The sequence below is a fragment of the Mobula hypostoma genome, chromosome 3 (genome assembly GCF_963921235.1).
Source record: "Mobula hypostoma chromosome 3, sMobHyp1.1, whole genome shotgun sequence".
In the NCBI taxonomy this organism is placed as follows: domain Eukaryota; kingdom Metazoa; phylum Chordata; class Chondrichthyes; order Myliobatiformes; family Myliobatidae; genus Mobula; species Mobula hypostoma.
This window is the reverse complement of record NC_086099.1, coordinates 143,194,717-143,331,724: the sequence shown is the minus strand read 5'-3', so window position 1 is coordinate 143,331,724 and position 137,008 is coordinate 143,194,717. Positions and strand designations below refer to the sequence as shown.

General features: G+C 40.4%; 1 protein-coding gene across 1 annotated transcript; it reads left to right on the top strand.

The window, feature by feature from the left end:
• The first annotated feature begins 19,676 nt into the window (after nucleotides 1–19,676).
• nxph1 (neurexophilin 1) lies at nucleotides 19,677–116,197 on the top strand. The gene is made up of 2 exons (XM_063042314.1): nucleotides 19,677–20,029; nucleotides 114,242–116,197. The coding sequence occupies exons 1-2, from the start codon at nucleotides 19,976–19,978 to the stop codon at nucleotides 115,001–115,003; spliced, it is 816 nt and encodes a 271-aa protein (XP_062898384.1). The 5' UTR covers nucleotides 19,677–19,975; the 3' UTR covers nucleotides 115,004–116,197.
• Nucleotides 116,198–137,008: the final 20,811 nt, after the last annotated feature.

The following is a 137,008-nucleotide window of genomic DNA, read 5'->3' as shown; positions in this document are numbered from 1 at the left end:
GCCTGCATCTCCAGTACCTAGGATGGTGGAAGTTGGGCCAGTGTATGTGATTCGCTGGTTGATGGATTCATGTCGTTGTGGAAGGGGTGTGCAGTACCCGATCATCTGGAATGGGTATGGCCGAGGAGAGAAGTCCTGGGTGTCATCCAGTTTCATCTTGGATCCATCTCTCATCAAGGAGTTCCATCGGACCCAGCCAGATCACCCTGAGCCATTAGGTGCCAGTCGTAGTAGGAGGGTCCTGTTCGGCCTGCACAGGCAGACATCTCACAATCTCCTCTCAGCTAACAGGAGTCACCTGCAACTCATTTTGAACTCATCACCTGCAGCCTATTTAAACCCAGCTCTCATCCACAGCCCTTGTTCACTCAGTGAACCAGCCAGCTTCAACCAGTTGATCCTAGCCTTCAGTTACCTTGTTGCCTCTGATATTTACTACCCGTTCTTTCTGGTTTCATGGTCCCTTGTGGCTTATTATTTTTCAGTTTATTATTAAAGTTATCGCTCACCACTGAATCGTCTCTGCTACTCTGCTTTTGGGTCAAGCGTCCTCTGCATTTCCTGTCACTCTTATATGTGTAAATTCTCATTTCCTTATAAAGGGGTCATAATTGTTCCCTTAATTACCGTGGAAAATTGAAGTGCACGTTGCATAACATACCTTATTCCTCATGCTTGGATACAGTGCAAACATAATGTCCACCAACTAGTCTAAGGAAGTTAATTTTTGCATCCACTCTTATTTAATGTTTACAGATGTTTATATAGAGGTTGGAACTAAAACGTAGGATCGTTCACTTTCACTTTCAGCTATTCAGCATCAGTTTGCACATTAAGCAGGACTAATCTTGCGAACTGTTGCCTTTTTTAATTTGGTTGAGATGTGCTAAGTAATTATTGTTGCAGGTAAATTATGATTGGATGCTTTCACAATTTAAAAAAAAATCCAATTTACTTAAAGTGCCCACAGTTAAATAATTTCCACCCACCATTTTGATTTGATTGTCAGTTGTTAAATTGCACAAAAAGAAAGCCTAATTTCTCATGAGTTTATATGTTCTTGTTTGTTTGGTTCCAATAGATTGTTCCAGAGATCACTGAAATGTTTAGTTTCCTGGGACCCTGAGAGCCAATTCAAATCCCTTCATCTGTGGTCAATATAATTCAATTTCGGAACATTTTCTGCATGTTCACAGGGAAAGCTGTCACCTTGGGTTTCACTACACTATAGTACGGTAAAGGTCCCTCTGCCTGCGATGTTGTTCTGACCCTTTAACCTATTCCAAGATCAATATAACCCATCCCTCTCAAAGCCCTCCAGTTTTCTTTCATCTATGTGGCTATTTAAAAGCCTCTTAAATGTCTCTAGCGTATCTGCCTCTACCACCACCCTGGCAGTGTGTTACAAGTACACACGACTTTCTGTGAGAAAAACCTACCTCTGACATCCCCCTCTATACTTTCCTCCAAATACCTCAAAGTCTTGCCCCCTGAATTAGCTGTTTCCATCCTGGGAAAAAGACTCCCTCTCTCCACTCTATCTATGTCTCTTGTCACCTTATACATCTCTATCAAGTTCCCTCTCATTCTTCCTCTGTCCAAAGAGAAAAGCCACAGCTCCCTGAACCTATCCCCATGAGACAAGCTCTCTAATCTAGGCAGTAGCCTGGTATATCTCTTTTTACCCTATCTAAAGCTTTCACAGCCTTCCAATAGCAAGGCAACCAGAACTGAACACAATACACTCAGTGTGGTCCAGCTGGAATTTTATCGAGCTTACTTTGCAGGTCTTGAACTCGATTTCCCAACTAATGAAGGTCAGCAAATCATGTGCCTTTCTCGGGTAAGATGGTGGCATGGTCATTCGCAGTGGCTTTTACGGGGTCAACCAAAGGTGTTATTGTCTTTTTAAACGTTTTTTACAATCTCAACACCCTGCTGGACATTAAGAATTCAAAGTACTGCAGGTCTACCCCAATCAGTGAGTTGCTGACTGGCAGAGAAACTAGAGAGGCCGGGCTCGGTGTGAATTGTGCTGCTGCTGGAATCAGAGGAGTGGCATCAGTGTGTGAAGGAGGTGTGCAGTCTAACAGCAAGCCATCGGTTTAGTCACTTCTGTTTTTGCAAGACTGTTGGACGTTGTTAATGTGGAATGCTGCAAGTCTGATTCAATGATTTCTTGGTAGACGGTGGGGAAGATGCGTGGCCTTGGTCACAGTGGGGACTAGGCCCCAAGCTGCAGTGTCACCTGTTTACAGCCACAAAGGAGAGAGGCATCAGAGTCGGTGTGCTCCAACAGGGGCAGTGTTGCGCAGCGTCCAAGCTGGAGTCGGTGTTGCCCCTTAGTGTTCGCTTTGCAGAAGACAAGCCGTATTGTGTTCAGCTGCAGATTTTTGCAACATTCATGGATTATATACTTTTTATATTTTACTGATATCTTATATGTGCCTTCTACCTTCTATGTGCTATATGTGTTTTGTGCTCTGTGTGACTGTACTGTGTGTTGTACCTTGGCCAGAGTAAAGCTGTTTCGTTTGGCTGTACTTAGGTATTGTTGAATGACAATTAAAGTTGAACTATGAACCACCCTATCACCTTGCACTGCAATTCTGAGGGATTTATGGATGTGTACTCCAAAATCCCTCTGTTCCTCCACACTGTTAAGTATGCTGCTACTAACCCTCTATTCTACTTCGTCTTCAACCTTCCAAAGTAAATCACTTCATACTTTTCCAGACTGAACTCCATCTGCCACTTCTCAGCCCAGTTCTGCATCCTATCAATATCCCTTTGTGACCTATGACAACCTTCTAGTAGAATACACTCCATCTACTATTATGATTATAACTATATAACAATTACAGCATGGAAACAGGGACTTTATTGTCGCCAAACAATTGATACCAGAGCGTAAAATCATCACAGTGATACTTGATTCTGTGCTTCGCGCTCCCTGGAGTACAAATTGATAGTAAACATAATAAAAATTTAAATTATAAAGCATAAATAGAAAATAGAAAAGGGAAAGTAAGGTAGTGCAAAAAAAACCCGAGAGGCAGGTCCGGATATTTGGAGGGTATGGCCCAGATCCGGGTCAGGATTCGTTCAATAGTCTTATCACAGTTGGAAAGAAGCTGTTCCCAAATCTGGTCATACGAGTCTTCAAGTTCCTGAGCCTTCTCCTGGAGGGAAGAGGGACAAAAAGTGTTGGCTGGGTGGGTCGTGTCCTTGATTATCCTGGCAGCACCGCTCCGACAGCGTGCGGTGTAAAGTGAGTCTAAGGACAGAAGATTGGTTTGTGTGATGTGCTGGGCTGTGTTCACAATCTTCAGCAGCTTCTTTTGGTCTTGGACAGGACAACTTCCATACCAGGTTATGATGCACCCAAGAAGAATGCTTTCTACGGTGCATCTATAAAAATTAGTGAGGGTTTTAGGGGACAGGCCAAATTTCTTTAGCTTTCTCAGGAAGTAAAGGCACTGGTGGGACTTCTTGGCAATGGAATCTGCTCGGTTGGACCAAGTTAGGTCATTTGTGATATTGACCCTGAGGAACTTAAAACTTCTGACCTGTTCCACCTGCGCACCACTGATGTAGATGGGGTTGTGCAGTCCGCTACTCCTTCTGAAGTCAACAACTAATTTCTTCGTCTTGCTGACGTTGAGGGATAGGTTATTGTCTTTGCACCATGCCACCAAGTTCTTAATTTCCTCTCTGTACTTAAACTCATCATTACCCGAGATATGGTCTACAATTGTGGTGTCATCAGCAAATTTATATATTGAGTTCAATGGAAACTTGGCTACACAATCATGGGTGTACAGTGAGTACAGCAGGGGGCTGAGTACACAGCCTTGAGGGGCACTGAGCTCAGAGTGATTGTAGAGGAGAGCTTGTCCCCTATTTTTACAGCCTGGGTTCTGTCTGTGAGGAAGCTGAAGATCCAGCTGCAGATCTGAGTGCTAAGACCCAGGTTCCGGAGCTTAGGAATCAGTTTATTTGGAATGATGGTATTAAGGGCAGAGCTGTAGTCAATAAAAAGGAGCCTTACATATGCGTCTTTATTCTCCAGGTGTTCTAAGGAGGAATGTAGGGCCAGAGAGATGGCATCTGCCATTGAGCTGTTACTCCTGTAGGCGAATTGCAAAGTGTCGAGGTTGACCGGTAGGCCATGGCTGATGTGTGCCATAACCAATCTCTCGAAGCACTTCATAGCATTGTCAGAGCCACAGGTCAATAGTCATTCAGGCATGCTTTGCCTTCATCAATATGTTTTGTCACTTCCTCAAAGAATTCAGTCACGATCTACTCCTCACAAAACAGTGTTGACTATTCTTACTCAGACTATGCTTCTCCAAATGCCTGAAAATCCTGTCTCTCTAATGGTTTGCCCAGCACTAATGTAAGACTCACTGGTCTATAATTCCCAAGGTTATCCCCATTACATTTCTTGAACAAAGGGTTGAGATCTCTGAACGTTTTGAGCAATTGTCTAACATCTCTCCCAAGACTCATGAAGAAAGTAAGAATTGTCATTAGAATATGTTAACCATTGTTGGTTTGCTGGTTTTTGAAGTCCTCCTGGCCATATACACGGTACAAATTACAGCAAATTCACAATTTTGTCAACAAGAATTTAATAGTGAGTAAAACTATTTTTTGTTTGAATGAAAGCTTTGATCTTAAAAGCACAATCAAGAATGCCCTTTTCCCTTTGATGTAAGTCTTTACAAGATCTCTGACAATGGCCACACAAATCACAAGTGAGTTGAATATTGTCTCACCAATAAATAGTAAAGGTGAGCGGGCGATGTTGTCCTCTAAAGCAAGAAGGACAGAAATAAATATTCTGTTAATTTATTCTAGGTGCAAATATAAAGCTGTGTAGGAATTTCTTGGTCTAAATTGAAAAATATGCTTGCATTAAATTGTATATTGGATAAAATTCTCATCTGATATGATAGATATTTATTAAGTATTTCCATTTCTTGAATCTGACAGTCCTTTTGCTACAAATTTAATAGAAATAAGTGACTAAATCAATTTTAGTTGGAAATTATTTCGATTTGATGACATCATTTCTCCATATAAAATTTCCATGCAGTCTCTTTTCTTTACTTAATACATTAAATTTTGTGCATTAATAGCTTTCAAAAGGTTGAAGAGAAAATACAAGCAGATACACAGAGACGCTGCTGATTGAACAAAATATAATGGTTCCATAGGAAAGGAGAGGGGCCAGTTTATTAACAGGATTCAAATTTCATAATCATTAGTAAGAAGTTCCTATTCAAAGTTCAAAGTAAAATTTATTATCAGAGAACATACATGTCACCACATACAACCCTGAGATTCTTTTTCTTGCAGGCATACTCAACAAATCTGTAGAACAGTCACTGCAAACAGGATCAATGAACAACAAATTGTGCAGATGCAAATATAAATAGCAATAAATAACAAGTATGAAAAAGAAGATAAAGAGTCCTTAAAATGAAACCATTGTTGTGGGAGCACCAGAAATAGAATGAATGTAGTTATCTCCTTTTGTTCAAGAGCCCGATGGTTGAGAGGTAGTAATTGATCTTGAACCTGGTGGTATGAGCCCTGAGGCACTTGTACCTTCTACCTGATGGCAGCAGTAAGAAAAGAGCACAGCCTAGGTGGTGAGGATCTTTGATGATGGATGTTGCTTTTCAACAGCAATGGTTCATGTAGATGTGCTCAGTGGTTGGGAGGGCTTTACCCTTGATGTACTGGGCTGAATCCATTCTGCTGAAAGGCATTGATGTTCTCATACCAGGCCATAATGCAGCCAGTCAGCACACATCTATAGAAGTTTGCCAAGGTTTTTGATTACATGCCTTTACAGTTTTTGCAGTCACTTTTACTATTCAAAGCCCATCAATGTTAAATTGTGAATATACATGGAAATCAGCTTCCAGACTGCATTGAAGTCAAGTGCTGTACTACCTTCTCTGGGAGACAATCGTAAGACAGCTGAGGTTTATACTATTGCAATATAACTCCAGTCTGATATGAAAACTGCCTTCAAAATTGCTCAGGACATCTGCTAATTCCTCTGTAAACATTAGGTAAAAGACAATATTATATACGTCCTCTCCTAATAAAATGAATTAGCCACCCATAGAGCAGACTTCTGAACATCCATTCAAGTCACGTGCAAGGCTTCTTTGTTATAAATTGCTAGCCTAGCTCCTGCCTGTTGTGCGCACAGTTTCTTAGATACTGCTGCAAGGCTGATAACCACAAAACAAATGAACCTTAAAAAATGTCATAAGAACAAAATATTAAGCATTTTAGTTTCAAATTTGTGGGTCTCCTTTGTACACTAAAAACAATTGTCTTTAAGAAAAAGACAATCTGAAATTGCACTTTATCAAAGCAATTGGTCCTAACAAGCAAAGTACTTGCTCTAGACTGAAGCCACTGGTGTACACTTATGTATGTGTTTTATAATTAACCACTCATTACTCAAGTGTGTTACCTCAATTCCGCAGTTTGACCTCTCAAAGGAGAGATGATATTTTAAAGCCTTTCGGTACTAGGTTTGACCTTACTGTAACAATGGGCTCTCTGTGAAAGACACTCCTGTTTGGCAATTGATAGTCACAAGAAGTCTAGTGCAGGAGACAGATATACTATAGGTACTGGTGAAAATTAAGTAATATCGTCATTAAAATACAAATTAAAACATCCTAGTTAGTAGCGCTGCAATTTACACTCAGGGTCAACTTTATCGGGAATAGACAGGAGTAGACCCCAGTGTAGTTTTCTGCTGCTGTAGTCCCCACTTCAAGGTTTGACATGTCGTGCATTCAGAGATGGTCTTCTGTACCTCACTGTTGTAATGCGTAGTTATTTGAGCTACTGTCCCCTTCCTGTCGGATTGAACCGGTTTGGCCATTCTCCTCTGACCTCTCTCATTAATGAGGCATTTTTGCCCACAGAGATGCCCCTCACTGCATTTTTTATTTTTGCTTTTCACACCATTCTCTGTAAACTCTAGAGATTGTTGTGCATGAAAATCCCAGGAGATAGCAGTTTCTGGGATTCTCGAACCACCCCATCTCGTACCAACGTGGTTAAAGTCACTTAGATCACATTTCTTTCCCATTCTGATGTTTGGTTTTAACAATAACTAAACCTCTTTAACCATACCTGAATGCTTTTATGCATGGAGTTCCTATCACATGATTGGTTGACTGGATATCTGCATTAATGAAAAGGTGAACAGGTATATTGTGGAGGCAAGGCAGAGCTGAGGCCAGTCCAGCAAAATCGATGGTAAGGAACGACTCGTGGTTTGATCAATCTAAGCGCCAGGCTGATTTGGAAAGGTCAGGTACAGACTGAAATGTTGGGTGGGGTCCAGGCCCAGAGCATAGTGAAGCAACAGAGTGGGGAATGAGCTGATGTTTGGACAATTTAAACGCTGGGCCAGATTGAAAAGGCAGGGTGTCCGGACCAGAGGCAAGGCTTGGGCTGGTTCTGTTCGCTGTTCCATGCAGTCTACTTGGCTCTGCACTAGAAATGAAGCTGTGGCCCACTCTGGGTGCTTCAGGCTTCATGGCTGTGGACTCACTTTTATTCTGAATGCTATTTGCTTACATTTATTGTTTGCACGATTTGATTTTTTTTTCTCTCTGCACATTGGGTGTTTAATGGTCTTTTTTAATGGGCTCCTTTGGGTTTTTTTGTTTTGTGGGCTGCCTATAAGGAGGCAAATCTCTGGGTTGTATAATGTATACATACTTTGATAATAAATACGCTTTGAAATATCTGAAAAAGTGGCCTGTGGGTGCATATGGTGAGTGGGGAAAAAAAGAGGCTTGGAGGATTTTGATTAGCCATGGAATTTCTGAAAATAGGCGGGTTTTAGAACCCTTTTAAAATTGCTTATGCATGGGTCTGAGTAACTGATAGATTAAGTTGCCAGCTTTTATAGAGGTTTGGAATTAAAAGTGAAAAATGAAATAACAACAATGAGCAAACCAGAGAAAATCTGAAGATCCTCGAAACCCAAGCAACACACATGCACAGAGTGCTGAAGGAACTCAGCAGGCCAGGCAGCACCTATGGAAAAGAGGAAAGAGTCGACGTTTTGGGCCGAGACCCTTTGGCAGGACTGGAGAGGTCAGTGTAAGGAGGTGGGGGAGGGGAGGAGGAAATACATTGTAGTAGGTGATGAGGTAAAGAGCTGGAAAGTCGATTGGTGAAAGAGATAAAGGGCTGGAGAAGGAGGAATCTGTTAGGAGTGGACAGAAAGCCATTAAAAAAAGGGGGAGGAGAACCAGAGGAAGGTGATGGGCAGGTAAGGTGATAAGGTGAGAGAGAGAAATGGGAATGGGAAATGGTGAAGTGGGGGGGTATTATTAGAAGTTCTAGGAATCAACGTTCATCCCATCAGGTTGGAGGTTACCCAGATGGAATATAACCCAACCTGAGTGTGGTCTCATCACAGCAGTAGAGGAAGACATGGACGGACATGACAGAATGGCAATGGAAGTGGAATTAAAATGGGCGGCCAGTGGGAGATATTGATTTTTCTGGTGGACAGAGCGTAGGGGCTCAGTGATGTGGTCTCCCAGTCTACATTAGGTCTCACCAGTATACAGGAGGCTACATCAGGAGCACTGGATATAGTAGATGACCACAACAGACTCACAGGTGAAGTGTCGCCTCACCTGGAAGGAGTGGTAGTGAGGAGGAGGTGTAGGAGTATGTGTAGCACTTCCAAGGATAAGTACCAGGAGGCAGATCAGTGGGGAGGGATGAATGGACTAGGGGTTTGCATGGGAAGTGATCCCTGCGGAAAGCAGAAAGTGGGGGGGGGGTGCAGGGAACAATGAGCAGCAGGTCTAATTTTCATAATATCTGTTTTATTCCCCCACCCCCAGGGGATTTGTTGGCAGTTCTGTGTCAAACTACCAGCACTCCTCAATGCAAGTTCCAATATATTTTTTGACTCCTGTTTGAACACAGAGTTCCCAAATGTATCAGGCAAACCCCAGTGATGATATCCAACCCTCTGCTCCACTGCTGAATTCCCATGCAATTCAGTGGCACAGCAGGAGTTTGCTCAGGCCCATCACCAGCTGTGCTGGGCATCTGCTGTAAAACCTTGCATGCATCAATGGTAGTGGCATCTATTTAATCTGAGGTCCCATCTATTTAATAGGGATTATGGAACTGCAGAGAAGCATCAAGATATGTGGAGGAGGCTTGACCCAAAAGCAGAGCAGTGGAAGCGATTTTGTAGTAAGTTAATAAACTGCAAAATAACAAGCCATGAGGGAGCCACAAAAAAGAGAGAACAGATACTTCACATAATGAGGGAACAAGGTATCCAAAGATTGAGGTTGGCTGGTTCAGTGGGTGAACAAAGGGCTGTTAATGAGAGCTGGGTTTAAATAGGCTGCAGGTAATGAGTTGGAAATGAGTGGCAGGTGATTCCTGTTAGCTGGGTGGAGACTGTGAGGTGGCTGCATGTGCAAGCCTGACAGAACACCCCCCACCCTATCCTATGGCTGGCACCCAAAGGCCCAGGACCACCTGGATGGGTCTGGATGAGTGATGGAATTGAGATAAAACTGGACAGCATCCAAGACCACTCATCTGAGCCATATCCTTCCCAGCTGACCCAGTACCGAACATCCTGCCCACAACAAAACAAATCAATCAACTGGCAATGATGTACACTGGACCACCTTCCACCACCCTGGGTTCCAGAGGTGCAGGCTCAGGTGGGTTGAGTAGTCCATGGACAACAGGCTTGAAACAGTACACGTAGAAGGTAGGTGTGATCCTGAGGGACAGTGGCAACTGGAGATAGTGAGTGACTGGACTGATGTGATGAGTAATCTTAAAGGGTTTAATAAACTAAGGTGCGAGCTTGTGGGAGTTGCTGTGCAGGGGTAGATCTTGGGTGGGTGGCAAGACCAGGCTGCCCATGTGGAGTAGTCAAGCTGGGTACTAATGACAGTTTGCCTTCTGAAAGTAGGCACAGTTGGCAACTGGGATGGCCCACCATGTCTTCTTCCCAGCACTCCAGGGGTTCGGCGAACCATGGCCCTGGTGGATGGGACCTCCACCACCGGCTCCTGCACAGGGAACAATGGGGTAACCATGAAGCACTTAAAAGGATGACATACCTGCGGCAAAGGAGCTGTGTAGATTGTGGGTCTGATTGGTCCGGAGCAGATGCTCCTTCCATGTGGAAGGGTTAGAGGTGCTGAAGCATCACAGGAACTTCTCCACTTGCTGATTGGCTCTTTCTGATCGATGGTTAGTCTGCAGCTGACAGCTAAAGGACAAACTCACTGAGGCGAGGAGGAGTGAGCAAAAAGCTCACCGGAAGAGGTACGAATTGAGGGCCCTGGTCCTGAGGGAAAACATAGAGCCAAACTACATGTTGGAGAGCTAGGTCCACCATCTTAGCGTTTCCCATCAGCCAGTGTTTCCACTCCTCCAAGGCCTATTTCATGGTGAGTAGCTTCCTGTCTCCTCCATAATGGCACCGTGTTGAGTTGAATTTACATAAGAAGGCACAAGGGCGTGTCTTCTCATCCAGTTCATGTAATTATTTATTTATTGAGATTCAGAGCAGACTAGACCCCTCTGGCCCTTCAAGCCACGCCACCAAGCAATCCCCTGATTTAATCCGAGCCCAATCATGGAACAACTTACAATAGCTGCTTAATCTACCAACCTTTGGACAGTGGGAGGACACCAGGGCACCCTGACGAAACAGTGGCAGTCACAGGGAGAATGTACAAACTCCTGCAGGCAGGTGGGAATTGAGCCTGGGTTGCTGGTACTGTAAAGTTTTGTGCTAACCACTACTCTACCATATTACCCCAGTTCTCGTAAGGCGAGGATGGCCCCGGCACCCATGTCAGATGCATCCACCTCTATCACAGAAGTTGTGGAAAGGTTCAGATGGCAAAGAATAGGAGTGGTGGTGAATTGAGCTCCTTAAAAGCATGGTATGTGATATCTGTGAGGTAGGTGAGTGGAGCAGCGATTTGGCTGTGGTTTCGAATGAAATGGTGGTAGAAGTTGGAGAAGCCGAAGAAATGCTTTAGCTGTTTGAGGGAGTGTTGTTGGGGCCATTCAACGGTGGTGCACACTTTTTCTGGGTCCGTAGTTATGCCTTGGGGTGAAAGGGCATAACTCAGGAAGGAAATGACTATGGTGTGGAACCGGCATTTTTCTAACTTGCAGTACAGTTGGTTGTGGAGAAGGTGCTGAAGGACTGAATGGATGTGACAGACGTGGTCTTGGGGGCCCTTGGAGAAGATGAGGATGTCATTGAGGTAGATGAACTTGTGTAGAATGTCTCAGACGATCTCACTGATTAAGGCTTGGAAAATGGCTGGACTGTTGGAAAGTCCAAAAAGGATTACCAAGTATTTGTAGTGGCCAGTGAGTGTTATAAACATCTTCCCTGACAGATGTGGGTCAGGTTGTACGCATTCCATAGATCAATTTTGGTGAAGAACTGGGTACCACAGAGTATTTCAAATGTATTATCCATCAAAGGGAGAGGGTAGCAGTTCATAATAGTGATTTAGTTGAGTCCATGGTAGTCTATGAAGGTTCTTTTCGACAAAGAAGAATCCTGCATTGGCTGGTGACTGTGATGGTCAAATGAAGCGCTGCTGTAGTGCTTCAGCGATGTAGTCATTCATGGCTTGGGTTTCAGGAGCGGAATGAGGAATCAGCTGGGCTCACAATGCTGTCATATCCTCATGTGCACACTCTGACCAGTTCCAGGCCCCAAGGGCCGTCTGTCAATGGCTGCGGTATAGAAGGGGCGAGAGATAAGCTCGGTAGGGATTCCAAGCTGCACACACAGAGTGGCAGGTGAGCCCTGTTAGCTGGGTGGAGTCTGGATGTGCCTGCCAGTGCAGGCCTGACAACAAGGCAGCAAAAATAAGGCAAATTAATTACCTACATCATTTGTCAATGCTCTTAATTATTTTAAAATGTTATGTTTTTGAGTTGATTTATTTTTGTCTTATGAAACTTAATAACTTTTCACCATTTTGAATGCAAAAACAATACAGGAATATGGAAAGCTTCAACAATAAATAGAAATGGCATGTAATAAAGGCAATGTTACGATAGTCATGGGGGATGTCAATATGCAGTTAGAGTGAGAAAATCAGGTTGGTGCTGGATCCCAAAAGATGAGATTTGTAGAATGCCTACAAGATGGCTTTGTATAGCAGCTTGTGGTTGAGCTCACTAGGGCAAAGGAAATTCTGGATTGGGTGTTGTGTAATGAACCAGATTTGATTAGCAAACTTAAGGTAAAGGGACTTTTGGGAGGCAGTGATCATAATATGATTGAATTCACCCTGTCATTTCAAAAAGAGAAGATAAAGTTATATGTATCAGCATTCCAGAGGAGTAAAGGGATGAGAGTGGAGCTGCCCAAAGTTGAGTGCAAGGGATGGCAGCAGAACAGTAATGGCTGGAGTTTCTGGGGGCAATTTGGGAGGTGCAGGATATATACATTCCAAAGATGAAGAAGAATTCTAAAGAGAGGATGAGGCAACCGTGGCTGACAGGGGAAGTCAAAGACAGCATGAAAGCAAAATAGAGGGCATATAATATGGCAAGAATTAGTAGGGTTGGGAAGATTTTAAAAACCAACAGAAGGCAATTAAAAGTAACCATAAGGAGAGAAAAGATGAAATATGAAAGTAAGCTAGCCAAAAATATCAAGGAGGACACCAGAAGACTTTTTCAGATATAAAGAGTAAAAGAGAGGTGAGAGTAGGTATTGGACAATGATGAGCAGAGCAGTTGCCATATCAAAATGCTTTCTATGCTACATAGATAAAAATTGGTACGAGTCGATGGGGCCATGGTAAATTTCTTTAGCCTCCTGAGGAAGTAGAAATATTGGTGAGCTTTTTTGACCAAAGCATCTACATAGTTCGACCGCGACAGGCTACTGGTGATGGTTACTCCTAGGCTCTCAACCCTCTCAATCTCACAAACACAAGAAAATCTGCTGATGCTGGAAATTCAAAGCAACACACACAAGATGCTGGAGAAATTCAGTAGGCCAGGCAGCATCTATGGAAAATGTGCTCTCAACCCTCTCAAACTCAACCCATTGATTCAGACAGGAGCATATGCCCCCTTTCTTGAAGTCAATAACCAGCTCTTTTGACTTTGATGCAAGTTTTGATACAAGTTAACAGTATTGTAGCAGTCAGGGTCCAGACTTATGGGACGTGACAGGTGACACCAGGGCCGGACTTTAGGCAGAGCTAGGCTGGGCTGCAGCCCAGGGGCCAGAGCTGCAGGGGGGCCCAAAATAGGTAGCTGTCATCATGGCAGACAAAAAAAAATATGAATGGAGCACAGAAAAGAAAAAAGAAACAAGAAAAAGAGGACCGCCAGAAAGAAGCATTAAAAAGGACATTGAAATTGACAGAATTTTTTAAAGTCTGTTCTCGATGATGCAGCAGTTTCATCACTCTTGTCACAGTCTGAGACCGGTGGACAAATGGAGACTTGTTTAACAGCTAGTGCTAGCACTAGTGTTAGCACAGGACCACCGTCCTTGCCACAGTCAGCAGCTGACGTTGAAGAGGAGAGAGCATGACTTTGATTCCCAACCACAGAGGCTTCTGAACAACTAAGATGGGCCACCATTAATGCTAACATTACCACTACTGAGGATCCTTACAGTGCTGATCCTGCTCGCTGGGGAAAGGAAACGTTAGATGATTCAGTCCGAACGTACTGGGCTAAGAAAGGGCCGGAGTCCTGCCAGAATAAGGATGTGGATATCAAAGCTTCGGAATGAGTATACAAACAGTAGAGATGTTTTTTCCCTCCAAATTTCACTTCAAACACAAGCTCGTAAATGGTGAGTACACATCAAGGCAATGGCTCTTATATTCCCCTTCCACCGGCTGTGTGTTTTGTTTTGCATGCCGCATCTTCAGTGATGGTAACTGTCAGTCCATCTTCGAAACTGGCTTTAGCAACTGGAAACACGCCACAGAGTGCATAGGAGAGCATGGAAATAGCGAACACCATGGGAAAACGATACTGACCTACATTACACTAGCACTTGACAGCAGAAGAATAGATACAGAACTGTAAAAACAGTTTGAGTCAGAGTGTGTCTACTGGACCAACGTATTAAGAAGAGTGGTGGCTGTTGTGAAGTTTTTGGTTGAGAGGGGACTGGCTAGCGGAGGCTCCAGTGACATATTTGGCAGGCCTGCTAACGGCAACTACATAGGCTCAGATCCACAATGGGACAGGACAGGCTGAATCATCTTACTCTGATGTCACTTGAAAGTGATCTTGTTCAGAAACTGGATTTTAGTGATCTGATCAAGGACTTTGTTGCGAAGAAATCCAGAAGAACTAGGCTTTAATTTTGAAAAACAAGCATCTGACTTTGTAAATATCTAGGCTTGTGTGTCAGTGCTGTTCCTGTTTTTGTGGCAATAGGCTAATAGTTGACTGTTTACAAGCTTAGTAAGTAATAAGTGGTCTTTACTCTGTAAGTCACACAGTACAGCAATAGGTTAGTATGTGCTAGATCTCATTTTTCAAAAAGATTATTGGAGTATTGTCAAGTTTCCTAGTTTGCCATAGTGCCATCTCTCTTGGGCCTTTTTGTCTCTCATTTCCATTTCACTTTCTCAGAACACACGGTAGAGAAAAAATACCCGGATAAAAATGCTTCGGCATTGTTTGAGGTAAGGCCTATGGTATGTGCAGCAATAACTAAATAAAGATGTAAGATTCTGTACATCGTACTTCGTCTCCCTCATAACTTTACTAAGCCAAGTAAGCCTAGGTCAATTTTTGAGTGCTTTAGATGCTGTCTTTCAAACTAAGAATCTGCATTACTTTCCGTCCTCCCTCTTAAGGCCTGTAAGTTTATAGCCTACGTGTTGTACTAAACCAGTGTCTTGGTCCACAGCTTTGATATTTAGACCAATACGACCTTTGCTCTTGTTCTTGCCTTTTTTTTTGCTTGGTACAGCAGCACTTTACGTTGTCGGCAGGGGCCCATCAGGGCCTCCAGCCCAGGAGCCCTGGCCCCACTAAATCCGGCCCTGGGTGACACTCTGCATCAGTGGGCCCTAGTCAATAATAAGAACTGCCAGCTTGTGGATGTCAGGGTCTTTGTGTCATTACCCAGCTCCCCACAATGACTCCTTCAAAGGCATGCACCACCACATGTAAGTTTGCTTGACTGCTGGCTCATCAAGATTTGGAGGTTTCTGCTATCATGCCCATGCCATCATGACATGACCATGAGCAGGTCAACACACCTCTGGTGGAGCCAGAGGCCTCTGCTGTGCCTCCATCCTTTGAACATAGGACTTGAGTATTGGACAGGCTCTCAATGCCGGTTTTAGTTAATTCTGGGGGGCGGGGGTGGGTGCTGTGTAGGGTAATGTAATTGGTGGAAATGTGCATAATTCACAACCACCAACATAGTTGGGTTTCACTTTAAGAGTCAGGTTTGATGTGAAGACATAATTACGTAAAGTACTTTTACCGCGCTTTGTGTTCAATGTTTGGAGTACAATAAATGAGTTGCTATGGATTTTCTGAAACATAAAACCCATCTGCTGTTTTTATTTGGGAATGGCATGTAAAAGGGAATTAGTAACAGAGAATGGGACTGATGGATTGCTCTCAGAGCCAGTTTAGATTCATTGGGCCGACTGGTCTCCTTCGGTGTTACAATAACCTCTGGAAGGAATGAAATAAGATTAAAAAAAACGAACACAATTGGGGGAAAAAAAAACAAAAATTCAACCAGCTTCAAGTATTTCGTTGTTGACAGTCTGCAGCCACACCGAGGCGCTGTCAGACCACTAATGGGGATGTTGAGCGGCTCGGCGGGAGACGACGGAGTGAAGTAATTAATCTGTCCTTTTTACACAGGCGCGGCAATACATTGCTCAGTCATTCTTTAAACGTGGGTTCTGGTATCTGAGAAACGCTCATTTCCTATAAAATCACACGCACTCTGAATGGATCAGACACACAAAAGGACGGCAGAGCTTTGCCGGCTGCAGCTAGAGCAGATGGGGATTAGGGCACATTTGGCAGTCCTACCGTAAAACAGGAGGGATAGCTGAATCAGCAAAAAAAAATGTGGGGGTTTAAGTCACATCTAGGTTAGCATTACCCAAATAAAAACAGGTATAATGAGCACCCATATATGGAAAGCGAAAGGAAGCCATCACTTGGTACTGCGAGCAACTTCTCTATTAATTTAGATGATCGACGTGTCGATAGGGGGCGGGAAAATTGAAGTTTCCAAGGTCGGAGCGCGCACAGGTAAACCAAGTGCATTCACCTCTGACAGTTTGTCTCATGTGCAATACGGTGACTCCGCGCACTGATTAGCAACCCATGTTCATTACACTGGCGGTGGGAAGAAACTTGCACATGACTGACTGTAATCTGGCTATAATTCATGATAAAGTAACTGCATTCAGATTTATTTTCGCTGACATATGCTTTGCAGAAAGGCCAAAAAGACCGTGTGCCTGACAACAACGCGTTCTACAGTATTCTCTGTCACTGTAAATCTCTAGGGGTTAGCAAGCGCACCCCGTGTTTGTATTATACATTTGACATCACACAATTCTTTGCACTTCCCACACTACCAGCGATATTAATGATGACAGAAGGTGTCAGGTTTTCGCCGTTCGGTGTTCCCAGGAAGCGTCTGGTGCCAAATTGAAATCGGCACATCTCCGTCGCCGCTTCCAAACCAACTCATGGCGTCCCGTTCGGATTTTCCTGCACGTTTGTGCCTGTTCATGTTATTTAAAGAGGAGTAGATCTCGAGAAGTGATGTTTCTGTCTTCTGATTCGGGGTCCCCATCAAGGTTTCTGGAGCCCACGCTCCAAGGGGATGGCGATTACAGTTGGAGACGCAAGAGACTGCAGATGTCGGAACCCCGAGCAAAATTTGATTGATTACATTTGAATCGTGTGCTGTCACATTAACACACCCAAAAATCACAGAAAATCTTTATGAAAAAAGGCCTTTTTGGCCCATCTGTCAATGCCTGGCACAGTCCCGCCTTTCGGCATTCAAGCCTTGCAGGTTGGCTTTTAAAGTGCGCATCAAATTCCGTTTAAATGTGTTGAGTTTTTCTATCCCTACCACCCATTCTGGCAGAGTTATTGACCTTTACAACGTTCTGAGTGTTCTTTTTAAATCCCTCTTCTAATTCTTTCATTAATTACTTCACATTTGTGCCTGTCTGTTTTTGACCCTCTGTTAAAGGAAACAGTCAAAAACACACTTTATTCACTACGCCTTCTACGTCCTGCTCTGGTCTCTCGCCCTTCCTTCCCTTAACCTTCTCTGACAACAAGCCCGTACTATTCCAATTGCTGCGAGAATTCTACATTCCTGGTAACATCCTAACAAATCTCATCTGCACCTTCGTCAGTGCAATCGTGTCTTTGAGGTCATATAAATTTCGGAACTGTACGAAATACTCAAGCTGTGGTCTTGATGGTGTAGACAAACCTGTCAATAATCATCATGCAGTTATATTCTGACAAAGGAACTCAGTCCTTATGCCCTTTAACTATCCTATCTACCTCTTCTATTACCTTTCAAGGTCTGTGGACACACACGGCCTCTGTTCCCGCACCCAGCTTTCTCAATATACTCAGAAGAACATTATCACACTTCGTACGATGATCAGACAACCTCTACACTCCCGAAATAGAAAGCATTCCTCCCCTCTATTCCGCACAGAGCCAGGTTAATAGATTTAAATACTGTAGCTTCGGAAATGGATCCCTACTCGTACCTCCCTGCTTATGGCCAGTGCTGTCAGATCCCCTCCGTGATAGAGACTGGGATGGTATCAGTATCATAGTTTTAACACGTTATGTGTCTTCCTAGGCAGAACCTTAAGTGACCTGCTTACTTCGGTTTCCATACTTCCAACCACAAATCCTCACATTCTGATATTTAGCTGTCTATAGCGAAACTTGAAGATGAAGATTTTCTCCTCTTGAGGGAGTCGTTTCTCTGTACTGTACTTGGTATTAAAGAAAGAGGATCTGCATGGGGAACTTCCACGGCCCGTCACCCACCCGTAAACTCATATGCAAATGTACCAGTGAAGAGTGAATTCGTGCATAATGATCATCATATATTACATGATCTCTATTTACTCCAAGTGCATTTTTAAAAGATTAAGAACAAGAAGCGAATGCAGATCTCATCAGCTAATGGGATGCAGCGGGAGGCACGGATTACGTTATTGTTGATTTCACTCATTCCCGCCTTTCTGTTCTGAGCTCTGACTTTTGCAGCTACCGTATAATATTCTGTTCTGCAGCGCCCAGCCACTCAGTCAGAGTTCCGCTGTGAAATCGGGACCCCAGTGCCCCAGCGTACACGGGAATGAGCCCTACTCCCTCCGATCTGCGTGCGAGTTTAGGTGCGATGTGGATTAGGGTTAAGAGGCACTGTCCAATATATTGTTAAGCTTTCCAGTTCTTGTATCTTCGCAGCACGAACGAGGGAGCGATGAAGCTCACACCGCATGAGCAGGTTGGAGAGTTTCCTAAACCATAATTATGTAAGCAGATTGAATGCCCATTCGAGAAAAAAACCCTCTCCGCATCTTTTGTTGACATGAAATCAGAGTCACGTAAAAATGGACTCCAATGTACTGAAAGAGATGGATTATACCTTAATATCATTACCTCAGTTCAAATGAATCAAAAAGGTATTATTATCCGTCTGACAACACTCCAGTAATTATATATTATTAATAATGGTGACAGCAATTCAGAAAGGATGTTGATTGTGTAAACAATGAGAAAGGTATTTTAGAGTTAGAAGAGTGCAACTAATGAATAGGCTCAGATCCGAGTGTGGCGGGGATGTTCAGTCCATGACACCCAAACAAAACAATAATCTGTGCAGAACAATGCAAAATGTACTCGAGGTGCTTCAAAATAAAGTCACGGACTGCTTCAACTCTCTGTGGGAAATGCATAAACATTAGCATGATAACAATTCAATTTGAAGTCCTAATGAGAGGAAATAATCTAATCCGTCTGCAGAAAATAATAACAATGTGATTAACATCTTAAAAAAAGTCAACATTATAATTCATCTGATGAAATCCTAGCAATCTAATAATTATAATCAGTGGCTACAGAACTGGTAAGTAAATTATAGAAACGTTCGTCGGGAAGTACTGAACGTTGTTGTTGCTAATCAGATGCGATAATGCAAAAAGCATGCACGAAGCAAATAAGCTAAATTCTGGTGCGTAGATCATTTACTTTCTTCTGCCAGTCTGCACTCTAGAAGCACCTGTACCAATGAAGAAAAGATTTAGAAAAATCTCTTCTAATAAACGAGCCATGCGTGTGAACGCTGTGGTTGCCGTGGTGGGTTTGCGGTTTCTCGCTCTCTTTTTCTGCCACCCCCTCCCCCTTTGCAGGGCCGTTGCTCTCCCCTCCCCTCCCTTGCTGCTGGGCTAGGGGTCGGGGTGTTCGAGGGGCGGAGGGTGGCAGCTGCCGGCCTCTGATTGGCAGCCGGCTGCCCGATGTCATGGGCAGTGACGTGCTCGAGTGCAGCCAGCGCGGGCTCGATTGGCGTTTGCAAGCGAGTTGAGGCGGTGGCAAAGAGGGGCTGATCACCAATGATCAGATTTAATCGTCCCTGAATTGAAACTTGGCAGGCACTGAATTATGAGATTGCTTCACTGTTTTGCTGGATTAATTCGCATTTAATCGTATTTTTTTATCTGAAGTAACCTTGTCTAGTGGTCATGGGGTCTATAATTTCATTTTTGTTTAGATGTACAGGCTCGTGAAAGATCCCTCTTTACTCTGGCGGATACAAGGTGGATCTATGTTAAGAAGCAAAGGGAAAGCAGAGGAAGTTTAAGAGGGGAGAATGCAGGCTGTTTATTGGTACACTGTCCTTCTCCTTCAGAGCACTCTTTACCTGGTAAGTTTCTGAATGCTTGATACCTTCAACATTATAAGAAATGTGGGAATGATAGACTATGTTGCTCCTTACATTTATACACTTGAAAATGAAATACGGAATGTCGTCTGATGCTAGTCACTTAGAGATTTGATGTCGTAGGAGAAATAACAGCGTTTATAGCTCGGTGGTTCCTTAACAGAGTGGCAAAGTTCGTATTTATACCAAACATGCAGTTTTCTACTGAGAGCAGTATAAAAGGACGTGTAAGTGACAGTCGTTTCGAAGTCCTTATTTCATTCAGTTCCTAGGTCTGAAAACAAATGCTCTCAAATTTGCTGATCATTGACAGCAACGTGAGAAGGATGATACCTACAGCGGGGATACTGACCGGAGTATAACTAAAGGGGGTGGGTGGAATTTAAGGAACTCCACGCAGAGTTGGTCGCACTTTAGGTCGGTTTAACACAACGAGTAGTTTCAATGTGCGGGCTCAATTTTCACTCTGAATCATCACAACCTATACAGATTTTGTAATTTCAAATGTATCACTAAACCACAAGACAATAACTTTTGCTACTATATACTTATTGCAAAATAACCATCCGATTTATCGTACCTTAACCTCATTAATAATTTTATAAATAATTTCATTTTATTTGCGTTTTATGTGGCACAATGTCTTTGCAATCAGGGCTTTTTTTTGTAATAACTGCAATAACGGCAAATAAACCGTGTGGAAGAACGAGTGGAGTTCTGGCTACTTACACTGGTGGTCTCTGTGGAGTTGTTTCTTGAAATGGAGAGGGGCCGTGGTTGCAGTTACAAAATTACGCCGACAGAGAGTGCGGTAGATAGCAGAATGTTATTCATAGACATACTCCATTGGACGCGGAAGGGTTCGGAAAGCGTACATGTTGTTGCTAGGACCCCAGCGCCTTTTTAGTACAATGGATATAAACGCGTTATTTCAGTTTACCATCTGTGGAATTCTAAGTTTGAAATTCGACCTTAAGCCTGTAACTGATTTGCCCTCAAATGATCGGGTTGTTTAAATTGCGCAAGTAAAAGGCTTCGCTGGTAGGATTCCGCGATCCATTTAATTAACCTGTTCCTCAACTTGTCTGAAAGACTGGATAAATATTGTAACAATTCGGATAAGCAGCACCAAAGTAAAACCAAGGAAAAAGGGGCAAAAGTATAGTTACGGAAAGGAAAGCAAACGACTGAGAATATGAGAAAATAAGTTCGAAAATTCCATTGTAAAACAAAGGGAAACGACTGCAACCTCATGTATAATACTGCGCCCACTCTACTCCGTTTAAAAATGGCACTCGTGCCGGATTTATCTAATGTTTAACTTCTGAGCTGTACCAACTTGGCTTTTCTAACATTATTGCTGCTAGAGAAATTAAACAGTTTAACCGACCAGTGACACCAAAATCACAATTACTCATAATTCTAAAAATCTTTTATAAAATGTTCCCCAAGAAAAACTCGATTGGATAACTTTGAAGTTCAACCACATCAAGGGTCGCAGTCCTTATTCTGGAATTGCCGCATTGGTGCACGGTTTGTTTTCACGTCCTCTTTTCAGGTTAGGCGCATTCATTTTCCTCCAATTGTGAGCTGGAAGCTTTTCAAAATAATTCCTTTCGCAAATTATGCTGATATAATTAACGCTTAGTTACAGACTTCATTAGGTGTAATGCTTTCTGGCTGTAAACTCGTTAATAAAATATCGCTGTGATGATTGTAAATTCTAGTATCAATTGATTGGTGCCAATAAGTATAAAGTATATGTATCATACAGAAAGATTTGTCTAATTCTCACACCCTACTAGTGAAATCAAGTTTCCAATGATTCGTTGCATCAGAATTGTATACATTTAACAGAATTGATATTGCAAGTCAAAAAATCATCTGTTCAATTATGGCAGAAAGGTATCAAAGACGGTAATAAAATAATTAAAAGAGATTAAATTGCTTAGGGAATTCGTGCAGGTCTCGACCTATTGAACAAACGGGATTTGAATGAACTATGATTCTAGATTCTGTCTTAAACGCATCGGCAACAAGAAGCTGGCTTGTGATGGTCGGATTTCTCGTGGATGCTGCAAAGGCACATCAGTTATTGGTTTGACTTTGAGGATTAGATAAAGGGTTAATTAACACACGCTAGCGCAATATAGGTGAGGCTCCTTTATTCACCCTATCGAAAAAATATTATGTTTTAACACGGGGACGTTCATTGTTATCAAACATAATTTTATATCACTCAGGATATTATAAACTACAATATCTAATACTGACGCTATTCGACAAGGTCAAAATATTATCCTCGCATTCTTGATGAAAATATGTTACCAAGAAGTAGACATTTTTAATAAAACTTTGCTGAATTCTGAAAGATTTGGACTGGGGTCATATTCTGCTGTGTTTAAGCTTAACGACAAAAAAAGTGGAGACGTAACGAGTGTGTTATGTGAGAAACTAGCACTTTTATAATAGAATGGCATGGGAGTTGTCATACTCTGTCTAAAGAATAGATAGTTTTCTTTCACAGCTAACAGTCATGTTCTAGTCATCACCGTCTCACCTCCCACTGTCACCCCACCCCAACTGTTTGGGTTCGCAAGGAGGCATACACACACGGCCAGAAATATCTCTTACGAGGTATCCGCAGGTTTAAAGGACGCAGTCCTGGACACTAGCCAACTATCGGATAGACCTCAAGCCTTGGGCAAGAAAAGCAAATGACGAAGCAATGGACAGCTGTTTTATTTAAAAACAGGATGAAGACAATCATCTGGGAGGCGCCTGAAGCATATGGCGCACGCCTCGCTGTCTGAATGGGCAGGAGCCCAAAGTCATTCCTTCCAGCAAAACTCAGATTGGGACAAAGATGCGCAAGGATTCCCGTCACATGAAAGCTCAGGGTGGACACGCTATATACTGGCCACAAAGATAGAGGATATGCGCTTGAAAGCAAATGTATCGATATATAGTATTGTGCTCTTCTCAACTTTATTTTTGCTGGCAATACCACAGCTTTGCTCCGATCCGGGTAGCAATTATTTTGGTGCCTAAAAGGATAATTGAATGGTTTTCCTTTGTACCGTCGACTCCACAATTAATGCAACATGTACCTGAAAAGGTCGTGTCTACTTTCGGTAATCATTAGAGAATATCATTTAATTACAGTTTGGGACATTAAATCAGAAAAAAATTCCAAATTATCAATTGCTTCACTGAAGTTTATTGCCACATTGAGAACATCACTCTGCATTCTTCCGGGTGCATTTATGGCAAATTAAAGCAGTATTTAATTGTACATCTATTGTCCGCCAAACGGCATAACTCACATCTTCTGCAAACAATTGACAAATGTTTTCCTTCGGCAGTGTATTGGCTGTCGGCGGTAATGATCGTTTACCCTCACCGATATCGCCTCCGACATTTATAAACAAATTTACAAACTGGGAATTTTTGATTGCTATTGTTTAGTTGTAGATAGTGATGGAATGGTAATATACAAAGGTTATATGAATTATCCTTTTTTAAAAATCTTGAGATATAACGCTTTATTTTCTACGTACACACTTGAGCTCAATTTTAAAACCTTTTTTTTCTACAAGTATGAACGCAGTTGGTTCATCTCGGATTTTAGAAGTGGTTCATTATTTTTACTTGTTGGCATGGTCACCATCCCCGAGATATCTCGTCATCATTAGATCAATGGTTGGCGCTGTTCTGTGTTCTCTACTGTTCCATACTACCGGAATTGTTGACTGCATCACCAGGTGCCAAATCCAACTCGAAGGCGGCTGCAGTACTATTACTAGTACTGTAAATATAACAGCACCACGGCTTTAATGTGATTATATTTGGTTGCCTATGGAGGCCTGGATGCACGTGTAAAAGCCAGTGTGTCCAATATGTTAGCTAAATGCATACGTGATAATTTCCCTCCAACGCTCCTCATGCGATGTGTTGTCATTTTGTCTTAGCTCATTTTATGGAGATTTTGAAGTTGATAATAGTGGCGCGCATTTGGTTCTTTTGGAATCCTGGTGAACTCAGCCGTAAAAACGTGTTTTATATTGAAATGAAGTGGATAAATGGCTATCGATCGAATAGATTTCGCCAAGACAGGAAATACGTTGAAATGTTGGCCATAAGTCTACGTAGGATTGGTACGCCAGTGACCCAAGTCCAGATGATTAAGATAAACCATGGGTGGCATTAAGAGGACACTTACTTACCTCTCTTTCCTGGGCAGCATTTGGATTTCCGGGTAGAAATCGACAGAACAAGACGAACATAAACTTGATGAAGATGCAGCCAAGAAATCGAAGTCTCTGGCGCTTATTGCGACCGATTAATTTCGGCATATTTTGGGCTAACAGCGCACTTTATGGCACAGGAAATAAAATTAATGGGAGCGGGAATATTGGAAGCTTGCTGTTTCTACACATTGCGACCGACCCTTTACAATCTTGACATCCCCAATTATTGCTGATCTGTCCATTGGCATGCAGGAAACAAAGCATTCCTGTGCACAATACAAGATTATCCTGGTGTCCTACGCCGCGACTCTTGTAATTCAAACAGAGACCTACACATCGCTCTGTAAACACAGGTTAAGAAATTTTATATTCAGGACTGACATGTTTATAGATTGCATTTTATCAACATAAAGTTTAAAACAACCCTTTATTGTTTTGCCATATATAAGGCGCTCTGCTGTCAGTCAATCAATTCAGCTCGAAAGTCGAATGAATTATCTTTAATGAAAACGTTCCCCGGATGAATATTATCAGCGATTTCTTCTGTTTGCTCTGCTTCCCACAAGTCTAAAGATTTGTGATGCAATTAGATAAAAGATAGGAAACCTGATTCAAAAGATATTCTTTTGATTTCTAAACGTTCTTCAAAGCTGATTGGTGATCTGCTTGTGCATAAAAATGACAGGATGAAAGACTGATGCATACACAGTAAGAATCCCGGTAATTAATAATGGGAAATGGAATGGCTATTATTTGGAGAGTTGTCAACCAATCATCCATTAGCCGGTGATATAATAAAGGCATTCTTTGTGCGATTGTACTGTTCCTTTAAAAGTGACATCCGACTCTTCTGTTCGGTTCTGAACCTCATTGTAGGCCAGTGGGATCATTACCGGTGGCGGTAATTGTTGCGAATGCCCGTTGTTAATTCAAAAATTTCTTATCCAATTCCACGAAAGTGCAACATTCCGTCAGTACCCTAAAGCCATAATAATCTAAACTGGGAACAAATGAGTATGATATTTGATAGATACTGCACCGGGAGTCTTTCCAAAACTGTGTCCTTAGCTATGTTACATTCCTACTTGTTCTAAAACACTCCCGTCAAATATGCTGGACTCTGAAGGTGTTTTTTTTAAGCAGAAGGAGAGCGAAGATTTCGGTGACTAGGCCAAAAAAAGTGTCAGCCATGTAAAAGCTTCGCCTCTTTAACGCCCATTTAAATGCAACACTGAAATGGATATTCAATGCACCATTCACATTACATGCTTATTTAATGGATATTAATTACAGTGTCTTGAAATGGAAAAGACAAAATGATGGATTGGCTTCTGGATTTACGATTGAGAGAAGTGCTCGTTTAGTAATTCCGCTGATTTATTAAATGTCCCAGCGATGCGATCATCTTTACATACAAAACAATATTTTTCACTGTCATTATATGATAGCCAATGTACTTAGGAGGCAGGGACCAGTATTCCAGTAGACTGGCGACCTTGTGTTTTTCTTAACCGTATGGCAAAACACGAACTTTATTTAAAAAATGGGTGTGGTCTTCCATTTAAATTAAGAAATAAGAGTTTTGAGACACATTGAAGTGCCTTTCTTTGAGAACCTCTGTTTCAACGTAAGTGCTTTGTCACCCTTTTAAATCGACCACTTGCTGTAATTAAAAACGGACGCCAGTTTACAGAATTGTATGTATTGAGAATTGAACAGAATTTGATCATGTTGGTTTAACGTTGACTCTGGTTGGTAACGTACAGGCTTCTGAAGTTTTCTTCGCGTGCTATTAAAATTTCCACAGTTGTCATTTGCCGAATAGTGGATTTCAAATTTTCTTCTTCCTAAAAGAATTCTTTCTTCTTTTGATTAGAGAAATGAACAGAGATAATAGTTAAATTCTGGGAGTCTTGAAAGCTACGTATGACCAGAAGAATGCTGTCCACGTGCATCAGGTTCAGCACATTTAACTAAGGAAAGTGTACTCCCGGGAATAAACGACTAAGTTTACCATTCGCCTTCCTACCCCACTCACGAATAACATAACTGAACTGGTTTTGATACATTTAAAATCTTAAAAGTATTTTAATTTCAAGAACCGGGATTCAGAGGCAGCACAAATCTTGAGACTCGGGTCGATGACATTCTTAATGAAAGTTTGTCGACTGGAAACGTTAACTCTGTTTCCCTCTCCACGGATGCTACCTGATTCGATGGGCTTTCCAGTTTGAATATTTGAGAACGAGATACGAAGCGCTTGTTTGCTAAACGCGAGGCAACCGAGTGCTGCATAGAATGGCAAAGCCGATGTGACAAGACAAACGCACATCGACGTTAGTTAATATACTCTTGGCGGGGTATTGTGGTTTATGAAGAGTGCACCTTCAGCCGCGACCCCAAACGCCATAACAAAGGGAATAACACACAGTTCGGGACCCAGACTCGCAAGACGAGCAGACAATAACAAAGGAGGAATCTCATTCCAAAAGTAAAACTATTGAAAGTACGCGCGTTAAGGCAAATGCCAACCTGTGCGAAGTTCCCTTGAAATTAAAATAAAATTCAAAGGACAATCCAGATTGCATTGAGTAACATAAATGACCCTTTCTTTTAAAATTTGTGTAAGCTTGTATTTAACTATTTGCTGTAAAAAAACAATTATTCATCGAATTGCCAAAACTGAATACGACGGATGCTGGAAATCTGAAATACAAATATAAAACTCCAGAACTATTCAACAGCTCCGTGCCGAGAGAAACAGAATTTAATTCAGTGATCTTTCATGGCAAAATTTTTATGAAATATTACAGCTGTTTCTTCTTCACAGGTTCAGTCTGAGTTGCTGAGTATTTCATTTAATTAACAATGGCGTGTATTGTGATTGGATTGTGCATTTGCTCCATTTATGCACTTGAAGTCTCAAAGGACCGCAAGCATCACTTTACGCGGATCTAATCGGTGACCATATAAGTTCCCTCTAAAGTAAACTCCTGTGATTTTTAACTACAGAGGACTGGTCCCATTTTTATTTTGCAAATTCTATCGTTGTGCGCACGGCCGTGTTCACTGCAATGTTAATCTTTCTGACTTTCTCCCAATGCACTTAATTGTGGTGGAACACGGGACTTGCGACATACCGAGACAAACTATTGTATATACATACATTGGTAGGTTTACACTGAATGAGAAAGGAGTAACAGAAGTGGAAACGGAGAAGGGAGATGTTAGTCGTTCACAATCCCCAAACTATTATTTCCTAAGTTGGCAAAAACACATTATTAATAGATATAGCAAGCAATATCTTAGAGCGATCATTGTAACAAATATAATAATCATTGCTACTGTGAAATGAACATATTCAGTCTTATTCCTTAATAGTAAGTTACATCGCAGTCATTGCCTTTTACACTTGTACTCAATACAGTGTACAACAACTTGCAATTACGTAACTAAAATGATGTTATCATTGCACAACAAAAAAGCGCGCACAGCGATTGCCTCTCGAAGCGACTCCACTAATTGTAAACCACTTTGAGAAATTCTAACGACGTGACCATGAAAGTACTTAGAAACACGTTTTAAATTAGTGGAAAGCATCATGACAAATAAACAAAACTTCATTATTTATGTGTCTTCTTGAGGGCCATAATTTTAAATGCCAAGCACATTAGACGCAGTTCTTCCAATATGCGTGAAAGACAACCTCATGACATACTAATGATTTGCTCACTTTAACTACTGTCTGCAAACAATTTCGCGCAATTTTCGAGCTGTAAACAGAGTTGATTAAACCCTCCCACACAAAACGTTGCCTTTGGAGAGGAAAAGGCGAAGGAAAGTAATACTGATTAACCAGATGGTAAAGACAAACAATACTCTGAGGCAAGGTGCGTAACAGTCCAATGAAGATACAAGGCACTCATCACAACATTGCAATTCCTACTTGCTCACGGATTCTGGAGCTCGAATTGGTTAATACCAGGCGCCAGATGACTCTAGAAGAACGCGAGGTGAGTTAATGAGCAATGCGGGTCGAAGATGACAGAGAAAAATTGCAGGGATGTCGTAGAGAGCTGGCCCACGAAGTGCTACTGATTCAGCGAACGTGACGGAGCGGTGTGGTTTACCTGCCCCGAAATGGGCGCAAGTCTCGAAAAGTGCGAAAAGTGACCGACAAAGCCACACGCTATTTATTAAAAATATGAAAGACTCGAGGTACTTCGCTGGTCGACAGGCAAACGTTTTCGAATCTACCAGTCAGCAGGACAGGACACCCGCCGCTCCGCTGTGAAAAGGGAACTAGGCCGTCCTATCTGTAACTCTGAGCAGTAGCCTCGAGCTTCAAAAGACAAAAGCCCGCTCGACGGGTAATCCCTTTTCTACCACTCGTGGCTCCTGGGTCAAAGACGCCAGCTACACGACATCTATTTACTTGGAGCAACTACAAAAAACGCAGGTCAGGCAGCATCTATAGAGGGAAATACAAACTACTGATAAATGAGAAGGCACGATCCGAGACGCCGACTGTCCATTTCTCTCCAGAGATGCTCTCTAATCCACCGAGTTCTTCCAGCTTCTTGGATGTTGCTGCAGATCCCAACATCTGTCTTCACCTATCTGCTTTGGTTTCGAACTTTGGAACTCGGGTTACCTCGCCTACCATCATTCTGAGGAAAGCGTTTCATTACCATTTCGAAATGTTGATAATGTAGGAAAAATGGCATGATATTTATACTGAATGAAATGGATATTGAAAGGGCTTCTAATTTACGCGAAGTCCGTCGACATTTGACGCTATTGAAAATTTATTGGTTGAAGTGCACTTCTGTATTTTCAAACAACTTTTGTGATCTCTTAACAGACAAGGCTTCCCAAAGTATTCAGTTCTTAATCCAGAAGACGGCAGACACGCAGTTAGGAATCCAGCATTGATCAATAACAACTTCACATTTTCAGCACAGTAAAACTGGAACACAATTAAAAGGCGCGTCGGCTACCTGGTCGCTCAAGCCTGCCCCGCTCTTTAATATGATCTACCCTAGGCCTTCACCCAAGTTTATTATCAATCTTCAAACATTCCAAATTGCCACCTATCTCCAGTTTAATGATCTGGTCTCAAAGCGATCCTGGGTTTTGAATTTCAGAGCTTCATAGCCATCTGCGAGAAAAAAAAGTACTATGTTCCTTGGTTTTAGATGGCTGGCTCCTTATCCTGAAGTAATATCCCCTCCTTTGAGACTCCCGCACTAGTGACGACATCTCAACATCTACCCTATCGTGCCCTCTTAGGATCTTATCTGTTTCAAGATGTTCATATACCATTTTTTTCAAAGCTCCAAAGGATACAGATCCAACCTGTTTAGACTTTCCTGACAGGATAACCTTCTCAGTCCATAAATTAGCTCCAGAATCTCCTCATCTCCTCTAGACTGCTTCCAGTACCGCCACATCCTTTCTTAGATAAGGAGGCCAAAACTGTGCGCAGTTTTGTATCCCTGTTTTAAACGCTGACCCTTTTGCAACAAAGGACATTGTTTAAAATAAATTTGACTCTAATTAACGGAAGGAAACCTTAGGCTCCGATAAACAGAAGCTTGTTGGAAGAGATGGCTGTTTAATCGACCTGTTGGGGGAGAGAAATCTGGCAAGATCGAGAGAGGGAATTCAAGTTTGACTTTGAAATAATTGGAAAACTCCGATACCAATAAAATAAACTGGAAATAAAGGAATGCAGGGGAATGGAAGGGGATACAGTTACAAGGAAGTAGCGCAACATGGAAGGGATTGATAACTTTAAAATAAACCATAATTTCATTAGGGTTGGAAGTCTTTGTTGCAAGAGTTGCTACAAATCTCTTCTGCAGTGCTTTGTAGAGGTATATTCCCAACTATAAAAATAACTTAATTACCGTTAAATACGTGGATGAGCCACTACTGAATAATATGTGAAATCAGTTTGGAAAGTCAATGTAGATATATAGATACTGAAATTGCCTACTATTTCTGTATATCTTCATTTGTATATTAAAGGAAATGCAATTTCTCTTGAAAGACTTCCCAATAAAATTATCTCTGCAATGAATTGTGCACAAATGTACTTGAAATGAAAAGAATAAATTACATGGTTTAATTGCAGAACAACAGCTCCTGGTCCTGCTCAAATGGTACAAACCAAAGTACAATGTCCTATCCTGAACAATAGGGTCTGATAACAATTTTGATGAAATGCATTTTTATAATGTTAAAATGCTATTATGACTGATTGTGATTGGCACCAAAGCAGTCATCGATGGTGCTATGTGAGGAACTGAAATGAGGATCAGGTTTATATTTGGACTTTATACCATGTTATCTCTCAGATTTTATTTCCCATCCTTTTTTTATCCAGGCATTTCAATATTTGATAGGATGCAATGATATCCACCCTCATTCTTTTAAACTCCAGTGAGTACAGTCCCAGAGCTATCAAGCACTCATTATATTTTAACACTTTCATTCCTGTGATCATTCTTGTGAACCTCCTTTGGACCCTCTCTGATGACAGCACATTTTTGCTTAGATAAGGGCTCCAAAATTGCTCAGAATACTCAACACTACCTGCTCCTCCACCTATCTTCATCTTGTCTGGAAATTTGGATGGAAATCTACCATTCCTTCATCCAAATTATTGATATACAATGGCAAAGAAGCAGTCTCAACACCAACATCTGCAGCATACCACTAGTCACTGGACGCCGACCAGAAAAGGCCCGGTTTATTCCCACTCTATGCCTCCTGCCAGTCAGCCAATCTTCCATCCATGCTAATATCTTTCCCATAGTACCTTGGGCTCTTACCTTGTTAAGCATCCTCATGTGTAGCACCTTGTCAAGGGCTTCAGTAAATCCAAATAAACAACACCATTGGCTCTTCTTTGTCTGTCTTTTCCCCTTTAGAAAACCATGCTGACTTTGGCCTGTTTTATCGTGTGCTTCCAAGTATCCCCAAATCTCATCCTTAATAATAGACTCCACCATCTTCCCAACTACTGAAGTCAGGCTACTGGCCTAATATTTCCTTTTTTTTTCTGCCTCCTTCCCTTCTTGAACAGTGGATTGCAATGATCAATGTTCCAGTCTTCAGGAACCATTCCAGAATTTAGTGGTTCTTGAAAGATCATTACTAATGCCTCTCCAGTCTCTTCAGCTAACTCTTTCAGAACCCTGGGGTGTAGTTCATCGGGTCCAGGTAACTCATCTTCCTTCAGGCTTTTCAGCTTCCCAAGCACCTTCTCCTTAGTAATAGCAAAACACTCACTTCTGCCCCCTAGCACTCTTGCATTTCTGGCATTAGCTGGTGTCTTTCATAGTGAGCACTGAGCTAAAGGACTTACTAAGCTTCTCTGCCATTTCTTTCCCCCATTATTACCTCTCCAGCATCATTTTCCAGTGGTCTGATAACCACTCAGCTCTTTTACTCTTTATCTATTATATCTGAAAAAAACACCTTGCTTTATTCATTATTACTGGGCACCGAACACTCAAAAAGTATTATTTTGGCTCCACCGGCCAGATATGATCTGGTGCCTGCTTGAGTCACTGTCTTGCCACTCCTCATCTCTCCCAGCTTTGGTGTATTCTTCCTTACCATTGAAATCCTCTCAATTTACATCTAACCCAGTCGTGCTCTCCACCCTCAAAATTTTTAATCAACTTCGCTGCCACTATAAGTTCATATCAGCTTCAGTTTTGGGCCCCATTCATAAAAACCATTTATTGTTCCCTCCACATTCGATTCAGCTTTCAGACAATGGGGTTTGAACGGTCTTATGCGCATTAAGGATTTGTATACTGATAACATATTTGATAGTTTTGATAACCTGTGCGGTAAGTATGGCCTTCTGCATAATCATTTTTTTAAATACCTGCAGATTCGCCACTTTGTCAAGGAAAAATTTCCCTCTTTTCCTGTTCTACCACCTGCTATGTTATGGGAAAAACTCACTCTTAGCTTTAACAATAAAGGGCTGATCTCTGAACTATACTCTCAGCTGATGTCTTTGGGAGTTCAAGATCTAAACAAAACTAAGAGTAGGTGGGAGGATGACCTTGGTAAGGATCTGGCGGAGGAATATTGGGCAAAAGTATTGAATAGGGTTCATTTCTCATCATCATGTGCTAGACTGGGGCTCATACAATTTACAGTTTCACACAGGGTACATTTAAGTAAAGCCAGACTGGCAGACATATACCCTGGGACAGACGCTGGCTGTGACAGGTGTTCCTTCTCTCTGGCTGGGTTAGTACATGCATTTTGGTCATGCCCTCGGCTTGATGACTATTGGGCACTGGTTTTTAAAATTATCACTGAGGATTTGGGGGTGACACTGAGACCTTGCCTGCTTATAGCTGTATTTGGTGTGGCAGATGATGATTTGGGTTTAAATGCAAGCCAGTCGGATATCATTGCATTTACATCGCTATTGACCCGTAAGAGAATTTTGCTGGTTTGGAAATCTGCCACTCCCCCAACTGCTGCTGCTTGGTTAGAAGATGTAATGTTTTTTCTGAAATTAGAAAAGATTAAATTCACTTTGAGGGGATCTGTGAAAAAGTTCTATTCGAAATGCGGATCTTTCTTATCATATTTTGGGAGTCTTAAGGAATTACCTGCTAGTTGACGGCATTTGATTGTACTTGGGAAGTTGCCTCCCATTTAACATGCTTATAATTTACCTCACAGGGTGGTTGATGAATTGTAAAGATGAGTGTATTTTGGATCATCTGACATGTTGCAGATGTGTGTGAGCCGTCATCTTGAAGTACTGTGGGGGTATGGTTGTGAAATATCTGTACTTGTATTTGTGAATTGTTGTGTTGTAAATATATTAGCTGCCATGATATGTTCGGGGAGGGCGGGTGGGGGGGGGAGGTTTGATTTGGGGGTACGATACTAAAGCAAAATGGAGGAAAATGATGTAATCCATTATATATTCTGTATTGTGTCATAAAAAAAATTTAAAAAAAAAGAAAAAAAACACCTTGTATCTCCTTTTATAGTACTGGCTAGCTAACATTCTGTCACACTTTAACTCATGTCACTGACTGAAATTTTACCCTATCATCTGCCCGTCTTTCCTCATAGCCTCACTACACACTGCATTGACTTCTACAGCAACTGCCTCATCCTCAACCCTATCACTCAGGTTTCCATCGCCCTGCTAAATTGTTTAAACCCTCCCCAATGGTTCGAGCAAACCTTCTCCCAATGATAAGAGTGCCCTTGGGTTCAGGTGTAACCCATCTTTTGTTTTTACAGGTCCTACCTTCCCCAGAAGAGATCCCAATGATCCAGGTCTGAAGAAAAACCCTGACCCCCTTCACCAGTTCCTCAGCCTCGCATTCATCTGCCAGATCATCCTATTCTTACCCTCACTGGCATATAGCATAGGCAGCAATCCAGAGATTACTATCCTGGAAATCCTGCTTTTTAGCTTTCTGCCTTAATCCCTATTCCATCTTCAGGACCTCTTCCCTTTTCCTGCCTACATGTAGCATGACTTCCAGCTGTTCACCTCCCCCCGCCCTTTAGAATGTCATGGTCCCATCTGAGACATCCGTAACAGTGGCACTTGTGAGGCAACATACCATCCGAACATCTCTTTCACGTGCCTAGAATGTGTTTTCTGCCTCTCTAGTTATGGAATCCCCTGTCACTAACTGCACACCTACCCAACCCCCTGCCCTTTCTGTTCTGAGCCGCAGATCCAGACTCAGTGTCAGAGACCTGATCACTTCATGGTCATTGCAAGCTTAAAACTTTGTTTATTGACCAATCCTTCGGTCGTCCATCTCACTTGCTGTTTGAAACCCATTCTGTGAGATGATTTTGCCACATTCTAAAGGTCACCAAGGGAGTGGTAGTGACACAGTATTACCTTGTCCATGAACATCACTGGTTTCCCATTTCCATCACTCTCATTGCACAGAGCGAACATGAAGTTCTCAAAAATTATGGTTGCAAGTAGTTGTGGGGCAGCACTACTAATAAATTGAGCTTCTTTTGTGAAAATTATGAATTCAACTCCAGCCTAAATCTATCCATAAACAAATTCTGAATTCCTTTCCAGTCCTAATGAAGGGTCTCGGCCCAAATGTCGACTGTTTATTTCTTTCCATAGGTGCTGCCTGACCTGCTGAGTTCCTCCAGCAATTTGTGTGTGTTGCTCTAAATCTTATTATTTTGATGCATGTGTTTACCTCCTTCCCTAAACCTGCTGAAAACTAGTGTAGAATTTGCCAAAAAACTTTGTTATTTCAGTAAGGGAGTTTATTTTTATTTAGTTATTCATTTCAAGCTGCAATGAGCTCTGATTTAACCCTAGCCTAATCACGTACTAACCGGTACATCTTTGGACTGTGGTAGGAGACCGGAGCAGCCGTGGGGAGGACATACACCCTCCTTACAGAGCATGCCAGGACTGAACTCAGATGCCTTGATCCTGGATGGAAGCTTCTGCAAAGTGTCGACATGTTTCTGTAACTGAATGAAAAATAAAACTAAATTGTCTCAAAAATCTGCTGTTCTTCTTATTTTTAACTGGAAGAGAGCAAATCTGCACATCCAAACTGTGTTTCTCTAATGTATTGGATTAAAGTGCTTTACTGGGCTTTTCTTATGTAAATTCCAGTAAAGTGGTTCCGTATCATACCATACAAGTCACTTGACCTACTGGCCCCATTAAAACTTAAAGCAATTAATGTAGTATCCAATTACAAACCATCAAATGTTATTAAATTGAATGAACTACTCGGGTTTATTTTGTGGTGTTTGAACATTCATGTTCCATCCTTACCCCTATTTTCCCTATAAAGGCCTTGACTTGTTGCAAATAAATGGCACCAAATCTTCTTCTATAATATACTTGAATTATGGAGGAAGTGTGTCCATCAATACAGTGTTAAGATGTGATCATTGCAATATGAATATGAACCGTTTTTGCATATAGTATTACTTTATTTACTTCCATAATTGTATCTTTCTTTCCCAACTTTTTATTGGCTTACTTTTTATTCGCCATTCTGTTACCTACATGACACCAAGTATAATAAGTAGTCGCCTATTCTAATTGTTATCAGTAGGCAAATTCCCATTCTGGATTTCTACTTCAGATGCACAATAATGCAACCGCGAGTCCCAGAACAGTTGGCTAATGACGACTTCATTGCTGTAATGAGCTTTTTTACTGAAACATTAACAATTTAATCTCATGATTTCACGTAACTTTCATTGCATTCATGGGATTTGGACTTGCATCTCGATAATGCTTGAAACCTATGTGGATTCGTAAACTCCACGTCTTTCTTTTCCTATCAGCTGTTAATTAGCTCTTGCAATTTATAGCTCCATAAATCTACAATTCAGTAATTAAGTCTATGCCATAGACAATAAAATGTCTGAGTGTTTCAGTTATAATTTATAACTTTGCAGTGGACCTAGAACAGGTTAAATGATACTGTGAAAGGACATCTCATATTGGAAACATTACAGACACAGTAAGATGTATGACATTTATTTTTAAGATGGCATTGTTTTATTTTTGCTGGTAGAAACATATAACAAAACAAACCTATTTATCTCACTGTAATCCGTAAAACACTGTCTCCTCCTCTAGCCCAACTGCTCTTCCATGAAGTCATCTTAAACAGACACTTATTAGTCAATTTCTAAGACTCGGCCAGAGACAAGCCCCTGATACATAACCTGCCAAATGCAATACTTTCAAAAGGATCAGCAATCAACCACACTGATTGTACACAGTGCAAGACGTTACTTGTCTCTTGTTGTAGCGCTTCCTGTTAGAAAATAAAAAGGGATCCAAGGTAATTTAACACAATCCTGTGAACACTAATCTTCTATTGATGCAATGTGTCTTCAGAGAGCAGCTGTTGAAGAGTAGCTGTCATTGAATACATGGTTATTGACAGACTGGACTGTGATTCATGGTGCATTGATCAATGAAATAAAATTGTAATTGAGGATAGTGTGAAAATATTATAAGCTAATTGTTATTTAACTCCATTCAGTATCCTGATGCAAAGGAAGGAAAATATTCTACTTTAAAGCAACAACCTTAATTTACAACACTTTTCACACTTTTCTATTTGGATTTAATATCATGAAACCTCCATAAATTATGCATGTCTTGAAAACCGTCAGATTATTGCTGTCTCCAAGGTATGGATTAACATTTTTATATGTTGTAACGATAAATAACTTTTGTAACCAGAGTGACTACCTTTTTCAGAGCAGCATTATGCAATCTTTATTGACATATTTAATTTAATATGCATCTTAGCTCTAAGCTTCTACTCTGCCTCAGTCATGTAGGTTTTTTGGAGGGATTCTTGCTACATTAGTGTGGGACAGTGTTTCACAGGATTTGAGTATAGCATCAGGTTTTATCCACTTCTTATCCTCCAAGTGATCACCTCTCCTCTCATTGCTTGCACTTGTGATAATCAGTCCTGGCTTCTGCAGAACAAATTTTTCTCTGACACTAATGCCAGGCAATGCTCACGCATTGTTTTCCAGCCTTCCACCCCACCTGGAAGGCTGAGGTGGGGACAATGGTGAAATATCTTTTGATTTAATTTGGCTTAAAATGGGTTGCGTTATTGATGTTGTCAGATGTCATATTCTATACAAGTAGTTTTGACTGTCTGCCTGACAGTCTGCTCTGTCTTCTCCACGAGGATTAGTAATTCACTTTTAAAAGGCTAAGGAGTCCATCTTAGAAATGGTACCTAATTGTAGTGCCCTCTGCTGGATTTTTTTCAGCGATCTGCTCCTGCTTCATGTATGGATGGTTTATGTTCATGCAGCGCCAAGCTTGTCCTGGAATAACACAGCCTCATGCCCAATAAAGAAAGGAGAACAAAAAAAAACAGCCAAGGCTTGGCAGGACATTTGTAGGGAATGACACAATTGTAATGGGTCATCATTAACAGAAAAGGTTTAAGATAGAGCAGGTCTTAAGCAAATGCAGAGACAAGGAAAGGGCTGAGGGGTAGGGAAATGGAAGAGAAAAGGCATAAGGGAAGGGTTTTGATAGAGGAAAACAAAAGACATTGTAGGGATTTTGGTAAAGGGCACAGGCGACTGGTGATGGTGTAATTAAAAATATTTGGTTTGCAGGTGGTACCAATGGCAATGGTAGAATCAACAGTTGCTGTCCCGTAAAGTGAGCAGAGGTTAGAATGGGAATAGGTGCAGAATTAAAACTAATCGGGTGACTGGTATTTTCTTTGAACACTTGTCCCAGTCTGAACAATTTGAACCTTGTCTTGCTTTCATCAAGTCCACAGTCAGTTCTCCTTTCTTTCCACAATTGCTGCATCAATCTTTCAGGGAACTGCCTAGTCACCAATAACTGACACCTAAAACTAATCATCACTCCTCCCCTCAATTTGCTTCCTCACTCTTCCTGTTTCTATTTCCATTGTCTGAAAACCTTATACTGTGATTCTATTTGTATTTCAATACCTCCCATTTCCTACAAATTCTCATTTTTTTTGCTCTTTATTTCTCCCTCTGCAATTGTTTAAAATCCTTTATATTTCTAAACTTTGCCACTTCTGGGACTGTGTGCTAACCCTATGTACCTCTACATGGGTGCAGCTTGCTTGAGGATTTCCAGCTTTCTCTGCTTCTATTTCAACTGTACAGCCTTTTCTTTCGAATTTTTTTCTTGTAAGTGTCATTTTATTGCATTCCTAAATTTGTAATATACAGTAGGTGATGCTGGTAACCTTGATTTTGGAATGAATTATTTCTGAATAGCATCTGAGTGATTGTCTTCTACTTATTTGGTCAATTATATTGCTTTTGCCACTCTAAGATGCCAATAGTGAAAACTCGGCTAGGACCCATGTGCAATGAAGGTGCCATGAGGAGAAGTGCATTTGTCTACTTGGTAAACATATGATGATGCATCGTTTGAGGGTAGATTTTTCTGGGTCTGGAGTCACATTTAGATGATGACTGCAGATTTCTTTCCTTAGGAATTTTAGGGAATCAGATTGGCTTCAAAAGGGAAAAAAAAAACAATCCAGTGGCCTTATGGTCACGCCTTTCACAGGGATCTTTGAATTTCTATTCCAGCGGTATACTCACCATGCAACCAGCTTGTGGAGTTGTGCTTAGCACAACGCTTTACAGTACCAGCAAACCAGGGTTCAATTCCCATTGCTGTTTGTAAGGAGTTTGTACATCCTCCCTGAACTCCTCCGGGTGCTCTGGTTTCCTCACACAGTCCAAAGATGTACCAGTTGGTCGGTTAATTGTGTAGGATTAAATGAGGCTAGGATTAAATCCAGGGATTGCTGGGCAGCTTGGCTTGAAGGGCAGGAGGGGCTATTACATGCTGTATCTCAACAAACAAATAAATAAATAACTTCTATGGCATGAGAAAAGCATCTGCTGGGGTTGAATAGGAGGCCTCAGGTAAATGAGGTTCAGACTGAAATGTTCAATTTGATTTTCCTCCCTCTTTCACGTGAAAAGATATCCAAAACCAACTGAAAGTGATGTGGAAGCGATATAATGACTGCATTACTAAACCCTAAAGTCAGGCCAAAGCCTATGATTCATCATTCATTTAATTCAAGGTGACAGATCTCACCACATTCTGGAACATAGAAACATTCCATTAATAAGTACGATATGTATGGCATGACAATCATAAATTCCAATTAATATTGTAAATAAACCACTTACTTCTATATAGCCATAATTATTAATGATACATGCTATGATCACAATAAAATTAAAGTGCTAGTAAAGTCAATAAGAATCACTTGGATTTAAGATTACAAGGCTCTTGTGGTCAGATAACAGTCTGTTCTGATGATGCAGTATTGATTTGAAATGTTAACTGTTTCTGTCTCCACAGATTCTGCCTAACTTTCCCAATATTTCAGACATACTATTTCTATTTCAGATTTCCAGTAGCCACCACTTTATACTTCTCAGAAGTCTAATATTAACTTTGGTACACAGATTATGAACAGGGTTGTTTTACATTTACAAAGCAGAAACATAAGTATCTTTGCAAGAAGATAAATTTTATGAGCAATACTCTTTGGAAAATAAACAACTGAATGACTGTAGCATAACACCTAGGTGTGGCAGGTGTTGACTACAAAATACATGATGATAGTTTCTAAAAAAATTTGAACATTGTTCTATTATCAAATGGTTAATGTTCACCATAACAGTAAAGATTGATTGCACAGATGTAATTTTATTATAATACGTTGCTTTGCAAGTGCTGTTTACATTTTAACTGAGTACCATAGAATCATTTGATGAGATTCTGTAAGAATTTTCAAAGCTCCAAAAGACTAATTTGAATTTAAAACATGGGGAGTAAAAGAATAGCCGTGAATAGTTTTGAGGGAGTGATGAGAACCATCCAGGTTTATGGGCTGAAATTAAAACATAAACATTGCTTTGAATTACTGATGTTTCATTAAAGACATATGTTCCTTACAAAGGCAAAATACTGGAGGTGCCAGACATTTGAATAAAAGGCTGCAAACATGGCAGGTCAGCTACCTTATTACAAGGGTGCCATTTACTTTTCATTTGCAGTGAAACCTCCTTCAACAGTGATTGTATTGCGAATTGTTTAATCATACTGACTCACTCAGTATTTGCCAAGTGTTCAGCCAATGAATTTAGAGCTAGTTTTATTAATGTAATTACTCTAAATGTCACTGTGAATTGCATCACTGCATTAAAATATAAATATTTCTGACAATCGCACAATATAAAATCATAGATATTTATCTGGTGATTGCATCCAAAAATTATCAATCCCTTTCTAATCAATAGTGTTGGTTTTATAAACTGCACTGAATCTAATTGGGAGACTTGATTTTTCTTACCTTGAGTTCTTCCAGAGTTACCCATACTCCTCTCACTCCCATCTCTACCTCCACCGTATTTTAGACCAAAATGAAACATTTAATATAGAGATGTTTGTTCAAAGTCATAGCTGGAATTCTTAACTGTAATTTTGACTATAATAGAGTCTTATACCTCAAGGCTTTCTGGTTGTATATTAAATTAGGTTAAATTATGGGAAACAGATCACAGATGCTAACACACCATACTTTACTCTGTCAAACGTATTTGGACTGCTTTGTGTGAAATTAATAAATAGTAGTTTAGTATGAGGCTTCCTCTCCCCTCATCCTGTGACCACCAAACAACCCCATTTCATCACCTCTGCCAGGATTTTATTGCTGCCCAGTTCTATCAACTTGTCTAAAGCACGTTTGATAACAATAATGAATAATTCCCTCACAGAATTAAAACTCTTTTTAGAGAAGAAAATAAATACATCCTTTTCAGCCTTCAAGAAACAGATTAAGTTATGGACATGTAGTGAGTAAATTAAATTGGTATGTGTGCATTTAAATGCTGCCATTTACACATAGATTATAATGTAGGGTATAACTAGAAGGCTGCCAGATGGAAGTATATTGCAGGAGTAAAGAGGAATAAATATACTTCTATTCAATATACACTATGTGCATATGTTATAGATGAAATAAATTGATAATAGGTTAACTTACTGTAGGAGAAGGGTGGCTTAGCTTTTGACTTTGTGGTCCATTTGTTTGAAAATCATAGGATCGCATGGATCACATAAAAAATCACCGATTTAGCTAATACATCAATGTTATCTAGCTATATATGTGTATGTATATATTAGTGTCTATATAGTTCTTCCCAAAGTAATGATGTACAACATTAAAACAGGTCTTGTTCAGCAAGAATTAGAATTTAGTAGTCTGGGCTTCTCTGAATTGATTGCATCTGCTGGTAGGGTGCACATTACCCAAGGGCAGAGGCATTCTGCTCTATATCTTCATTCTTAAATGGTGAACACCAAGAAAATCTCAAGTTGATATCTTCAGCTCATAATTCACATCCAGTTCTTCATTTTCTTAACATGCTAAGACATCCCATGTACCTGATAAGATGGTAGCTAGTACATTTCTAAGATGCATCATAAAGCTGTGATCATTGCACAACAATATTGTCAAATGATTCAGATGAGATTATTTTTGCAAGGAGATGTTGTCTCCTTTATCTTTCATTGCTGTTATTTATCTGACCTCTCTCTTCTGAATTTGTTACTTCCTTGTGAAAAATATTGTGCCACTTGCACATTGCTTATCCCATGCACCCCACCAAACTTGTAAGTCCGAACGTTGATGGTTACGCACACCTTATCTCTGTCTGGAGCATCGTGCTCTTCTCATTCTGTAACACACTGAGGCTACCTCCTGAAGATGGCTCAGATGGGAATTAACATTAGGATCATGCTGGTTGTAGTTGTCATGGTCATAGGAACATCCTGGTTGGGGAAAGCTGCTTTCAGTTTCAATGCAAATTGTAACGATTAAGAATCTAGTTTAAATGAAAATAGTATCATTGATCCTTAAAGAAGGTTTGGAATATAGATACTGAAATGTAACAGAAGGATGCTGGTGGATATTTGAAATATGCACAACAGAATGAGCGGAGACAATATAGAGGTTGATAAAATCAAAAGGGATGTGAATAAAGTGGATGGTCAGAGCCTTTTCCCCAGGGTTGGGAGCCCAAAATTATAGGGCACAGAGACAAGATAAGAGGGGAGAGATTTAAAAGAGACATGAGATGCAACTTCCTTACACAGAGGCCACTGAGTGCCTGGAATGAGCTGCCAGAGGAGGAGGTCAAGATCAGTAACGTTACAGCATTTAAGAGCATTTGGATGGGTACATAGAGGGGAAGGTCTTGGAGGGTTCTTGAGTGAATGCAGGCAACTGGGACTAGCAGGAAAGATGCTGTGGTCGGCATGGATGAGATGGGCTGAAGGACTTGTTTCTATGCTGTTTTACTCTGAGGCTTTATGACTCTAATAAGTAGTGAAAGGAGAGCAGCAAAGATACACACAGCCCTATTAAAGCCTTGTGCTTCAATCATTTCCAATGAGCTGAAACCTTCGACAATATGGTTATTAATAATAGCTATTTCATGATTAAAGAGTTATACTGCTGGCTGACTAGATTCTTGTATTTATTGCTGGTATATCCTGACATTGACATCAAAATCAAAGTCAAAGCAGTAAATTTATTATCAAAGTATGTTTATGTCATCATATACTAGCTTGAGATTCATTTTCTTGCAGGCATTTACAGGAAAATAAAGAAATACCAATCGAATTTATGAAAAACGGTACATAAATAAAGATTGGCAAGCAACCAACTTGCAAAAGAATGCAAACCATGCAAAAATTATACACTGAGAATATGTGCTGTAGAGTCCTTGAAAGTGAGTCTGTAGGTTGTGGAATCAGTTCAGAGTTGAGGTGAGTGAAGATGTCCACGCTGGTTCAGAAGTCTGATGGTTGCAGGGTAATAACTGTTCCTAAATCTGAAGCTACATGACCTAAGGCTGCTGTAGCTCCTGGTAGCAGCGAGAAGAGAGCATGGCCTGGATGGTGTGAGTCCTTGATGACAGGGGTCTTTGATGACTTCAAAGTAAAATCAGTTCTTAGTCTTGGTAGAATTGATTTATAATTTGCTGCACACATTTAAGAGAAACAGAAATACAATTGAAGCTCAGGATGAAAAGCAAAAAAAAAACAAAAACTGCAGTTTTTTTCATCATTCTTTTGATGAAGGACTATCAACTGAAAACATTAACTCTCTTTCACATTCTACAAATGTGGAGTGTCCTCAGCACTTTCTATTTTTAGTTCTCATAGGACTCATTTTCATTAGCAAAAATAGTTAATATTTTATCATTGAAATTATTTTGTTTCTTACAGTTCTGTATCACAACACAGTGGTTGCTATTATTTAATAGGTTGCGCATTTATTACTTTTCTCTGCAGGGGCACTGGAGCACAAATTTAAGGATACTAAAAGTACCTGTGGTACTTGCACATCAATTCCTTACAAACCTGATAAGACAAATGTACTCCTTTCATGAAACATAAGCAATCAATGATTCATATTTTTGTTTTCTTTTTGCCTTTCATGATATTTTTTTCTCTGAAATAGATGTTGGAAATCTCCTCCACCATTATCACTAATAACTGGTTGCTGCAAGTTGGATGGTACCAGCCTGAGATGTCTAGATATCCATGTTTAATAACTTGCTGTTGGAGGCATCTTAAAAAAAAAACTGTAATTACTTTGCTATTGTAAACCCACTGTACATAAAGAACCATATGAATCAAAACACTCTCAGTGGCCGCTTTATTAGGTACCTCCTGTATCTAACGAAGTGGTCACTGAGTGTATGTTTGTGGCCTTCTGCCACTGTAGCCATCCACTTCATAGTTCAACATGTTGTGTATTCAGAGATGCTCTTCCACATTCCACTGTTGCAATGCGTAGTTATCTGAGTTATTGTCACCTTCCTGCCAGCTTGGATCCTTAAGGCTGTTTAGCGGGTGGGGGGGGTGTGTGGGCAGGGGTGATAGTAGGGATAAACTCCCACTACCTATTAAATGCTCCCAATGACGTATGTCTCAAATAGCCTCTGACAACCAGTCCAGCTGATGACCTTCACATGTAGCTTAGCCACTGAGCCTGGCAGAACCGTTTCTATGGACAGGAGAGAGGACCAAGGCGGGTTAGTGGTATGTTAAAATCAGTTGCTTTGGACAGCAGGGGCTCATCAGCAATGGTTGGAAGCTCATCTAGGAGAAGAAAAGCTCTAACCTCAAACCTCTGCTGCCTTGTGGCTACAGTATACCCATCCATGGGGAAGACTTTGTGAGTAATCCCCGAGGAAAATCCAGAGCTGGTGCTCCTAAGGCAGTTCTATGTTTCGATCCATGCTGACCTGCAAGTCTTGCAATGCCACTGGTGCCAAACTCTGTCATCACTGCTTTTTCTTTGGATTGATCAGCTGTGTGGAGAGGGGGAGCCTGCTACATGGGCAACAGCCTGCTCCCTGTATCGCACTGCCCTGGATTGCATATCACATAGACAGAAGGTTTGCCACATCCATCCTGTCAGCTTTAACCAGGCTGGCCACGCTCTTATTAACAAGGCACTTCCGCACACAGAAATGTCACTGTCTGGATGTTTTTGTTTCTCACACTATGCTCTGTAAACTCTAAAGCAGGACTTCCCAACCCTTTTATAATGTCATGGACCAATACCATTAAGCAAAGCATCTGCGGAACCCAGGTTGGGAACCCCCTGCTCTAGAGGCTGGAGTGCATGAAACTCTGCAGAGAGCAGCAGTTTCTGAGATACTCGAACCACCCCATCTGGCACCAACAACTGTTCCGCCAACAAAGTCACTTAGATCACAGTTCTTCCCAATTTTATGTTTGGTCTGCCAACAGCAGGACCTATGACCATGTCTGCATGCTTTTACGCATTGAACTGCAGCCACATGATTGGCTGATTGGATATTTGCATTAATGAGCTGGTGTACAGGTGTACCTAATAAAGTGGCCACTGAGTGCATTGAACCATGTATGTTTGGCTACAGGAGTTTTTTTGCACTTGGGCCAAAATATACTGAATACAAGTCTCTGTCAGTTACCTGCTTATATAATCTAACATGACATACCAGCACAGTATTGCAGGATGGCTGATTTGTCTGTGTGTAACTTTTTAATATTAAACTAGTTGCCAGTAGATTTAAAAAATCCCTTAGCACTATTTAGTGTGTCCAGACTACCATTCTTCAACTCAGTTTATGAAGCTTAATGGAGGCGTTGTTTGTTAATAGATGTGCTTTAATCATGTGTGCTGTATTTCTAATAGTCTTTCAAAACAATTATAATTTAAAGTGGAATTAGTGAAGTAAAGTTGGAAGTAAACAACCTATTATCATAAAATTTAAATTACAGCTCTGGGGTGCTTCACATGGCCCCACTTCTGCAAATGGCTCTGATGACCTCTAAGCAGAATTCTAAATCCACATCAGTGGAATAACTACTGCAACTTAAACAGTATTTGAAATAGAGTCTAACTGCCTGGCACAAATCTGACAGGACCTGCTTAGATTAGGTTTGGGTTAGTTGAGACTGGGCCGGCTCTTTATGAATGAAACCACTAATTTCCAGAAATACACAGGCTTATTATAATACTTTCCCAGTTATGCTAGTAAACATCTTCAACTCAGCTAAAAGAAGAAGCAAAGATGTGAGTGCCCCAATGAGGTGACGTATGCTGCCACCACAGTAGAGCTGGCCAGTATTGTACAGAATATCCAGCCAAGCCTGAAACCCCACCATATAGAATCAATTTGTTTGGCCATGAAAATATTAAGTCCTTGGGTTCATCTTGGGTTTTAACTTAACACTTCTATTATGGTATGTTGGTTGTAGAGCATTTGTGTTTGGCTCTCTCCAGCTGAATTGAAAATCTCAGCTGCAAAAACATAGGAAAAAATCGTATGCTGCTTCAATACATTGTCATTGGCAAAGAAAAGTGGCCTTTACAAAGGGTCTTTAAATTCTTACATTTGACTTACAGCAAGCCATTTTCAGAGGTACAGGGCTGCAGGGCCAATGCAAGGCATCGAGACTGCAATAAGAAATTTGATGTCATTACAAAATTGAAAAAAATATAGTTAACATTTTCTTTGCCTAAAATAACCAGCAATGACCATAGGACATATATAATATTAGAATATATTTTACTTCTTTCTGCGTTGCATAATTTGCTAGAGATTTATTAGATAATTTAGGACAAAATATTTATGCCATCTCACTCTCAAAATCACTCGACTCCATTCCTCCTCTGCCATTGTTGCATTAAGCAGAGAGATTCACACCTGGAGCACCATTTGAGCTACTGAGTCTTCCTGAGAAATAAAATCAGAAGGGAATTTGTGATGGATTGGCTACACAAGTGCAACAAAATATTTTGGTTGCACTGAGAACAGTGTCAATAGAGATTAAAAAATTGTTCTCCAACCCTATCATCTCATTTTCACATTTTCAGGAAACATTAGGCTATGGATGTATCAATTGTCGAGTGTAAACTAGTTTTTTATGTCTAGGTCAGGGGTTCCCAACCTGGAGTTCACAGACCCCTTGTTTACTGGTATTGGTCCACAGCATAAAAAAATTTGGGAACCTAACCCTGATCTGGGTAGAGAGCCCTATTGATAAGTAACTGTGGGTTTCAGTAGATGCATCTAAGAAATAGCACAAACTTGGGGAATTACTGTGCATATGCATTACTCAGCATTAGACCACTGTGAATCATTTATATGCAAATTTCTCTTGGATAAAGAATGATGCAACACCATGTGAACTGCAGCTCCACTGAAAAGCAAGAAGAACCTGAACCATTATTCAATGTTAAAAACATAGTTGTATAAAAATGTGCCCCCTAAACGTCATAAATGCTACATCTGTTACTTTCTGGTAGTTACATGATCATACAGCGTGGAAACAGGCCATTTGCACCTCCACATTTACGCTGACCCATGGGCATCCATCTAATCCCATATTTCAGCACGTAACCTGTAGCCTCTGTGCCTAGATGAATTAAGTGTTGTCTAGACATTTCATCAATGCTGTCAGCCACTCTGCCTCCTTCACTCTATCCTTCAAATACTCATCAATCTCTGGGTGAATAGAAGTTGCTCTCAGATCCCCACTAAATCTCTTCCCTCTTACCCTAAGTTTATCTCCTCAAATTTTTTTTTCATTTCTGACCAGGCAAAAGTTTCTGACAGTCTATCCTGTCTTTATCCCTCAAAACTTAATATGCCTCAATGGTGTTCCCTCATAGTTTCCTTGATTCCAGGAGAAATAGACCTAGCTTTTCCTCATAACGGAAATGTTCAGTCCCAGATAACGTTCTGGTGAATCTCTTCTGCACACTCTCCAGTTCTATCACATCTTTCCTCTGATGTGGTGACCAGAAATGCTCACAATACCCTAGCAGAGGTCTGACCAATGTTTTACAGTACAAAGATGGAGCATTACTTCCCTGTCTTGCCCTTTTATTCAATGCCCTGACTAATGAAGACCTGTATCTCATTTGCATTCTTAACAGCTTAACCACATTATTAAATTTCAAAATTCTTTGGATTTTCACACAAAAGTCCCTCTGTTCCTCAATTTTCCCCAGGAACTTAACTTTGATTATGTATATGTTAGCCCTTTAGTACTCCCAAAATATATAACCTCATTTGGAGTTCAGGATTGACCTCCATCAGCAATTTCTCAGCACATTTCACCAACACACTGTGTTACGTACCTCGTAACTGGGTTGCCAAACCAGCAGAAATGGACCACTTAGTTGGAGTCTGGATTACTGGAATTAAGAAAGTTTCATTAAAGAAATAAGTAACCCAGTACTCTAATCATAAGGATATAAATGCAACAGGTTAGCAATGATAAAACACACATGTACACAGAACTAGGGTAATAGGAATCAAACAAGCTCTATCGCAGTCTAGGGGTAAAATGATCAGTCTCAAGTGACGCAGAGTTCAGTTCAGCTTAGTACAGTTCGCAGTAATCACTGTTGTGCTGTTGGAGAGAGAGAGAGAGAGATAATACGCAAATCTGTTTCAGACAGACCTTTGTTCTTCGCAGTTAGCTTTCAGGCGAAACCTTTTAATCTCTTCTGTGGTCACCGATTGTGACCCCTCCGTTCCGGATACGACCGTTCTTCCACGGTGAACCCGGCACCCAGGCAAGGGTGGACACACACATCAGGTTCCCACCGATCGTACCCTTTTCACCCTGTGCGTCTATGGTCGGTTCCCGCGACCAGACCTCCAACTCCGCTTTTCCAGGGTCTCGTTATCTCGTGGTGTCTGTCGTGCCTTAGCGAACCTGTTCCTTTTATCCCCCTACTGGGGTATCACCTGTTCATCAAACTTCAAACAGTTCAGGTTCAAAGCAACCGGTCTGTCAATACTCGGAACTGTGTCTCTTTTCATTAATCTCTCTCCTCTCTCATTAACATTTTGAACGCTTCTCCATTGTCTCCCTTATCTCTCTCATCAGTATCAATCTTCTGATAACTTGGTTCGTCGTCACAACTGATATCACTCTGTTTATTAAGACTAACCTCTATACTGTCAAAAAACTCTATCAATATCCGTGTCTCCTGCAAACTTATTGATCACCCTTCTTACATTCAGATTCAAATCATTGAATTGTATATTCTAAATGGCAGGATTCCCAGCACTAATTCCTGTGGAACACCACTAATCCAGACATCCAATCATAAAAGCAGCCCTCTACCATCGCCTTCTTTCTCCTACTGTCAGGCTACTTTTGGATCGAATTTGCTAATTTGCCCTGGTTCGTAGGGAACTTGATGACGGCATTATGTGAATCTATGTAATCCTCATCTACTGCATTTCCTTCAACAATGCACTCAATTAGCACCTCAAAAAGTCAATAAGACTGTTCAGACAGAATCTTCCCTTGAGAAACCCATGCTGGCCACTTCTGATCAATTCTTGCCTTTCATTCATCTTTAATCCTGCCCCTCAGAATTTTCTCTTAACTACTGAACAACTAATACTATACCATACTTAGAACTAAAACTTCCTACAAATGCTATCGTAGTTACAATTTTCTGAATGATCATTCATACAATTTGGGATTTCTAAATATGATTATATTTGAATCTTTGGAGTCTGCTTGCAAGCTTTATCATGAGTTTCCAGCTCCCATAATAGGCTTTTGATACACAAAACTTGTTATTTTGTGCAAAATGTGTTTCACCATTTTGGAAAGAATTTACTTCAATTCATTTTAAATGTTGAAATTATGATTTTCAATCCTTTCTGGATGAGTAATTCAAACACAATTCTACAAATCCTTTATAATCTTAAATGCTTTTGTTAAATCAACATTTATTTTTCGTTTATTGAAGGGAAGCATTAGAGGCAGCCAAACTCTTCTGATAATTCAAAAATCAATGAGCAGAAGTAATGCAACAATCCTCCTACGACATCCTCTCCAGCAATAATATCTTTCAAAAAAGAAATTATGATGAAAATTAGACATACTACAGCAGTTGCATTCTCTCTGAAGCTAGATAACTTGTCAGAATTGACATTATTTGAATATAAAATTATATTAGATACTGCTTTTTGTGTATCAAAACCAACCAATGTCTTTTGAAAGATGATGGAAAATTTTACATGATGACCAATGACATTTAGATGAGTACATAGATAGGAATGGTTTAGTGAGGTATGGGCCAAAAGCAGGTAAGTGGGACTAACTTAGGTGGGTATCTTGGTTGCCATGGATGAGTTGGGCTGATGGGCCTGTTTCTGTATAACTCCATGCCTGTATCTCTGAAGTTTGATGCACACACTTATTGGTGGTTCACATGAATATCGTGTCTAATGACCGGCATTATATAATGGCAATGTTTCTCTTATGTACAAAAAGTATTAACAAGTGCAAAGATTTTTGGTCACTGAATACATTAAATTCTATTTTTATTGCACACTATTATTGGAAGTTTTACAGTATGATTGGTTTAACATTCTGTTATTTCACCTGTTTTCCATGATAATTGTTGTTACTGTGAAAATATGCCAGAAGCACTTGGAGCACCTGAATGATGCTCATGGCTATGTGGAGTAGTGTAGACTTAACAAACACAGTAGTTAAAATATCATAGATTTTAAACTGGGGTTTGGGAATCTGTAGTAGATAGAAGGTGTGGAGAATTGACACCAGTGAAGATACTAGCCAATAGAGCTTTGAGTTGTATCAATTGTGTTTATGTATCATTTGCTGCTTGTTACTTTTTTCACATTTCTTATAGCCTAACCATTGTTGAGTTTCTCTGAAGTACCCAATAGCAATATTTTTGATTTTTGTATTAATTATTTTTCTATAGACCTAGTGGTAGATTAAAGACAGAAGTTAGAAAACAGAATTCCCTATTGTAATTGGAAAACTGTTACAAAATTCTGTTTGAAAGTACATGTGCTTTTGAACCGAATGCTATGATTGAAGAAGGATCTAGTGCTTTCCTGGCATATATGATAAATAAACTCTTTTCAGGCTTCCAGTCAGATACAGGTATGAATTTTAACCAATGTTTTGATGACAAACTCTGCCATCTTCATCAGGGATGATGCCTGAGCATGTCTACTCTGGTGGTATTTATACCCCCATCGTCTGTCTCTCCTGATCAATTAGTCCTCATCCATTCAGGTTTCCGCTATCCCACCTTGTTTCCAATCACATTCCCGTTCTTCCTCAGATCTAGACCTTAGTCTTTGTTAAAATTCTTTTATTTCAGTGGCTTCCTTCACCAGGTTGTTCCAAAAGCCACTGGCACAGCAAGGTAGTTTTATGCCTTTGAAGTCAATCCTATGGCCATTGCAAATGTAATGTTCTGCTGTCATTGATTTCTCTGGGTAACCCAAATGGATATGCCTCCTGTGCTCCTTAATGTGAGTTTCCACCATGTATCCCGTCTGGCCAATATAACAAAGACATAGATCTCGCTCTAAGTAAACATTGGAAATTGATTGTAAACAAGTTGGGACAGTGGAAATCTGATTGGATGAGGACTAACCAATCCAGAGGGATGAATGATGGGAGTATAAATACCACTGGACTATGTATGCCCAGGCATTCTCTGTGATGAAGATAGTAGAGTCTGTCATTGACACGTCAGTTAAAATCAATACCTGGACCTGGCTGGAAGCCCAAGGAGAGTTTATTTTTTATGACTGAAGATTTCTCCTAATTCCATTACATAATCAGAATATAAATTTTCCAAATGTCTTATCAAATAACAATAATGTATTGATGTAATCTTAACTTGTTCTTGTTTTAAAAAGTGTTTCTGTGAGATATTTAAGAGTGGTAACCTGTTAAGATGAAAGTTAATTTATCACAAAGTAACACAGGGCGTCATGTCCTCCAACTATGAATGACTTGAATTTAAATCATAGAAGTTTAATTTATAAAGCTTTTATGAACCATTTCCAGGTGATAGATATGTGCACTAATCAATTCCTTTCTTAATATAAAAATAATGTTAAAACACTTAAAAGACAACTAATAATTTAGAAAAAAATCAAAATAAATGATTGTGGAATTTCTATTTAGGCTGAATGTGACTTGAAATGAAAACTTGATTTTATCAGAAAGCTAAGATATACTTTAAGCTTTTTAGCAACATAAGTACCAATGCAGGCTCCAAAATATATTATAATATGATCATCACAATTCTGGCTTGATCTGTAAAGAACTTAAGTTTTAGCAGTATTGATATATTATCAGACCTGATACAAAGTTCTTTTTCTCCTCCTATGCTGTTGGCAGATACCTACTGAGGTGAAATTCAGAGCAACACCTCTAACTTTTTGTACATTCTCAGGACTTTCTTTCTTCTCAGGATCATTTGCATCTGGATCACAGTGGGGCTGCATAATTCATCTCGCAATTTCTCCATCTGCAACACTAGTTCCCCGCCTCAAATTTAGCCAATGGTGCCATCATTTACAACTGTGTCCCAACTCGTCCAGAACTTCTCAGCTGGGCTCCCAACTCCTAATCCGCTAAAGCTCAAGTTCACCAAAAAAAATTGTGATCCTCAATTACTTCACCCCATCACCTTGTCACCTGTAAACTGCAAACCTTCCAACATGTGAATTAACATTGTTTTATCCAGAATGTCACTTAGAAACCCCAATGCGATTTAATATACATTGAAATATATTTTGATTTTGCTTCTATCCTTGAGGAATAAGTATTATCTTTTAACTTCACAGAAACTTATGTAGACTGAATTCCACAGTCAAAGTTACATCCTTGACCTCCTAGGCTGCTGTATTAAATCCATCATGGCAATGTATGTATGCATACGTACTGTAAGCCACACTAGTTTTGATCTCCCTTACCCTGGTGAAAAGACTGTTATCACCCACCTTATTTATACTTCTCATAATTTTAAAAACTTTTGTAAGGCCTATATTCCACATAATACAAATCTATCCTGGCCAACTCCTCCCTATAACTCAAGGCCTCTAAGACTGCCAACATTCTTGTAAGTCTTTTCTTCACTCTTCCTAATTTAACTCCATCTTTCATGTAGCGGGGGAAACAAAACTGTACAAGTACTCCAAGAGTGGCCTCATCAATAACTTAGCTCTTGGCACAGCTTTCAGTCAACTGTGCACATTTAGGCTTGTCTGTTCCATGACATTCCCCACTGCTCTCCTGTTCATAGTATAGGTATAGTGTATATAGATATAGTATATATAGGTCCTTTGGCAGTTTGACTGTCCAAAATACCACACTTCACACTTATCTGTATTGAAATCCATTTGTCACTCCTCATTTACTTCACTAATCAAGATGCTCCCTGTAATCTATAATTACCTTCTTCACTATGAAGAACTGCTTTAAATTTTTCCCCTCTCATCTTAAACCTAAGCCTGCTAGTTATAGACTTTCCTACCCGACAGATTGTCCACATTTGTTTTGTCCCTCGTGGTTTGATGGTTCCTTAAGGTTGTTATAGCTGGGGGAAGGTGGGGTGGTGGGTAATGGGGATGACTCCCATTACCTATTAAATGGCAAGTGTCTCAAATAGCCTCTGCCAACCAAGTCCATCTCCTGGCCTTCACGTGCAGCTTAGCTACTGAGCCCAGCAGAACTGTTTCTACTGACAGGAGAAGGGGCAAAGGTGGGTTACTGGTGCCTCAAAAGCAGTTGCTTTGTGCAGACAGGGTTTATCAGCTGTGGTTGGTAACTCATCTAGGAGAAGGAGAACTCTGATCTCAAACCTCTATTGTCTTGTGGTTATACCTACTCATGGAGAAGGCTTTGGGAGTAATCCCTGAGGAAAAATCCACAGCTGAAGTCTGGAAGGCAGTCATAAGTTGTATTCAATGATGACTGGCAACTCTTGCACCAAACTGTTTTGGTCTCTGCCGTTCCTTTGGATTTATCAGCTGTGTGGGGAGCCTGCTACATGGGCAATAGCGTGCTCCCATATCGTGCTGCCCTGACTTGTATACCTCTTAGACAGCTGGGACACCACATCCATAGTCGACCCTGACCAGAGGAGGACCTCATGGTTTTATAAACCACATTAAGTTCGCCCCTCAGCTTCCTTAGCTCCAGGGACAACAGTCCAAACCTATCCAGTCACTTACACAAGTCAGGCTTTCCAGTCCCGGCAACATCCTTGTAAATCTTTTCCATACCCTCTCCAGTTTAATCACATCGTTCCTGAGGTATAGTGACCAGAACATAAGATTCCAGGTGCTGCCTCATCAATGTCTCTTATTGCTGCAACATGACATCCTAATTCTCATACTCGGTGCCCTATCCAATGAAAGCAAAGGTGCCAACAGCCTTCCTCGCCTTGCTTACCTGTGCTGCCACATTCAGGGAGGTATGTATCTGCATCTCTGAATCTCTCTGCTCTACAGCAGCTCCCCACCTCACCTCCTCGCGGGCTCCGCCATTTACTGTTGTAAGTATGGCCCTGGTTTAGTGTCTCAAAATGAGTCAGTTTGCACTTGTCTGAGTTAAATTCCATCTACCATTTCTTTGCCCACTTTCCCAGTTGATCTAGATTCTGTTGTGGCCTTAAACAGCCTTTTTCACTGTTCACTGAAATCTTAAAAAAAAATCACAGACATTGTCGGAAGCACTCAGTAGGTGAGGTTGCATTTGTGGAAGAAAAACTGCTTGGTTAGAAACCTTGGATTGTTTTTAAAGTTACAGGTGCAGCCTGTCCAGCTGAGAACTTCCTGCCTTTTCTGTACTTTCAGTCGGCATTGTGGTCAAGCAATTGGTCAATCCTAGTTTATTATTTTCCTGCCTTGTCATGGTGGTCATAATACAACCAAGTTACTTGCTAAGCTGCTTTTCAGGGCAGTTAAGTGTGAACCACATTGCAGACATTCCACCCTGCAAAAACTCATTTCAGGGAGGTAGCACCATCAATTTGCGGGAGACTCCCAGAACTTCTGGGAGAGGTGGGATGTCTGCAATAGAGTAGCTCCTTAGCAGCTAGCCAGCTAGTTTAAATAACGTTAGCTATGCTAATGAATGAATGACACCTGTTAAACTCACCTCAACATGTCTTTTACAGTCTTAACCCACCATGGGCAATAGAAAAGTCACTGTTGCAAACAGTGCAGCGAGCAACACTGTCATTATTTTTGACCCCCTATTAGGCAGGGGTACACTTTAGCGTAGTCTGGGGTGATGTACATTTTATATTTTCTCTTTTTTTGGAACACTCTGCCATGGTGCGCGTTTTCTCTCTCGCGTGCTCCTTCTCTCTCTCTCGTGGTCACTCTCTCTCGCTCTCATGGTCTCTCTCGCGCTCGCACGCTCGCTCTCTCTCGTGGTCGCTTGCGCTCTCTCTCTCTCTCATGCTCTCTCTCGCTCACTCTCAAAAAATTGATTTCCAAGACATCTTACATAATTTGCGGGCATCAGGGAGACTCCCGGAACTTCCGGGAGAGGTGGGATGTCTGACATTATTACAGGCCTGAGTCTCAAAGGCCAATCAAGGTGAGGAAAATAGCTTTCCTTCCCTGAAGGGCAATAGTGACCCAGATGGATTTCAATGACAATCCAACAGGTTCATGATCATTACTAAAAAGATGATTTTAAATGGAGGGTCATTAGCTGAATGAATGGTTTTTGTGAGTTGTGCAAGATGAGCACAGCAATGGCAGATGGGATTTAATTCTGAAAAACGGAGTAGATGTATGCTGGGGGAATTAGCTGGTTCAGATATGCACAATTATAGGGCCTAGAAAGTACTAAGGAACAGAGACACCTTGACGGACATGTCTATGGATCTCTGAATCCAGCAGCATACACAGACAAGATGAATAAAAAAGGCACAAAGGAAACTTCATTAGGCAGGGCATAGAATGGAAGAACAATGATATTATAGTATAACTATACAAAACATTAATTGTAGAGGTACAGAGCCAATTGAGTCTGGCTGGCCAACAGCAGATGAGCCGGGTAGTTAAATGTAATTGGAGAAATTATCATTTTCAATACAATAATAATAATTAGTTCAAATTTATATTTGCCAAATGTTTTGATCAGTGACTGCACACAGAACAGACTTTAGAAGCATTGTCATACTTAATTTATGCAAACTTAATTCAAGCGATTTCTGAAAGCCTTCAGTATAATGCTTGTGAACTCTTGAAATAACCAATTAATAATCAGAAAACTGGTCTTTGTTTAATTTCTGAAGCTGGACATTGCAAATGCATGAAAAAACTGGAGTGCCTGTGTTAATTCTGCAGGATTTTCCTATTGCCTGTCAATCACATTTTCCATTCTAATCTATTTTTCTGTGGTCTCCCCGCTGTTAGAATCAGGCTCAATGCAAGCTTGAGGAACAATATCTAATCTTCTGTCTGGGAATGTTGCAAACTTCTGGACTTATTATTGAATTCTCAAAGTTTAGATAACTTACTTCCTGTGTTTGTATTTGTTGGAGAAATTTCTGCTTCAGGTCTCCCATTTCTGATATTGACACAGTTTTGATCTCTCTATTAGAGCAACCTTAACAACTGGGCACATTCTAATACAATATATAATACAGATAATGATGTGTAGTCACCCTCTAACTGCTCTCATTGACTCACTTGACCTGGCCTCGCCCTATCACAGTCATTCCCTTTGCCCTGTCCATCACTCCTGCCACGTCAGCTGGATATAAAACTCTCCTTTATTCTCTCTTTCCTAGTTCTGATGAAGAGTCTCCAACCTGAGATATTAATCCATTTTCACTTCCCACAGATGCTGCCTGACCTGCTGAATGTTTCCGGCATGTTCTGTTTTTATTTCATATCCTTCAACATATATTAAAGCAGTTCTTTATTTTGCCACAAAAAGGCAAACTTTAGCTGAGGCCACGTGTTTTCCAGAAAGACCATTCGCACATAAATAACATCAAGCATGTGTTGGATACTGATTGATATCACTTCTGCATGACCAGTGGTCTCTGTGTATAAGTTTATCATATATACAGAAATGCCAGATTCATTTTGCTCAAATCTCACAAATGGATTTATATAAAAACATGTATCATGCATTTGAATTTCCTCGTACTCACATTTTTTTTCTCATTTCTGTGGCATCTCAGTTTAACTGTTGCTCTTGTTATGCTGGGAAGGTTAACAAGAAATGCCCCAAATGTTTGGCACACTGGAGGATGTATCTGAGTTGTCATGGGGTAGTGGAAAGGGACTGAATTTCTCCCTCCGTCAAGGAACAAACACAGAGACCCAAGTGGAAGTGTCTGGGGCTGGGAATTCTTCTGTGCGACTTTTCAGAATGATGCAAGGTTTTTCGAAGATAAAACTTCAATCTGTTTGAATGGGTTAGCTGATTAATTAGAAGCTACTTGCTTAGAGGTTCAGATCTGATCAGTCATGCTAAACATACTTTTATAGTTGCATCACTACATTGTACTCTGCCTCTGAAACTTGAGGCATTAGCTTCAATGGAATGAATTTGGAGGCATGGGAAAGGCTACACTCAGTAGCTACTTTATTAGGTACACCCGTACAACTACTTTTAATTCAAATATCTAATCAGCTAAACACATGGCATCAACTTAATGCACAAAAGCATTCAAACATGGTCAAGAAGTTCAGTTGTTGTTCAGCCCAAACACCAGAATGGGAAGAAACATAGAAACATAGTAACATAGAAATTATACAGCACAATACAGGCACTTCGGCCTACAAAGCTGTGCCAAACATGTCCCTACCTTAGAACTACCTAGGCTTTACCCATAGCCCTCTATTTTTCTAAGCTCCATATACCCATCCAGGAGGCTCTTAAAAGACTCTATCATTTCGGCTTCCACCACCGCTGCCGGCAGCCCATTCCACACACTCGTCACTCTCTGCGTAAAAAACTTACCCCTGACATCTCCTCTGTACCTACTTCCAAGCACCTTAAAACTATGCCCTCTCATGCTAGCCATTTAAGCCCTGCAGTAAAGCCTCTGACTATCCACATGATCAATGCCCCTCATTATCTTGTACATCTCTATTAAGTCACCTCTCATCCTCCGTTGCTCCAAGGAGAAAAGGCCGGGTTCACTCAACCTATTCTCATAAGGCATCCTCCCCAATCCAGGCAACGTCCTTGTAAATCTCCTCTGCAATCTTTCTATGGTTTCCACATCCTTCCTATAGTGAGGTAATCAGAATTGAACACAATTCTCCAAGTGGGGTCTGACCAGGGTCCTATATAGCTGCAACATTACTGCTCGGCTCTTAAACTCAATCCCAAGACTGATGAAGGCCAATGCACCGTATGCCTTCTTAACCACAGAGTCAAACTGCGTAGCAGCTTTGAGTGTCCCTCTGATCCTCCACATTGCCAACAGTCTTACCATTAATGCCATATTCTGCCATCATATTTGACCTACCAAAATGAACTACCTCACACTTATCTGGGTTGAACACCATCTGCCACTTCACAGCCCATCCTATTAATGTCCCGTTGTAACCTCTGACAGCCCTCCACACTATCCACAACACCCCCAACCTTTGTGTCATCAGCAAATTTACTAACCCATTCCTCCACTTCCTCATCCAGGTCATTTATAAAAATCACAAGGAGTAAGGGTCCCAGAACAGATCCCTGAGGCGCTCCACTGGTCACTGGCCTCCATGCAGAATATGACCCGTTTACAACCACTCTTTGCATTCTGTGGGCAAGCTAGTTCTGGATCCACAAAGCGATGTTCCCTTGGATCCCATGCCTCCTTACTTTCTCAATAAGCCTTGCATAGGGTATCTTATCAAATGTAAACTAATTGATTTTGACCGAGGAATGATTGTTGGTGCCAGATGGGGTAGCTAGAGTATCTCAGAAACTGCTGATCTCCTGGGATTCTCACGCATGACCGTCTCTAGAGTTTACAGAGAATGGAGCAGAAAATAAAACAAATGAAAGAAACATCCAGCGAGTGAAAGTTTTGTGGGTGAAAATGCTTTGTTACTGAGAAAGGTCAGTGGAGAATGGTTAGATTGGTTCAAGCTGACAGGAAGTGGACGTAATTCAAATAACTGCGAGTTACAACAGTGGTGCGCAGAAGTGCATCTGAACATACAACACATTAAAACTTGAAGTGCATGAACTACATCAGTAGAAGACCATGAACATATACATAGTGGCAGTCCTCCAGGAAGCACACAATAAAGTGGCCACTGAGTATATATAATGGATTTGGAGATATTAATGCATAGATAGTGTTCTTTGACAGTAATGTAGAAGCTGAACTATTATAATTCAAAGTAAGTAGGTTGTAGAAACAATTTTGGCTTAATTGAATAGATATTAACATGGAACCAATATGGTGATTAATAATTTTAAAACAATGGGAAGTGAGTGGAAAATGTTCACGATTTGCAGAGCAGTGAGCTACATTTTATGTTTGGAGATGAATAATCAGCAGTGGGGGGGGAGGGGCAGGTGGGGAGAGGACAGGATGGGAAGATCCAGCTTTGTATCACTAGGGAAATAAAAGAAGGCGTCAAACTAAAAAGCACAAAGTTGCCAAGAGTAGTGGGAAACCAGAAGATTGGGGCAAAAAACTTTAAAAGCAATAAAGAACTACTAAGCAAGCAATAAGGAAAGGAAAGATTTATTATGAAACCAGCACAAAATACAAAAACAGAGAGTAAAAGTTTTGATAATTATATAAAGCGGAAAGGGTGACTAAAGTGAGTGTAGGTCCTTTAGAAGATGAGAAGGTTAATATGGTAAGGGCCAAAACCTTGACTGACTATTTTGTGTCAGTCTTCATTATGAAGGACACATCTAACATGCCAAAGAAAGATGTCATAGATCTGATGGGAGGTGAGGATTTGGATACAATCATTGTCATGAAAGAGGTAATGATGAGCAAACTAGTGGTACTAACGTTTGACAAGTCCACTGGTCCTGATGGGATGCATCCCAGGGTACTGAAAGAAATGGTGGATATTATAGTAGATACTTTTGTTATCATTCTCTGGATTCTGGGCAAGTGCTGGCAGACTGAAAGACAGTGAATGTCACACTACTGTTTAAAAAAGAATGTAGGCTTAATGTCTGTAGTCAGAAAAATGGATAAAGGAGGAAATAGCAAAAGAATTGGATAGAAGTAGTTTCATCAGGCAGACACAGCATAGATTCATGAAGGGCAGATTCCATTTGGCAAACTTTCTGCAATTCTTTGAGAATATGATGAATACAGCGGATAGGAGGAAACAGGTGGATGTTGTAAACTTGGATTTCTAGAAGGCATTTGATAAGGTGCCACATAAAGGACTTATGCATAAGATAAGGATGCATAGAGTTGAGTGTAATGTAGTAGCCTGGATAGAGGGGTGGCTAACCAACCGAAAGCAGAGAGTGGGATACACAGGTGTTTCTCTAGTTAGCAGTCAGTGATAAGCAGAGGGCTGCAGGGGTCGGTGATGGGTCCACCACTGTTGATGATATACATTAATTATTTTGAAGAGGGGACCAAGCATCTAAGTTTGCTTAGTAAATTGAGTGGAAAAACAGATCATGCCGAGGATATGGAGAGTCTGCAGAGAGATGTGAGTAGGCCAATCGACTGGGCATGGGTGTAGCAGAAGGACTACAACATTGGTAAATGTGAGGTCATCACTGGAAAGCAAACTAGAAGATCAGATTTTTATTTAAATAGTGAAGGATTGCAGGATGTTCAGAGGGACTTGGGAGTGCTTGTGCATGAATCGCAGTAGGTAAATTTGTAGTTGTAACAAGAAGGCAAATAGAGCGGTATGCTGCAACTGCGCAGGTTACTGGTGGGACTGTAATACACTTGAACAATTTCCTGGGTAGTATACACCAAGTCTACAGGTGGAAAGTGCACATAGCAATATATATATTTTTTAGGCATCTGTTAGTCTCATGAGACCATGGATTTGCGTTTTGGAAGGTTTCCAGGGCGTAGGCCTGGGCAAGGTTGTATGGAAGACCAGCAGTTGCCCATGCTGCAAGTCTCCCCTCTCCACACCACTGATGTTGTCCAAGGGAAGGGCATTAGGACCCATACAGCTGGGCACCGGTGTCGTTGCAGAGCAATCTGTGGTTAAGTGCCTTGCTCAAGGACACAACACGCTGCCTCAGCCAAGGCTCGAATTAGTGACCTTCAAATCACTATACGAATGCCTTAACCACTTGGCAACGCGCCAACACATATAGCAGTATATTATTATTCCTGTAACACACTGGAATTGTCTGTTTAGTTTATTCCTAAACAAGTGTGAGCATTAATATCTTTACATTTATTTTTATTGCAAAATCTAGAATAGTGTTTTTATTGATGTATGGTTGTACATTTTAGGTCACAAATTGAGTAATTATTGGATTTTGATCTAAATTTTGTTTTGGCAAAATATAGTTTTTCACGATCAGACAGTGCCTTAGAAGTAAGCACTGGTTTTCAGAATTCTCTAAATATGCTGAAGTACAACCAAGTTTTCTTCATATCTGGAAAATAATTGGATGTAACAACTTGCTATTTCATTAATATTTGGAGTCTAACATCAATTATTGCAAATTGTAAATTTCGACTTTAGTAGGTGCTAGATACTGAGTAAAGCTGCATTTATTCCTGCCCTGACCATACAATGTCTGTATAAGGTTCATATCCCAGAATATTGAGCTGGTGCATATAAACAGTTCTCATCAATACAACTTTGAGAGATGAAATATCTCATTTTTGGCTTGTAACTTTATTTTATTGCTCTAATCTAATATTTTATCAGTTCTTTTTTAGCTTGCCAGATAGTTGCTATTATTAATGGGATCTATTAAAGCACTCTCTCTATTGCTTTGAACCTCACTTGTATCAATTCAGTTGCAAATTTATAGCACTTATTAGAGCTGGATATTATTTGTAACAGCCAAAATTGGTTATATCATTATTTCTACAGTTTCAGTTCTGGTGCAGCTGAATTAACTAATAGTCTTTCATTTGACAGAAACACAGGGAAGAAAGAACTTCAAGATAAGTAGGAAAGGACATCATTTGTAAAGAGAGCATAATGTGACCACAGTAGTTATAGAAAGATTAAGTGTGTGGGCACAGATCTGGCAAATGAAGTTTAATGTGAGAAAATATGAAACTGTCCATTTTGAAAGGAAAAATAATAAAAAAGATGAATATTACTTAAATATTGAGTGATGCAGAACTCAGATGCAGAGTGATTCGGGTTTGATAATATATGACTTACGAAAGGCCTGTCTTCAGGTACAGCAAGTAACCTACAAAGTGAACAGAATGTTCTTGTTCATTGCTCAGGCATTTAAAACATAATGAAGGAGGTTATGCTGCCATTCTCTGGGTTAATCATGAAAGCACATCTGGAGTGCAGCTGGGTCATTGTAACGGGTATGATATTGATGGAGGGGTATCCCTTTGACTGGTGGCATGTGACCAGTGGTGTTCCACAAAGATCAGTTCTGGGACCTTGGTTGGTTACGATATTAATATGTATATGGTCTGATTAGTTAACTTTACAGATGATACAAAAATTGGTGGAGTTGTGGATAAAGTAGAAGATGTCAAAGGGTACGGAAAATTTGGGTGGAGAAATGATGGAGTTTGATCTGGATGTGTGTGAGATGTTGTAATTAGGGAGGTCAAATGCGAAAGGAAATTATACAGTAAATGACAGGACCCTTAGGAGCATGGGTGCACAGAGGAAACTTGGGGTGCAAGTCATAGCTTCCATAAAGTGACAGCACAAGTGGAGAGGGCGATGAGGAAGATTCATGACATGCATGCATTCGTTGGTTGAGGCATTGAGTGCAAAAGTCAGGAAGTCATGTTGCAACTGTATAGAAGTTTAGGCCACATTTGGAATATTTGTGTGCAGTTCGGTTTTCTGCACACAGGAAGGAGAAAGAGCAGGAAGAAAGGTTCACCAAGATGGTTCCTGGAATGGACAGCATTAGTTATGAAGAGAGGTTGGACAAACTTGGATTGTTTTCTCTAGAGTGTTAGAACTTTATATAATCATGGAAAGGTAGATGGTCATAGTTTCTAGCCCAGGTGGAAATGTTAAATACTAAATTGCATAGTTTTAAGTGAGAAGGGTAGAGCTTAACAGAGGTTTGTAAGGGTGCTTTTCTTTTAACACGGCAAAGTGGCAGCTCCCTGATCATGCTGCCAGCAGAATAGTAGAAGCAGGAATGATTAACAACAGTTAAGAGGCATCTTGACAGACACATGGGATAGAATGATACAGGTCAGATGTAGGCATAGTTATATTGTCATAATGATGGGCTGAAGGTCCCTTTCCAGTGCTGTGCAGTTTCCTGTTATATATTCGATGGAATATGTATAATTTTGGTCTAGACGAGATGGAACTTAATCCCAACTAATGTGAGGTGATCTTCTTGGCAAGTCAAATAGAGGTAGGACATGTACAGCAAATGGGAAGGAGCTAAGGAATTTTGATGGAAAGAAGGTCCCTGGGGTCCCAGTTTATAGTTGCTTGAAAGAGCCAAGATAGCGTGAAAAAAAAGGCATATTGCATGCTTACCTTTCTATGTTGAGTATAGAAAATAAAAGTTGGGACATGGTGCTGCAACTTAACAAAACACTGGTTGGATTGTACTTGGATTACCATGTTAATTTCTGACACCACACTATAGGATGTATTTGCACAGGGGAGGGTGCAGAGGAGATTAACTGGTATTTTGTCTTGGTAGAAGGACTTGGAGCTGAGCGGTGGTCTGATACAAGTAAATATAATTATAAGATGCATCGATAAGGTTGGTCCGAATATAGGGGAGGTATTGTAATTAAGCAGTTAGCATAATGCCAATACATTACCAGCAACCCAGGTTCAGTTCCACCACTATCTAATGAGTTTGTACTTTCTTTCTGTGACCGCGCGGGTTTCCTCTGGGTGCTCTGGTTTCCTCCCGTATTCCAGAGATGTGTAAGTTAGTAGTTAATTGGTCACATGGATGTAATTGGGCAAGGATGGGCCTGTTGGGTCAGAAGGGCCTGTTACCATGCTGTATCTCTAAATAAAATAAAAATGAATAAAATCTTTTTCCCGTGCATGAGAACAAGGAAGCACAGGTTTAGTGTGAGAGGAAAGAGATCTAACAGGATTTAAGGGGGATTGCTTTTTAACATAGGGAGGGGTTGATATCAGGAAATCATGGTGTTTCGGAGAAATTTAGACATGCACTTAAATAGGCAAACCATAGAAAGATGCAGGCCTAATGCAGCTGCATGGGATTGGTGTTAATAAGCAAAAAAGGCCGGTATGAAGATCGTAGCCTGAAGGGCTCTACTCTGCACACTAGAACATAGAAGTGGTGGGTGAGGGTGGGATGGATATAGGGGAATGTGTGGTTCCTTTAGTGATTGTTTAAAAATAAGAGACCAATCACTGAAGACAGAGAGGAAGGGAGTATTTTTTCTCTCTCAGAAGGTCATGTTAGTTTAAAAATTTCCTCCTCAAAGGGCTGTAGAAATAAGAGTATGAATATTTTTAAGCAGAAGCAGATGGATTCTTGATAAGCAGGAGGAGATAGGTTACTGGAATAGCCAGGAACGCAGAGTCCAGATTACGGCTGTGGTCTTAATGAAGGGCAAAGCAAGCTTGAGAAACCAAGTAGGTTGCTCCAACTCCCAAATAATATGCTCATATGATGTAATGTTATTGGTTACCTCTCATTTTTAATTTATTTCTGAAAAAATTCTCTTTGATGTTAAATAAATTTGAGTTTGGACAGTTTATTTTGAAGCTGGAGCTTGTTATGTTTAAATGAGATTAAAGGCAACAGGAGAGATTTCTTTTACTCAATGTTATGTGGTATAATTGCATTGCTTTGTTCGTTTATTTTATATATTGCTGATGTGAGTCTATAACTGTCACAACAAATTAACATTACCTATGAAGTTGTAAATACTAAGACTGTAAATAGTTAGAAATACACCAATGCATTTTGATCTCTGTGAACTATTAATAACTGTTGAGAGTAAAGTGTCTCATCCCTGTTATAGATTATTTTGTATAGGAAATTGAGTTACGTGGTGTAGTGGTTATTGCCAATTCTGGATTACTGTGTACAGTATTGGCTTCTTATATAAAGAGAATGTAAAAGCAATTCAGAGAAAATTGACTACACTGATGGGGACACAGGAGACTAGATGCTAGAAGCTGCAGCAATAAGCAATTCTGCTGAAGAACTCAGAGGGCTGAACTTGATGCAGGGTTTCAACCCAGAACATCAACAATTCCTATCCTCTCACAAATGCTGTTTGACCCACTGAAATCTTCCGGCAGGTTTTCATTACATGGAAGCCAGGAATAAGTGGGCTTCATGTGGAAATGTTGGACTGACTCGGCTGGGGTTTAGAAGAGTGCGACAGGTATTGACAGATACGTACGTTCCGGAAAGGTCTTGACGTGACTAATGTAGAGAGAATACTTCTGCATGTGGGAGAATATGGAAATGAGGGTAATTATTGTAAAATATGGCAGAAATAATAATATTTGCAAACTGGGGGAGGGGGGAGGGTCGTGAGTTTCGAACTTTCTTCCTCAAGTCTTTCAATATTTTGAAGTCAGAGGTAGAAAGAATCTTGATAAGCGAGGGGATGAATGGTCACCAGGAACAACCTGGAAACTGAACTGAGGTTACAGGTCAACCATGATCTCATTAAATGGAAGAGAAATCTTGTGGCTGCTTCTAATTCCCAATGTACAGTGTCATAACGTGGGGTTTGGGACTGGGACACAAGTGACATCCATCTTTGAAAGTTATTTTTCCATCTAGCCAGGGCACCCTTATTTTTGACTATTTTTGCATAAGGTATAAACTGGCCTTCCAGAAGTGATCCGTTCACAATCAGATTTCAACAATACAAACAAGTTGAATAATTTTAATAGCATAGATTTTCTGAAAAATCAGTTTGTGTTTTTTTGAATTCTGTGTCCTCAAGGCATAAAATAGATGGGTTAAAGTTGATGGAAAATCAGAGTATTAAAAATCTAAAAACAAACCTCCTTCATATCCACTCATATCCAATTTTAATGGAAGTAAAATTTTGGCTTTTCAGCGGTTCACTCATGTCTCACAAGGATACTGCATTTTATGGTGTTCCACGTCAGGAAGATTTCAAGAAACTGGTAAATGAGAACAAGTGAAAAGTTCTCACAACGTATCACATTGTTTAAGTACATTTTGTGAGGAAAGAGGAACATGAACATTTCTTACAGGTATACCTGTTGGCAGACCTACCACTCATCTCCCCTTCCTCCCTCCTCCCTCCGGACAGAGCAAAGGGGTGAATGTTCCCCAGCTAAGGATAGTGGTCACAGACTCAAGATCAGCAGAATGCTGTTTTAGACAGAAATAAGGAGAAATGAGGCCTAGTTCATTAGATATAGGAGCAAAATTAGGCCATTCAGCCCAGTGAGTCTGCTCTGTCATTCAATCATGGCTGATTTATTTTCTCTCTCAACCCCATTCTACTTCCTTCTACCTCTAACATTTACTACCCTTAATAACCAAGAACTCTGCTTTAAATATCCCAATTACTTGGCCTCCATTGACATCTCTGGCAATAAGTTCTATAGATTTCCACCCTCTGGCTAAAGAAATTCTTCTTCATCTCTGTTCTAAAGGGACATCCTTCTATTCTGAGGCTGTGCCCTCTGGTCCTAGACTCTCCCATTATGGGAATTACCCTCTCCATGTTCACTCTATCTAGGCCTTCATATATCTGGAAAGTTTATAAGTTTATATTAGATACCCACTTCATTCTTCTAAACTCCATTGAGTACAGGCCTAGAGCTACCAATTGTTCCTCATATATTAATCCTTTTATTCCCAGTATATTTTCTCAGGAACCTCCTCTAGACCTTCTCCAATGCCAGTGCATCATTTCTTAGATGATGTATATGGAATAAGGGAGATGAACTTGTCTTGTAGCACAGTTAGAGAGAGACTGGTATGTATGATGTTGTGGGCATCACTTGGCTATAGCTTGATTATAGCTGGGAGCTTGACATCCAAAGGTACACGTTGTATTGAAAGGACAGGCAGGTAGGTAGAAGAAATAAAATTAAATCCTTAGAAACAGGTGCCATAGCGTCGGAAGGTGTAGAATCGTTGTGGGCAGAGCTAAGAACCTGCAAGAGTAAAAAGACCGTAATGAGAGTTACATACAGGCCTCCAAATAGTAGTAAAAATGTAGGCTCCATATTATAACAGGAGATAGAAAACGCATGTCAAAAGGGCAATGTTACGATCATCATGGGGGATTTCAATATGCAGGTCTGTCTGTCTAGGTACCATATCCGATGCGGACTTTGGTGACCGTGGTTTTCTATATAAATCTATCCTTCGTTTTTTGGATGACTTCCATTTCCTTGATGTGTAGCCAGCTGGCTATGCTTTTGATGTACATAAACGAGGTCTTCCTCTAGGTTTACTCCCATCAATCTTTCCAGAGAGTATGAGTTTTTCTAGTTCATCTTTCCGCATGATGTGTCCCATCTTGTCTTTCTCTTATTGGTATGAGTGATTGAGTCGCTTGGGCTCTTCTGAGAACTTCTTCATTTGATGTGTGTGTGGTCCATAATATTTTAACATTCTCCTGTAGAACCATAATTCAGCTGCTTCTAGTCTCTTTTCCATTGCTGGGGAAATGGTCCAGCATTCACTTCCGCAAGTCAGGATAGAATAAATGTAGCACTGCAGTACATGTATTCTGTTTTTAGTGTGCATGCTCATCTTTCTGTCTGTTAATATGGTCTTCATCTTTTGGAAAGCTTCTTTCGCCATTGCTATTCTGTATTTGATATCTGTGTCGCACCTGCCATCACTTGTTATTAGGCTGCCAAGATATTTGAATTTGTTGACTTGTTTGATGTTTGTATGCAGGTAGATTGGTAAAATCACGTTGGTGCTGGATACCAAGAGGAGGAATTTGTACAATGCCTACAAGATGGCTTTTTAGAGCAGCTCATGGTTGAGCCCATGGGAGAGGGGAATCAGCTATTCTGGATTGAGTGTTGTGCAATGAACCAGAAATGATTAGAGAGCTTAAGGTAAATGAATCCTTAGGGAAGAGTTATGATAATATGATAGAACTCACCTTGCAATTTGAGAGGGTGAAGTTAAAGTCAGATGTATCAGTATCATTGTAGATTAAAGGGAATTACAGAGGCTTGAGAGAGAAGCTGGCCAAGGTTGATTGGAAGGGGATGCTTGCAGGGATGATGGCAGAGCAGCAATGGCTGAAATTTTTGGAAGCAATTTGGAAGGTGCAGCATAGATACATCCCAAAGAAGAAGAATAAATATTCTAAAGGCAGGATGACACAACCGTGACTGACAAGGGAAGTCAAAGCCAACATAAAAGCCAAAGAGAGGGCATATATCGGTAATACAGCAGAAATTAATGGGAAGTCAGAGGATTGGGAAGCCTTTAAAAACCAACAGAAGGCATATAAAATATCATAATGAGGGAAAAGATGGACTATGAAGGTAAGCTAGCCAATAATATTAAAGATGACACCGAAGGTTTCTACAGGTATATAAAGAGTAAAAGAGATGCAAGAGTAGATATAGGATCACTGAAAAACAATGAGTTGGAGAGATAGTAATGGGGGACAAGGAAATGATGAGCAAACTGAGTAAGTCTTCACTATGGAAGACACTAGCAATATGCTGGAAGTTCGAGAATGTCAGGGGGCAGAAGAGAGTGAAGTTGCCATTACTAGAGAGAAGGTACTTTGGAAACTGAATGTTCTACAGGTAGATAAATCACCTGGAGCAGATGGTCTACACCCCAGGATTCTGAAGGAGGTGGCTGGGAAGAGACTGCAGAGGCATTAGCAATGATCTTTCAAGAAACAATTGACTCTGACATGGTTCCAGAAGACTGGAGAATTGCAAATGTCACTTCATTTTTCATGAAGGAAGAGAGGTAGAAGAAAGGAAAATTATAGGCTAGTGGTTGGGAAGATGTTGTGGTCTATCATTAAGGGTGTGGTTTCAGAGTATTTGGAGGCACATGATAAAATAGGATATTTATGTAACGTGTAGTTATTTGCGATACTGTCACCCTCCTGTCAGCTTGAAACATTCTGGCCATTCTCCCCTGACCTCTCTCATTAATGAGACATTTTGAACTGGATTTTTTAAAATTTGTATTTTTGCACCATTCTCTGGTGAGACTGTTGTGCAGGAAAATCCCAGGAGATCAGCAGTTTCTGAGATATTCAAACCACCCTGGCTGGCACCAACAATCATTCCACAGTCAAAGTCACTTAGATAGATCACATTTCTTCCCCATTCTGATGTTTGTTCTGAACAACAACTAAACCTTTTGACCATGTCTGCAAGCTTTTATGCATTGAGTTGCTGCCAAATGATTGGCTGATTAGATACTAGCACTAATGAACAGGTGTACCGTATGTATCTAATAAAGTGACCTCTGAGTGTATTTCTCACAGTTCACTCTATCTGACTGAGTTTGTGCCCACCCTCACCAATAGAAACTCAACCATTCAGCATTAAAGTTTAATAAGACTATTGTGTGAAGAAAGGAACTGGATAACACTTATCTATTGCACAGCCCTAGTACATCGGAAAAGAACATGGTGAGCTACTTTCTTAAGTCATTGTAAAATATGGCACGGTTTGGGAGGGAAGTCCAGAATTACAACCACTAGTGATGAAATGGTGGTACATCTGCAATTCAAGATGTTGTGTGCTTAGTGCAAAACACGGAAAGTTGGTGTTCCCATGTGCTTTGGTGTTCTTAAATGTGTAGGTGGTAAAGGTTTGATCCTTGGTGAGTTGCTGCAATGCATTCTAGGGGGCCATGTAGAATGCACTTACAGTTTATTAGTATTTCAATCGGAGAATTGGGAGCTAATGATGCCCTCTGCTTCATCCAGGATGATAATGTGGTGAATAAAAAGGTTCAAAGGTTCATTTTGATTGTCAAAGTATGCATGTACAATAAAACTCTGATATTTGTCTTCTCCGGACAGCCACGAAATATAGAGATACCACGGAGTTGATGAAAGAAAAGATATCAACTCCATCCCTCAGCACAAAACAGAAAAGAAACAAAACTCACAGACACCAAATTCCTCACCCCCTCCCCAGCAGAAAAAAACAGCAACAATAAAAATCCCAACCCCTTCACTTGCAGAAAAAGACAGTGATAATAACAATCCCTGAGCCCCTCAGCCGCAGAAAAAAACAGAAAAGAAAAGAATAATTATAACGGTAATTGCAAATTCTGGAAATCTGAAAAGAGAAAATGTTGGAAATACTTTATGGGTCGGACAGCATCTGCGGGAAGAGAAAACAAATTAACACTTTGGGTTGAAGACCTTTCATCAGAACTGGGAAAAAGAGAAAACAAGTTAGTTTTAAGTTGGAGAGAGGGTGGTGCAGGATTGGAAAAGACAAAGGGAATATCTCTTGTGGAATAATTTTAGGATTGCCTAACTGATTCCAATGTTTACAATATTTTCTGATTAATAAATTATTAGGAAGTTAAAGAGGAGATAGAACAAAAGGACGTGTTAAAACTGGAATGCAGGTCAGAACTGTTGTTGAATCTGAAGCTAAAAGGATCGTGTTGGAAATGCTCTGCACATCAGGCAATGTCTATGGAGAGAGAAAATTTAAGCTAATAGTTAAAAAATAAACTAAGCTAAAGATTTGGTTATGAATGATCAGTAAGGTTACAGGGGATCTAACATTTAGAGAAGTGGGTCTTGGTGTGCCAAGTGGATTAAAATGCAGATTAGTGTGAGTTGATGCATTTTTGGAAATCAAACCAGTGTAGAGCTTATACTATGAATGACAGTACACCAGGGAGTGTTATGAAACAGAGGGACCTAGGAGCATGCATTCCTTCATTGGTCAGGACATTGAGTATATGAGTTGGGACATTATGTTGCAGTTGTTTAAATCATTGTTGAGGCTGCACTTGTAGTTTTGGTTACTTTGTTATAGGGAAGATGTAATTAAACTGGAAAGAGTCAAGAAAATATGAGGATGTTGCTTGGACAAGAGGGCTTGAGTTATAAGGAGAGGTTGGTCAGACAAGGTCCTTATTTTTCAGAGCATAGGCAAATGAGGGGTGACCTTATAGAAGTTTATAAAATCATGCGGGTTATAGCTAAGGAGGATGCTAACAGTGTTTTCCCCAGAGTAGGCGGGTCTAAAAATAGGAAGCGTAGATTTAGGGTGAAAAGAGAAAAATTTAGAAAGGACCCAAGCAGCAAGTTTTTCACGCAAGGGGGTAGTAAGTATATGTAAAGAGCTGTCAGAACAAGTGGTTGAAGCAGGTACAATAGAAGAAACACTTGCATGGGTACATGGAGGAGTAGGAATATGGGCTGAACACAGGAAATCGGGACTAACTGGTTGGGCACGATTGTTGGCATAGGCTCATTGGACCAAAGGGCCTTACCCATGCCATATTTCTCTATAACTCTATGCATCTAATATTGTAGATAGACAACCTACAGTGGTATTAATCATCTCTGATACAAACAAAAATTTAAGTTTCTTGAAATTGTTGAATATGATAGTGAGTCCTGAAGGCTTTACTGTGCCCATATGGAAGATGAGGTGTTGTTCCTGAGGAAACCACACATAGATATGTCAAAGCTAGAGTGGTAAGCAGAAGTTTCAGGAAACTATGTAGATCATGTTGAGCACAGAGAGCCGTTGGAAGTGTGGTTAATTCGTTCAAGTACAGAGTAATCTACTGCACATTTGACTAATGTGTTATGGAGAATGGAAATATTTTGTGAAGCACATGCAACAAATGCTGGAGGAATTCAACAGGTCGGACAGCAACTATGGAGGGAAATGACCAGGCAATGTTTTGATCTCAGAGCCTTCATCAAGATTGGAAAAAAAGAGGGCACCTCTGATTCCCCACCTCCTACCCTTTATTCCATAGTCCACTGTCCTTTCTTATCAGATTCTTTTTCAGTCCGTTGCCTTCCTACCTATCACCTTCTAGCTTCTCACATAATTCCCAATTGCCTTCCCCGTCCTGCTGTTCATCTGCTCCCTCTCCCTCTTTCCAAGCCTGTTGAGGGGCCTTGGTCTGAAGCATCAACTTTTCTTTTCTCTCCATGGATTCTGGCTGACCTGCTGAGTTCCTCCAGCATTTTGTGCGTGTTGTTCCAGATTTCCAGCATCTACAGTCTTCCTTGTGTCTCATCAAGATTTTGAGAAGCTAGGTGTAAGAGAATTACTAGCAACGAATAGTCAGCAAGTTGAGAATAAATATGGGAAATGGAAAGTTTGTGTCAGCTATACTGCAAAATGCTGCATTCCCAACAGTCATAGTCTAATGAATCCTTTCAGAAGTTTGGTGCTCAAATCTGAACTTCTGCTTCCTCAAGAGATATGGGAAGGATGCAAATAAATATGCAAAGGATTTAATCACAGGATTCAAAGTACATTTATTCTCAAAGTTTGTCTGCTTACAGGCAGCAACAAAGCATTTAACCTGAAATATCCCAATTAAAAAAAGAAAGACCAACAGCCAATGTGTAGAGAAAGAGAAAAAAAACACAGATCATGCAAACAATAGAAGCAAGCAACAGCATTCCAAACTAAATTGAATCTGTAGGTCCAAATCCCCAGAACAGCTGGAGTAGGCCCAAAGCCTCGGTCTCAGTTCATCACACAGCTGGGCAAATTACTGCAAAGCTGGCAGATCTGAACCGCATAGCAGCCGGAGCAATCTCACAGCCTCAGCGCTGCAGTGAGAGGAGTGAACGTTGTGGGAGAGTGAGCAAAATTGGCTTAACCCTCACTCTGGGCCTAGAACTTGCCACCCTGTCCAGAGCCATCCTTGACCTCTCCAAATCAGCTTGGCTCTTAGAGTGATCTAACCCCACACCTGATTTAGGTGGCTGGGAATTGAAACTCCTCCGACTTAACTCGTCTCTGAATCATTGGCTCCAACTCCATCTCTGACAGCGACACCATATCTGTCTGTGACACTGTCTTGAATACATTACACTCCGACTGTGCAACTCACCAGCACGGCTTATCCCTTGAGTCAGCTTCTCCTTCGCTCGCCCTTCATTGTTGTGTTGATAGTCTATCACAATTTACCTCAGAAAAAGTATTATGAATGAAGTTTTTAGTTGTACTTCTTGCCTTTTGAACTACCAGTAAGCTGCTGCCCAACTTCTGTAGTGCCATCTTAAACTGGAAGTTTAAATATGATGAGAAACATATGCATGAATGGACTGGTTAGGCCAACTAGACATTTGGATGCAGCAGCTGCTTCTTTGTTGACATGTCCTTTAGAAACTAGGAATTTTTCAAAGTAATTTGTTTCTGTGAAGAACTACAACTCATCGTCCAATACTGTCATCCAGTAAGGGTGGCACGGTAGCGTAGTGGTGAGCACAACGCTTTGCAGTACCAGTGACCCAGGTTCAATTCCTGCCACTGTCTGTAAAAGTTTGTATATTCTCCTTGTGACTGCATGGGTTTCTTCCAGGTGCTCTGATTTCCTCCCACAGTCCAAAGATGTAAAGGTTAGTAGGTTAATTGGTCATCGTAAATTCTCCTGTGATTAGGCCATGGTTAAATTGGGGGTTGCTCCGCTCGTGGCTCAAATGGCTGGAAGGGCCTATTCCATACTGTATCTCAATAACAAAATAAATATATAAATAATTTCAGTGTGTGCAAGACTCTATCTTCCTTAAGAGAGCCGGCTGATCTTCTAGTTTGCTTGTTACACTTCTAGTGCCATTTTAGACAATTAGTTTAATCCTAACACACTGACACATTGTGAAGCTAATGATATTATTTCAAGAACAATTCTACTGAATTACTTAAAGCGTAAACAATAGAGGAAAGTGATTCCGTTTATCAGAATGTTTAGTGCAGCTCATTCCAATAAAATAAACTTTGATTCCTTTAAGTCCCATATTTCCCTTTAATTGCTTCTTAGTTATTGCTTCAACGTCTTGTAGCAGTGCGCACTTTAATCAATTGCTGGATAAATTTCTCCTGCTTTCAAATGAGAGTATGAGTAACTAACATATTTATGACCCTGATGAAGTCCCGATGAAGTCATGATGAAGCGTCTTGGCTTAAAATGTCAGCTGTTTATTTCCCTCTGTAGATGCTGCCTGACTTGCTGAGTTTCTCCAGCATTTTGTGTGCGTTACTCAAGACTTCCAGCATCAGTCTGGTGGAAACGTTTTCTCTATATTCACCCTGTCAACCCCTTCCAGAGCTAATATGAAATTCTATCAGGTCACCATGTAGACTTTTATTTCACTTCAAAACACTTTGACATCAATTTTTCCTGATTGTTGGAGTCTTTCATTTCTGGGGTGTATTGTCCTTGCAATATTCTTCTGCCATATGGTCGGGGCTCTATGATCTCTGAATTCCTGCAATTTGAATGTGAACTAGATCAGGAGTGGTGCCACTCAAGGTCGTGTACCTGTTGTTTGTTTCTTCTCTGTGAGCAGAGCCTCTTGCAATGAGATGAGCTCCTTAACAACCTTCTACCAGGCTGTCTGCAGCCCTTGTTCTGAGTCTCCAAAAAACCTCAGAGCAGCCTGTTTTCAAAATAACTGCTTGCCATGCACTACTGCTAAGGTATTGTGTAGAGTCTTAATGCTGGTAGCCTATCATATCCCAACAGAAGATGCCATCTCAGCCAATACTAATAATCCTTCTCAGCTTGCTATATCCATTTGCTTGGTGCATTCTGAAAACCAGATGTCCCATCAGAAACTGTGAAATAGAGGGAGTAAGGCCGGTTAATTTCTGCTCCTTTCTCAAGAGCAATTTCCTAAAACCTGTCATCAATATGTAATCTTCTCATGATTCTTCTCAATATCACAGGTAGAGAGGCGAGTAACAGTGTGGAGATTAAGAGGAAGCATCCTTTATTGATTGCTAATGAAGCTTAACTCAGAGCAGTGATAGTATGTATCAAACATCTATATCACATGGTACATCATTTTCTTTAAGGTATATAGAACCATAGAGTAATATGGCATGGAAACACTGTAGGCTCTTCTGGTCCATCCTGATCAGACCATCCTTTCCGCCAGTGCCAGTTGCCTGCATTTTGCCTATAATCCTTCAAGCTCCTCCCCAACATGCACCTATTCATACCTCTTAAATGTTATAATTGCACCTGCCTTGACCAGTTCCTCTAGCAGCTCATTGTAGGTACTCACTATCCTCTGAAGTTAACTCTCAGATCTCATTTAAATTTCTCCCCTCTTATCTTGTAACTCTGCCCTCTAGTTTTAGATTCTCCAACCCTATCTATACTGCTTATCCATACTCCTCATAATTTGTTAACTTCTATGACGTAACCTCCCTTTCTCCTACACTCCGGGGAATAGAGATCAGATGTGTCCGACCTCGCCCTGCAGTCCAGGCAACATCCTTGTAAATCTCTTCTGCACCCTCTTCAGCTTGATGATGTCTTTTCTATAACAGGATGACCAAAACCATACACAATATTACAATGCAGCCTCATCAACGACTTATGCAACTGTCATATCATGTTCTTCCTTCTAAACTTGATGCCCTGGCTGATAAAGACCAGCATGCTAAGTGCCTTCTTCACTACCCTGTGTACTTACTTGGCTGTTTTCAGTGAACTGTGCACTTGTACTGGCAAGAGCTCATTGATGACCCAAGGGCAGGGGGAGAGATGCAGACATGAATGAACAGTTCACTCAGTTTTAATAAGAACTATACAGAACAAGGGAAAATAATAAACACTAGGCCAACAGGGCAGCTAACTGAAAACTCTCAAATTAAACACCATCACTGTGTCTTGAAAGCAGTAACCTAGAGCTAAACTAAAACTTCTCATTTAACAGCGGCTGTCTAAAATCACTAATCTTCATTCCCGGAATGTGGTCTAAGCTAAGCAGAGAGCCTTGTCACTGTGGTGCTTCAGTCAAGACTTGACAAGACTAACGCACAAGGAATAGAGTTGAATACAATTACAAGAAACTGTAATTGGCTGGAAGGAGTGCATTCTCATGTGGGTGATTGTTGTCTTCTTTCAGCCGTCCACCTGTGAAAGTGCCCAGACTCTGTGACAATATCTGTGGCTGGGACAAGTTTCTCCATCCCACAATACTCATCAGTGCCCTGCTATTCACTGTACAAGGCCCAGCCTGATTTGACTGTTCAAAATGTATCACCTTAAACTTATCTAAGTTGAAATCTATTTTCCATTCCTTAGCCCTTTTCTCCAGCTGATCAAGATCTCTTTGCAATTTATTGTAATCTGGTTGACTATCAGTAAAACCCCCAATTTAGTATCATCAGCAAAGTTGCTAATTGTTTACAATTGTTACTTAAGTCTATATAGATAATGCACCCTGAGTTACTTTTATCTATCTCAGGGGTTCCCAACCTTTTTTATGTCATGTACCCCTGTCTTTAACTGAGTGGTCTATTGACCCCAGATTGGGACTCTCTTCAAAAAAAAATTCAAAAAAAGTTTATCAGACATGACTTCCTACACACAAAACTAAGCTGACTATTCCTCAGCAGGCCTTGACTGTTCAAGTGATTGTAGATTTTATCCCTCAGAATTCCCTCCTGTAACTTCTGAAGTCAAGTTTACTGGCCTGTCCTTGCTATCCTTCTGAATGATAGACCAACATTTGTCAACCATCAGTCTTCTGGAACTTTGTCAGTAGCTAATGATGAAGCAAATATCTCTACAAGCACCTTTGTGATTTCTTCCCTGGCCTTCCGTGAGGTCCAAGGATACACTTGGTCAGATCCTGGGGATTTGTTTATCTTAATATGCTTCAAGTCTGCAAAAACACCCTTTCTCATAATATGCATTTGATCCAAGACCTCACTGACAATTACCCTAATATCTTTGGGATTCATAATGTTCTCCTTAGTAAACATCAAGGAGGTGGACATTAAACAACTCAGCCCTCTCCTGCGACTACACACATAAGTGGTTCGGGTGGACATCAAAAAGACCTAGTCTGTCTCTAGTTACCCTTTTACTGTTACTATAACTGAAGAACCTTTGGGATTATCTTTAACACTTGCCTGCAAAATCCATCTAATATCCTCTTTTTGCTGTACTGATTTTCCTCTTAAACCTAGTCTTAAACTTTAAAAATTCATTGAAGGATTCATTGGTACCCATCTACCTAAACCAGTCTATGCTTCCTTCTCTTTCCTCACCAGAACCTTGACATCTCTTGTCAGCCAGGGTCCTCTGAGCTTGGTATGTCAACTCTTTGCCCTATGAAGAATACACTTCCCGTGGACTCTTGATATGACCCTTTTAAAATCCTCCCAATTTTCAATTGTTCTTTGCCTTTAAGTAGAGTCATCCAGAACTTGTCTATTGCCCTCAGTGTTGTCCCTACTCCAGTTCACGATCTTAACCTGTGAATCTGTTCAATCTTTTTTGATAGTTATTTTAAAGCTAATAGAATTGTGGACACTGGAACCAAAGTACTCCCCAGTTGCCACTTCACTAACTTGGCTTGCCTCTTCTTTATGAGGATTTCCTGTATTGCAGTATACATAGCGAATAAAAAAATACACCAGCGAATGAAGATGTTTTTATATGGTATCTATAACCAAAGTGCTTTAAAGAAGCATGCTTGTATTGTACCTGAGTTGACACACTTAATCAAATCAACAGTATGGTTAAAATATAGAGGATATTACATGGGTGTGTTTTTCCAAAGAGTTCCGTTATACAGTTTCTTTCTTTTCGTATTGCTTTATACTGGTTGTTTACCTTAGCATCATGAAACATCTTCCTCACTTCCTTTCGTTAGGTATAGTAATGGAAACTGCATCATACTTATTTGCTTCTAGGTTGGTTCTGCTTGTTATAATGCTTGTGTGATCAATCAGGAGCATAAATACTGCAACTGACAATATTGTAGGTGATTTAAAATTGGCCATTTTCTGCTTCAAATGATCATTAACTTCACTTTCATGTGTCACAGGGCTATTTAAAATGGGTGATGGTTTTATCTTATCTTTTTGGGATACGGAAGAGAGTTCCATGTTTACACTTCAGTTCACTGAGAAAAGAGTCAATAAGGATAATCTGTAGTGACTGAGATGGTATTTATTAGTCTAATATCTAAAAGGCACATATAATCTACCAAGGCTTATCTTTTTCTTTTGAATGCATGGTTTACAGCTGCTTTTTAATCTACACACTGGTCATATCTTCTACACTATGTGTGCTGTCTTTCATTGCACTTAACCCGGAAGGTTTTGGCACCACTGCCCATTTCAGATTCTTTCCAATATTTTCTTTGTTTGACCTTGACAAGGAGTCAGAGAAATTTTTTTTTCAGGAGCTGCTGGCTGACAAAGTTTGAAATTAGCTTTAGGTTCAGATGGTAGCGTAGATCTGGTATTCTTTAACATAAATGCAGTCTGAAGGTACTAGAAAGCTATTCAAAAATGGGGGTTATTTAGAGATAAAATATAAAATGAATACATTAATATATTTGAAGAGAAACATCTTCAATACTGTCTCAACAAATTGCTAATAATAACTGTGTTTTCTTGTTTTTCTTCAGGGTTTCAAACTTTAATTTAATTCAGCAGTTAAAATTATTGTTTGTGTGCTGCTGAGGCCGAGCTGTTAAGTCTCATTGGCCTGTGATGAATTAGCTGGGCAGCAATAGAGACATTGTAAATGAATTCAGCTCGGCAGATAGGAGAAAAAATATCAGACAGGATGCTATGCTTGCGAGTACTGATTACAACTACCACATCTATTACCTTCAAATAAAGAAATTATATGTAATGTTACCCACATCCATGACATTCTTCAACCTTACCACAATTCCATTCTCCAATGGAATAACTTCATGATTATGACTATCTTGATTCACATGCAAAGAGTTCCTAGTGTACATGAACATCAAGTTCTATAGGTTTTTATCTACAAGGGAAAGCAAAGAGTAAAAATCAATGATGTGGGAATATCAGGAAGAATGAATCTATACAAATACTATAAATTGCTTTTGAATAAATTAATGGCAAAGCCTTTGCAGCTTCCTGCACTGATGTTATTTAAGCATGCTTATGCTGCCCGACTTTTCTTGTTTTATTATCACTGGCATTCAGGCCAGTGTATAATTTATTACATTCTCAGATAGACAGATAAAATCATAATATCTTACAAAGTTTCACTTGACAAGGCTCTCACTCCAAGCAATCTTAATATATAGATTTAAGAATAAGAAGTGAAGATGTAGAAAATGGTCTTTCAAAGATATTGGCTTGTGGTCCTACATAAAATTTAAGACGTGGATTGATAGATCTTTGTAAGTAAGTGTATCAAGAGATATGGATCAAAGGTGGATAATTAGAGTTGAAGCACACCTCACCCATCATCTAATTGAATGTCAGCAAACGCCCCAGGGTCAGAATAGCCCACACTTGTTCTCATGTGCATAATTGGAGTGCGAAAGATTATTACTTCTCGGCGCAGTTCAGAAGCAGACAGAGATCAGTGCCTAGTCATTTTGAATTAATGAAATCAATGTACTGCTGATATGCACATTGCAATTAGGGAAATAGAAACTGAATGCTTAGCTATGCTTTGAAAGCAGCATTTGCAATGGTCAATTGCACTGCATTTGCAAATATTTCATGATTTCTTTTATACCTTGAGTGGATTCCTGGTGAAAAATTCCTTGCTGAAATACCTGGATCTTCAAAGTGAGTGTCTCTGCAGCACATAATCTTCCGAATGCTATCTATCATGTAGTGTGCCCAAACTTAGTCCAATCACAAAAGGTCTTTCAAAGATTTTCATAGTTAGAAATGCTATGTCTCTGTCATAGCCAGCTGTCAAAACTGTCAAAGACTATGGATGTTACTGGCATTTTTCTGACATTCATACTCATTAAAAGACTATTAAAAACTAATCGAACTATTAATTTTGATTGAGAAACAGACATTTTAAAGTGTTTGAAACCAAAAGACTTTTAAGTAAAAGTGATTAATCATATGAAAAATCACCTTGTCGGCATTTCTATTGAAATGAATGGAGTTGCTCTCAGCAGACAGATTCCTCAGTATAATGGCTGAAGAACTGCAGGGTGTGTATGCAATGACTGCCCACAGATGGAGTATAGTCTGAAAGTTTCAACAGCACTTCCTGAAATTGACACGTTGACATATTCTTCCATGCCCTTCTCTACTGCCATGATGAGGCCAAATTCAGGTTGGAGGAACATATTGCGCCTGGGAAGTCTCTAACCCGATAGCATGAACATTAATTTCTCTAACTTTTGGTAATTTCTTCCCTCTCTCCTTCTCTTTATTTCCATTCCCCTTTCTGGTTGCCCTCTCACTCCTTCTCTTCTCCCGCCAGCTCCCTCTGGTTTCCTTCTTCCTTATCCTTCCTCCATGGTCCATTGTCCTCACCTATTACATTCCTTCTTCTTCAGCACTTTACCTCTTCCATCTATCTCCTCTTAGTCCTTACTTCATCCCCTTTCCCCCACTCACGGATCTTCCCCCCCTCAGCTGGTCTTACCTATCACCTGTTAGCTTGAATTCTTTCTCCTTCCCCCACTCTCCACCACCACCTTATTCTGATTGTGCCCTCTTCCTGTCCAGTCTTGATGAAGATCTCGGCCTGAAACGTTGACTGTTTATTACCCTCCATAGAATCTGCTTAACTTGCTGCTTGACTCCCATCACTTTGTGTGTGTTGCTCAAGATTTCCAGTGTTTGCAGAGTCTCTTGTGTTGTATATATCAAACTGCTGTCTTGTAAAATTACACGAATATTCCAGAATTCTAACTCCAATATTTTTATATAACCAGTACGAGACTATGACATGCTTTACCAGTACTTAGGCTCACTGAATGTAACTCTTTCATCCCTCCTGCTACCAGGAGAAGAATTGAATTGTGAGTGAGCATGCAAAAAGGAGACTTGTTCTCTATAGTAGGGATCCCATCCTCTACATTAGGAGTGGGAGCATGTATTTGATCCCTTTCCAGACTTGCTGATATCAGGTATGTCTGTATCTTTGAATACTGCATTTTATGTCCTTGAAGATGCCATCCATACTTTTGCTGACTGCATTCATAGTCAGAACATTTAAATGACCATGCCAAGCGGCTGAGCTCTTTGCTACCAATGGCAGTGACAAAAGCGATTATTTGAACAACCAAAAATAGATATTAGAAAAATCAAGATTCTGGAGAACAAAATGAAGCCATCTGATCCATTGCACCACATTACTGGAAGCTAAATATTTAGCCCTATTTTGATGTTATATCCTTGAATTACTGTACCATTGATGGTTATTTCTGTCTGTCTTGGTGATAGCACTCATCACCATTTCGCAAATGAGAAACTTTGGAATAATTTTACAGTCACTGAAATATCACATAATACTTTGCAGATACTCAGTTTATTGCATTTGAGTGGATTGTAGATGGAAAACTCAAAATTCACCTGGTAGATTAATATTGTTGGACTGTTTGAGAAAACTTCCCACCTGATAATCCCTAATGCAACTGTCTGGATGAGCAGCATTAATAAAATTAGGCTATCTTAGCAAGAGACACCATTGGGTAAAGAGGCTGTGATTTTACTAAGCTGGCAGTTCAAGCTCACATCTTCCTTCAAGATTACTAAACTGAATCTGTAAAGTCAATCTTGCTTGTGCAGAAGGTCCTAGGATTGAGAAACAAGGGCATAAGTAGCAGTAGTGGCTCAAATAGCATGATGGAGTGACATTAGTGGGTTGAAACAAATCCTTTCCTTTTAGCTTCTTTGGAAGTCTTTGACCCCTGACTCTAGCGTCACCAGTTGATAAAGCTGTCAATGTTATAAATGTGACAAAAAAACAGAAAATGCTCAGGACACTCAGTAGGTCAGGCAGCATCTGTGGGAAAAGAAAGGAAACAAACATTTAAGGTCTGACACCATTTGTCACCTTATAAGTTCTTCTGAATACCCCAAAACATTCAAAATCTACTTAACATGTAAAAAAAAAGAAATATAAATTTCTGATCAAAATCTAAGCAACTCGAAGAGTCCCTCTGGATTCTTGAGGATAGACCATAAATGAAGGTTTTGATGCAGTTTGCTCTCAGACCCTGGAAACCTGCACTGCACTTGAACCCTCACATTGGGTTTCCAGCTGTAAGGTGAGGTTAGACCTGGTGCAAGTAGCTTAGTCCTAGTGAAATCACTGGGAACATAATAACAGTGGCAAATAGACTTTTTACTTTCAGTCAAAATATTTAAATCCCTTTAATTAGTTTAACTGTGTATGAGCACTTAATTTTCAAGTACTTTTTAATCTAATAATTTTAACTTTTTAAATATTTTAATCAATAATTCTTGAGTCTTTTAGAAAGTTTGTGAATGCTAGAGATATTTACTTCCTGTTTAAGTAACACCTTTGGTAGCCACTCAGCCTCAGAGCAGAATGTCATGGTTGGCAAAGCTATTCTGGGGTTGTAGCCAGCCATTTCCGTGGTGGGAGCCCAGTGCTGCTCTACGGTACTCTGGGTCACACCGATCTGTTGGGTGCCGGATGTCCAGAAAGTCAGCTTGGTCTGTCTCAGACTGGTCTTTAGAATACTTCAACTGATTTATCTAGTAATTGTTTGCGAGTATATTAGATTCAAGTGATCTTGGCATGGACTGTGCTTAATTAACAATGTAAAAATTCATGGAATCATGCTATTCTGCTCAATCCCCATTTATTAGGACTTCTGCAGCTGATTGGTTCTGTGAGCAATTCTTCTACTTCTCTCTGTGGTCAGAGAATCATTACCTGACCTCGAGCAATTGCATTTAGTCCTCCTGAGCTCCCTGTGCATTTATTCAGAACAGGAAGCTTAGTGCCACATTGGCAGCTGGTGGACCTGATCTCACAGCCTGGGCCGCTTCTCTGCTTTCCTTCTTTTGGCTCAAAACATGTAATCACACTGGCGTCTTGGGGGTTTCCAACAGAATCTATTGTTTATCTTGGCAATTGATCAAGATGATAAAAGGCGAGGGCTGCTTTCCTGAGTCTGTACTCTGTGGAGGATGCTCTCCCACCAGGCCCTCAAAGAGGATTGTAAACCACACACCAACACTTTATTTTCAGAGCATTGTCTTTCAGAAGGTGAGCCTGCCAATTGGGAAAACTAATATGAATGTAGGGGATGTGCTAGAGGTCAGAGGTGGTCATATCTATCCTTTTCCACCACCCAAATAACCTGTCCTGTGTGGCAGGACACCCTTTCTATCTGGCCTCTCAGACATGCACCAGCATTAAAAAAAACACTTCATCTCTTTCTTAAATGGGCAACTACTCATTTTGATACAATAAACTCTAGTTCTGGATTCTCCCATGGGAGGAAGCATCCTCTCCACAATTGCCTTGTCAAATTACTTCACTATGTCCTTTTCAGTGAAGCAGCCTTTGATTCTTCTAAACTCTGGATGATACAAGCCTAACTTGTATGGCCTTTCTTCCTAATACAGCCTGTCCATTCCAAATATAAGTTTATTAAACCTTCTCTGAACTGCTTCCAATGTTTTGCTATGAATAAGGAGACCAGATCTATACATGAAAAAGTAAAACAAATTGTGCAAACAATAAAGGTAAGCAAGTAGCATTCAGAACAAAAATGCATCGCAGACTCGAAGCTTGGAGATTGCCATAACCTCAGTTCAGCATAGAGCCAAGCAAGCATGGTTGAACAGTGAGCAGAACTGGCCCACCCTTGCCATTGGTGTCAACACCCTGCTTTTTCAATCTGTCCTGGTGTTTAAATTGTCCAGACATCGGATTGTTCTTTGTTCTAGGACCCGGGCCCTGTCGCTTTGGTATGCTCTGGGCCTGGATCCCACCGCCACTTTTAGGCCCGTACCTGACCCTTCAGCCTGGAATTTAGATCGATCAAGTCTCTGGTCTTCCCTTGCTCTTGGTTTTGGTGGACGAGTTTCGCCCCAATTCTGCCTTACCCCTGCTCGCCTCAACTCTGCCTCACCTCTGCTCACCTTGACCCTCGACTCTGTCTCACCTCGACCCTCAACTCTGCCTTGCCTCAGCTTGCCTCGATTGTTGACTTTACCTCGCCTCTCCATTGTTTGCAGTGATCATTTACCAGAAAAAGTGTTAGTAATAAGGTACAAAGTTGTATTCTTTGTTTTGTTTGCCACCGATTAGTAGTCACTGGACTTCACCAGTACCATCTTAAACCAGAAGTCCACACATCTTTGGTGCCTTCAGAAGATCAGAATCAGGTTTATGAAATATATTGTGAAAGTTGCTGTATTTGTGGCAGGTTCTTTTGATCCTGGGCATTAGAGCCTCAATACCAGGTGGTGATGAATGCAGTCAGAATGCAAGTTGTGGATTTAGCTTGTAAATAATAACACCCCTAGCACTGATCCACATTCTACAACACTTGTTAGATCTTGGCAACTTGAAAAATACTTATTTATGCTTACTCTCTGCTATTTGCCAGCCAATTGATCTTCCGTCCATTCCAACATGTTGCCTCCTAAACCATTAACTTATGTTTTCCTTAAAAGCTATTGATAAGGCAACAGATTAAATGTCCTCTGGAACTCTATGTATACTCCTTTCTATCAACATTGCAAGTTACAGTATTTCTCCAATAAATTGGTCAAAAATCATTTCGCTTTCATAAACCCAGCTTGCATTTTCTAATTAACCTTGCTAAATGCTTTTATGTTTATTCTTTTGCCTTCATTAAGAACATCTTTAGAAATTCTGTGGGTTGGCTTTTCCTACCTGCTCTTTGTTTTTCAAGCTTCCTCATTAATTTCATCCAACACTTTATTCTAGGTTTCTGTAGTACTGATGTTTTACATCTTCCCCTTTTTGCCTTATTCCAACCTTTATACTCTTGATACCGATTTTGGATCATGGTTGTAAGTTCACTTAGTTCCCTTTGCCTTCACAAGCTTTACAAATACCAGTTAAAGCAATATCTTTCAACCCTGAAACAAATATCATGGCATATTATTTAGTATAATGCTTGTCAGAAAGTATATACACCAGTATTTATCAGGACTGCAGCCTCCAACTGCACCCAGACCAAACATTGCCATGATTTGCTTCCTTCCATACTACCAAAGAGAAATTAACTTCCAGCCGGCAATCCTTCTGAAAGATATCATTTGTTTCTGGACTACGTAGATTGCTGTTCACATCTCAATTACATTTTACTTTAAATGTAGACTATCATTTCATATTGAAAATTCAAAACTATGCCAAAAACATGTTCTTACCCTTGGAACCATCAGTTTAACACCAAACACATAGTCAATATTTCATTCTCAGTGCTCCTGTAAAGGTACAAAGCTCTCAGCAGTTTGAGAAACTGTCTGTACAGACATTTCATTATCTATGGGTTGCCATGGAGTTAGTATTCTTCCACACCCTGCCTTCTTCATCTGATTCACCCATTTCAGGCTCACTTTCTGTTTTCGCATTTCATACTTGGCTATCAGCCTTTTCTCCTGTATTCTGCTCAGTTGTTAGCACTTTATAATCCAAACATTTTGCCTTGCTTATCCTTTCTTTCATATATTCACATTTGGAATGAAAATATTTATTGATATATTTGAGTGGTAATGTATGTACTTCTATTAATACATCTTAAAAGTAGTTATTACAAAAATTTAAGTATTTTTGTTAAATGCATGCAGTCCATCATGTGAAACAGTAGATTTAAAAGAAAATCAAAGAATGAGATTATAATAAATTTAGTAGTTAGTGTAGTTTGCTCTTCACAGCAATGTGAATTTAAAAAAAGAAACTTAAAATGAGTCATTGTACTGAAAAAAAACTTAAATTGAATAGCTTGCAATTTGAGGTGAATGGATTCATTCATGTCTAAAGGTTTTATTCTCAGTTTTTTATTTGAATTCTAAGAAGTGTTACCAGTGTAAAGAAACAGAGACATTGATGCAATCAGAAACTGTATCAGAGAATAGCAAGTATGCACATGGTTGCCAATTTACCAAATTTTGGATATTTTAGTTTTGTTCTTAATGAGTTGATCATGTGAGCTCACACCTAGGTTCAGTGTTAATTCCAGTGGTGGAAAGGGGAGATTAGGAACCTAGTTTCCTGAATGAAATGTAGTAAGAATATCTTATGCAGCTTGGTTTTAGTATCGTACAGGCTTCAGACTAAAATTATAGTGTTATGGGATTGTTGGTACGAAGCTTAAGTGGTTTGCACTGATGCTGCTGATGATGGCAGTCTTATATTCCAGATATTTACTTTTAGCAGCTATAGTACTGCAGATGTTATCCCTGTGCTTCTATTTCTACTGACATCATTACCAGCATTGGACAGTGATCCTTTTACAAACATGGAGAGGAAGGTTAGGTATGAATATACTTAGGCAGAGCAACCAATATCCCCCAGATGTTAGAATGCAGGTCTGTCCTACCCAAGCCCTAAATGTGGATCCAGTGCCTGATAATTGACGAAAGGCTTTGGCAAAGCATGTGGTTGTCAGTTGAGAATGGCGTCAGTGAACTTAAGGTAATTGAAAAGCAGAATGACACAAGTGAAAATCAGAATAAAAATTGCAAAAGTAGGAAATCTGAAATAATAACAAAAAAGTGCTGGAAATACTCAATGGGTCTGACAAAGGGTTTCTTTATTTGAAATGTTAGCTCTGTTTCTCTTCCCACAGATGTGGCCTAACCTGCTGAGTATTTCCTGCAATTTGTGCTTTTATTTCAGAATTGAAGCAACAACTGGAAGAATTTAGCAGGGAACTTTTTGAACAATGTTAAAAAAGTCGAGAGGGAAAATTAAACATAGCAATAGAAGTTTGATAGATTGGAAGTATAGGGTGCATTTTATTGGTTCATCTTATTATATTGTTTTCACTTCCATGTGTCTTTGTTTTGCTATGATTTATTGATGATATTATGGAATATGATGATCAAAGGTGAATTCTGTATAATGTATTCCTATGGGCATTGTGAATATGATGTCTCAACAAGAACCTGTTCCCGCATCATTATAACTTAGTCTGTGTAATTTCCTGCATAAGGGAATAACGGCAATCTGATCCAGAATGCATTCCAGCAGAAGCCAACTTATGCATGATGATATTTGTAATATTGTTTGATGATTTTCAGTAACTTTGATATTTGCTTTCTGTTTGTAATTATTGGCTGAACTTAATTCCCAGAGCATTACATATAATTATATGAGATCAAAGTCAAAGTAAGTTTTATTATCAAAGTACATATATGTCACCATATACAACCCTGAGTTTATTTTCCTGTGGGCATACTCAACAAATCTATAGAGTAGTAGCTATAACAGGATCAATGAGGATCAACCAGAGTGCAAAAGACAAACTGTACAATTGCAAGCATAAATAAATAGCAATAAGTAAATAGCAAGAAAATGAGATAAGGAGTCCTTAAAGTGAGATCATTGGTTGTAGGAACATTTCAATTATGGAGCAAGTGAGTGTAATTATCCCCTTCTATTCAAGAGCCTGATGTTGAGGGGTAGTAACTGGTTTTGAACGTGGTGGTGTGAGTCCTGAGGCTCTGGCACCTTCTACCTGATGGCAGCAGTGAGAAGAGAGCATGGCCTGGGTGGTGAGGATCTTTGATGATGGATGCTGCTTTCCTACGACAGTGTTTCATGTAGATGTAGATCAATGACAGAATGTTAAAATGGAAGGAGGACAAAAAGGCAGCCATAGGAAAGGTTTGTACATTTTGAAATGAGAATATGTCTCTGGTAGTCCTGTGGCTCAAACTGCACGCTATGGTCAGCCAAGGAGAGGAAGTAAATCACAGAGCTCATGAAAAGTGAGCATGAATCATAAAGCTACAGAGGTCAACATCTGTGACCTTTGAATCTGCATGTTGATTCATGAATGTAATGCTCAACTTAGCTGTGGATTTGTTCCAGTATGTCTGATACAATACATAGGGCACATTGAATTCCAGTGTCAAGACTGAGGCTGAGTTTTAATCGATTATTTCTGTATTGTCAGTCAGCACTTTTATAAAAATATAATTTACTTGTAAAACTTACTTAAAAGATTGCCCACTTTGCGTTCTGTTTCATGAAATGGGGGCACTTAGATGCATGCTTGAAGGGATTTAAGTTCACAGTGATAGAGTGGTTAGATTAAGCACAGATATCCAACCTATGACTCCCTGTCTCAAGATAGTCTGCTACCTCTGGTAATGAATTGAATTGAATTGACTTTATTATTTACATCCTTGATATACATGAGGAGTAAAAATCTTCATGTTACGTCTCCGTCTAAATGTGCAATGTGCAATTTATAGTAATTTATAATAAATAGCATGTACAACAGGTTAGTCAATATAACATTGAAATACAGCTGTGTCAGCATGAGTTAAGCAGTCTGGTGGCCTGGTGGAAGAAGCTGTCCCGGAGCCTGTTGGTACTGGCTTTTATGCTGCAGTACTGTTTCCTGGATGGTAGCAGCTGGAACAGTTTGTGGTTGGGGTGACTCGGATCCCTAATGATCCTTCGGGCCCTTTTCACACACCTGTCTTTGTAAAGGCCCTGAATAGTGGGAAGTTCAGATCTACAGATGTGCTGGGCTGTCCACACCACGCTCTGCAGAATCCTGTGATTGAGGGAGGTACAGTTCCCACACCAGGGAGTAATGATTATAGTATATTAGATGCAGGCAGATGTGGTACTATAGCTGCCAAAGGAAAATACTCAACCTGGACAGCAGTATCAGTGCAATGCATTTCAGTTTTCTAGCAACACTGCCACAAAGATATAAATGTATATTGAAGGCTGTATGATACCAGAACCAAGCTGCAGATGATACTTTGCTGCATTTAGAAAACAATTTATGTTTGGGCATGTGATTTTATTTTTTAAAAAAGATATAAATAAAAACCAATTTACTGATAGCAAATGCCGGTGTGTTCTTCCTTCTATTAAATTTTCAGAGCTTCATTCAATGATTTTCTTCCTATCATAAGGTCAGAATTAGGGATATTCCTTGATGAACACACAATAGCCAATTCTGCTCATGTCTCCTAGGTCACATATCAGTCATGTCTTCCTACATGAATATTTATACAAGATTGAGATGATGAGGAAAATTTATGCTGCAAAGTGCAAAGTAGTGATCATTTCCATCAAGAGAGAGTCCAACCACGTTCTCCTAATATTCATTGACATTATCATCACTGTGACCTCCTCCATCAATATGGAGTCACCTAGCTCAGACCCCGCCGCTTCAATCCAATTCGAAGTTTTAATCTGTTCAAAGTCCGCTCCTACAATGGCTGTGGCCGTACCAGCTTTCTTGAGAGTCCTGTTCACTGAATTCTTCAGGATACCATAGAAAAACATACTGAAGGTTCATAGGCACAGCTCCATAAGGGAATTATAGGCTGTGGTTGCAGTGATAATAGTCCATAAAAATTATATTTAGTAGAATAGTTTGTAGTCTTGTTTGCTACCCACAAAACATTGGCGTATATTGGCAACAGCATCTGGAGCACGTGGATATGCAGACATATAGGCACGTTTGGTAGAATAATAACCACTTGCCTGATTTATTGTATCTCCACCTACACTCAAAGAGAATATTATCAAAGGACAAAGCAGCTCCCTTGACTGATACCCCTCTACCATTCTAAACATTTACTGCCATCACCACTAACATACCGGGGCAGCAGAGTGTGTCAAATACAAAATGTAGTTCTGTCACATGCCAAAATTTCTTCCCAAATCCTGGACTTCCAATGTGAAGAAGGAGAAGATAAGCTGGTGAATGGAGGATCACTAACTAACTGCAAGTTTGCTCTAAAGTCGCTTTAAGTATTGCACTGTTCCTTCTGTGTTGCTGAAACTAAATCCTGAAACATCATATTCAGCAACACAGTGGGAGTATTATCATCAAACGAGTGGCAGTGGTTCATGATGGCAGTTCAACAACATCTTCTGGAATGGGCAATAAATGAATTGAATTGAATTGACTTTATTACTTACATCCTTCATGACGAGTAAAAATCTTTACATTATATCTCTGTCTAAATATGCAATGTGCAATTTATAGTAATTTATAATAAATAATATGTACAACAGGACAATCAATGTAACAGAGATATACAATTGTATCAACATGAATTAATCAGTCTGATGGCTGGGTGGAAGAAGCTGCCCTGGAGTCTATTGGTCCCGGCTTTTATGCTGCGGTACCGTTTCCCGGATGATAGAAGTTTGAACACTCTGTGGTTGGGGTGACTCGGGTCCCCAATGATCCTTCTGGCCCTTGTTACACACCTGTCTTTATAAATGTCCTGAATAGTGTGAAGTTCACATCTACAGTTCATTTTGGTAGGTCAAATCTGATGGCAGAATATAGCATTTATGGTAAGACTCTTGACAGTGTGGAGGATCAGAGGGATCCATAGGACACTCAAAGCTGCTACGCAGGTTGACCCTGTGGTTAAGAAAGCATACGGTGCATTGGCCTTCATCAATCATAGGATTGAGTTTAAGAGCCAAGAAGTAATGTTGCAGCTATATAGACCTTGGTCAGACCCCACTTGGAGTACTGCGCTTAATTCTGGTCGCCTCACTACAGGAAGGACATGGAAACCATAGAAGAGGTGCAGAGGAGATTTACAAGGATTTTGCCTGGATTGGGGAGCATGCCTCATGAGAATAGGTTGAGTGAACTCAGCCTTTTCTCCTTGGAGCAATGGAGGATGAGAAGTGACCTGATAGAGGTGTACAAGATAATGAGGGGCATTGATCGTGTGGATAGTCAGAGGCTTTTTCCCAGGGCTGAAAAGGCTAGAATGAGGGGGCATAGGTTTAAGGTGCTTGGAAGGAGGTACAGAGGAGATGGCAGGGGTAAGTTTTTCATGCAGAGAGTGGTGAGTGCGTGCAATAGGCTGCCAGCGGTGGCAGTGGAGGCGGAAACGATAGGGTCTTTTAAGAGACTCCTGGCTAGGTACATGGAGCTTAGAAAGGTAGAGGGCAATAGGTAAGCCTAGGTAGTTCTCAGGTAAGGACATGTTCGGCACAGCTTCGTGGGCCGAAGGGCCAGTATTGTGTGTAGGTTTTCTATGTTTCTATGTACAGATGCGCTGGGCTGTCCGCATCACTCTCTGCAGGAGTCCTGCAATTGAGTGAAGTAAATTTCCTATACCAGGAAGTGATGCAGCCAGTCAGAATGCTCTCAATTGTGCCCCTGTAGAAAGTTCTTAGGATTTGGGAGCCCATACCAAACTTCTTCAACTGCCTGAGGTGAAAGAGGCACGGTTGTGCCTTTTTCAGCACAGAGCTGGTATGTACAGACCACGTGAGATTCTCGGTGATGTGGATGCCGAGGAACTTAAATCTGTTCACCCTCTTAACCCCTGATCCATTGATGTCAATAGGAGTTAGCCTGTCTCCATTTCTCCTGTAGTCCACAAACAGCTCCTTTGTTTTTGCGACATTGAGGGAGACACTACGCTGTGTCAGGGTGATGACTTCTTCTCTGTAGGCTGCCTCATTATTATTGGAGATTAGGCCAATCAATGTAGTATCAGTTTAATGATGACACCATTAGTAAAATTTATAAATTTTATAAATATATAAAATTTTTATGAGTAAAATTTATGAATAAAAGGATTGTACTTGTACATTCTCCAATGAAGCAACAGGAAAAAAGTAAAGGTAACTGAGATTGATATAAGGAGGTTATTTTCTGTCATTCTTGCACCCAAGTATGATTTAGCAGAAATTTAATATGGATCTGTTCATTTCGTGGAAGGGTTTTGTAGGCAGTAATGAATAATGACGGATTAGAGAGAGACATTCCTGATTATTATGGGGAGAGGGTAAACTGGAGAGGAGCATAATTTAATGATCAGAGAGGCCTGATTAATGGGGTTTGTCGTTAAACAAACCAAAATAAATCATGCCAAGAGTATTACACAATCAGAGTCTAAATTAAGAAATATGGATCCTTAGTGATGCTGAGTTTACCACTTCTTTGGAATCCGTACTGGTTGGGTAAACCTTTGGTACTGGGCCACTCATTTCTTCTATTAGTAGGCACATTTACTGATAATTTGACTTAATCAAATAGCCAGCACTAGAACTTGGAGAAACACTTTCCATGTTATATGTAACAAAATTATTTCTCTCCTGTTAATTAAAACATTTTAACGTTTCTTTATGAGAAGTGGAAGAAGGAGTTCCACCTCCTGTGGTGTTAATATAAGGTTGGTGAAAGGATGTAGGTATAACTCGCGTGAATCTCAATTGGATTTGTAAAATATTCACTAACTCTTAGATAACGCATTTGATCATGTAATGCTTGTTTGCGTAAAAGATTCTCTGGTTCTGAGATAAGGAATGTCTGAGAATTACATTAAAAGGGAACATAATAACAAAAAAAATGTGCTTCCTAAAAATATAAATGAATTTGTTTAAAATCTAATCATCACAATAAAATGCAATTATTTTGTTCAAACATGTATTAGGCAATCTATGTTTCCATATCACATCTGCACACATTTGAACATCACAGCTGATCTACTCAAATATTTGCATCATAAGCATCATTTAAATAATCCACTGTTCATTACTGATTGGCATTTACAGCTGCATTTTTTGGAAAAGTTTAACTCCTTTCTTGTTGACAGAAAATCAAATAATTAAGGTTTCAGAGCTGTACACATCCATTTCCTGTATCATTTAATGCATACTTCTGTCTGACGTTATGAATGGTATATCTGTTCATAACTTATAATTTGCAATGCTTTATGGCAGCAAAAAGAATACTTATTAGTATGGTGTGAACCAACATTGCAGCGTGCCTTTTGCTGACCTGTACAATTCTTTTTCTTGCCTGCTTTGGTTAGGGACAGCTTGAGCTGATGATGAATTGCAGTGATAGGAGTCATTATATAATTTTTTTTTGGAAATGGTGAGGCCCTGGGAAATGTTGAATGAATTGTTATACTGTATTGTGACAAAGAAAATAAAAGTATTATATTAGTGATTTGTTATGTAATACAATGGTGCTGATTTCACTTGTAATACCATATTTTGACAGCAGATGAGGCTAAGGCAAGTTCATCTAAAATGCAAATACAAACATATTGTTGAGAAATAAGTAATAAAATTTCTTGTGCTCATTGTGGAGATGGTACATATTTATCATATTGGACTACTTTTTTATGATAATGAGTATAGATGGCCAGCTGTATTGTGGTGGATCAGGTAAGCATGGGATCCAGAGGGCAATGGAGGCATGAGTTTTGTCATGTAGAACTATGCAATGGGGTGTTTATACTTGAACTGGCTACCTGATCATGATGAAGGAGCAGTGCCTAAGGCAGATCATGTTCACCGGGGAATCTTGTCTGACATGGCTTACAAAGACTTACAGGGTTAGTTCAGTACCTGCAATTCATTCTTAGTGGTAGCGAAGGTTACTGAGGCCTACAGCTTTTAACTCACATGTTTCCAGTCATGCAGAAGCAGTTAAATGCTTTACCGAGCACTACTCCCCTAAGGGTAAGATAATAGCATATTCCTTTAAAACCCCAATATTCCCTTGAGATCTGTGTTAGAAATTATACAACTACATTTGTGTTAATGCACATGCAAAATGACTCTGCATAGATGTCAGTTTAATTGGATCCTCTAATTGGTAACTGAAGGCCTTGTGCTGCAGTCACAGTGAACTCAGCATTTTGTAAGGTAATTCCCACTGTTACATTTTCGGTGTTAGCATGGCTCCTTGCATCTGCTTTTTTGCAGGTGAGTGTGGTGACAGTTGAAGCTCAGACATACAAAGCCTCTGAAATGTACTTGTTACCTCATCATATTATTCTCAATCTTGAAGCGAGCACACCGCACTCAAAGAACACTGAAACACAGTTACTTATTTACCTATTTAAGTATGACATTGGACACATGTACAGTACAATAATCCATGTCATAGCATTCATGCATGTGTAAACATTTAGTACCTGTTTCACAGTCATAGTTATCTAGTTAATATAGTGCTGATGAGGGATGTGTTATGCAATGTTATCTGCTACAGATTTGACTATAATATTGGCGGAGGGGGAAATAAACAGCATATTGTCAAAGAAATTAAACACTGAGTATCTTTGTTTTATGTAATGGTCTAAAAATATATCATGCTAGAATTAGTTGGGAAAGCCAGAGGGTGTCAAATGGGGTTGCACTGAACTAAATGTGTTCAAAGAAAGGAAAATGAAATTGTAATAGTTGCTTAAAAGTGAATACTTCTGTACACTGTCTGTAATCTTGCAACATATAGTAAAAATTTCATTGCTCCTGACCAGCCTGAAGACAAGACATTTGAAGAGTCGATCAACGTACTCAAAAAGCATTTGAACATAAAACCATTTGGTCACAGGGAGAATTTTTAAATTTAACAAGAGGGTGACAAAAGCTTTCTCATGTTAAACTGGAACTGAAGAAATTCCAAACATAATTCAGTTGAAGGAATAAGAAGTGGATTTCTCTGTGGTTTGAAAAGAACGTCACTGGCAGCCTGGAAACCTTCTTCCACAGGTGTTCGTTACATACTGCTTGAGATGGAAACTATTTCCAAGCATCTGAGGCAGTTTGAGGTGCAGTGACCATTAGCTTCAGAGTTAACCACGTTGCTCAACCTTCTTGGAGGCAAAAATAATAGCATTAGTGGTGATATGGACCTTTACCCAATCCAGGAGATTCATATGAATCACACCTACCCGTTTTAACCAACCATTCTCCAACATTAATATTTTAAAGTGTCTTTGTTCAATAGATAGCAAAAGTAGTTCCAAGGATTGGGATTAGTAATGAATTGACTTTGCTGATTCCGAATAGGAAGCATAGCAGTACTCTGCTGACAGCCTGTCTCTCCCTCCTTCTTTGTACCATAGGACCATTTTTTATTGATTGAGATTGTTGTGAGGTCCTTATTGTGTGTGAATTTTAATCATTTAAAAATTTAAACACTAAAGCTGTTGCCAACATCCTATACAATTTCCCCCACAATTACACCTGTGTACCTCTGGTGCCAATTTGGAGTTCAGGGGTTTCTGTTGGTGCCAAGGTGAATTGCTTGCTAACTTTGGCATTGTTTCCCAGAATCATAATATCATTTAAATGCAGCTGGAAGTCTACATTGATAGGGAAGAGGAGATAGAAGAAATGGCCCCCTGAGAAATCTACAGAAGAAAGGATTAACATCCATTGGCAATCGCAATGAGGAATGTTAGAAAGAGATCATACAACAGTTTGAAATGTTTGAGGATGGGACAATCACTTTCCTAAATGATGTATTACAGGGCAGAGACAACATAATTTATGGTCTCCTTCTGGAGTGCATGTATTGAACATGGACCTGAATTAGTAACCTCCTGAATCCAATTGTACATAATTTGGCTTAACCACGTTTTGTTCCCTAGTCTAGCTACAATTTAGACAGATCCTTAAATAACCTCAATGAATCAATGAAGAATTTTGCATGGAAGTGGAACTTAAAGACATTTAAGGGGGCATGTCACAGGGGTGCACAAAAATTGGGAAAATATTTGGAGCTCCTTGAATGGACTCAGAAAGATCAAAGTATTGGAGATTTAAAAGAAAAGTATGAAGCACATATAAGTAGAGAGTGCAGTTTATTTCTAACTCCTTGGCAGTTCCTGATATTGCAAAGGCGTATGAAGTTTGCATTGATATCAGTTGCTTTTGGGCAATTTACTGTCCTAAAGAGTAGTTATATGAGGTGGAGGGAAGCTACAAGTTGCACCTGATCTTTGTTGTTTCAGAATATTGATGACAGTGTCTTTATAACAACTTGGCTTATGCTCTTCTATGGACTCAGACTGTGAATTTGTTAGGTCCCTTTCTGTTTCCACCTTTCGTTCATTCTTATCAGTTAGACGTGCTTTTGATTCTACTTATTAAAAGGCTGTGGATGTTTGGTTACCATATCAAGTGATTCTTGTGTATTTTTGAAATTATGAGAAAATCAATTTATGGACATCTGTAAACAACGAATAATCTGTTTCTTACCTAAGGGATGAGATGGGTTTTAGGTTTGTTGCAACAATATATTGCGCATGACCAATTCTGATATGTAATGCACTTGGGCTCACCCTGTCAGAGATATTCCCTTTGTTCTATTCTTCCCTCTCTCACTTCCTTTATACTTAAAAACCTTACTTGTACTTCATTGTTCCCATTTTCGAGGCATCGTCCTGGACCCGAACATTAACACTGTTTCTCTTTCCACAGATGCTGCCTGACCTGTTGAGTAGAGCCAGCACTTTCTGTTTCAAATCAAAACAGGAACACATGTAGATAAACATTTCCCAACACTTCTGGAAGAACAGTTCCACGGTGAAAGTGGGTGTTGGATCATGTTGAACACCTCAGTGGGTGCAGATATCATGTCAAAGGGGAAATAGTCAGAAGAAATGTCAGAAGAAATTGATTGTCCATCAGTGATGGTGGCCGACTAGCATTTTAAGCATAACAACTTCTCCTGTCTGCCAGTCCTTTTGGCTATTACTCTTTGCAAGTCTTCTGTCCATTTGTTCTTCTACTCAATACCACCCTGTCTTGTGCATTTTCCTACCAGGGATACTTACACCATATGGAAAATATTGATTGAGTTTCAGCCAATCAAACTCTACTAAAATCTGCTTAGCACAATTCATTCTTTAAAGTGCGTAGGTCACTTGTTTTCAACACTTCAGTGATGAAAACTTTGATGTTGGGGAGACTACCGATTGCATTCAATATTAAAAATATTGTCTGCTGGTATTATTTAGATTATGACTGCCATTTATATTATACTGGACTGAGTTTCTGAAACTACCTATGAAAAAAGAACTCCTCACAAGTCTTGGGCTTTCTGAAATTGTGGCTTGAATATAAGAAATGTACTGATTTCATTTTAGTTGTAAGATGGAATATACTTAATGGCACAAAATCCAAGATAGAACAAATATCTATTATTTAGCATTTGGCTTCTGGCTGTGGAAATGAATGCAGTCGAGAGATAGTGTAGTATCTAAACTGAGTTTGGCAGCAAATAGGTGATGATGGCTTGCAAGAGATCCTGTTGATGAGTAGATATGTAGGCTCATGCATTCTGACACAGTGGACTGCTCATTAAGATCACAATAGAGTGTGAAGCATAGACGGGAGGTAGTAACAAAGCACATTTCATCCTTTGTTTCCCCAAATAGAATTTCCTTTAATTTTGCAATTCCTGAGCTGAACTATGAAAACAGACAAGTTGGACAGAAGATGCTAATATAATTTTCTAATATAGGAATCTCTGACATGCAAAATTGCAGCATCACACAGCTTCAGGACAATCTATTATTATAGTCTGTGTAGCTATTTCAGCTTGCAGAAAGATGGTTTCAGGGCATCTTTATTACTGGCAAGTTCCCTCGGACCAATATTCATTGATTTACAGTGAGAAAATTACTGGAGTTCTGCAAATTATCTCTGAAAAAGAAAATGGTTTAATTCTCAAAGCAGCGTTTGGCACAAATCTTGTTCCAGGATTTATTTCATCTATTTACAGTGCAGACTTTTCTTTCTTTCAATCCAAAGCCCTCAGATTTGTGGAAGAAGGTATGATAATAAGATCTTGAACTTCCATGAAAAGATTTGTTATTCTAAAACTAAAATCTAATAATTGTACATTCATCCTTGTAAATTAGGTGTCTCTTATGCATCCTTAAAATGCAATAAAGTGACAATATCATTTATCTGCCTGAAATAAAAGCAATCAATAATTGGAATTATCCCACAGTGCTGCATTTCTGAAGCTGCTCTTTCATGGTATAATCTCTATGTCATAAAACTGACCATCAAACAGTTCTTCATAAGTCTCTTTTTTTATTCTCCTAACGTTTTCATCAACTTTTTCTAGATTCTACCACTCCTACATAACGAGGTCAATTTTCAGTGTTCAATTAACCTACTAACCAGGATGTATTTGAGAAGTGGGAGCAAACGAGAGTCCCTGGATGAAACTCATGTGGCCTGAGTAAAGTTATGGTAACTACACACAGTCAAGATAAATCTAGTTCTCTGGAGAATTTCACTGGGAAAGTGGATGGAGGAACATATTGAAATTCCCAGTGGGTGTAGATATCTCTTCAAAGAGGAAATAGTGCCTAATGAATTGTGGAGTTGAAGAAAAGTAAATATGATAATGTCAGAACAAACTGATTGTCAAACGGTGTTTGTGATCAACTGGCATTTTAAGCATAATAACTCCCTAACCTACTAACCAGCATACGTTTGAAATGTGGGAGGAAACTAGAATGCCTCGATGAAACTCATGCATTCCTAGGGAAAATATGCAAACTCTACACAGTCAGGATTTAATCTGGTTCTCTGGAGCTTTGAAGCAGCAGCTCAGCCATCTGCCCCACTGTGCTGATGCTGAGATCCCTGGCTCAAATCCAGCATTGCTTTTGGCCAATAATCTTTGCTTGATAGAATCCTACTGAGAGGATACTTGGCCACTGTAAATTGAGTTTACTGTGCTGTGCACATTTGAAGTGTGTAATGTTAAAACAAATGTGAGGAGAATAAAAAATGGGATTAGGTTAAAATGGCCAATGGTTGATGCAGGTTTAATAGACTGAAGACCCTATTTCTGTGTCTTACTCTACGTCTCTATAATAATCCTTCTCACAAACCAAAACTTCATTCTAACACTGTTGGAGTACTGCTCAGCATAGATCAGTGGTCTGCTATAAATTCATGGCTAAGATGTCTGTCAGCTTCTTTGTGGCAGCAGATGTGAGTGTATCCAAGTTTACATGGGCGTGGGCAAGGCGTGCATTGGTTCATTTGTTTATTGTCTTTGATATCTTCTGCCCCCCTTCATATTTACTCTTTATGTTGATATCCTTGTGCATCTGCACCTGCACCCAACTAGCTTTCCAGAGTAATTGAAAATCAAATAACTGCAGATGCCGGAAATCTGACGAAAGATCTTCAATCTGAAATGCTGACTCTGTCTCCTTCTAGAGATGCTGCTAAAGTTGCTGAGTATTTTTAGCATTTTCCATTCTTATTTCCAGAGTTGCCTTTGTCTTCTCTGCCTTCCTTAGTGTTCTCTTTTGAATTGTAAGCCAGAAGTTGACAACTAAAAGAACTATGCAATAGACCACAATATTTCTGGTACATGGCATGTATGAGTCTTGTATATAGATATTGGATTCTCTGAGGAATCACTTTATTAAATCCAGGTAAAGAAAATATGAATTGATGCTAGCAAATGACGAATGATACTCTGTACAGTAACTTGGCATTATGAAGACGATTATAGTACATATTCTGCTAAATTTATATCACGTGACATGCTGATATTTATTCTGGTTACCAGGTGGTTGCATGGTCAAATAATCCCATTTATAAGTCACAGATGTCAACGTCGTGGTGCCTCTACCTCCTCTGTAAATGGCGAAGCAAATACTAAGCAATGATTACGATGGCACATGCTGGTTACAGTGCATATTCTGAAGGTATTTATGAGGAAGTGCGATCCAAAGGGGCAGATGTAGCAATGAAGTAGCAAAGTAGGAGGCTAGTGTTGAAATTGCAGGGGCCCTGGCAGATATACTTAAAATGTCGGTGTCTACGGGTGAGGTGCCGGAGGATTGGAGAATGGCTCATGTTGTTCTGTTGTTTTAAAAAGGATCGAAAAGTAATCCAGGAAATTATAGGCCGGTGAGTTTAACGTCGGTAGTGGGTAAGTTATTGGAGGGAGTATTAAGAAACAGAATCTACAAGCATTTGGATAGACAGGGACTTATTAGGGAGAGTCAACATGGCTTTGTGCGTGGTAGGTCATGTTTGACCAATCTATTGGAGTTTTTCGAGGAGGTTACCAGGAAAGTGGATGAAGGGAAGGCAGTGGATGTTGTCTACATGGACTTCAGTAAGGCCTTTGACAAGGTCCCGCATGGGAGGTTAGTTAGGAAAATTCAGTCGCTAGGTATACATGGAGAGGTGGTAAATTGGATTACATATTGGCTGAATGGAACAAGCCAAAGAGTGGTAGTAGAGGATTGCTTCTCAGAGTGGAGGCCTGTGACTAGTGGTGTGCCACAGGGATCAGTGCTGAGTCCATTGTTATTTGTCATCTATATCAATGATCTGGATGATAATGTGGTAAATTGGATCAGCAAATTTGCTGATGATACAAAGATTGGAGGTGTAGTGGATAGTGAGGAAGGTTTTCAAAGCCTGCAGAGGGACTTGGACCAGCTGGAAAAATGGGCTGAAAAATGGCAGATGGAGTTTAATGCAGACAAGTGTGAGGTATTGCACGTTGAAAGGACAAACCAAGGTAGAACATATAGGGTTAATGGTAAGGCACTGAGGAGTGCAGTAGAACAGGGATCTGGGAATACAGATACAAAATTCCCTAAAGGTGTCATCACAGGTAGATAGGGTCGTAAAAAGAGCTTTTGGTACATTGACCTTTATTAATAGTATAAGAGCTGGAATGTTATGATGAGGTTGTATAAGGCATTGGTGAGGCCGAATCTGGAGTATTGTGTTCAGTTTTGGTGACCAAATCACAGGAAGGATATAAATAAGGTTGAAAGAGTGCAGAGAAGGTTTACAAGGAAGTTGCCGGGACTTCAGAAACTCAGTTACAGAGAAAGGTTGAATAGGTTAGGACTTTATTCCCTGGAGCGTAGAAGAATGAGGAGAGATTTGATAGAGGTATATAAAATTATGATGGGTATAGGTAGAGTGAATGCAAGCAGGCTTTTTCCACTGAGGCAAGGGGAGAAAAAAACCAGAGGACATGGGTTAAGGCTGAAGGGGGAAAAGTTTAAAGTGAACATTAGGGGGGGCTTCTTCACACAGAGAGTGGTGGGAGTGTGGAATGAGCTGCCAGACGAGGTGGTAAATGCGGGTTCTTTTTTAACATTTAAGAATAAATTGGACAGATACATGGATGGGAGATGTGTGGAGGGATATGGTCCGTGTGCAGGTCAGTGGGACTAGGCAGAAAATGGTTCAGCACAGCCAAGAAGGGCCAAAAGGCCTGTTTCTGTGCTGTAGTTTTTCTATGGTTTCTATGGTTTCTATGGATATTATGTGGGGATGTGAAAAAATGCAATGAAGGAAATGACTATACAGAATAGGTTAGAGAGGATACCTTTGTGATGCATTAGGCTACATATATGCTTAGTTCGCTTGGGTGTTTCCTACCGTGAATCTATAAGCTCTTTCTAATGTCCTGCTTTTCCTTTCTTATCGCTTGGAAGGAGTAACTCCCTATGATTCACCATCGCTGCCCCACGATGCAGCTTCTCCTTTGTTCTGTACAAATTTCTAACTCTTCCAGGTTCCATTTTGGATTGGTCCCTTAAACTGAGATTGTAATGTGCCGATACACATACATAACTTAATAACAAACTAAAAAGTATTACGACAGTAAAATGGCTCTCTGAAAATACGTCAGACATTTTTAAACAGTCATAAGGTTTCTCACCAGATATTCCAAAGATCTGGTTCTAATTGTGCCCTTGTGTAATTACCTGGACCACACTCATTATATAATAAGATCATACTTATTAAATTTAATTTTAATAGGTCACATTTCTGTGTAGTACTATCACAGCTTTAAGTGACGTTACATCATTTTTTTCTGCTCAACTCAAAGTAGATGTACAACAGATAAGGATTTAGTTAGCATACATAGTTCATATATTGCAAAATAATCCTTAATCCATAAAATATGACCCATGATTTAACAAGAAAGCTTCCAATACAGTGATGCAGTGGAAGTATTGATCACAATCTTGCATTACAGCTGGAGGGTTAATTTCTGTTCTTCTTCTCTTTCTTCAAGGTGACAAGCAGCAGAACTCTTCAGAGTTGCTAGTTGCTATTGAGCTACAGCAATAGATTATGAGAGCAAATACTTCCTCATCTTTCCTTTGTAGTCTTAACTTGTCAGCTGTATTTTGTGGCTCATCAATATACTGCAAAAATGTTCCATGCTCATTTATAAAGCAAAATCTTAAATAGGCATACTGATTATTAGTTAATCCAAGAAAGTAATCAATGGCTTGTACATAAATTATCAAGCCAATGAGTTTGACATGAAATAAATCCGATTGACAGCAGGACTGACATCATTTTTTTTCCTGGACGGATACAATCAGCCCCCATGTTTCATATATTCTTTTGCAACAGCAGGTGAGAGTGAGAAGACATTTATGTTACCTCCAGATTTTAATTTCCCAAACCCCTTCACAGAACGTGCTCCGTTTCAACAGTGATGGGATTTGAGTGTTCTCATTGCAGTGTTTGCACAGTTGTGATGTGTGGCAGGTCAGACTCTGCACATGTCCCTTAGTGAGTGATATCCCAACACTTGTGACCAGCCAAAACAAACTGTAAGCCCATGGAATTGTCAACGGCTACTAATCAGTAGAAATTGAAAGGAGGTTGCCATGGAACTAAATCATTTAAAAATTATTACTTTTGAAAAGAAAACTGCTCCAGGAATAAGACTGTCTTTTAGAGAGGATCTTGTTACAGCTGAAAGCAGACTGTAAAAGCAGCTTCTTAAATCTTTTCTGTTACTTACGCAGTGTGGACATCAAGGGTTCTATTTAATGCTGCTGAGATTTCTGCTCCTCCAAAAGCATTGTATTTACAAGATCTGACTTCTTTAACTGCTGGTAACTTCTCCTCCCCTGTCATCCCTCCGCCTTTGTTTTCCCTTATTCCTCTGGCCCCTTCACCATTTCTAATTCCCCTGCACCACCCCCATGACCTGCCCATTATCCACACTTCCCTCCCTTTGGTTCCCCACTTTCTTCACTTCAGATCTTACTGTCCTCTCCTATCAGAATCCTTCTGCTTCAGCCTTTTGCTTCTTCCAATGATCCACTCTCAGCTTCTCACATCATTCCTACTCCCAGCTCCACTTCCCTCATCTCATCTACCTACCTTGCCCCTCTCAAGTGGATGTACCTATCACCTGGTAGCCCATGCTCTTCCCCCTCTTCCCATCATTTTATTCCAGCTTCTGTTTTCTTTCTTTCCAGTCCCAATGAAGGGTTTCAGCCCATATATTAATTGTTCCTTTCCTTCCATTTTGGCTACCTGAGCTGCTGAATTTTTCCAGCATTATGTATGTGTGTTACTCTAGGTTTCCAGCATCTGCAGATTCTCGTACAATCTCACTGTAGGTGTCCTTGTACAATAGATACCCACTAAACTCATCAACAAAGGACAGGACAAATAGCATTTTGATGGTGAAGGAAGTCTCATTTGGTATTCTAGTCAGAAGTGTGGAATTTTATTTATATATACAGGTACAATAACAATATTCAAAAGATATTTGAATGGATCGGAGGGGTTCAGAAGGACATGGGTGGAAAGTGGGTGAATGGGACAAGGTTGATGGGCATTATGATCATCATGGATGAATTGGGCCAAAGGGCTTGTTTTCAAGCTGTATTACTCTATAACTCTATTGTTGGAGATTTGTATAAAAAGTTACAAATGACCAAATTCACGATCTTTCTATCAGCTTTTAAATTAACGTGGTTTATCAGATGTTCTGGTTTCTGGTGGCTCTTTTTTTATTGTTAATTTGGGCAATTTTGAATCAGGGTGGCCTGTAGATAATGGATACTGAGCAGAACTGAAATATACCTTTTGATCTTGTGTTTTCACTCATTTTGTTTGTTGCAGTTTGTGCAATTTTTGTTTGCGCTTAAGAAAGTGGAGGGTGATGCTTTTTTCTTCAAATGGGTTCCCTAGTTCTTTGTTTCATGGCTGTCTGTGGGGAAGATAAATTTCAGGGTTGTATACTGCAAATATATTTTGATAATAAATGTACTTTGAATCTTCATCCAGTGCACTGTGCTTAAACCCCTCTTGGAATGTCAGTGGTTTAACTTCAATAATTTTTAATTATTTTAAAATTTTCTGTAGTCAAATGGATATTTGGTGAAGTCACTCATCTAACATACTGCAGTTCTAGGACACTGCAGGAAATCCAAAGAAGGTAAATGTCTCACTGTGGTGCACTAAATTAGGTAATGAACTGCAATTTCCTGAGAGATGAAAAGGTTTTGTGGTAGAGTGTTGATGCATTTAGATCTTGCATTGTGTAAAATCCATTCTCCAAATTGCTTTCATTACTCTTTTATTGCAGAACACCAGTATGATATTACAATTCAAACCGCCTACTGTTGGTTTTAATCTGCAATAATTGTAAATGGGTAGCATTCATCTTAAGACAAAAAGTTTCATGTTAATTACACAAACAAAAGAGGCATTCTGTTCTGATTTTTAATCATAGTATGTGGCTGATAGAATTACTGAGCAAAATTGTTTGAAGTGAGGTTGTGAGATTCTAAAGTAAACTCTGATTCCTATCCCCACTGGAAACATTAGCCTGTTTCATATTTTGGCAAAATAGTGGAGAACATTAGAAGTTAATATGATGAATGTTATTTTATTGGTATATTGTGAAATCCATCACTAAGCTCCCAAATCACCCAGGACATGCCTTCTTTTCATTGCTACTATCGGCAACGAGGTACAGAAGCCTGGTTATTGCAGCAAAGTCCGGTTTTTTAATTCAGTAGAACAAATTTTAACATTTCAGAGGCTTCAAAACTGGATGCATTTTTTTAAATTCAAGTTGGCTGCAGTGTCAAGGATAGCATTGTGCTTCTTAAGAGATATTGGAGCTGCAGTCATCCAGGCAACTGAAGGTTATTCTGTCATACACCTGACTTGTTGCTTGAAGAATACTTGGGTTTTCATCAGGCGAATTACTCACCTCAGGATCCCCAGCTTTGTCACCTGTTCTTGCAGTATTTATGTCCATGACCCTCCATCGCTGGTCAACATTGACTCCCTTCAGCTGAGGTCAACATTCAATGCTTATTTTGAAGTGCCCCTGAGAAGGTGGGGGTGAACTGTCTGCTTAAACGTCTGCAGTCCTGGTTTAGATACTTCCTCAGTATTATTAGGGAGGAAGTTCCAGTCGTTAGATCCAGCAAAATGAGGAAACAGTGATATACTAAGTCAGGATGATGTGTGACATGGAGGATAACCTGCAGGTAGTGGTGTTCCCTTGTGCCTGGTGTGATTCTCCTTCCTTGTGGTGGTGATCGTGGGTTTGGGACATGCAGTGCCATGCATTTTGTAGACACCACACACTGTAGCCACTGCGCCCTCAGTGATGGAAGGAATTATTGCTTACATTGGTGAATGGTGCACCAATTGAGTGGTCTGAAGTGTCATGCATGGTGTCAAGCTTCTTAAGGGTTGTTGGACCTACAGTTATCCAGGTAAGTGGAGAGAATTCCATTACGACTTGTGCATTGCGGGTGGTGGATAAGATCTGGGTTGTCAGGAGGTGAATTGCTCACTTCAGATTTCAGACACCCCAATCTCTTCATGTTCTTGCAGTCACAACATTTATATGCCCGATCCCCGATCTCTACTCAGCATTGACCTCCAGGAATAATGATCTTCTTTCAATCATTTATGACAGTCTTTCTTTTTCACTGCAATATGTACGGTCTTGGTGGCATTGAATCTTATTTGACTCTCTCGGAGATAATCTTTGCCTGACAGTTTAGTGGCATGAATGTTAATTACTATGCACATATGACGTAATTTTGTGTATTTGGTGAGGTATTGTGACTAGGCTAGAACATAATGCAATCACCAGGGAACATCGTGACAAATTATTGAAGGAAAGGCGTTCATCTGGTAACTGAAGGTAAGCAGGTCTAGAATACAACCCTGTGACGATGTCTCAGGGGATGATTGATATCCATTGACAATAACCATCACTCTTTGTGAGATAAAACTCTAACCATTGGAATTTAATTCCCTTGATGCCCATTGACCATTTATTAGGGTTGCTTGAAGCCACTTTCTTTCAAGTTATGTCTTGATGTCAAGGGGCAGTCACTCTCACCTCATCTCACCTCTGGAATTCAGCTCTTGGTTCCACATTTGGTCTAAGGCTCTGATGAGACTCCAAGTCAAATGGTTTTGATGAAGCTTTGACTGAGCAGTGAGCAGGGTATCGGTGTCTAAATGCCTCTTGATAGCAGTCAACGACACTGTCCATTGTTTTGCTAATGATTGTGAGTAGATTGATTGGACAGCAATTGTCCAGCACAGATTTGTACATAAGTCATAGCAAGGTAACTTTACACATTGCTGGGTAGATGCCAGAATTGTAACAACACTGTAAACAGCACTACCAGAGGAACAGCACAGATCCTTAGTACCACAGCTGAGGTAGTTTTCCGATTTGATAGCCTCTGTTTTATCTAGTACTCTCAACAGTTTCTTGGTATCACTTGAAATTGGCTGAAGAATGGCATCTGCAATGGTGCTGACCTCACAAGCTGGCATAAATAATTCAGCTGATAGGCACTTCTGGTTGGACACAATTATGAATGTTTCAGCCTAGTTTTTGTTACGTGGTAGGCCCTGCCATCATTGATGATGAGGATATTATTGGAGCATCCTCCTCCTATTAGATTCTTAGTTCTCCACCACCATTTTTGTCTAAATGTGGTAGGACTGCAGAGCTTTGATCTAATCCATTGGTTGTGAGATTTCTGTCTATTTCTTGAAAATCCAAAAACAGCACAGAAGATGATGAAAGTCTGAAGTAACCCATTCTGATGAAAGGTCTCACTCTTGAAATTTTAATTCAGTTTCTCTTTCTTTAGAGGCAGGAAAATTTGCCAAGTATTTCCAGCATTTTCTGCTTTAGTCTGTTGCATTCTGTTTTTGCTGAATTGCACTCACCTTCTCCATCTTGGAGCTTCACAAGATTGACACCTTTTTTTTTAGATATGACTGCTAGTGTTCCTGGTTTGCCTTCTGCTCTGCTCATTGAACTGGGTTCAATGTATGGCATAATACTAGTAGTACCATAAGGATGTGGCTGATCATAGAATTACATACCTTGTTAGTGAACATTTCTGCTGTTGCTGATGGTCCAAAATGCTTCATGAATGCCTGGTTTTGTGATGTCAGATTTGGTCTGAGTCTATCCCATCTAGTATAACTTAGAGCTATTTAACCCAATAGAGGGTGTCCCCAATCTGAAGATGGAATTTGTCTCTACAAGATTTATGTAGTGGTCACTTCTACAAATGCCATCATCAAGAGATGCACCTGCCAAGGGAAGATAGGGAAGAGCAGTCTAAGTAGGTTATTCAGACTTACGGCTCAAGTTCAGTTAATGGAGAAGCTACCAAGCTAGTGTAGATGTTGCTCACTGAAGTCTCTCACCCACAATGTATCCTGAGGACCCTTGCTACTTTTACTGCTTCTTGATATATTATTGGTATTGGTTTGTTATTGTCACAAGTATGGGAATGTAGTGAAAACTTTGTTTAGGAGCTCAGCAAGACAGGCAGCATCTGGGGAATTAATAGACGACGTTTTGGGCTGAGACCCTTCATCAGGACTATATGCAGAATATAGTGATACTGTTACGGAACAAGTGCAGTTGAACAGTGAGGAGCACTGAGGCATTGACTGAGGGAAGACTATATGGTAACCAGAAGGAGGCGACCAGTACCATTCTAAATACTCTTCCTCCACTCCACAGTGATCATGAGCAGGAGATTAACAGAAGTCGGTGGGGATATTGAAGAATAAGAAAATCATTCTCAGGATTAAAAAAAATACGTTTGTATTTACCAAGGGAGTAGCTCCTCCCTTGACAATGGTACTCTTGTTCTTCAATATCGTCCAGCTGTCTATTGACGTTCTGCAAACCTTTCAGAAAGCTTTGTTTTAATTACTCAGGTAAATCCTTCCTTCTGCTGCATTATCTGCTTCCTCTCTCTTTGCTACTACATCCGCATTATTGTAAGGTATAATGCGGCTGCTAATTCCCTCTCCGTTGTTTTCGAGGCTGTCTCTAACTCCATTCTAATCTTTTGTAACTCCTTATAGCTTCAAGAGCATGTTTCTTTGCACTCTTAAGAGTTTTGTCAATGCTGTTGGAATTGTGATATTTTCAAACATCAACCAATTGTTCATTTATATTTTCATGTTCCATTCACAAGAGACTGATATTGAACTTAGCAAATCAAAATGACTGATTATTAGTGTAGTAGATCTATTATTAAAATAGTTGCAGTACATTGGTTTAGTATTTTTATATACATTATTTGTAAATGTTCTTTTGCCATCTAGTGTCAGACATTCATAGTGCACCAATTTTTATGTGGCTGATGTTTCTATTAAGTTACTAACAAAATCAATCATCTAATGAAAGTTGAGAAGTCAACTGTCCTTTTAACAGAGTGACCAATGAACAGTTTAATCTCATATTTTCCATTATGTTTCACTTGAATGTAATAAAACAAAAAGTGTTGATACTTCTTTATTTTCTTTTGCTCTTCGTGAGTTGTGTGAGGCTTTTGAATCTGGCATGGGATATATATATTACATTTACTAATGTGTGTAACCCAACATGGATTCTGAAAGCAGCAGCAAGTTGTTCTGCATTGTGATAAATTTAAGAGAAAAGGAGTGAAGGATGTTGTCCGATGAGCCATTTACTACTGTCCCGAAGTTCTCCCATCCAAAATGTCCATCAATTGTGACATCACATTGGTTCATCACTGTGCTGTCTCTCCTGCTAGATATTGCTACAAATACATTAAATTTGGCAGATATTTTAGAGAACAGAAGTGCTTGCAGTGGGGAGATCCACTTTCCATTATTAGTGGTAGCTTCCCAAGAAAGCTTCCTAAGCTTTGGTTCTGTCATCCTTTTCCTTTAGTAGCATTGGGAAATCAAGAACTCTGGGAGGAGGAACATTTGAGGGAGATAACCATATAACCGTACAACAATTACAGCACAAAAACAGGCCATCTCGGCCCTTCCAGTCCGTGCCGAACGCTTTCTCTCACCTAGTCCCACCGACGTACACTCAGCCCATAACCTTCCATTCCTTTCCTGTCCATATAGCTATCCAATTTAACTTTAAATGACAATATCAAACCTGCCTCAACCACTTCTGCTGGAAGCTCGTTTCACACAGCTACCACTCTCTGAGTAAAGAAGTTCCACCTCATATTGCCCCTAAACTTTTGCCCTTTAACTCTCAACTCATGTCCTCTTGTTTGAATCTCCCCTACTCTCAATGGAGTAATGGCAACATTAAGAAGGTAAAAAACTTAAACAGCCCCAATAGTGGGCGTCCGTGATGATGGATGCCGCCTTCCTGAGATATTGCATTTTGCAGATGTCCTCAAGGATGAGGAGAGTTGTACCCATGGTGGAAACGGATAGGTGCCTACTTGTCAGCATGGACATGAAAGATGCTTTATAATTACCACTATGACATATTGTGCTTTTACAGAAGAATGAATGAGTCTTGAAAACATTTTATCAGGCAACACCATCAAACAACAAAAATAATTCAGGAGCCAGTTGCATGGGTTTCTGGAGAGAGGTGATGAACTACATTTCAAATTGTTGTGGGCAGTATTCAGAGACAGTCTCAAGTAGTCAGTCTTTCTTTATTCCAAAAATTTTCTTTTAAAATTACATGTGGTGTGGCAGATTATTGTAGATTCTGCTGTGTGTTCCATTGCTCCAATCTTCAGACACTGCTGCCTTTAGGGGGTTTGCCCTCATTTTGAAAGAGGTTGGCAATATTACAGCAATACATTACAAGCTGCCAATGAATAGAGCAAGTTATGTTGGCAGATCCTTATTTAATTTCACTTGGTAGTAGATGAAATGAATTTGGGGTTATTTTGGTGTCCAGATGATCATGGTGCTAATCACAAGGCAAAAAAATGCAATGAAAATAAATCTTGCTGTCTCATTTTTGGATTGAATCAGAATAATTGTGTGATTTTTGTACAATAAAACATTGAAATACTGAATGATGAAGAAAGTCCCTCTGAGCTCACCTATCAAGAAAGCAACTAGTCTCACCACAATCCCAGTGAACAATTCTAAAGTTATCATCTTCGTAATCCTACCTGCAACATTAACAATAAGTACTCCTGCTTGAGTACTGTCGGGGGGGAACGGCCTACCTGGGGGAAGCAACGGTGGCTGAGCCTCTGACACAGAGTCTGGCCCTGTGGCACAGTAGGGTAGGGAAAGGAAGAAGGCAGCAGTAATGGGGGACTCTATAATTAGGGGGTCAGACAGGCAATTCTGTGCACGCAGGAAAGAAACGCAGATGGTAGTTTGCCTCCCAGGTGCCAGGGTCCGGGATGTTTCTGATCGCGTCCACGATATCCTGAAGTGGGAAGGTGAACAGCCAGAGGTCGTGGTACATACTGGTACCAATGACACAGGTAGGAAAATGGAGGAGTTCCTGAAAACAGATTATAGGGAGTTAGGAAAGAAGTTGAAAAGCAGGACCTCAAAGGTAGTAATCTCAGGATTACTGCCTGTGCCAAGTGACAGTGAGTATAGGAATAGAATGAGGTGGAGGATAAATGCATGGCTGAGGGATTGGTACATGGAGCAGGGATTCAGATTTCTGGATCATTGGGACCTCTTTTGGGGCAGTCATGACCTGTAGAGAAAGTACAATAAGACCCTTAACAATTAGACGGGTTGCACTTGAATCCAAGGAGGACCAGTATCCTGGCAGGGAGGTTTGCTAAGGCTATTGGGGAGAGGTTAGGGTTCAAACCAGAATGGCTGGGAACTAAACTGAAGAAGTGGAGGAAGGGGTGGTTGGCTCGCATACATAGAAAGCTTGGAGACAGTGCGAGAGGGAGGATAGGCAGGTGATAGAGAAAGGATACACTTAGACCGATGGTTTGAGATGTATCTATTTTAATGCAAGAAGCATCATGAACAAAGCAGATGAGCTTAGAGTGTGGATCAGTACTTGAAGCTATGATGTTGTGGCCATTACAGAGACTTGGATGGCTCGGGCAGGAATAGTCACTTAGAGTGCCAGGATTTAGATGTTTCGGAAAGGACAGGGAGGGAGGCCAAAGAGGTGGAGGCGTGGCACTGTTGATCAGAGATAGTGTCACGGCTGCTGAAAAGGAGGAAGTCATGGAGGGATTGTCTACTGAGTCTCTGTAGGTGGAAGTTAGAAACAGGAAGGGGTCAATAACGTGACTAGGTGTTTTTTAAACCACCCAATAATAACAGGGACATCGAGGAGCGGATAGGGAGACAGATTCTGGAAAGGTGTGACAATAACAGGGTTGCTGTGGTGGGAGATTTTAATTTCCCAAATATTGACTGGTGTCTCCCTAGACTAAGGGGTTTAGATGGGGTATAATTTGTTAGGTGTGTTCAGGAAGGTTTCCTGACACAATATTAGATAAGCCTACAAGAGGAGAGGCTGTACTTGATCTGGTATTGGGAAATAAATCTGGTCAGGTGTCAGGTTTCTCAGTGGGAGAGCATTTTGGAGATAGTGATCACAATTCTATCTCCTTTACCATAGCATTGGAGAGGGATAGGAACAGACAAGTTAGGAAAGCATTTAATTGGAGTAAGGGGAAATATAAAGCTATCAGGCAGGAACTTGGAAGCATAAATTGGGAATAGATGTTCTCAAGGAAATATACAGTAGAAATGTGGCAAATGTTCAGGGGATATTGGCATGGTGTTCTGCATAGGTACGTTTCAATGAGACAGGGAAAGGATGGGAGGGTAAAGGAAACGTGGTGTACAAAGGCTGTTGAAAATCTAGTCAGGAAGAAAAGAAAAACTTATGAAAGGTGAAAAAAACTAGGTAATGATAGAGATCTAGATGATTATAAGGCTAGCAGAAAGGAGCTTAAGAATGAAATTAGGAGAGCCAGAAGGGGCCATGAGAAGGCCTTGGCGAACAGGATTAAAGAAAACCCCAGGATTCTACAAGTATGTGAAGAGCAAGAGGATAAGACATGAGGGAATAGAACCAATCAAGTGTGACACTGGATAAGTGTGCATGGAACCTGAGGAGATAGCTGCGGTGCTTAATGAATACTTCGCTTCAGTATTCACTACGGAAAAGGATCTTGGCGATTGTAGGGATGCCTTATAGTAGACTGAAAAGCTTCAGCATGTAGACATTAAGGAAGAGGACGTGCTGAAGCTTTTAAAAGCATCAGGTTGGATAAGTCTTCAGGACCGGATGAGATGTACCCCAGGCTACTGTGGGAGGCGAGGGAGGAGATTGCTGAGCCTCTAGTAATGATCTTTGCATCCTCAATGGGGATGGAGGATCTTCTGGAGGATTGGAGGGTTGCAGATGTTGTTCCCTTATTCAAAAAAGGGAGTAGAGATAGCCTGGGAAATTATAGACCACTGAGTCTTACATCAGTGGTTGGTAAGTTGATGGAAAAGATCCTGAGAGGCGGGATTTATGAACATTTAGAGAGGTATAATTTGATTAGAAATAGTCAGCATAGCTTTGTCAAAGGCAGGTTGTGCCTTACGAGCCTGATTGAGTTTTTTGAGGATGTGACTAAACACATTGATGAAAGTAGAGCGGTAGATGTAGTGTATATGGATTTTAGCAAGGCATTTGATAAGGTACCCCATACAAGGCTTATTGAGAAAGTAAGGAGGCATGGGATCCAAGGGGACCTTGTTTTGTGGATCCATAATTGGCTTGCCCACAGAAGGCAAAGAGTGGTTGTAGATGGGTCACATTCTGCATGGAGGTCAGTCACCAGTGGGGTGCCACAGGGATCTGTTCTGGGACCCCTTCTATTCGTGATCTTTATAAATTATCTGGATGAGTAAGTGGAGGGATGGGTTCATAAATTTGCTGATGCCACAAAGATTGGGGGTGTTGTGGATAGTGTGGAGGGTGGTCAGAGGTTACAGCGGGACATTGATAGAACGCAAATCTGGGCTGAGAAGTGGTAGATGGAGTTCAACCCAGATAAGTGTGAGGTGGTTCATTTTGGTAGGTCAAATATGATGGCAGAATATAGTATTAATGGTAAGACTCTTGACAGTGTCGAGGATCAGAGGATCTTGGGGTCTGAGTCCATAGGACACTCAAAGCTGCTGTGCAGGTTGATTCTGTGGTTAAGAAGGCATACACCCTTTCATCAACCATGGGATTGAGTTTAAGAGCTGAGAGGTAATGTTGCAGCTATATAGGACCCTGGCCAGATCCCACTTGGAGTACTGTGCTCAGTTCTGGCCACTTCACTACAGGAAGGATGTGGAAACTATAGAAAGGGTGCAGAGGAGATCTATAAGTATGTTGCCTGGATTGGGGAGCATGCCTTATGAGAACAGGTTGAGTGAACTTGGACTTTTCTCCTTGGAGTGAAAGAGGATGAGAGGTGACCTGATAGAGGTGTATAAGATGATGAGAGGCATTGATCGTGTGGATAGTCAGAGACTTTTTCCCAGGGCTGAAGTGGCTATCATGAGAGGGCACAGTTTTAATTTGCTTGGAAGCAGGTACAGAGGAGATGTCAGGGGTAAGTTTTTTTTTACGCAGAGAGTGGTGAGTGTGTGGAATGGGCTGCCAACGATGGTGGTGGAGGCGGATATAATAGGGTCTTTTAAGAGACTCCTGGATAAGTACATGGAGCTTAGAAAAATCGAGGGCTATGGGTAACCCTAGGTAATTTCTAAAGTAAGTACATGTTCGGCACAGCATTGTGTGTCAAAGGGCCTGTATTGTGCTGTATTATTCTAAGACCTAGTCACAGTTAGTGACATCTTTGAGTAGGGCTGTCAACAATTTTAATTGTGTAATTTTGGGGGTCACTGAATTTAGCCATTATGCCATTGCAAAGATGCATCAGTGGTATGGACCCCAAACTCAATCTCATTTTTTTCTCTTCAAGATCCTTAAAATCAACCTTTTGAGCAAGCATATGGTCATCTGCACTAATATCTCCTCATGTGTCCTGCTTTCTATAGTATGTTTGCCAATGCTTGGTGAACAATTATCAAATGTTAAAGACACATTTATTAATGCAAGTCCCAGCAGGCAGATATTCACATATCACAGGCCACAATTTGAATTCGTTCAACATGTGAATGAGTTTTATTTGGTTTTGGCTTTAGAATGTCAAATGGTGTGATAGTTTTGAAGATGTAGATTGGATCAGGTTGTCGGTGGGGTGGAATGAGAAATATCATGGTCTCAATAATTTGTTCCTGCGGCACTATTTTTCTCAGCTGGATGTGACTAACAGGTGCTTATCTCCGTAGTGGAACATGCTGGTTTGAATTCAACTGGGCAATATATTATCTTGTGCTGATTATTAATCAAGACAAGACGTTGTTAACTCAGCAAATGTTTAGGACTTCTTTAGGTCTGGTCACCACATTTGAGTCAAAAGATTGAGGGCTCACTCTCTTTGTCTGATGGGCAGCTCTACCATCTGCTCAAACTGCTATTGTTAAATGAGGTGCTTGCTAATGACTATACACTTGTTGCAAGTGCAAATGTAAATGGGAAAGTGTTTGTCATATTCCTGTGCCTATATTCATTCATCAGAAAAACAGCGTTTTTATCTCATTGTTTGTTTGGACTGCTCTGTAAGATGGAATCTTAGAATATTTGATTTGAAAAATCAATGCACTACAGAGAACTGCAATATATTTAAACTAGTTTAATGTATTTATTTAAAATGTTCAGGTTCTATTTGAAATGCAAACCCTTTTGTCATTACCATCTTGTGTAAAATAATATTATCAGCATAGCAAATGAGATTATCTGCTCATATTTCGGATGTGTTTGAAACAAAAATTCATTGTTAACTCTTTTTTTCATAATTATAGGTAATATGTGTTCATGGAAATAACCCTCAGAAATCAGAACTTCTAAAAACTGGCAGCCCTAAGAACACACAAAAGCACATATGGACAGAAAGTAGCAAAGATCTGTCTATCAGTCGCCTGCTTTCACAGACATTATCTGGCAAAGAGAATGCTACTGCTGTGGACCTGCACTATGAAACTCCAGTACCTTATTCGGACCAGGATATTTGGGATTGGTTACGAAATGCCTCAGATCAGAAGGAGCCCCACCCTCGTGCTAAGAGACGCCCTATAGTAAAAACAGGAAAATTCAAGAAAATGTTTGGCTGGGGAGACTTTCATTCCAACATCAAAACTGTCAAGCTAAACTTACTCATCACTGGCAAAATAGTGGACCATGGGAATGGTACTTTCAGCGTCTACTTCCGCCACAATTCCACTGGCCAGGGGAATGTCTCCGTCAGCCTGGTGCCCCCTACAAAAATTGTGGAATTTGACTTGGCTCAACAGACGGTGATTGATGCCAAAGATTCAAAGACATTTAACTGCCGCATTGAGTACGAGAAAGTAGACAAGGCGAAGAAGACTACACTTTGTAACTATGATCCATCGAAAACTTGTTACCAGGAGCAGACCCAAAGCCACGTGTCATGGCTCTGCTCCAAACCTTTTAAAGTCATATGTATTTATATTTCATTCTACAGTACAGATTACAAACTAGTGCAGAAGGTGTGTCCCGATTACAATTACCACAGTGACACTCCTTATTTCCCCTCTGGCTGAGTGTGTCTAATAAAACAGTTACTGTAATTATGTTACTGCAATGAATTCTATATCTTTGTCTTCATTTGTATGAATGGTTTGTACTGTATATAGTTAACCAGTGTTATTTGAGCTACCTATGAACATTAATGTATAACTGTCTCTCTTGCTTGTTTATGGGTTTAAAGAGCAAATGCAATGAAAAATAATCTTTTATTTGTGTAGCAGTTATAGCTTACAAGAAACTCATGTACAAAGAAGCAATTATTAAAATTAATGTAACTGGTGAAGAAACAATTTAAGAGGTATACATATGCCATATTACTCATTGTCTGTATTAAAGTATTTTATTTCTGAAAGATGGTATGTAAATAGGAATAAAATACTAATAGATTTCAGTTTGAAAATGTGGATACACCCTAGTTATGTCACATTAACAATATTTGCTACTTTTCCAGGGAGTTCTTCCTTTAACCGATGAATGTGTGGATATGATTTTTTTTTGCTACAGGGTTTTACCTGGCTGAATCTTGCTGAATGAGGTGGACACCCAAACAGCAACAAACTTCCACAAACCAAAAATTTGATATTGCTGCTGATATAATTACTTACAATGAATTTTGTTTGAGTGGTGATGCACCCTCCGTGTCAGTTGCAGCTCCCTCAGTATTTGGCAATTATATACAACTGCTGACAAAGTTGACTAATTTGAATGCAGCTTTTTCTTCAGACACAGGCTGAACAGCAGACAACAAGAATAGAGGATTGTAACACTTGCAGTTCCACCGAACACAACAATTAAAACCGAACATTAATTGTTTAAGTACCAAAATGGGGTCCAATCATTATCATAGTAATCAAACATCCTATCAAACTTCAGAAAGAAATATGATGACTCACCTTTTATAAAGGTGTAATATCGGTAAAGAAGCTCAGGTAAAAGAGTTGAGTGACTGTTATGATTGTAAGCTGGCTGTGCATTTTACATCATTTATCTTCTTTGATTTAAATGGAAATAAATATCAGGAAAGTGTAAACTAGGCAGCCAATTTGATATCAATTGTTCTGACTGAATGCAAAATTTGTCAAAGTATGAGCGAGGTATGGAATCACAGATTATAGTATAAACCAAGTGTAAAGTCTTGACAGAATGTTCTGCACACCAATTGAACTTTTAATTCCATAATAAGTTATTTTTATAATTTCATCAGGTATAGTTTGACTTCTGCTTATAAATTAATTAGTTGTTTCTAATATTTAATAATTTATATAAATTGTTATGAATGATTCCCCTTTAATACATTGCCTACCTAAACTGTACAATGGGGAAAACATTTCAAAGGCATTAGTATTCAGATGAGTCAGCTTTTTATGTCACTCTGTGGCTCCATCCTCAGTGCAATATTTGATATATTATGAAACATGAAATTTGCAGTTACTAGGCATCAGAAGTTGTCTGAAGGCTGTTACTCCTGCTTAAGATATCACAATAGTTCATATTACACACTGGAAACATCAAAAATAAAGGATTTGTAATGAAGAATAATGTGTAGATTACCCACTCACACTCAGTAGCCATTTTATTTGGGATAGGAAGTACCTAAAGTGGCCACTGAGCATATTTCTGTACGTCTGTGGTCGACCGCTGATGTAGCCCAACCACTTCAGGGTTAGATGTCTTGTGCATTCAGAGATGTTCTTTTCCACAATACTGTTGTACAGCATTGTTATATGAGTCACTGTCACTTTTCTGCCAGCTTGAACCGGTCTGGCCATTCTCCTCTGACCTCTCTCATTAACAAGGTATTTTCACCCACTGAACTGCGGCTCACTGGCTGATTTATTTTGTTTTTCACATCATTCTCTGTAAACTTTGTGCATGAAAATCCCAGGAGATCAGCAGATTCTGACATACTCAAATCATCCCATGTGGCACCAACAATCATTCCATGGTTAAAGTAAAGAAGATCCCATTTCTTCCGCATTCTGTTTGATCTGAACCCTCTGGTTATGTCTGCATCCCTTTATGCAATGAGTTTCTGCCCCATGACTGGCAGGTTAGATGTTTGTATTAATGTACTGGTGCATCTAATAAAGCGGTCACTGAGAGAGAGAGAGAGAGAGAGAGAGAGAGAGAGAGAGAGAGAGAGAGTGTGTGTGTGTGTGTGTGTGTGTGTGTGTGTGTGTGTGTGTGTGTGTGCGGGGGGGGGGGTTCCGGGGGTGTGTGTGTGTGTGTATATATATACACATCCACATACAGAATTGGGCAATTACCTAAAAGCAATAAAATGCCTGCCTCATAGCTCCCTGAGAGAATTTCAACTTCCTTGGTTGTCTGCAGGGTTATCAACAACCTTCCTCAGAGGTACTTCAGGGAAGTAGCTGATATTCTCTTGAGGAGTCTTGTATACATGAACAGACTTTGAGAGGTTGAAGGTGTCATTGCTATTGGATCACATTGTTGATAGCACTACATTATAACAATTAGATACAAATATACTGCAGAGAGTTATTCTGATCGTCATGCTCAGGAAACTTGTTTCTGAAGGCTTGTGGCATGGCAGGCACCTCAGTTAATTTATTAGACTCCAATTGATCTCTACTAGCAATTAAATAATCAATCTACCATTCTAACAACAAAGAGCTGTTAGAAATGCCGCAGCATTTTTATTTAATTATTTTATTTGACTGTATATTTTTGAGATTTAGCCCAGTTAGTCTTAAAGGTTTAGGTATTTTTACAATACCATTGAAGTCAATAGCAACCGTACAAAATTCATCTGATGTTATCCAATAATTTACTGATGAAGCTTGAAGGTAAAAATCAGAGAAAAACAGAAATTCCAGTGAAATGGTCCTTACAATTACTTTTAATTTCTACTTTGCCTTTATAAGCATATTTTTAAATATTCACATAAACAGGAAAGTTGACATGCAGCACCCGGATGGGTAAAAATCACCTTCCTGTTCTGGACTGCTATCTTATATCTCTGCTGAAGATAGAAGGACGGCTCTTTTGACAGCCTTGAAAATAACTGAGGGGATTAAGAAGCTAGTTTCCTGCATTCCCATTGCTTGAAATGCAAGGAATCATTTCCCTATGACTTCATTTTTTCCAGATGGTGTTTCACACGCTGCTGAATATTGAGTCCCAGCAGAAGGAGAAGCAAAGTCATAATGACTATCCCCAGCTAAAATGTACATTTGCTTCCTACAGAAGGGAGGGGTGCAAGTGCTGACACATGTGAAATAAACATTGAGAAATGGCATAACGTAGGGGAGACTGAGTTTCAAGGTTATCAGGTACTGAGCTAGAAGGAATACAAAATAGCAGCAATGCCTTGTATTCACAGGGGACTAGTGGTCCTCTGGATACAAAGACATTGATAAAAGTTTACAGGAGATTCCAGCTCCAGGGATATGATGCAATGACAAAAGGGTAAATCCCTAAGAAGAGTGGCCAAAATTGTTGAATGCACTTTTAAGTATCACTTGCTACCAACTACACTGCTGGCCTTGGACACTGCTCATGAACTATATCATGTTTACTGAGCTACCACCAATTTCTGTTGGTTAGAATACAGGTGCATCATGTTGCTTGACTCATCCAGCAATGCAGCGACATTCCACCGGCATTTCATAACTGGTGCATACTGCCAAACCATTCCACTCTCACAGCTACATCATCCAATCAACTGGTCAATATCTGATGACTCAGTTTTCTCTCTCCCTCAGGAGAAAACAAGAGAAAATAATGACTGGTGGAGGGCATTGACGCAGTTTGGAACCCTCATCAAAGCTAATGGTGATGACCACGGTCGGACCAACCCTTGTAGAGCCTGCGGTGAGGCTATCAAAGATAAAAGAATTATCACATTTTCCTTCTCATAATACACATCCCATCTCAGTTTTATGTACAATCTCTTCTGATTTACAAGTGCAGGCAGGGTAAGTATCTTTCCCCCCTTCTCCACCACACATCATTTTTTATTCTGGATAGTCAAGGCTGGCAAATTAATGAAGGAACGAACCGTTATCTCTTTATTCCATACAGAATCCTCAGCTCAAGTGCTGATACTGTAGGTCATTGTAGAGGGACAGAATCTACCTGTGGTAAGGGAACGAACATGAACAGTCTACAGCCAGGGTAGTGATGGTGCACTATCCTGATATGTCAATCCATGGCCTCCTCTACTGTCAAGATGAAGCCACACTCAGGTTGGAGGAATAACATCTTATATTCCGTCTGGGTAGCCTCCAATCTGATGGCATGAACATTGATTTCTCTAACTTCCGTTAATGCCCTTCCTCCACTTCTTACCCCATCCCTTCTTTCTTTCTTTCTTTATTATTTTTTTTCCCTTTTTTCTCTCTCTGTCCCTCTCACAGTAACTCCTTGCCTTCTCTCCATCTTCCTCTGGTGCTCCCTTCCCCCTTTCTTTCTCCCCAGGCCTCCCGTCCCATGATTCTGTCCCTTCTCCAGCTCTGTATCCCATTGCCAATCAACTTTCCAGCTCTTAGCTTCATCCCTCCCAGTCCTGTCTTCTCCTATCATTTTGGATCTTCCCCTCCCCCTCCCACTTTCAAACCTCTTGCTATCTGTTCTTTCAGTTAATCCTGATGAAGGGTCTCGGCCCGAAATGTCGACTGTACTTCTTCCTATAGATGCTGCCCGGCCTGCTGCGTTCCACCAGCATTTTGTGTGTGCTGCTTGAATTTCCAGCATCTGCAGATTTCTTCGTGTTAGTGTGGGTGCCAGTTGATTGGAGGAGTTTGATGAGGCATGATGTAGGATACAACTGATAGACGAACACGGTGAAATACTTAGCTTGTTGGGAAGCTTTTCAGGAAGCCTGCATTCCGGATCAGGAGGTAGGAAGCGTCATGCATCAACTTGGTACAAAATGCTGCTCAGAGTTTGGAGGTCCCCCTTTTCAGAAAGGAACTCTTTTGCAGAATTGTGGACTCAGCCTCCAGTGCCTGACCGTGACATCACAGTAAGTAGGAGCAGAAATAAGCCACATGCACGTTGAGTCTCCTTCACGAATGATTTTCCTGCTCTGTTTCCATTATTATCCTATAGTCCAAAACCTACCTTCAATGGCCTTTAATCTGCTTAATGACTCAGCTCCTATTGGTTTTTTCTCCAAATTAGTAGCTCTAGCCTTTGGACACTAGTCCAGCAACTTGACCAACCTTCTCCTGCACATTAGAGAATTGAGCTGTCATGATGTTGAGATTGGGTTTTGACTCTTGCTAGGTACTACAGAATGGTTTGGACATTATATCAGCACATCACTCATAATGTGTACCCCATTTTATCTGATGGTCTGGCTTTCATTGCATGCATGTTTTACATATGTTCATGGATATTGATGGAGATGTTAGGGATACTGTTACAGTGTTATCCTTATTGCTTCATTTCTAACACTTTGTTTGTTTTCAAATGTTTAGTGCAGTTGGCACATCACACTGCAACGTGATGGATACTGGGGATTCCACTGCTCTGTTCATTGCCTTTGGCTGAACAACAGCAGGACTGGAAGAAGCAGAGTTGACTTTGGTTGCAGTATAAGGATATATCTCAAAAGCAATGCAACCCTGTGACCTAGGAAAGCCTCTGTTTGTGGCAGAGCAACATGCTCTCCCCATTTACCGCTTATTGGCAAGATGGGATACAATGGAGCAAAATTCCTATAGGATCATAGAGTCCAGAGAGGTACAGGCCAGGCCTTTGGCCCATGATATTGTACTAACCCTTTAATCAACTCTAGGGTCAATCTAACCCTTCCCTCCCATATAGCCAAGAGAAAATCTGCAAATTCTGGTACTCCAAGTAACACACACAAAATGCTGGTGGAACTCAGCAGACCAGGCAGCATCTATGGAAAAGAGTACAGTCAATGTTTCGGGCCAAGACCCTTCAGCAAGACTGGAGAAAAAAAGATGAGGAATCGGAGTAACAAGGTGGGGGGAAGGGATGAAGAAACAAAAAATGATAGGTGAAATGGGGGGTGGGTGTGGTGAAGTAAATTCATAGGTGAAAGAGATACAGGGCTGGAGAACGAGGAATCTTACAGGAGAGGACAGAAGGCCAAGGAAGAAAGAAAAGGAGGAGTGGCTTCTGAGGGAGGGAGGTGATGGCAGGTAGGAAGATAAGGTGAGAGATGGAAAAGAGGATGGGGTATGGGGAAGGGGAGGGGGTTCATTACCGGAAGTTCAACAAAGCGATGTTCATGCCATCAAGTTGGAGGCTACCCAGATGAATAAAAGGTGTCGCTCCTCCAACCTGCACGCGGCCTCATCGCAACAGTAGAGGAGGCCATGGACTGACATGTTGGATTGGGAATGGGAGGTGGTATTAAAAAGGGTGGCAACTGGGAGATCCTGCTTCTTCAGGAGGATGGAGTGTAGGTGCTCAATGAAGTGATCAGTAAGACCCGATGTAGATCGGGAGACCACTTTGTCAGTCCATGGTCTCCTATACTGTCGTGATGAGGCCACACTCAGGTTGAAGGAGCAACACCTTATGTTCCATCTGAGTAGCATCCAACTTGATGACATGAACATCAATTTCTCGATCTTCCAGTAATGCCCTCCCTTCAACATTCTCAATCCCCTTTTCCCTCTCTCACTTTATCTCCTTGCCCACCCATTGCCTCCACCTGGTGCTCCTCCCCCCTTTTATTTCTTCCATGGTCTTCTGTCCTTTCCTATCAGACTCCCCCTTCTCCAGCCCTGTATCTCTTTCACCTATCAACTTCCCTGCTCTTTACTTCATCCCACCATCCCCCCTCGCCGTTTCACCTATTGCCTTGTGTTCCTTCCTCCCCCACCCCTGCACCTTCTCACTCTGAATCCTCATTTTTTTTTTTCTCCATCCTGCTGAAGGGTCTTGGCCTGAAACATCGACTGTACTCTTTTCCATAGATGCTGCCTGGCCTGCAGAGTTCCTCCAGCATGTTGTGTGTGTTCCTCTCACATAGCTTTCTATTTTTCTTTCATGCTTGTGTCTACCTGAGTCTCTTGAGTGTCCCTAATGTATCTGCCTCTACCATCAGCACTGGTAGGATATTCCCTGCCCCTACAACTCTCTCTGATATCCCCCCTATATATTCCTCGAAGCTCCTTAATGTTATGCCTCCTTGTATTAGACATTTCTACCCTGGGAGATAATCTATGCCCATCCACTCTGTCTCTTCCTTTAATCATCTTGTACACCTCTATCAATTTTCCTCTCTTCCTCCTTCACTCCAAAGAGAAAAGGCTTAGCTTGCTCAAGTTATCTTCATAAGACTCGTTCTCTAACCCCAGCAGCATCCTGGTAAATCTTCTCTGCACCCTGTCTACATCTTCCACATCCTTCTTATAATGGGGCAATCAGAATTGAACACAATACTCCAAGTGTGGTCTAACTGGAGTTTTATAGAACTGCAACATTATCTCACGGCTCTTGAATTTAATCACTGACTAATGAAGGCCAACGTACCGTATGACTTTTTAACCACTCTATAAACACATGGGATCTTTTAGGGATATATGGATATGAATCCCAAAATCCTCTGTTCCTCCACGCTGTTAAGAATCCTGCTTTTAAATTTGACCTTCTAAAGTGAATCGCTTTGCACTGTTCTAGATATACAGTATGTTCATGTCTATGGACCAACTTGAAAGAAATACGGTCTTCTATCTAATCTGTAATTTCAGTTTTAGGTGCCACAAATTGTATACTTTAGAGAAGAAATCCTAACTATTGTAGAAACAGCTTATAGAGGGCTCCATGTTGAGACATAGAAGGAAACATCCTGGTGAATCATGGGCATAGAGTCCTGTTTCCACCTTTTCATTCGTGTAGCATATTTTCCTGTCTGCATGGCTTCTGCTCAATTCATGTAGCCCTTCTTAATTCTGAAACTTATTTCTGGGAGCAAATCATTTATGCAGAAGTCTTTTGATCAACCATGCATGCTTGGCACTTCCCCTGTAATTCTTTTTAAGATTTCGCTACACCAAACAACTACCAATAGCTTTGAAGATGTGTACCAATGACCAGAAACAACCAATTTGTATGAATTCATGCATTAGTATTATTGGTGGGGAAAGAGAGTATTGGAGTGAGAAGTTCCTATCTGGATGTGTGCTCTGCCATGCAGGGATTTAAGTGGAGCACTGAGTTCAATAATTATCTTCTACCATTGTATTCATGACTTACATAACCTTCCATATTCATATGACTACTTTCCATATTTGATCTAACAGAATGTAGCCAGAGCATCTCACAGATTGACATTTGTGATGTCCCTTGGGATGGTATCCTATTTTAAAATTACCACAATAATGTTTCATAAACTTTTTACTCATACTATTATATATGTACAATAATCTATTCCAAGTTCCAATGAATCATCTTCTTAATTGCATCTTCTCCCCTGTCCCCAACTTTCTTCTTCAAAATTTCCTTCAGTCGATCAAACTCAAGTAGCCAATTTGTGTATTCAGTGGCCAATTCATTAGGTTCACCCGTATACCTGCTTGTTAATACAAATGTCCAATCAGCCAATCATGTGGCAGCAACCCAATGTATAAATGAATGCAGACATGGTCAAGAGGTTCAGTTATTTTCAGAACAAACATCGGAATGGGGAAGAAATGTTTAACCAAGTGACTTTGACCATGGAATGATTGTTGGTGTCAGTCAGGGTGGTTTGAGTGACTCAGAAATTGCTGATCTCCTGGGATTTTCATGGACAACAGTCTCAATATTTCACAGAATGGTGTGAAAAACAAAACAAAAATCTAGTGAATGTCAATTTTGTGGGCAAAAATGCCTTGTTTATGAGTGTGGTCAGAGGAGAATGATCAGATTGGTTTAAGCTGGCAGGAAGGCTATGATGCATTACACCAATGGTGCGCAGAAGAACATCTCTGAATGCACAACACATTGAATCTTGAAGTGAATGTGCTACAGCAGCAGAACACATAGTGGCCACTTTATTAGGTGCAGGAGGTACGTAATCATGTGGCCACTGAGTATATGTTTCAAGTGGGAAATAGTTATGTTCCAGAAAGCTCAAGTGTTTGAGTGTACTAACAGAATAATTTTCACAATTGACTGGAAGTCTTATCAGTTGACTGTAAGCATGCAGACAAAATCACAATGAAGCATGTCTATGCCAAGTCACAGTGTAGCTGTAAACTTTTTTTTATCTTTGCATTTGTCTTATCTCTTTAGCACAGTGCTCAGTTTGGTGAATGCATAAATTTCAATGCTGTTATCAACAAACAGGTTGATAAATTAGTTATTGACTGATATGTTTGCTGGTGCACATAACGACCTGTCAGTTTATTAATGTATCACATTACACCATACAGTTCAGTTCACATAATGACTCTACAGTCATTACCGAATCATGGTTTGATGCTGCAGTAAATCTAAACTCATATAATCTCTGTGCCACCTTTAAGCAGGGAAATGAAATGCGATGAAACTATGAGATTCTATCTTGGACAAAAGAAGCTGAGGGACAATGAATAGCATTAACAGTGTATTCAATTTAGATATTTGTGTGTATTGCAAGGTTCAGAGTATAGAAATTGGAAGGAATTGAAAGAAATTATGCTTCAAAAACATATGAAAATCTTGGTTCTGTTTTGACAAGGTTGAAAATGAATATTGCACCACTATTGACTGCGGTAGAGTGGTTGAGAAAGTATGAAGGCGCCCATTTTAGGGAATTATAGAAACATTGAAAATAGGAACAAATGTTGGTTATTTCGTCCTTCGAGTCTTCATGACTGTTCAATACATTCGTGGCTAATTATTCATTTAAGCAATCCAATCCTGTCTTCTTCCTGCATCCTGAAAGGGCACATCTTGGGGGCAATATTCATACGTGCACATAAGAGGTTCAGTCATAGTCAACTGCTTTGACTTTATTGATTTCACCTGGATTGATGGAGTGGGTAACACTCTCACAATGGAGATGATTGTATTTATCCCTCATTATGTAGTGGTACCATTTTGAAAAATTATTTTCGAGGAGTCTGTCTGCTTCAGATGAGATGCTCCTTTTAATGTGGACAACTGGATGGAAATTCATTGGTGTCGGATGGTATGTGCACCAAACATGACTTAATCAGATTGGCATGGAAAGCCACATCACGGGTATTAATTATGTTTATTGCTGCCTTATGATTCCCACATTCTGTGGTCACCATCCCCATATTATAGCTGTTTAGATTAACAGTGTGAGTTTCAACATCATGGCTGGCGACATCTAGTGATGACACTCTCCAAACATAAACGAGCTTAGAGTATCAGACTGGAATGGATGGGAACTTAGAATGGTTCAGTTGTTAAATTTAATTGAAGTATACTTAGAGATTAAAAATTTAAAAAAACGCTATTGGTCCATTGGTGAATGATGCCACTACCATTCTACCTATGGAAGAGTAAAAATCAGGGACAAGGGTAGAAATGATAAAAACAATCTTCGGTTACCAATCTATTGATTGATTGAGGAAGGGACAGAGCAAATGAAGAAAGGGAATTGAACTACTAAACTAAAAGTACGTAGATTTGCCTGTAAGGGGAGAGAGGCAACGTTGGACACAGTGAGTTAAATGTGGGTGAGCAACTTGGGAAAGATGTGAATAACATGGTGAACTTCAAAGACCAAATGAAAAAAAATAGTTTCTTCCAGAGCACATTCCAGAACATGGCACTTTTGGTGAAAAGTTTGTACAAGGGGAGCAGTGAAGATGAGAGAAGTAGTGGCATAGCTTCCATAGTTTGGGTGTTTCCATACTTTTATATCTGTCAATGTGAGTCAATGCCTTGAATGAGAAAGAACAACAAGGTGGAAACTTCAGGGAAGTCAGTGGCACTTTGAGGAAGCTGGCTTCAGAGAGGATTGACAAGCTATGCCTCGAGCTCCTCAATGTGGGCATAGAAGGGATAATTCTACTGATAGCACCTTGTGTCAGACTAAAGGACATCACAGAGGAAGTTTGCAGGAAAAATGGGAGCGAGTCAGAAATGGTGGTGTGTGTCAGTGCCTCATGTCAAGAAGGAAGAAGACCTCTGAAGACAGACTTAATGGAGTCAGGAAAGAGATTAGAAAGTAGGGTCTCAAAGGTGGTAATCATATCTTGGCAACTATAGAAGTAGAACAAGATAAATACATTGCTGGAGAGATGGTGCAGGAGAAGGGCTTCATTTCCCTGCAGCAGAACAGGTCTTTTCTGAGGGAAGTGGGACTTTAACAGAGGTGGGATCAATGTTGTGCAGAGATGTTTAATTGGACAGATGGATGGAAACAGGTATAGCATGGAGATGAATAAAAAGAATATAAAACTTGCAGAGTTAAAAGGTACCAGAACAAGAAATTACTTTTTTTAGGTTGGAGCAGTGTACATAGGAGAGCACAAAGCCTAAAACAGATTTACGGTGAATTGTACATAATGACTGGAAGTACATTAAAAACAATTGCAGAACAGTGGGCGCAATTAGAAACGTGGAATATGGTATGATGTTATTCAAAAAAAGAACAGGAGTGGGTGCTAAATATTCTTGATTAAAAGATGTTCAGAAAAGGTAAAGAAGGTAAAAGAGAATGAGGGAGAATGGCTATCTTGATTAGGGAGGCTGTTACAGTGCTGGACAGAAAGAATATCTTGTAGTGCCCAATGACAGAATCTATTCGGTTGGATTTAAGAAAAAATAAAGTGTGATCATTCAGCTGGGATTATAGTCCCTCATGTACTACTGAGGACAGAGAAGAGGGGAAAATTGGTAGGAAATTTGTAATGGATTTTAAATCAAAGTAGAGTTTATGTCATCTGCACATCTGTATAATGAAAAAAATCCTACTTGCAGTAGTATCACAGGCACATGGCTTCATAAAAACATATTGTTCAGATATACATTAAACATAAATTATATCCAGCTTTTTCAAAGTGATCAAAATGGTCATGATGTTGCTGAACTGCAGTGACCTGGGCTTTGTTGGTTGGTTCAAGAATCAAATTGTTGATGGAAAGTAATTGTTTTCAAACATTGCGATGTGGGACTTCAGGATTCTGTACCTCTTCTTGACTATAGCAAGAAGATAGCATGACACCAGTGGTGGGGATCTTTAAAGATGGATGTGCCTTCTTCAAGCAGCACTTCCTGTAGTTACTGATGGTGGAGAGGGATGTGCCCATAATGCGTTAGACTGAGTCCATTACCCCCTGCGGTTACTTACATTCCTGTATATTTAAATTGCGTACCAGACCATAATGCAACCAGTCAGAATATTTCTACAGTACATCTGTAGCAGTTTATTAGAGTGTTCAGTGACAAGCTGAACCTCCTCAACCTCCTCAGCCTCAGCTGTTGACTGTTAGCAAGACTAACTAACTTGATCGGACAAATAAACATGGATTCTGATAGCACTAGGATCAAACTCACTTTATTATATCACGTGGAGTCCGACTCACAATCAGGGCATCCTGGACTAACAATATGTAGTGTGAAGTTCCTTCTTTTATGCAGTACAGCAATGAGATGTTTGAATATTAGTCTTAATAACACAAAAACGCAGGAGCAAATAGGTATTGTACATCCATCACACAAGTTATTTTAAATTATTGAGCTGACAGTAACAAAGTCATATGAATGTATGTTTCTCATTTCTGCACTCAGTGCTGCAACTTGATTATAATAGGTTGTCTTCTGTAAGTCTAAGCTTAAGACATTGGGTTACAAAAGTTCATTAGGTTACAAAGTTCAAATAGAAAAATGCAAGCTAGCTACTTGGTTCATTAACTCCTTTCCAGAGCCTTCACCCAGCTAGTCTGGACTGATTTTATGGCTGACGATGTGCGAAATTTTAGCAACACCAGAAGAATAGTGAAGTTCCATATTTGTGTAACTTGAAGTGTCAACATGGAGAAGTATTAGCAACTGTGGTGCTATCAGATAAATTAATCCTTTATTCTTCCACATTGACTCACTTGACTGCTGATCCCTCAAATTAGACTGATGAACGTTCAACCTCCTTTCCCTTCCAGAAATCCACAATCAGATCTTCCCTTCCTCCACCATCAATGTTCAAAGAAAGGGGTTTCCCTTCCTCCAGGGTCAATGCAGATGTCCTCTTTTTTCAAAGAAAGGTCTTTCCTTCCTCCACCATTAAAGTTAGATGTCCTCCTTTTTCACTATCAATGGTGCCCTCAACTGCATCTCTTCTATTTCATGCATGTCTGCTATCACCCCATCCTCCCACAACCCTACCAGGGACAAGGTTCCTCTTGTCCTCACCTAGCGCTCCACCAGCCTCCCCGTCCAGCATATAATTCTCTGTAACTTCTGCCATCTCCAACGGGATCCCCCCACCAAGCACATCTTTCCCTCGCGCCCCCCCCCCACACTTTCTGCAGGGATCGCCCTATGTGACTCCCTTGTCCATTCATCTCTTCCCTCCTGGCACTTATCCTTGCAAGTGGAACAAGTGTTACACCTGTACCTCCATCTCTTCCCTCACTACCATTCAGGACCCAAACAGTCCTTCCAGGGGAGCCGACACTTTACTTGTGAGTCCGTTGGGAATCACATTCTGTGTCCGGTGCTCCCTGTGTGGCCTCCTGTTTATCAGTGAGACCTGACGTAGATTGGGAGACCACTTCACCGAGCACCTATGCTCCATCTGCCAGAAGAATCAGGATTTCCCAGTAGCCACTCATTTTACTTCCACTTCCCATTCCCATTCCGATATGTCAATCCATGGCCTCCTCTACGATCACAATGAGGCCACACTCAGGTTGGAGGAACAGCACCTTATATTCTATCTGCGTAGCCTCCAACCTGATAGCATGAATATTGATTTCTCAAACTTCCAGTAATGCACCTCCCTTCTCCTTCACCATTCCCCATCCCCTTTTCCCTCTCTCACCTTATCTCCTTGCCTGCTCATCGCCTCCCTCTTCTGCTCCTCCCCCTTTTCCTTTCTTCCATGGATCCACACACCCAGAGTCTGCTTTCATCATCACTGGAGACTTTAACCAAGCATCACTGACCAGAGGTCACCCACAGTTCTGCCAACACATCGAGGTGAGCACATGGGGAGGAAGCATACTTGACCACTGCTACTCTCCCTTCCACAATGCCTACAAAGCACTCCTCCACCCTCTGTTTGGAAAGTCTGACCATTCCCCTATCTTTCTCCTGCCCGCCTACTGGCAGAAATTGAAGCAGGAAGCAGCCATAGTGGAAACTATCCACTGCTGGTCCAACCAATCAGACTCAATATTATAAGACTGATTTGACAGCATCACCTGGGAGGTATTTAGCTGAGAACATTTCCCAATACACAGAGGTGGTCGCAAGTTTCACTTGGAAGTGCTTTGAAGACATTGGTCCCCAAAAATCGGTTGGGGTCTACCCAAGCCAGAAGCCTTGGATAAATAATTCAGCGTGAGTTGCTCTCAGTGCGAGGGATAAAGCGTTCGCCTCCGGAGACCAACAGGAGCTTGAGAGATGCCACTATGATTTACGTAGAGTCACAACTCTGTGACAATGACCCACAGAGTGTATGGTATGGACTGCACACCATCACGGACTTCAAGACAAAGGCAGCATTACAGCCAACATCGCTGCCTTGCTTCCAGATGAGCCAAACGTTTTTTACGCTCAATTCGAGGTTGATAGGACTGAACCCCCGAGGAGAGCCACTGAAGACAACTGCACCTTGGTCACCTCTGAGGCTGAGTTACATAAAACATTCCAACGTGTCGACAGCCGCAAGGCAGTGAGGCCAGACGGTATCCCAGGGCGCGTCCTTAAAATGTGTGCTGAACAGCTGGCTGGTGTGTTTACAAACATTTTTAATCTCTCCCTCTACCAATGTGTAGCTCCTTCCCATTTCAAATCATCCATCATTGTCCCTGTACCTAAGAAAACTAAGGTAGCATGCCTGAACAATTGGCACCCTGTTGCACTCACCTCGATTATAAGCAAGTGCTTTGAGAGGCTGGTCAAGGACTACATCTGCAGCTTGCTGCCACCCACACTGAACACTCTACAATTCACCTACTGACAGAACTGGTCTACCGACGACACCAACGCCACAGTACTGCACACCATCCTCACTCACCTGGAGAAGAGGGATGCATACGTTAGAATGCTGTTCCTGGACTATAGTTCAGCATTCAAAACCATTATTCCTTCCAGACTTGACAGGAAGCTCAGAGACCTCGGCCTGTACGCCACCTTGTGCAGCTGAATCCTAGACTTCCTACTGGATTGCAGACAGATAGTAAGGACAGGCTCCCTCACCTCTGCCCTCTGACCCTCAACACAGGTGACCCCAGGGTTGTGTTCTGAGTCCCCTTCTCTCCTCCATTTACACCCACAATTGTACTGCCACACATAGATCCAACCTACAGATCAAATTCGCGGGTGACACGACTTTGATCGGCCTTATTTCTAGCGGTAATAATACAGCCTACAGAGGAGAGATTGACACCCTCACACGGCGGTGCCAGAATAACGACCTGTCCCTCAATGTCCAAAAAACAAAAGAACTGATTGTGGACTACAGGAGGAACGGAGACAGGCTCGGCCCGATCAACCTCAATGTGTCTGCAGTTGAGAGGGTGAGTAGTTTCAAGTTCTTTGGTATACACATCACTGATGATGTCACCTGGACTGGACATACTGGCTTTGTGGCAAAAAGAAAGCAGAGCAGTGTCTTTTCCACTTCAACAGAACAGCACCTTTTCCACTTCAGGCGACTGAAGAAGTTTGGCATGGACCCCTAAATCCTCAAGACATTCTACAGGGGCACAATTGAGAGCATACTGACTGACTGTATCACTACATGGTATGGGAACTGCACCAAACTTGATCTCTGGGCACTGCAGAGAGTGGTATGGACGCATTTGTGGATGTGAACTTCCCTCCATTGAGGACATCTACAACAGCAGGTGCAGAAAGAAGGCCTTGAATATCACTGAGGACACCAGTCACCCCAACCATAAACTGTTACAGCTGCTTCCGTCTGGAAACTAAACCACAGCATTAAAGCCAGGACCAACAGGTCATGGGACAGCTTCTTTCTCTAAGCCATTACACTTTTAAATTCACATGTCCGTACATTGCAACAGAGTCATAACGCAAGTTTTTTACTCCTTCACGTTGTGGGATGGATGTCAGATTTAACTAAATTCTATTCTAATTCTATTCTGTCCTCTGCTGTGAGATTCCCCCTTCTCAAGCCCTGCATCTCTTTCAAAAATCAAATTCCCAGCTCTTTACATCACCCCTCCCCCCTCCCAGTTTCACTTTCGCCTTGTGTTTCTCTTTCCCCTCTCCCCCACCTTTTAAACCTACTCTTCATCTTTTTTTCTCCAGTCCTGCTGAAGGGTCTTGACCTGAAACATCGACTGCACACTTTTCCATGGATGCTGCCTGACCTGCTGAGTTCCTCCAGCATTTTGTGCGTGTTGCTTGGATTTCCAGCATCTGCAGATTTTCTCTTGTTTGGAATCAAATCTTTAGTTTCACTGACAGTGACTCAACACCACCTGTGATTTGGCCAACAATAATGGCGCTATCTGCAAATTTGTAGATGGCATTGGAACTGTGCTTAGCCACACAGTCATGTGTGTACAAAGAGTGGACCAGGAGCTAAGCATACAGCCTGTGGTATACCGATGTTGATGGTCAGTGAGGAGAGGATCTTACCAACCCTCAGTAATTGAGGTCTGTCAATGAGGAAGTTGGGAAGTATCAGTGGAAAGTACAGAGGCCCAGGTCTTGAAGCTTGACAATGACTTTGGATGGGATCATTGTGTTGAATACTGAGCTGTAGTCTGTGAACAATAGCCTGACATTTGAGTTCTTGTTGTCCAGATGATCTTGAGGAGAATGAAGAGCTGAAGGAAACACATCAGCTGTTGACCTGTTGTGTCAGTATACAAACTGAAGCAGAGCCAGATCATCTCTGAGGATGAGCGATTTGTGCCATAACCAACCTCTCAGTGAAATTCATTACAGTTTCTGTAAATGTCACTGGGTTGTAGTCACTGAGGCAGGTCACCATGCCTATCTTGGGCACCATTACAATGCATGCCTTTTTGATGTAGTTGGGAACCTCATATAGCAGAAATGATTGAACTTGTCTGTAAGTAGTCCAACCAGTTGGTCTGCACAGATAATTCGTACTCAGCCAGGTACACTGTTTGGACCCTAGGCCTTTCATGGATTCACCCACTTGAAGGATGCTCAGATTGGCCTCAGAAACTGAGATTACAAGGTTATCCAGAGATGTGTGTCTGTCATAATTCCTCTGATCAAAACATGCGAAAAGGACATTGAGCTCATCCAGGAGTGATGGATGATTGCCACTGATGATGTTGATAATGACTAGGTACTTAAAACCATTCCACCATAGGATGGGATAGTATTAATATAAGGAACAAAGAAGAAGAAGAAGAAATTTTGCTTTAGAGGACTATATTGCTACCAAACTTCTGGTCAAAAGAAGAAAGGGCCATTGATTCTAGGGAATGGCATGGGCAAAGTGAAGAAGTATCAATGGAAGAGTATTTAAGGACCAGTAATGATAGAATGGAAAGATTTAGAATTGCAATGAAAATAATATACACTGTAAAAAGCATCAGTTGAAGAGTGGTCAAGTTCAGTAAGGTGAGGGCTAATTTCATTCAGATAAACTGGAATGAAAGGTTACCAGGCAAAACTGTAAATAAACAGTGGGTTGCCTTTAAGACGCAGATAGTTCAGGCTGTTAACACAATGAGAAGTAGGGAAAGTAAAAAATAGAAGGTGAGAAAGCATAAAAACAAGAAAGGGTGACAGATAAAAAAGAAAATCCAATCATCTTCTCTCAGTGTGCTAACACTTAGAAAGGGGAAATTTGAGGCGAATCACTGACCAAAAAGTCAGTCGATAGTCGATAAGATTCTGGCATGGTTCCAGAGGACTGGAAGATTGCAAACGTCACTCCGCTATTTAAGAAGGAGGCAAGGAAGCAAAAAGGAAATTATAAACCTGTTAGCTTGACATCGGTAGTTGGGAAGTTGTTGGAGTTGATTGTCAAGGATGAGGCACAGAGTACCTGGAGGCATATGACAAGATAGGCAGAACTCAGCATGGATTCCTTAAAGGAAAATCCTGCCTGACAAACCTATTACAATTTTTTGAGGAAATCACAAGTAGGCTAGACAAGGAAGATGTAGTGAATTTTGTATATTTGGACTTTCAGAAGGCCTTTGACAAGGTGCCACACATGAGGCTACTTAACAAGATAAGAGCCCATGGAATTATGAGAAAGTTACGTACGTTGTTAGAGCGTTGGCTGATTGGCAGGAAACAGAGAGTGGGAATAAAACTATTCTGGTTGGCTGCCGGTTACCAGTGGTGTTCCACAGGGATCAGTGTTGGGGCTGCTTCTTTTTACATTGTACATCAACGATTTGGATTATGGAATAGATGGCTTTGTGGCTAAGTTTGCTGACGATACGAAGATAGGTGGAGGGGCCGGTAGTGCTGAGGAAACAGAGAGTCTGCAGACAGACTTGGATAGATTGGAAGAATGGGCAAAGAAGTGGCAAATGAAATACAATGTTGGAAAGTGTATGTTTATGCACTTTGGCAGAAGAAATAAACGGGCAGACTATTATTTAAATGGGGAGAGAATTCAAAGTTCTGAGATGCAACGGGACTTGGGAGTCCTCGTACAGGTTAACCTCCAGGTTGAGTCGGTGGTGAAGAAGGCGAATGCAATGTTGGCATTCATTTCTAGAGGAATAGAGTATAGGAGCAGGGATGTGATGCTGAGGCTCTATAAGGTGCTGGTGAGACCTCATTTGGAGTACTGTGGGCAGTTTTGGTCTCCTTATTTAAGAAAGGATGTGCTGACATTGGAGAAGGTACAGAGAAGATTCACTAGAGTGATTCCGGGAATGAGAGGGTTAAAATATGAGGAACGTTTGTCCGCTCTTGGACTGTATTCCTTGGAGTTTAGAAGAATGAGGGGAGACCTCATAGAAACATTTCGAATGTTGAAAGGCGTGGACAGAGTGGATGTGGCAAACTTGTTTCCCATGATGGGGGCGTCTAGTACTAGAGGGCATGACTTAAGGATTGAAGGGCGCCCATTCAGAACAGAAATGCAAAGAAACTTTTTTAGCCAGAGAGTGGTGAATCTGTGGAATTTGTTGCCACGGGCAGCAGTGGAGGCCGAGTCATTGGGTGTATTTAAGGCAGAGATTGATAGGTATCTGAGTAGCCAGGGCATCAAAGGTTATGGTGAGAAGGCGGGGGAGTGGGACTAAATGGGAGAATGGATCAGCTCATGATAAAATGGCAGAGCAGACTTGATGGGCCGAATGTCCAACTTCTGCTCCTTTGTCTTATGGTCTTATGGTCTTATGGTCAAAAAGTTTTGTTCATGTTGGAGTGTGTATGACTGAGGTACTAAATGGGAATGACAGTCTTTACTATGAATACATTGGGCTTTTATCCTAAGCTTTGGTGCTGTCTGTGGGAAGTTAGCATCTTCTTCCTGTGACCCCATGTGTTTCCTCTGAAACCTCCAGTGTCCTCTAACATCCTAAAGATCTGTGGATTCATAGGTTAATTTGGCCATTTTACATGCCCCTGTCGTGTTGGAGTGATAGAATATGGGAATTTGAAGGGACTGTTGGGAAAATAAAATAAGCTTGGTGTAAGACACACAAAATGCTGGAGGAAAGAAAGTACAGTCAATGTTTCGGCCCAAAATGTTGACTGTACTATTTTCCATAGATGCTGCCTGGCCTGCTGAGTTCCTGCAGCATTTTGTATGTGTTGCTCCAATTTCCAGCATCTGCAGATTTCCCCTTGTTTAGGATTGGTGTATGTAAGTATAATTAGTTGCTTAATAGTCAACATGAACTAGGATGGCTAAAAGGCCTTTTTCTGTGTCATGTGACTCTATAACCCTCTGACTCTATGAAGATGTTTCTGGAATCTCAACAAAGGAAGATATTGTTGAGATATTAGATAGCTTAAATTGTTAAATATGAGGTTATAGAAAGACTGACTATATTTAAAGTGGATAAATCTTGTGGTTGAAATGAATACTTCCAAAGCTGTTCAGAGAAGTAAGTAAGGATATTACAGAGGCCCCAGACGTTTCTTCTAAGCATCTTTAGATTCAGGGGTAGTGCCTGAAGACCAGAAAGTTTCAAATGCTACATTTTGTTCACAGACCAATCAGTTAAACCTCAGTTGAGAGGAAACTTAAAAAAAGAGTAATTAGAGGCAGGACTCACTGTCACTTAGATAATTTAGGGAAAGCCACGGAGGATTTGTTAAAGGCAAATGATATTTAACCACCTTGAAAGGTTTTGTTAGTGAGGTAGCTGAGAGGATTGATGAGGTAAATGCTGCTGATGGGCAGTGTAGGGACTTTGATGAAGTGCTGCATTAAAGACTTGTCATTAAGATTGAAATCCATGGAATAAAAGTAATTGTAGAGCTGACTTGGGAAATTGGCCAGAGTATAGGAAACAGGGTCGCAGTGATGGGATGTTTTATGGCAGGGGGAAGGGTAAGGTGGAGTTCTTCAGTTGCCTATTATGACTTGGAGTTGGGTAGTCACAGGACAGATTACAAATTTCGAAAGGAGGCAAAACCTGTAAATATAACAAACTGTGTGAAGGATAATAATAGTAACAGACAATCTAGTGGAATGCACAAAGGTAACAAATAAAGCTTAAATCAGAAAAATATGATAAGTTGACATTTGGAGGAAACAACAAGGAGCACTAGATGAACCAGAGAACAGAACTCTAAAGGGAAGTATAAGAACAGAAGGTTCTGGGGCATACATCATTAGTTTGTTGAAGGTGGGAGGGCAGGTTGAGAAACACATATGAGAGCCTGAATTTTATTTATAAGACATCAAGTACAAGAACAGGAATTCAGTATGAATCTCTACATAATAGAAGCTTGACACAATTTATGGTATTGAGCCCAGTTATCAGGAAGGATGGGAAGAGCTTGCACAGGATATCAAGAACAATGATTGCCATGATGGAGATCCTGGAGAAGCTGGGCTAATTCTTCACACGACATCGGAAGTTGAGAAGGGATTTGATGGAGATCTTAAGAATCTGCACAGAGGAGATAGAAGGCAAGTGTTCCTGTTGGTGACAGAGTCAGGAACTAGAGGACATATAGTGAAAGAATTTGGCAAACCTCACAGGAAAATTAATTTACAAAGAAAAGATTTAGATACCAGATTACACTGTTAGGGGTGAGTAGTGGTCGTTGTAGCGGTAGTAATTTCATCCATCTGTGATGTTCAAGAAGGAGATGGATCAGTACTTAAACAGGAAAAAAAAACAAATAGCAGGGATCTAGGACAAAGCTATCTGGATTGTTGTTGCGAAGAATCAACACAGACCAAAAGAAACAGGTAGTCTTTTTCCTTTTCCGAACTTCGATAAATCTCAGGCTGATCTTGGAAAGAAGAGGAATGATTTCACCAATATGATTGTTTTTTTTTACAAGGAATAAAATCAATTCATGTAATTGAAATGAAGTTTATTTCAAAATTATGAATAGCATAGTTAAGTGAAAATCAGAATCAGGTTTAATATCACTGGCATATGTTGTGAAATTTGTTAACTTTGAGGCAGCTGTACAATGCGATACATGATATAGAAAAAACCTGAATTACTGTAAATATATATTTAAATATTTATTTTAAATAGTTAAATTAAAATAAGTAGTACAAAAACTGAAGTAAAAATGTAGTGAGGAAAATAGTGAGTTCAATGCCCATTTAGAAGCTGGATGGCAGAGGGGAAGAAGCTGTTCCTGAATCACTAAGTGTGTGCCTTCAGGTTTCAATACCACCTTCCTGATGGTAACAGTGAGAAGAAAGCATGTCCTGGGTGGTGGGGGTCCTTAATGATCGACGCTGTCTTTCTGAGGCCTTTCTCCTTGAAGATGTCATAGATACGATGGAA

Bases quoted from the DNA above. Each gene is read 5' to 3' on its own strand.
- nxph1 (XM_063042314.1), top strand. From the start codon at position 19,976: ATGCAGGCTGTTTATTGGTACACTGTCCTTCTCCTTCAGAGCACTCTT. The intron at 20,030-114,241 runs GTAAGTTTCTGA...TCATAATTATAG, and splicing joins TTCAGAGCACTCTTTACCTG to GTAATATGTGTTCATGGAAA.